The sequence below is a fragment of the Balaenoptera ricei genome, chromosome 12 (assembly GCF_028023285.1).
Source record: "Balaenoptera ricei isolate mBalRic1 chromosome 12, mBalRic1.hap2, whole genome shotgun sequence".
NCBI lineage: Eukaryota > Metazoa > Chordata > Mammalia > Artiodactyla > Balaenopteridae > Balaenoptera > Balaenoptera ricei.
This window is the reverse complement of record NC_082650.1, coordinates 34,236,526-34,380,704: the sequence shown is the minus strand read 5'-3', so window position 1 is coordinate 34,380,704 and position 144,179 is coordinate 34,236,526. Positions and strand designations below refer to the sequence as shown.

The 144,179-nt window shown below is 35.1% G+C and overlaps 1 pseudogene; it reads left to right on the top strand.

The window, feature by feature from the left end:
* The first annotated feature begins 49,798 nt into the window (after window positions 1-49,798).
* LOC132376464 (U2 spliceosomal RNA) lies at window positions 49,799-49,948 on the top strand (annotated as a pseudogene).
* The last annotated feature ends 94,231 nt before the right edge of the window (window positions 49,949-144,179 follow it).

Here is a 144,179-nt window from a genome sequence, read left to right as displayed (position 1 = left end):
CCTCCTCTGTACCCCTCCCTCCCCGCAGCCTGGGTGAGCCAGAGCCCCCGAAGCAGCTACTCCTTTAACCCCGTCCTGTCTGGGCGGGGAACAGACGCCCTCAGGCGACCTACATGCAGAGGCGGGTCCAAATCCAAAGCTGATCCCCAGGAGCTGTGCGAACAGAGACGAGGAGGGGAAATCTCTCCCAGCAGCCTCAGAAGCAGCGGATTAAAACTCCACAAACAACTTGATGTGCCTGCATCTGTTGAATACCTGAATAGACAACGAATCATCCCAAATTCAGGAGGTGGACTTTGGGAGCAGGATATATTAATTTTCCCCCTTTTCCTTTTTTTTGGTGTGTGTATATGTATATGCTTCTGGGTGAGATTTTGTCTGTATAGCTTTGCTTTAAAATAGCTTTATTTTACTTCACTATATTATAGCCTCTTTCTTTCTTTCTTTCTTTCTTTCTATTTTTTCTCCCTTTTACTCTGAGCCGTGTGGACGAAAGGCTCTTGGTGCTTCAGCCAGGCATCAGGGCCATACCTCGGAGGTGGGAGAGCCAACTTCAGGACACTGGTCCACAAGAGACCTCCCAGCTCCACGTAATACCAAACGGCAAAAATCTCTCAGAGATCTCCATCTCAACATCAAGACCCAGCATCACTCAATGACCAGCAAGCTACAGTGCTGAACACCCTATGCCAAGCAACTAGCAAGACAGGAACACAGCCCCATCCATTAGCAGAGAGGCTGCCTAAAATCATAATAAGGCCACAGACACCCCAAAATACACCACCAGACGTGGACGTGCCCACCAGAAAGACAAGATCCAGCCTCATCCACCAGAGCTCAGGCACTAGTTCCCGCCACCAGGAAGCCTACACAACCCACTGAACCAACCTTAGCCACTGGGGACAGATACCAAAAACAACGGGAACTACAAACCTGCAACCTGTGATAAGGAGACCCCAAACACAGTAAGATAAGCAAAATGAGACGACAGAAAAACGCACAGCAGATGAAGGAGCAGGGTCAAAACACACTAGACTTAACAAATGAAGAGGAAATAGGTAGTCTACCTGAAAAAGAATTCAGAATAATGATAGTAAGGATGATCCAAAATCTTGGAAATAGAATAGACAAAATGCAAGAAACATTTAACAAGGACGTAGAAGAACTAAAGAGGAACCAAGCAATGATGAAAAACACAATAAATGAAATTAAAAATACTCTAGATGGGATCAATAGCAGAATAACTGAGGCAGAAGAAAGGATAAGTGACCTGGAAGATAAAATGGTGGAAATAACTACTGCAGAGCAGGATAAAGAAAAAAGAATGAAAAGAACTGAGGACAGTCTCAGAGACCTCTGGGACAGCATTAAACGCACCAACATTCGAATTATAGGGGTCCCAGAAGAAGAAGAGAAAAAGAAAGGGACTGAGAAAATATTTGAAGAGATTATAGTTGAAAACTTCCCTAATATGGGAAAGGAAATAGTTAATCAAGTCCTGGAAGCACAGAGAGTCCCATACAGGATAAACCCAAGGAGAAACACGCCAAGACACATATTAATCAAACTGTCAAAAATTAAATATAAGGAAAACATATTAAAGGCAGCAAGGGAAAAACAACAAATAACACACAAGGGAATCCGCATAAGGTTAACATCTGATCTTTCAGCAGAAACTCTGCAAGCCAGAAGGGAGTGGCAGGATATACTTAAAGTGATGAAGGAGAAAAACCTACAACCAAGATTACTCTACCCAGCAAGGATCTCATTCAGATGTGATGGAGAAATTAAAACCTTTACAGACAAGCAAAAGCTGAGAGAGTTCAGCACCACCAAACCAGCTTTACAACAAATGCTAAAGGAACTTCTCTAGGCAAGAAACACAAGAGAAGGAAAACACCTACAATAACAAACCCAAAACATTTAAGAAAATGGGAATAGGAACATACATATCGATAATTACCTTAAATGTAAATGGATTAAATGCTCCCACCAAAAGACACAGGCTGGCTGAATGGATACAAAAACAAGACCCATATATATGCTGTCTACAAGAGACCCACTTCAGACCTAGGGACACATACAGACTGAAAGTGAGGGGATGGAAAAAGATATTCCATGCAAATGGAAATCAGAAGAAAGCTGGAGTAGCAATTCTCATATCAGACAAAATAGACTTTAAAATAAAGACTATTACAAGAGACAAAGAAGGACACTATATAATGATCAAGGGATCGATCCAAGAGGAAGGTATAACAATTGTAAATATTTATGCACCCAACATAGGAGCACCTCAATACATAAGGCAAATACTAACAGCCATAAAAGGGGAAATCGACAGCAACACAATCATAGTAGGGGACTTTAACACCCCACTTTCACCAATGGACAGATCATCCAAAATGAAAATAAATAAGGAAACACAAGCTTTAAATGATACATTAAACAAGATGGACTTAATTGATATTTATAGGACATTCCACCCAAAAACAACAGAATACACATTTTTCTCAAGTGCTCATGGAACATTCTCCAGGATAGATCATATCTTGGGTCACAAATCAAGCCTTGGTAAATTTAAGAAAATTGAAATAGTATCAAGTATCTTTTCCGACCACAACGCTATGAGACTAGATATCAATTACAGGAAAAGATCTGTAAAAAACACAAACACATGGAGGCTACACAATACACTACTTAATAACGAAGTGATCACTGAAGAAATCAAAGGGGAAATCAAAAAATACCTAGAAACAAATGACAATGGAGATACGACGACCCAAAACCTATGGGACGCAGCAAAAGCAGTGCTAAGAGGGAAGTTTATAGCAATACAAGCCTACCTCAAGAAACAGGAAACATCTCGAATAAACAACCTAACCTTGCACCTAAAGCAATTAGAGAAAGAAGAACAAAAAAAAAACCCCAAAGCTAGCAGAAGGAAAGAAATTATAAAGATCAGGTCAGAAATAAATGAAAAAGAAATGAAGGAAACAATAGCAAAAATCAATGAAACTAAAAGCTGGTTCTTTGAGAAGATAAACAAAATTGATAAACCATTAGCCAGACTCATCAAGAGAAAAAGGGAGAAGACTCAAATCAATAGAATTAGAAATGAAAAAGGAGAAGTAACCACTGACACTGCAGAAATACAAAAGATCATGAGAGATTACTACAAGCAACTCTATGCCAATAAAATGGACAACCTGGAAGAAATGGACAAATTCTTAGAAAGGTGTAACCTTCCAAGACTGAACCAGGAAGAAATAGAAAATATGAACAGACCAATCACAAGCACTGAAATTGAAACTGTGATTAAAAACCTTCCAACAAACAAAAGCCCAGGATCAGATGGCTTCACAGGTGAATTCTATCAAACATTTAGAGAAGAGCTAACACCTATCCTTCTCAAACTCTTCCAAAATATTGCAGAGGGAGGAACACTCCCAAACTCATTCTACGAGGCCACCATCACCCTGATACCAAAACCAGACAAAGATGCCACAAAGAAAGAAAACTACAGGCCAATATCACTGATGAACATAGATGCAAGAATCCTCAACAAAATACTAGCAAACAGAATCCAACAGCACATTAAAAGGATCATACACCATGATCAAGTGGGGTTTATCCCAGGAATGCAAGGATTCTTCAATATACGCAAATCAATCAATGTGATACACCATATTAACAAACTGAAGGAGAAAAACCATATGATCATCTCAATAGATGCAGAGAAAGCTTTCAACAAAATTCAACACCCATTTATGATAAAAGCCCTGCAGAAAGTAGGCATAGAGGGAACTTTCCTCAACATAATAAAGGCCACATATGACAAACCCACAGCCAACATTGTCCTCAATGGTGAAAAACTGAAACCATTTCCACTAAGATCAGGAACAAGACAAGGTTGCCCACTCTCACCACTATTATTCAACATAGTTTTGGAAGTGTTAGCCACAGCAATCAGAGAAGACAAAGAAATAAAAGGAATCCAAATCGGAAAAGAAGAAGTAAAGCTGTCAGTATTTGTAGATGAAATGATACTATACATAGAGAATCCTAAAGATGCTACCAGAAAACTCCTAGAGCTAATCAATGAATTTGGTAAAGTAGCAGGATACAAAATTAATGCACAGAAGTCTCTTGCATTTCTATACACTAATGACGAAAAATCTGAAAGTGAAATTAAGAAAACACTCCCGTTTACCATTGCAACAAAAAGAATAAAATATCTAGGAATAAACCTACCTAAGGAGACAAAAGACTTGTATGCAGAAAATTATAAGACACTGATGAAAGAAATTAAAGATGATACAAATAGATGGAGAGATATACCATGTTCCTGGATTGGAAGAATCAACATTGTGAAAATGACTCTACTACCCAAAGCAATCTATAGATTCAATGCAATCCCTATCAAACTACCACTGACATTTTTCACAGAACTAGAACAAAAAATTTCACAATTTGTATGGAAACACAAAAGACCCCGAATAGCCAAAGCAATCTTGAGAACGAAAAATGGAGCTGGGGGAATCAGGCTCCCTGACTTCAGACTATATTACAAAGCTTCAGTAATCAAGACAGTTTGGTACTGGCACAAAAACAGAAATATAGATCAATGGAACAGGATAGAAAGCCCAGAGATAAACCCACACACATATGGTCACCTTATCTTTGATAAAGGAGGCAAGCATATACAGTGGAGAAAAGACAGCCTCTTCAATAAGTGGTGCTGGGAAAATTGGACAGGTACATGTAAAAGTATGAAATTAGAACACTCCCTGACACCATGCACAAAAATAAACTCAAAATGGATTAAAGACCTAAGTGTAAGGGCAGACACTATCAAACTCTTAGAGGAAAACATAGGCAGAACACTCTATGACATACATCACAGCAAGATTCTTTTTGACCCAGCTCCCAGAGAAATGGAAATAAGAACACAAATAAACAAATGGGACCTAATGAAACTTAAAAGCTTTTGCACAGCAAAGGAAACCATAAACAAGACCAAAAGACAACCATCAGAATGGGAGAAAATATTGGCAAATGAAGCAACTGACAAAGGATTAATCTCCAAGATTTACAAGCAGCTCATGCAGCTCAATAACAAAAAAACGAACAACCCAATCCAAAAATGGGCAGAAGACCTAAATAGACATTTCTCCAAAGAAGATATACAGATTGCCAACAGACACATGAAAGAATGCTCAACATCATTAATCATTAGAGAAATGCAAATCAAAACTACAATGAGATATCATCTCACACCGGTCAGAATGGCCATCATCAAAAAATCTAGAAACAATAAATGTTGGAGAGGGTGTGGAGGAAAGGGAACACTCTTGCACTGTTGGTGGGAATGTAAATTGATACAGCCACTATGGAGAACAGTATGGAGGTTCCTTAAAAAACTACAAATAGAACTACCATACGACCCAGCAATCCCACTACTGGGCATATACCCTGAGAAAACCATAGGTCAAAAAGAGTCATGTACCAAAATGTTCATTGCAGCTCTATTTACAATAGCCAGGACATGGAAGCAACCTAAATGTCCATCGACAGATGAATGGATAAAGAAGATGTGGCACATATATACAATGGAATATTACTCAGCCATAAAAAGAAATGAAATGGAGGTGTTTGTAATGAGGTGGATGGAGTTAGAGTCTGTCATACAGAGTGAAGTAAGTCAGAAAGAGAAAAACAAATACAGTATGCTAACACATATATACGGAATCTAAGGAAAAAAAAAAAAAGGCCATGAAGAACCTAGTGGCAAGACAGGAATAAAGACACAGACCTACTAGAGAATGGACTTGAGGATATGGGGAGGGGGTGGGGTGAGATGTGACAGGGTAAGAGAGTGTCATGGACATATATCCACTACCAAATGTAAAATAGATAGCTAGTGGGAAGCAGCTGCATAGCACAGGGATATCAGCTCGGTGCTTTGTGACCACCTAGAGGGGTGGGATGGGGAGGGTGGGAGGGAGGGAGATGCAAGAGGGAAGAGAAATGGGAACATATTGTATATGTATAACTGATTCACTTTGTTATAAAGCAGAAGCTAAAACACCATTGTAAGGCAATTATACTTCAATAAAGATGTATAAAAAAAATAAAAGAACCTGGTGTATAAAAAAAATGTAATACAATGACACATGAATATTACTGTTATATAGAACCTTATTTTATATTTTGTCTTCAGAATAAAATCTTATTAATTTTAATTGACAATTGCTTAAAATTTATGATCAATCAAACATTTTATTCTGAAGTTTGTTTTGTCTGTTGTATTTTTTTATAAATTTATTTTTATTTATTTATTTATTTTTGGCTGCGTTGGGTCTTCATTGCTGCTGCGGGCATTCTTTAGTTGCAGTAAGTGGGGGCTACTCTTTGTTGCAGTGCACCAGCTTCTCATTGTAGTGGCTTCTTTTGTTGCAGAGCACGGGCTCTAGGTGTACAGGCTTCAGTAGCTGTGGCACATGGGCTCAGTAGTTGTGGCTCATGGGCTCTAGAGCACAGGCTCAGTAACTGTGGCGCATGGGCTTTGTTGCTTTGCTGCATGTGGGATCTTCCCCGACCAGGGCTCGAACCCGTGTCCCCTGCATTGACAGGCGGATTCTTAACCTCTGCACCATGAGGAAAGCCTGTGTTTTGTTTGTCTATATTAAAATGTTGATGATAAAAATGAACGTTTAGAAGATTTGGTTAACCTACATACAGTATTTAAAGAAAGAAACAAAAGGCATAGTTATGTTTATAGAGTTAATGCTAATTACAATGGAATCATAGCTATTTACCAAGGTACATATAATAAGATCTTGATTCATCAGTAATTGAGTTTATATTACTATATACACTTGGGGTGGATGCAACTATATTTCTTTTAAACTATTGTAGAATCTTTGTTTTTTGTATTTTGTTCATATATTTCTTCATTAAATAACACAGGAACAAGCAGATAGAGTTTAAAAGATTAACACTGAATCTTTGCCATTGGGAAAAAATGTTTCTTTAAATTAATGTGCAAAGATTAAAAACAATATTAAAAACATGAGATTCTAGGAAGATGGTAACCTACATTGGGTGTTCTTCCTTTCCACTACCTACCTACTCCATCCAAACTGTCTTTCCTGAGTCAAATGGTTGCTAGGACTCATAGAATGACTAGGTGAAAAGAAAGACTTCATTTTTCCCACTCTGGCGGGGCAAATGCCCAGGACCACTAAAGGAGCCTTGGGCTGTTAATCACCAGAATCTGTAGAGAGCTTGGCCCTTAGAGGCTCATGGAAACCCAGTGGAAGACCACCATGTTTGTGGGCGTGGTTTTCATTGGTTTCCAAAGGAGAAATAACATTTTGTTTTTAATAAAGGAGAAGAGAATTGCACCATTCTCAGATGTTTTCCATATACCTAAGTCTGGGAGAGAATGACAGGTGCTTTAGCAAGAACTTCTACACTGCTGGTGGGTCACCAAAGAGGCCTCCAATATATGTGTAACTTTCATCACTTTGGTACTATACAACCCGACTTGAGTGCCACTGAGCAGGAAAAATGAAACAAAACCAAAAACATCTAAACGAGCCCAGCAACTAGAGAGGAAGATGGGTTAGAACAAACAAAACACATGCCAAACAGAATTGAACTTCTGGATGAGGTAGATAATAATTTGAACTACAATCTAGAATTCTCAAGGAGATTCAAGTACTTCTCAAGAAGTCTTTTGAAGCTAAAACAAACAAAAATAAAATCCACTCCTTCCCCTCAAAAGAGAAAAAATATGATTTTCTAACTGAAGAATTTACCAGGAGAACTGAAGGATTGATAATCTTCAGTAAGGTGACAGAGACTGCTATATGTTCCACAAAACCTGGCCCTTCTTTGTCCTGGGCGTGTGGGTAGATTACATTCCCCAGCCCCTTTTGCACTAACGAATGCCCATGCCATAGAGCTCTTGCTAATGGAATGTGAGTAGAAGTGATGTGCACCAGCTCCAGAACTGACAAACTTCTAATGGTGAGCCTCCACTCTCTCCCAGTTTGTTGGCTGGATGGAGATGTCTGAGGTGACCTGGGAAGCCCTGTGTTGAAGACAACAAGTTTCTCTCAAACAAGCTTGATTGAGCAGAGCAGACACCCCCACCCCAACTTTTACCACTTACACTTTATGCGATCAAGGAATACACTGCAATTGTGTTAAGCAACTGAGTTTATCTGTTATGCCTAAAGTATACGTTAATGAATATGGTGACCTGAAAATTAGTGGCTTGAAAGATCAAAGGAAAGAAATATCTCAGTGTGTACATTTTAAAAAAAGATTTATGGAAATCATAGGACATTTGGAAGGTAACTAATATGTGAAGAAATGGAGTTCCAGAACGAGAAAAAAAACCAGATAAATGATTAAACCAACAGTAGAAAACTTCCTAGAGATGAAGAGAGAACCAAGAGAACTTAATGATGTTCAAGTAAAATTGATGAGAAAATACATGCACCTAAGGATTTCATGGTAAAATGTTTTTTAAAAGATCCTTATAAGCCTTTATCCAAAAAAAGAAAAAAAATTCTTACAAAGGAAAGAGAATCTGTCAATGGACTTCTCATCTATAAAAGGTAATATAGAAGAGAGTGGAATAACATCTTGAAGGGAGAAAGACTTCAAGCCAAGAATCCTAATGCACTCATGAAAGATACCCATATTTCAGAGTGTAGGAAAGATATTTATGATTCTGCAAACCACGGAGTATATGCTGCATTAGAAGAAAATAATTGAGATAACAATATGTTCAAATCACAAGTAAAATAGAAGAGAGACACTAAAATAGAGAAGAGGAGAGGAGGATATGGAACCATATAGCTAAGTCTATGTGGATAATAATATCCTACTGATTTGGACTGTTAAGGTAGTGTTAATTATGGAGTCTTGAAACTGAAAGGATATATGAGGACTGACTATTAGCCCACAACCAAAAGTACATTATTTGAGCAAAACCTAAGAGTTTATAATGGATAAGAGAGAAAAAAAGTAAAAACATTTACATAGTTTTATCTGGGGGCATATAGAAGAGGGAAAAACTGTCCCTCATTTTTATTAGGTTCCGATCTTTTTATTAATGTGTCACTGACAAAGTCTTTGAGTGTTGTACTCCCAACCCCATTATTCCCATAAGTCTTTTAATTGCATGATTTTACAAAAGACAGTCATTTTTAGGAATTAATATGCTGAGTTAAAGAACTGACTGCATTTTACATTTTCTTTCCTTCTTTTCTCTTTTCCTTATTTCTGGTGGTTAGAGGGTTATGATTCATTTCATTATTTATTCGTATTAATTGCTATGTTCTATATTTTCCTACTTTTAATCATTGTTAATGAGACTCTTAATCAAATACATATCCTTCTTATTTCTCTACTACTACTATTAAAAATTAGATGGCAAGTCTTCCCTCAACAAAGGTGCTCTTATTCCATCCTACTTCCTTCCCCATCTTTACTTCCCCTACTCAGAAGCCCACACACACAAACACACACACACATACAAGTAAAAACACCCATGAGCTGCAGGGTTTGGTGACTGAGGTCTTTGTATATAAATGGTACTTTTTCTTTGATTGTGAGAAAGGTTGTTCCCAGTTGTTATACTATTTGGTCTTTAATTCATATACTCAACAGTCTTTCAACTTTTTTCTGTTTCTTTAGACTTTGTTCTTCCTGACTTTCACAGCATTTGAAGTCATTCGGGGCATAGACATTATTTTTGCTGAGTTGTCTCTGATGGCCCACCATGTGGATTCCCTTATGCTTCTTGCTTGGGAGATACATGTGGATTCCCTTATGCTTCTTTCAGAACACTTGATTTCAAGATTTTCCTCAATACTTAAAGCTTTTGTTTTACATGCTCTGCTTACAGGTTTTTGAACCTGGATGCTTAGACATCTTTGGATGTTAAAAGAGTATTTTTTTAAAATTAATTAATTAATTTATTTATTTTTGGCTGTGTTGGGTCTTCGTTTCTGTGCGAGGGCTTTCTCTAGTTGCGGCGAGCGGGGGCCACTCTTCATCGTGGTGTGCGGGCCTCTCACTATCGCGGCCTCTCTTGTTGCGGAGCACAGGCTCCAGACGCGCAGGCTCAGTAGTTGTGGCTCATGGGCCCAGTTGCTCTGCGGCATGTGGGATCTTCCCAGACTAGGGCTCGAACCCGTGTCCCCTGCATTGGCAGGCGGACTCTCAACCACTGCACCACCAGGGAAGCCCCAAAAGAGTATTTTTTTTTTTAAGAGTATTTTTTAATGTAGAGAAGTTCATCAATTCAAAATAATAGAAATTCAGAACCATGTGGGATTACACATACTGTGGACTGATGTAGTCAACATATGTCTCAAGTGTGAGCATGGTGTATTTTGTGTATTAATTATGATGTGGCTCTGTTCAGCCAGTACAGTATTCTGCCTTTACTTAGGGTTTTTGAGAATATTTATGAAATGATTCATAAGGAAACAGAAAATTTATTTTGTGTCCAAATTGTCCCCTAATATGTCAATCATGTTGGAAAAATTTCTGTTTTAAAATAAGCACGATAGCTGAACTGACGTAACATAAGGAATGAAATGTTATATCTGTCATTACATTAAATGTTAATTGACTGAAATCTCCCTTTACAAAAAAAGAGATCATCAAATTGACGTTAAAAAAAGCACAGCTATGTACTGACATTATAGGAAACACATTATAGCAAAGAGATGAGCAGAGAGATACAAGGTAAATTTTTAAAAAATATAGCAGAGTAGCATTATAAATATCAGAGAAGTTGAAATTTAAAGGTAATAGCACTAATCAGGATAAAGAAAGACATTATATAATAATAAAATTACTATTATGAAGGAGATATGCTGATTATAAACTTTTGTGTACCAAAGATAGCAACTCAATATATAAACTAAAATCTACTAGAAAATAAATTAAAATCTAGTAGAATTTATATTTATAATGAAACTTTAGTATACCACTTTCAATTTTGAATAGGTCTGATAGGAAAAAAGAACTTGTTTTGAAAAAAACAATGTGTGTGTGTATATATGTGTGTGTGTGTGTGTGTGTGTGTGTGTGTATATATATATATATATATACACAAAAACTACCTATGGTATATGACCATAAATGTTACATTTTTATATCCCTTAAGTAGAGAAAATATTCTAGATCAATCTGACATTTTAACATGTAGGTTAAAAAATGAATTCAATATTAGAAAAAGAATCTTACAATTTGTCAAAGAATTAATACACTATGATAAAGGTTTTATTTTAGAAATGAATGGTGATTCATTATCAGGAAATCTGCCACCAGAATTTATACATGATTTACTATAAAACAAACTTAAAAGAGAATAAATATATGGATTTCTAACAAAACTTAAAAAATAAGCCAGAAAAAAACGACATTGCAAATTAAAACCCCATTTACCAAAAACACAGCTGAAATCTATTTCTTTTCTAAATAGTGAAACACTAAAAATCCCTAAAAAAAAATAATTGAGGGTATGTTTCCAAATGTAAAAATGGACAAAGGACATGAATGGGCAATTCATAGGACAGCAAATCTAAAAGATTAACAAAAAAAAAGAAATGATTAAACTTACTATGAGTCAGGGAAATGCAAATTAAATTAACAATGAGTTGTCATTATACCCTGATTATACTGGTCAAAATAAAAAAGACTGATATCTTCCTACTGCTTGTAGTAGTATAAAGAAAAGCATATTTTCAAAAATTGCTAGTGGATATATGAATTACTGCTTTCTTTGGGTTAGGAGAGCTATTATAATAAAAAAGCAAAAATACCTCATATACCCTTTGATCTATCAATCCCATCCTGGGTATTTAAACCATAGAGGTAAAGTATGAATATATAAGGATGTTTAATTAAGCAAAAAAAAAAAAAAAAAATCAGGAGGAAAGTGAATATCCATTATAATGGTTGAATTATGGTAGCTGCATATAATGAATTATTTTGTAGCTATTAAAAATGAATTAGACCTATATCAAGGTATTTTGGAGAATTTTCATGAGGTATTATTGGGTGAAAAGGAAAAGCAGAAAAGTGTGTATAATAAGATTTTGGGGTTTTGTAGCAAATAATGCAAAAAATCTGTATGTATTTATGCATATAAAATATGGTAGGATAGGTATTATATTTTTAACCTAATTTTCTTGTAGTGGAAATGTAGGATAAATATCATGAAGAGGAGAGGTGGGGAAAGGTGGTATCAAGAATAAAGAAAAAGCAAATGCCCAAGATGTAATCACAGTAATATGTCTATGTAGATTAGTATTCTGCTAGTCTTATGCTTTCTAGAAGAAACAGATTGATATTTAATTATAAATGCAATAAAAGCCCCAATAATGGACAGTCTCACTCTATCAGCGTGTCAGGCTCCAAAAATGTGGAATTACATGGGAAATTTGGGATTAAGGAGGGTGTGCTGTGACAAGGCTCTACTTGTCCAGACCAGGGCATAGGTACAATGTAGGCCTGACCTTTCCCCAGGAACATTAGTGATAGCTTAAGGGCTTGGATTCCTCCAAAAGGGAGAAATCCTACCCATTTCAAAAGAAACCATCAGGATATTTACGTGAGGGTGTCATTACTGGGCTTTGCCTTAGCCATTGACCGCTGGAGCCAATTGTGTTGAAGGTTAGAGCAGGTAGCCACCTATATACAGGAATATGAACAAATTTCTCCTTTGCAGAAAGTTTCCCTAGGTTTGAAAAAACATTCTGATGCCTGAGTCCCAGTTGCAGTTCTGTTTCAGTTGGTGTGTAGAGAGGGGCTGGATTTTTGAGACAGAAGGGTAGAGATGAAGAGAGGGAAAGTTTACTCCACAGGTAATTCTGTTGCTCAGCTAGGATTGTAGAATTGTAATCCATTTCAAATCTATGTAACGTCTTTATTATTAAAAACCATTCCCCGTCCGGCTTAGTTACTAAAAGCCCCAAGATCCAACGAGGGCTGCATCATTTAATCCTTATCTATTAGTAAAAGCTAAGACAAAATAGAGTAATTAATTATTACCTCAAAAGATCATATAAAATTTTAAGATACAAGAAGAAACTTCAAAGTCACTGATAGTTGGGTTAAAAAAGAATAGTGATGTTTGTCATCAAGTTAATAATATAAAAGGTGGGACACAGACTAGTATAGAAGAGATGAACCTCTAACTGGTCAACTTTGACAGTACCTTGGAATCACCTGGGGGATTTCAAAAAATACTAATACTCCTCTGAGATTCTGATATAATTGGTCTGGCATAGAGATTTTAAAAGTTGCCCAGGTGATTCTGTTATGTAGCCAGGGTTGAAAACCACTGATCTAAGAGGAAATAGCAACAAAAAAATATTTCTGTAGAGGTGCAAAGACCCTTTGAGATGGCTGTCACTCTGTTCATTTATTTATTCCTTCAGTTCAGGCATTCAGTTTACTCATTCTTTTCATTACCTTCAATTAATTTAATAATTATTAAGCACCTCTTTTGTATTTGTCACTGAAATAGGGACAGAAGTTCTCCACTCAAATTTGTTTTCACTAATTTCTCTTTGTGCCTAGAAGTCATCTTTCATTCTGATTCCAGCTTTGTTGGAAAGAGAAGCAAGTTTCCTCTTCTGTCTCCTTTTGTTTTCCTTTCTCTTGCTTAGTTTTAGCAAAGTGGGAAGGATAGAAGCTGGGAAAGAAAGAAACTGGGAAACTTTATTGAGTACCTTCTCTCTTTTAGGTAAGAGTTAGCATTTCACAGTTGGAATCTCGCAAATCTGTCAAGGAGGTATTAATTCCACCCCTACAGATGAAGGTACCAAGACTCAAAAAGTTTAAGTAATTTGTTAAAGGTCAAAAAGCCACTTAGTTGCAAAGCTAGGATATACACTGAAAAGTTCTGCCCAAAAACCTTTTGATTACAGTTTCAATAAAGTCAGAGGAGAGTAAAATTATGTCCCTGTGGAAGTTATGTGCATAGGCATGTATTTGGGGAGTGTCTGGGAAGGTAGTTGTCTTTAAGTTTCTTCTTATATCTTAAAAATTTATATGAATTTTTATTTCATTCCTTACATGTTAGTTAGAATATAAAAAACTGTGGTTAACAGTTTTTAGGAAAAAATAATCTTCTGTTTCTGCTTTAATGGGTGAAATTGCATCAAGTTTATGAATTTCAGATAAATATGATAAACTAAAGACAACTGACTCTACATGTAAGTTTCAGTGTCCAGGAAATGTCTGCTCTGTCTTGTAATCACTAAATTTCAGGAGTTCATAGTAACATAAACCTAGGAATACAACAGGCTTTTTCTGTGTGCTTCTGAAACTCTTACAAGTCTTGCTGAGAAGAGACTCAAATGCTATCTAAGTTGAAAAGGTGTCTGCACCCAACTGGCCAGTCTCACTTACTCACTGATGCTGATCTTTATTTTCTCCTAATGGTGTAATTCTCATCTCATGAATCAAGAATCTCAAGTGACTCATAGTCCTTATTATTAACTCTTTCTTCATCCAATTAAAACTTTACTTTCTGTGTAGTGATCATATATGTATTTCACCCACTCATTTTGCAGCACTTTGTACCCCTATAATTATTTATTCAACCCTGGTAATTATCTGTTTAATTTGTGTATTTCCTACTGGTGTAAGCTCCATGAAGGTAGGAACCTGCCTATCTTTTAAACTAGTATATCCCCCATGTCTAACATTTTGGCTGGTATATATTAGGCATTTAATATTTGTAGGACTTTCCCAAATAAGTTACTTCTAAAATATACGTTTTATGTGCCAAGCTTCACTGATTTTTGAAGAAAGCCTGAAGTAATTTTTAATTTCATTTGTCTACTCTCTCTTTTTAGTTGCAAAATATCCTGAAATGCTCTCAGATTTGTTTGGAATGTTGCTATAAGAATGAAAATTTCTTGTTGTTATTGCCTGGGAACTTAAAAAAAAAAATTCTACCCAATATGTGGAATTATTTATATCCTTATTATAAAAAGTTTAAAATATAAATGAGCATCAAAGTTCATCAACATCTTTAGTATTAATAGCTTTTATGTATCATAAACTTATCACTTTGGATTGGGAAAAAATCCTTTGGTTGTTTCTTTTATCAAGATCATTTCAAAGACATATCAGGGACATCTGAGGAACAATTGACTCTATGATATCTGATTGCTATGCATTTCTGTTGTTTTGTATGTTTTTGCTGGTTTCAGACCGATTTTCAAGTTATTGGCTTTTGTATCCCTTTCAATATTGCTAGTTAAAAATAATTCAAAAATTATCTCCCTTCTTTAAAGTAAATAGAAAAGATAATAAATTCCCTTACCTACCTATAATTAGACTTCTCACGTTATTGGGGAGCTCATAATATCAGGAACTGGAGTAGTGGCAAACTTGCCCTGTGCGTATATAGTAACCAGGTATATGCAACCACTGTCTTTCTTTTATGACATTATTTCATATGAATTTTTTATATATCACATGTCAAATTATATAGTTTTATCACATACACATGTATATACCATTTTTTAGTGACACATGACAATTTTATATTATAGTATCCTCACATTGATAGAGAAGATAATTGTTCCTTAAAAAAATAAAAATAAAAAAGAAAGCAACTGAGAATTTTGAGATTCAGCCTTGCCCAAGGTCACATAAGTCCATCCAGAGTTGGAACAAGTCACATCTCTTCTTTAGCGCTGTCCACTCTGATTTCAAAGTAGAGGCTCTTTTTCACTTTTCCTATTTTAATTTTAGAGTTCTGGCAGAATGGAAAAAGTATAAAGAAAATGGTTCATTGCATCCTCTGGTATACACTTTATCTTGCAAGAATTTATGGTAGGTAGTACTTGCGAACAGTGCCTGCACGGCAATTCTTGCAGCATCTCTACTGCTGTATATCATCCCATTTTCTTATTTGCTACACTGTAAATCAGCTTTGCAAATAGCCACTCATGCAGGGAAGTAACACTTTACACTGGATAGTATAGTACTTTCCAATTCTGAATGTGGTTTAGTAAGCTATATCTGCTAAATATACTGCATTTTTATCGTTGTCATCTCCAAACTGCAATTAATATTAACTGACATGTGATCAAGGTAACAGTCTCAAAACTCTTTGGAAAACAAATGATGCTATTGCAGTACCACTGTGCTAGACAGGATGGATATGGGTAGTTTAATAATTTTAGGATATTTAAATAGCGATTCCATGGAGTTGAGGTAGAAAACCTTCACCAGGAGTTGGCAAATATAAGTAAATAAAAATAAAGCAGTATGGTAAGACGCAGAAAAAAAATAACCTTGTCAGAAAGAACAGGTACAAAACACAAACTGGGAGTCTTTTCAGGAGAAGTTTTGAGCTGATCCAAGCGAGAATAAAGTATGAATGCCCAGGGCAAGACTCTGCAGAAAGCAGTGACTGTGTATGTGTTTATCGTTTTCAAAGCTAAACCTAGCTTGTGCCCATGGCTTTGACAGCTTCAGGTGGGTGAGAAGCCGTAGGAGTCAGGAGGGAGCACTGGACTGGCCAGCAGCACCCTAGTTCTGGCTAACGAGCTGGCCTAGCCTGTTGCCGGGGCTGAGAAGCTGCAGTCAGCAGCCTAGATCAAGGTCCTGGGGAGGGACTAAACAGGTGGTTTGATCTGTAAGGCTTGAACTGGCACAAAGTCAGGTAGGTCAGACAGGTTGGGCAGAGGCAGGCATGGCAAGAGCTCCAAGAACTTGTGGCTCTGAGAGGGGACACCTGACCTCTAAGGTCTTTTTGGCTAAAGGCTGCTTTGTTGTTCTTTGCCTTTTCTACTCTCCCATGAGGTGGAATGCTCAAGTCTGAAATCTTGAAAAAATTGGGAAAATCCCTGTTACCTGAAAGTAGCATCATATCTTTGGTCCCCCAGGAAAATTCTTTGTGTCCTGAATTAGAACATGTTATTGACCTTTGTCCTCAGTGGCAAAATCATTCCCTGGTGCTAGGAAAGGAGGAGTTTGTGCTAGTGAAAGGGGGAATCTTAAAGCCAAGGATGCATCTGTACTTAAGCAGTAAAACCCTAACGTGAGAGATTCGTAAACTCTGTAGCTCTCCTTACTTTGCCCTTGACTTTGTCAGCTCCCTTATTTAAAAAAAATGATGTGAGGCAGACTGATAAGATAGGTTCCCCAGAGTATATCCAACCCCTCTTCAACCAGACTGTGGTTGACAGTTCATGTAACACTAACTCTGAATATGTGGAACTGACAGTTGTCAAATTAATATTTTTTACAGAATTTGCTCCATATGCAAAACCAGTCAGGCTCAAGTTTTTAAACAGTGGATATTGGTTTACAGTTTCTGATGCTTTAAATATCATCCTGGTATGACGGAATCTTACCTTGGTAGTGTGAGTGCTGGGCCATTTTTAGTGCACAGTAATTGTCTCCCACAAGATAACTTTATTATTATCCTTCAAGATAACCATGAGATTTTTGAAACTATTCTTTTTCTCTCCTGTCCAACTCTAATGGAAAAGAGTCTTAGCTAAATTTTCATATTCACCATAACTTCTGGACAGCTCCATCAAAGCTTCAACATTTAGAATAGGCCCGGGCTTCCCTGGTGGCGCAGTGGTTGAGAATCTGCCTGCCAATGCAGGGGACACGGGTTCGAGCCCTGGTCTGGGAAGATCCCACATGCCGCGGAGCGACTAGGCCCGTGAGCCACAATTGCTGAGCCTGCGTGTCTGGAGCCTGTGCTCCGCAACAGGAAAGGCCGCGATAGTGAGAAGCCCGCGCACCGCAATGAAGAGTGGCCCCCACTTGCCGCAAATAGAAAGCCCTCGCACGGAAATGAAGACCCAACACAGCCATAAATAAATAAATAAATAGAATAGGCCCAAAAGCTCCTATAAGTCTATTCACTGACCAAAAGATCTCTTTTTTACATTTACAAAATGGACAATAAGCTTATGATAATTATTACTCCAAGAAATTACACAAGCTGAAAATATATATGGAATTTAAAGGCATACACTTAAAATATTTCAAAAACATTTAGGTACATCTGAGGAATACTCCTGTCACTTGAAAATATTTCTCAAACATCTTCATGTTTCACGTATGGAGTCATGAAGATATTTGAAAAATAAGGCTTTGGTCAATGGACAGCTACTAGACAATTTCTGAGCAAGGGAGTAAGTAAGACTAAGAGGAGTTAAAGGAGATCCTTTTCTCACTTCCTCATAAGATGTCTTCATTATCCTATATATTGTTCCCTTATGACACTTGGTAAGAATTATATTTATTTAAGTGAATAATGCCTGTTTCCTCAGATAAACTATAAAATCCATAACGGCAGGAACCTTGATCGTTTTTCCTCATCTTGAATTCTCCATGTACTGTGTATGATACACAGAGCCTCTACAAGGTGAGAACTTAATAAATTTTTTGTGAAAGAATAAATGAATGAGTGGAAGAATGAATGATCCTAGTAGATAATTAGAGGGTTAGACAATGAAGGAAGTAGGTCCAGGGATACCACAGAAAGTCAGCAAAGTTGACCTTGAATAATACACTAAAGGTTCTATGCTCTGTGCCCTGATTTATAGCCTGTTGGGTACCAGTGGCCTGAATGCCCAAGTGTTGGCCATGGCCAGGGAGCATTGTGAGACCTGGAGGTGACTCTTTTCTCTGATTGTGTTTGTGGCAGCAAAGCTGTTATCTTACCCTGGATTCTGATTACACACTGTGTATACAGTAATTGTGTAACAGGCCAGGTGAGCTGTAAACAAAAGCTGTTTTCATTTCTTCAGTTCCCTGTGCAATTCTTTAGCATGAGATGATAAACAACTTTGGCAGGCAGTCAAATGTTTTAAATGTATTTTCAGGGTGGTCATGAATACATCATTATTTGTATGCTCAAATTTCATGGTAACTCTTAATTGTATGTTCAATAGGAACAAATCTAAGCTGACCTAACTAGTTGGTTGTACAATAATTAATACACATAATAAAGACGCTAAAGGACCATTTTAGCTAATAATAGCGAGTTTATTTTCCTTAAATGGGCTATTTTTTTCCCAGAACGATTTGCAGTATAATTTATTCAGGCTAGTTTGCATTCACCAAATTTCTTTACATTCTGTCTACTGGAAGTAATTTGTCTTCTTTTGTTAATAAGCTTATAAATTTGAGTTTTAAAGCCAATTAAAGAGAAAATCACCAAATGAACTAAGCCTAATTTAACTAACTGACTGGCTCTTACTTTTACAGAATTAAAAAAATGTGGAATTTTATGTCTTATTTTATCTTTAATGACTTTCATTGAGTACTTTAGACTTCAGTTTCCCTGTTACATAATCTGTAGACTGGAGTTAGTCATTTAATGATTATTCTCTGAATATTATGGAGGTATTATATTTTAAGCTAAAGAATTTCACATATGAAATATTCAAAACAAATCTGTATTAAGGTGTTTGTTTACTACCTCTTATTTACTAAAACATTAAAAAAGTCTCAGTGGTTTCAGAAAACATCTAATAAATAGTAGGTTAGATATTGGGGATATAAGGATGAAAAATGTAATCTTTGTTCTCAAGAAGCTCACTGTCTAGTAGGGAATATAGATAAGGAAAGCAAGCATTTCATTCCAGTGTGATGAGTAATGTAATAGAGGAATTCACACAATATTTAAAGATGAGAACAGAGACTTAGAGGCATTTTTTTTGTACTAGAAGTAATTTATTTTGTTGTCAAAGAAGATTTTCTAAAGGCAGTTATACTTGATGGGTTTCTTGAAGGAAAACAAGATACCAGCCAGAAGGAAAAGTGTGTGTATGTGTCTGTGTGCACACCTGTAGGCTGGGTATTTCAAATAGAAAAAATAGCATGTGCAAAGATATTAAGGCATCAAATAGCTCTTTATCACTTGTAGCTCTATATAGTATTTATGTTTAGTAACCATTGATGAGAAGCTGAGGGGAGATAAATAGGAGCCAGATCATTGAGAACCTTATAAAACATGCTAAACAAATGGCTCTTCGTTCTAAGGATAACGTGGACCCACTGAAGAATCTTATTCAGTATAGTTTATTTTCCTTTCTTTCCTTTTAAAATACATGCTTTTTTTCAATATACATAGAAATAATATGGCCTCCTTTAAAAGATTTTAAAGTTCAAAATAAAAATTATTACTCTCCAATAAGATTTTCCAAATTACTTTATCAGTAATATGATTTGTTTAATTAAAGAAAACTCTCTTCTTTCACCCTATTCCTTTCCTATCATTTAGATGGGATTATGTGATTTTCTTCTAGTCATTCAGTTAAGAATAACAGCTTTAGGATCAGTTTGAAATGTGGATAGAGAAATTTCAGAATAAACTTGGGAGATTTGTTAGGAGGCTATTGGGTATTGCAAGTAAGAAGTGGAGAGTGCCTGAGCCAAAGCAGCAGTGGTAGGAGCTGAGAGAATGGGGTTGGTTTAAGAGATACTAAGGAGGTTAGATCAATAGGACAGCATGAAAAATTAAATAGGGGATGGAAATTATAGAATGGTTAAAGTTGATTGCTCAGTTTCTGGCTCAGTCTAATAGTTAGATAATGATGCACATCAGAGAGTTTTGAAGGAGTGGGTATGAAAAAGAGGTAGGAAAAATGGTGAGTTCAGTTGTGGATCTATTGCTTTAGAAATGAATGATATATAATAGACATATAGATATATGGGTTGGAGCTCAGGAGAGAGATCTGAGAGACAAATATAGATTTGAAACTCATTGCTGAACAGATGAAATCACAGGATTGGCTAAGATGTTTCAGGACAAAGGGTTAATAGGAATCAGAAAAGTACAAATGAAGAAACTTTGGGAAAAACCTGTATTTACAGAGAAAAGGAGGAAGATGAAACTTAAGGAAAGCTGAGGAAGAGTACCATAGAAGTAAGAATAAATCCAAGACATAGCAGAATCTTGGAAGGTGAGAGAGGAAATAATTTCAAGGTGGAAGAAACAGTCACCATGTCAGAAGTGACTGAGAGGTCGAGTAAGATGGGGACCTACGAGTGTTCACTTAATTTAAAAGTTAAAAAGTCAAGGGTGGGGCTTCCCTGGTGGCTCAGTGGTTGAGAATCCACCTGCCAATGCAGGGGACACGGGTTCGAGCCCTGGTCTGGGAAGATCCCACATGCCGCGAAGCAACTGGGCCCGTGAGCCACAATTACTGAGCCTGCGCATCTGGAGCCTGTGCTCCGCAACGAGAGAGGCCGCAACAGTGAGAGGCCCGCGCACCGCGATGAACAGTGGCCCCCACTTCCCGCAACTAGAGAAAGCCCTTGCACAGAAACGAAGACCCAACACAGCCAAAAATTAATTAATTAATTAATTTAATTAAAAAAAAAAAAAGTCAGGGGTGGGCATTGCCTCATTTGTGAAAATTCAGGTGACATTTTAAGGATTTTTGTTAAGCGAAGGGATTTATCTTCAAAGGATGAAGCCAAATCAAATCAATCAAAACCCACTCTGTTACCATGAAACTATTTCCTTTACTTATTTTTCTAAATGTTACAAGACCCTTTGGTCATTTGGTTTAAAAAGAAAAAAAAGAGGGGAGGAGCTACATTTGCTCCTTCAACACCCTTATTAATTCAGAGAATTGTTGATTTTAGTAAATTCATATAATCAAAATGACAAAATTGGCCTCTCAGATTCTTTCTTTTTGTGATATTATTTGTATTTCTTTTATTAATTTAAATAGTAATTCTGAATGTCATTTTCTAGATTAGCATTAATGGTTCTAAATTCATAATGTAGCTATTGTAATATGAAATTTTTTCCAGCTTTATTGAGATATAATTGATATATAATGTGTAAGTTTAAGGTATACAGCATGATAATTTGATATACATATATATTGTGAAATGATTACCACAGTAATGTTAGTTACCACATCCATCACCTCACACAGTTACCCGTTTTTTTTTTGGTGGTGAGAACTTTTAAGATACTCTCTGAGTAACTTTCAAGTGTACAATATGGTATTATTAACTGTAGTCACCATGCTATATGTTAGATCCCCAGAACTTATTTACTTATAACTGGAAGTTTTTACCCTTTGACCACCTTCACCTTCACATTCATTTCCCCCACCCTTCTCAACTCTGGCAGCCACCAATCTATTCTCTGTTTCTATGAGTTTCTTTTTTTCTCACTTACATGAACCCACATGTAAGTGAGATCATACAATATTTGTCTTTCTCTGACTTATTTCACTTAGCATAATGCCCTTAAGTTCCATCTATGTTGTTGCAAATGTCAGGATTTCTTTCTATTTTTGACTGAATAATATCCATTGTATATAAAGTTGACGCTTGAACAAGTTAGGGGTTAAGGACGCTGACTCTCCAGGCAGTACTCTCTGTCCCTGGTGCTGCATCTTTGAATTCAACCAATTGTGGATCATTTAGTACTGTAGTATGTATTTATTGAAAAAAATCCACATGTAAGTGGACCTGCACAGTTGTAACCTATGTTGATTAAGGGTCAACTGTAAATACCACATTTTCTTTATCCATTCATCCATCCATAGACACTTAGGTTGTTTCCATGTCTTGGCTATTGTAAATAATGCTGCAGTGAACACGGGAATGCATATATCTCTTAGAGACAGTGATTTCATTGCCTTCGGATATACCCAGAAGTGGAATTGTTGGATCATATGGTAGTTTTATTTTTAATTTTTTGAGGCACCTCTGTACTGTTTTCTATAGCAGCTACACCAATTTACATTCCCACCAACAGGGTACAAGGGTTTCCTTTTCTCCACATTCTCACCAGTATTTATCTCTTGTCTTTTTGATAATAGCCATTCTAAGAGGTCATTATATATATAGTATAAAATTTAACAGCGGTATTGGAAGAAATTAAGACAGTATTTAATTTTGTTTTTTCTTAACTCCATAGAACCTCTCAGGAAGAGGGGCTTCCCCAGGTTAATAAGTAAACTAAAAGCATCAGGGAAAATTTATGCCCAGAGCTGGATTGCTTTCCAACTGATTCAGGTTTTCCAGTTTAACCCTTAAAAAATATGGAAAACATTGTACATGAAGTTTGAACTTGGTGACAATGAAGACAGGAGAGAGGAGAGAAATACAAATACTTAATTCCATTACTTAACAGTATTGTTGTAAACCACAGGTCAACTTCTATTTCAAAGTAGAGTGATCACAAAAGCTCAAAATAGCCTTGGGCACTACAGGAGAGCAGAGAAAGTACTGAACTGGATGCCAAACATGAAATATGAGAGAGAACTGGTGAAAAATGGCAGCAGGAATAACATTTTGGGCCTAAGAAAGGCTGGGTATTTCCAAGAGGCTATTCACTTCCTGAAACAGGATTGTGTGAACTATGTTTTCTAGATATACAGGACCTGCAATGTAGGTGGATAAGAATTTCGGACATTTACCATTGCAACAAAAAGAATAAAATACCTAGGAATAAACCTACCTAAGGAGAAAAAAGACCTGTATGCAGAAAACTATAAGACACTGATGAAAGAAATCAAAGACGATACAAACAGATGGAGAGATATACCATGTTCTTGGACTGGAAGAATCAACATTGTGAAAATGACTCTACTACCCAAAGCAATCTACAGATTCAATGCAATCCCTATTGAACTACCAATGGCATTTTTCACAGAATTAGAACAAAAAATTTCACAATTTGTATGGAAACACAAAAAACCCAGAATAGCCAAAGCAATCTTGAGAAAGAAAAATGGAGCTGGAGGAATCAGGCCCCCTGACTTCAGACTATACTACAAAGCTACAGTAATCAAGACAGTATGGTACTGGCACAAAAACAGAAAGATAGATCAATGGAACAGGGTAGAAAGCCCAGAGATAAACCCATGCACATATGGTCACCTTATGTTTGACAAAGGAGGCAAGAATATACAATGGAGAAAAGACAGCCTCTTCAATAAGTGGTGCTGGGAAAACTGGACAGCTACATGTAAAAGAATGAAATTAGAACACTCCCTAACACCATACACAAAAATAAACTCAAAATGGATTAAAGAACTAAATGTAAGACCAGACACTATCAAACTCTTAGAGGAAAACATAGGCAGAACACTCTATGACATAAATCAAAGCAAGATCCTTTTTGACCCACCCCCTAGAGTAATGGAAATAAAAACAAAAATAAACAAATGGGACCTAATGAAACTTAAAAGCTTTTGCACAGCAAAGGAAACCATAAACAAGATGAAAAGACAACCCTCAGAATGGGAGAAAATATTTGCAAACGAATCAATGGACAAAGGATTAATCTCCAAAATATATAAACAGTTCATGCAGCTCAATATCAAAAAAACAACCTGATCCAAAAATGGGCAGAAGACCTAAATAGACATTTCTCCAAAGAAGATATACAGATTGCCAACAAACACATGAAAGTATTCTCAACATCACTAATCATTAGAGAAATGCAAATCAAAACCACAGTGAAGTATCATCTCACACTGGTCAGTCAGAATGGCCATCATCAGAAAATCTACAAACAATAAATTCTGGAGAGGGTGTGGAGAAAAGGGAACCCTCTTGCACTGTTGGTGGGAATGTAAATTGATACAGCCACCATGGAGAACAGTATGGAGGTTCCCTAAAAAACTAAAAATGGATCTACCATATGACTCACCAGTCTCACTACTGGGCATATACCCTGAGAAAGCCATAATTCAAAAAGACACATGCACCCCAATGTTCATTGCAGCACTCTTTACAATAGCCAGGTCATGGAAGCAACCTAAATGCCCATCGACAGACGAATGGATAAAGACGATGTGGTACATATATACAATGGAATATTACTCAGTCATAAAAAGGAACGAAATTGAGTCATTTGTTGAGACGTGGATGGATCTAAAGACTGTCATACAGAGTGAAGTAAATCAGAAACAGAAAAACAAATATCGTATATTAACGCATGTATGTGGAACCTAGAAAAATGGTACAGATGAACCGATTTGCAGGGCAGAAGTTGAGACACAGATGTAGAGAACAAACGTATGGACACCAAGGGGGGAAAACCATGGTGGGGTGGGGATGGTGGTGTGCTGAATTGGGCGATTGGGATTGACATGTATACACTGATGTGTATAAAATTGATGACTAATAAGAACCTGCAGTATAAAAAAACAAACAAACAAACAGAAAAAAACAACTCATACTAAACTTTCTTTGGGTTATTTGTACGGAAATATGTTAATATAAATGTTTCAGACATTACATGAAATTTCTAAAGATCTTATATGTTCTGGTATAATGTTATAAGTCATAATTCTAGTTATTACTTTAAAATGTATATCTCAGAAATAAATAAATTTCCTTGCCAATGGCATTATTATGAACTTTCATCAAATTTTTAACCGTGGTCATTTTTAAGTCTTTTGTCATTTACAGACAGTTCTGGGTGTACTCTGATGCTTTTGCAAAAATGTTCCTATAAAAGGGTTTCATCTTCAAGGAATTCATGGAAAAGACTGACAAGTACAGGTTTCTGGTAACTGATTATACTGCTGAACTGAGTGAATAAGCATTTTCAGAACTCTAATGGAAAAGTGATGAATTCATAAAAGTGCTAGCAAAAGGTCAAGATGAAAAATAAAATTAATTACATGGGACTGAGTGAACTGATGAAGATGATTATAATTTTTGTGACTTTCTGTTTGAATTAAAAAAAAAAATCCCACAAGGACTCAGAGGCAAAAAATATACAAATCAATTTTCACTGCAAAGTAAAGGAGCTGTTACAGTGGAGGATTACTGGACTGAATGTCCATATTATGACACAGAAAAAATATATATATATATATGTGTCATCTTGGGCATGTTACTTAACTTCTTGCCTCATATGTAAAATGGGATAGTAGTAGTATTGTTGGGAAATTTTGTGAGATAGTATATGTAATGTAGAGCACTTAGAATGGTATATGGTTCAACCAAAGATTATATATGTGTTTGCTTTCTTCATGGTATTTTATTGTGTATATGCAATATAATTAATTTAGCTAGTTTCCCATTGATTAATGTATAGCATTTTCAATTCCTCTGCTATTCCAATGTTGTTGTCAATATCCTTACATATCCATTACCATTGGCAAAAAAAAAAAGATAGTCTCCTTATTTTTCTCCTAAAAGATTAGCTTTTCATATTTAGATTTTCATTATTCTTATGGTTGTTTGATTTTTGTATTTGGTTTGTATTAGAAGTCTATGACTATTCCCACTGCCACCCTTAAGTAAAATAAATCACCCTTAAATTAAAAAAACAAAAAATAACAAACAAAATAAGGAAATCAAACATAGGAAATTAATTTGAAATAACTGATGGTGATCTTAAATTGACATAAATAAATAATTGATACCACACAAATCTAGAAATTATGATTACAGAATTCAATAAGCATTTTCTTTATATATTGACAACCAGCCATGTAGCATGTGCCTACTGTTATATGTTCATAGTTGTGTATTCACAATGATTATTTCTCAGTGGTATATAACATTTTTGTATCTTTAAAACTTTATTCTTTGTATTAAAAAAAAGAAGAAGAAAATATGAGATTGCACTCTGTGATGGAAAATTTCAAGTCCTGATATTTATGTCTGTCTTGCTAGATGTGAGTAGATAATTTTTAAAGAAATATACAAATGTGCTTTAGAAAAGAGACATAGTTCTCTAGAAAGGTTATCAACCAAATGATAACCAAAGGTTATCAATTAGGAACAGGTCATTGTTCAGATTTCTATGATCTTGTGAATGAATTGTCATAAGAATGGCTAATTATTCCATAAAATTTATTACCAGTTTTAAATTTGTGAGAGTTCCTGGGACAAATTAAACAGTGCTAGAAAGAGTATCAAAATCTCCCTTCAGAATGAATAAAATTGCCACTGAAGATGTTGAGGCAATACCTTAGCTCCTCCTTGTCAAAACTTGGCTACAGAGGGTGACGTCTTTCTGACTTCCAATGCCTGCCACTCTTGTTCAAAAATATTCAGTGACTGCATATTTGCTAGCAAATTACTCTTCCCCCAGCTCTACTTGACAAAAATCTTAATCATTTCCAGTTTCTTTCTCAAATGTCACTTCTTTGTGAAGCCTTTTCTGAATCTTTTAAACTGAATGTAATCTCTCCTTCCTCTGAATGCACAAAATACTTCACTTTTCATATAGTTACACTTATTTGTTTAATTTGTTCATTTGCCACACTATTTTGTAAGCTCCTTAAAGGCACAGAGTTTCTTTTTCAGCTTTGTATTCTCTATCTCCTTAGCCCAATATCAGATAGATAGATAGATAGATAGATAGATAGATAGATAGATAGATAGATAGTTGATGTTTAAATATTTTATTTTAAATTAAAATTATAGAGATGAAAAGCAAGTAGACACAAAAGGACTTAGAAAGAGAGAAGACACTCTGGTCAAAAAGATCTTTATCATCAGCACACTAATGACCTACAATTGGAAGCATTATGCCAATCCATGTGGGGAGTAGCTCTTTTTTGGTGACTGCATGCTTTTTACTCTTGTTATAATAGTTTGTTTATTATATTTTAATCTTGGCTCACTGGCCATCTACTGCTGGGTCCTAGAATGATCATGTTCCCGTCTGGCCAGAGCAGGAAATGTTTAGGAGTTACTTAGGGAAGCCTAAGTTGTTATAATTTCAAGGTCACCTTATTGCTGCACTTGTAATCAGCTATTTAGTTCATCTTTGATCTTTGGCCTTTGTATACTTCCAACTCCACTTCGGACACCATTTTAGGACCTTCAGCTCCATCAGTTTTGGGTCCCAAATATCTCTTGGCTGTTCCAGTCCTGCCTCTTAGTAACTCATAACCTTGGCATGATCTTTTGTAAGGTTCTTCTTGGGCATTTTTATTGGATTAAAGTGAAAGGTGGGAAGGAGAATGGCACAGAAGAAAATAAATTTGATTGCTTGTGTTACCTAAGATTATGTGATTATGATGTGTATAACTCATGATGTTATACAGTAAAATTCACTTGGAATAGTGGTGCTGAGAGACTTGGATAATGGTCACATATAGACTTAGTAATAAAGCAAGAGAAGTTCATGATGAACCTTTAAGTGAGAGGACATGATTTTTCTTGCAGTACAGCTGAATCTTTGCTATTATTAAGAAACATTAGGGTGGAATTTTATGGAATTACACAAAACATATTGAACTATTATAATAGTATGAAGTACGATACCAAACTCATACTTGGATAGAATATATGCTTAAGCTTAAAATATGTTTAAAATATATTGTATTTCAAGATGAACTTCATGACAGCTGAATAAGGGATATGATATTGCCTTTTAATGATCTAATTCCTTCCCAATTCTAAAAGTGATGAAAAGTCAGCCTTTTCAGATTGCAGAGCAAACAGTTGTAAGAAAACTTTATAAATCATCCCTACGTTCAAGTGCAAGGCAACTATAACACAATTCCATGTATTAAAGCAAAAGTGCATTTTCAAAATAGGGGAGAAAGAAGCAAATGTTCACAGTAACAATATGCTGAGTGCTTTATGAAATAGAAAATTAACCGTTGTAGTTTCTCAGTGGACAAGGTTTAGATAAAGTAGAAAGTTATTCATTGAAGGATACCAAACCAAGTAGAACACTTCTCATTTGGATGTGAATATATGTGCCATCTGTTCAGTTCTGGGTATCAGGTCAGTTTGCCTTATCTCCAAATTTCACAAAATGTAAACTACGTACAGCATGGCACTAATGGATGTAGTTTAGAGAGGGGCTGCCTGAACATTGGAACATTTCTGAATGTTCAGTTTAGAGAGATTGAGAAATAGCAAGTGCCACACCTGAAACCAGTACAGAACCTGGGGGTAGGCAGTTGGTGTTGGTGGGTGATCAAAGCTTGGGATCCATCCTCAAAATTCAAAGGGGATTCAGAGATATTTTTCAAACAGAATTCTAGTTAAAGGGGGATGACAATAGGAAATAAATTGGTGGCAAGTTATTATTTTTAAATGGCAAGGTATTATTAAAAATTAGCTAGCATTAATTAGTACTTTCTATATGCCAGGGACTATACTAAGTTATTTATATATAAGCTTTTATTTAATATGTGTCAGGAGTCTTAAAAGTGTTAATTTTCTTGATCCAGTATTTCTACATCTAGGTACTTATACTATAGTAATAATCAATGATCCATGTAAAGAATTATGCACTAAGATGTTTGCTGCAGCATTTTTTATATAGCACAGAATCTAAAACAAATGTCCAAGAATAAAGAATGCTTAGGTAAAGTTACATGATAGGGTAATATGCACTCATTGGGCTCATGTTTGCAAAGACTACCCCATAAAATTGGAATAAGATCTCCATGCAACATTAAGCAAAAATACAAAATAGTATGCAAAATAATGTATATAAAATAACTTTAATATTACAATAAACAATAAACATGTATTTTTATAAAAAGACTTAGAGGAAATACAGCAAAACATTAATTATGGTTTTATCTGGGTGATGGGCATTATGAATAATTTTTGTAAGTCTTTTAAAATGCATATCTCTACTTTTCAAATTGTCCACAAGTTTACATTAAGTTTATAATTACAAAAACAAGCTTAGAAAAATTTCTGACTATATAATTCCTGATTTCTCTACAGGAAGATTCCTTTCATCTGGTTCCCTGACCATCTACCTTTTCAGTGGGATCTCCTGCTCATATGACAATTCCTTGCTTGGGCTAACTTTTGGATCTCCAGGTTAGAGTTACTTTCTTCTGGACTTTGAGTACTTAGTTTTTCTCCCTCTTAAGAAACCACTCCCCATGGCAGGCTGTTGATTGTGGCACCTCCCTTGGGTGAAGGGATCTTCAGGTTGAAATGGTAAACTATTCCATTCTACCTTTAGTTATTCACTGACATGCTGGCAGGCTTCATGCTTTACTGAAGGTACTCTGTTAGAACTTTTGTGGGTATAATGAGTGTCTCAAAAAGTATTTGAAATTTTGGTATGTCAGCGGGGGATATCTTGCAGTCCTCAAAGTCTTGGCCATACCTTTCTACACACCTGCCTGCCTAGTTTGAAGACTTTACTGTCAAGACAGGCTACAAGAATGTTTTCATGGAAGCCTTTATTAGGACTCCTGGGTAAATTAAGAGTAGGGGACTTTGGGATTAAAAACAGTGTCTCTCATAGACCTTGGAAACTGATGGAGACTCAAAAAATAAGTGATTAAAAAAAGGAATACAGAATACAGAGGGAGATAAAGGTAGCCTTTAATATAATAAATATTTTTATTAATCAAAAGAATAAACCTTGTTTTTCAGAGAATTGATAAAAAGTAGAGAAGACATTTGAAGGAGGTAGAGAAATCATTCTGAGGTAGGGACAGTTTAGGGACAACTGCCCCATCTGGGGACAAATATTCAAGGTTGATAAGGAAAATTAAGAGGACAGTGTAGGTTGATATCATATAAATGAACATCAAGATACTTGATATCAACTCTTTAACAAGATAAATTGTGAATATTTCTTCTAAGGATCCAAAGAAGTAAAATTACTTATGGCCCAGGACCTCTATGGCAGATATCATTGAAATATATCAAATCCTAATCTCTCAAATTTGTAAATGTTACTTTGTTTGGAAAAAAAGGTCTTTGTAGATGTGACTAAATTAAGGATATTGAGATGAGGAGATTACCGTGGCCTGTTGCCTGGGCTCTAAATACCATCACAAGTGTCCTTATAAGTTAGAGGCAGAGGGGAACTCCACATAGACACACATGTGACTGTGGAGGCAAAGATTGGAGTGATGTGTACACAAGCCAAGAAAGTGCTTGGAGCCACCAGAAGGTGGAAGAGGCAAGGAAGGATACTCCCCTAGAGCCTTGGAGGGAATAAAGTTCTGCTGACACTTTGAGTTTCGACCTCTGGCCTTCAGAATATGAGGGAATAAATTCCTATTGTTTTAGTCCACTAAATTTGTAGTAATTTCTTTTTTTTAATATAAATTTATTTATTTATTTTTGGCTGCATTGGGTCTTCTTTGCTGCGCGCGGGCTTCCTCTAGTTGCGGCGAGGGGGGGTTACTCTTTGTTGTGGTGCGCGGGCTTCTCATCGTGGTGGCTTCTCTTGTTACAGAGCACAGGCTCTAGGCACGTGGGCTTCAGTAGTTGTGGCACGTGGGCTCAGTAGTTGTGGCACAAGGGCTTAGCTGCTCCGCGGCATGTGGGATCTTCCTGGACCAGGGCTCAAACCTGTATCCTCTGCATTGGCAAGTGGATTCTTAACCACTGTGCCACCAGGGAAGTCCTGAAGTAATTTCTTACTGCAACCCAAGAAATGAATACAGTAACTAAAATAACTCCTACCTTGGAGAACATCTTCATTGCAATTTGTTGGGGAGAAATGTGATTCTAATTGTGCTTTTAATATGGTGAAAGGTAAAATTTGAAAAGCAGGTAGGCAGTGTGGGAGATATCCAGCAGTACAGTGGCAACAATAACATTTGCTATTGTAATAGAACTGGAAAGTGAAAGGGGAGAATAAGAGGGAAAAGGGCTCTTTTTGAGTGCCCCAATCTCCCTTTTAGTTGAGATATTAAATCTAACCACCTAGATGGGATGAAGTTGTGTTAGTTACAACACTGGATGAGAATGGGTGCCAGATACTCTGTTTTTTTTCTTTTTTTTAATCCAAGTCCTGGATTATCCTTCAAAATTGCGTGGCTGAGTAAATAGGGTCTATGCTATAGTTTATCAGTAAGGAAACCAATAGAAGGAAAATTGTCTGAGTCATTTTTCTGGACCTGAAGAACAGTTCTTTTTAAAGAAATGGTTTAAATTACCAGGTTAAAAAAAAAAAAGGGCAAAAACAACTGCTGCTTCAAAACTCAAACTAGATCCACTCCAAAGCATTCTTTCCTCAAAATGACCTTGTGGATGCCAGACCTAGTAAATTTACATCTGACAGACAAAAGAAAAGTTTTTCATGTTACACAAAGGCAACATTATAATCTAGCTGTCAGGCTTTAGCTCCATTGATGCACAGAGATGTGGGACAGATAATTCAGGGAATCCAGCTGTAGCCCCAGTCTCAGGGAGCCTTCCCTCAGTTAGTTGAAATCCCAAACGCTTATCACAAAAGCAAGAGAAATTTGATAACGACCTGGCAGTGGCGACCAGACTTATTCTTGCTAGAACAAGAGAGTGATATTCAGAGATTGACATACCCTTAAAACGATCAAAAGGGAAATGCAAAGGTTTTCTTTTCAGAGTTCAAGTCACACTGAGTTTGGTCAGATAGTGTGAGGGGCCCAGTCAAGTCACTTGTTAGAGTATGTAAAATAAAGTTGGGAAAGAAAAGACGAAATTGAAAAGAATGGGGTATTTAGTTACTGAAAGGACCAATGAAATCAATCCCCTCTGAGTGTAAAAGGAGGAAGGGAGGGTATTCTGCTAGATATTTAACATGTGTATGCAGAGGATTACTTCTAAAAGACACTTAGTGGATATTTGCTGTGGTATGCACCAAAGATAATAGAATTCTGTTAGGCCAGTTATCACAAAATAATGGATTGAAAAATCTATAGTGATGTTTGTTTACAAAAGTACTACATATTATTAGAAAAGAAAAAAACAAGAGCTGTAATAAAGGCAGACATTCCTATGGGTGTCCACTCCTTGGAGTCAGCCACAGTTAACAGCTTGGTGTACAAAACTGTAGAATTTAGAGCTGATAAATTTGTTAGATGTCATCCAGTCCAATTCCCTTACTTTATAGTGGAGGAAAATGAGGCACAAACAAAGCTACTGAGTTGCTGAAGTTTGCACAGCTAATTAGAAAAAGTTGTTGGTTTGCTAGTACATCACCTGAGTATACAGATGCTTTTATTCACCTGATTTTTCTCTTAAACTACTAGGGAAACACATCGTAGATATTCTGAACTTTCTGCTAGGCTGACTCAAACAAAGTAAGAAAGGAAATTTTAAAAAGTAGCTGAAGACAGCTAAAGAGAGCTACCTAAGGTAATTATAGGAAGAGGTAGCATATGACTGAATCATCAGTCTCTATAAATTGAAGAGGACTCCATTCTTATTTTCAAACTTGAGGAAAAAACATGATAACAATACAGTATTTACAATCTCCAGAACTTTTTTTGTTTAATGCAGGAGTATATTTTTTAGCACTTTCTCCAGAAAATCAACCTCCAGTTTCTGAATCATTTGGGCCAGTTTCTACATCCTCCTAATCTATCCTCCACGTCACTTTTACTTGCTAGCTGTGTGATCTTGGGCAAGTTGCTTAGCTTCTGAACCTTACTTTCCTCATTTATAAAATTCACATGATGACTATCTTGAAGTGTTATCACCAGGATTAAATAAGATAAAGAAATAGAAGCCCTGATACAATGCCTGGCATCTAGTAGGTATCAACAAATGACAATTATTATCATTATTTTCTCATAAATAACATTACATTGTCAGAGGACTAAACAATATTGCCTAAAAATAATCAGCTCTTTTCTTTTCTCTACCGATTTCTGCCCATTAGAAAATTCTGCTTCTTTGGAGGTCATTTGCAGATTGTAGCTTTATTCAGTCTTTCTCAAACTTATATTTTCTCTTCTGCTCCATCTCTGACAGCTGTAGCTGCTCTGTTGTTATCACTTTCTGGCTCTTGTCCTGTTCATGCATTGTTTCAGATTGGATTGTAACATGTTCTGGAACCATTTCAGGTATTCTGCCCTCTGTGCAACTGCCTTAGAATCAACTTCTTCCACAACTGGTTGTCACTTGTTACATTTTTATCAGTTGACCAAAATGCTTAGTTGAACGTAGATTTGGTTGTCATGCCCCTGGAGTGCCTGGAGTTCAGAACTTTTTAATGGACACGTTTCTCTTGTCACTTGATGCTAAGAGGAATATGTCAGCAGTGAAACTTATCTGGAAGCTGAATATTATGTTACTGATAGATTTAGGTGTCACATTGTATAGTAGACAGTAGTGTTGCTTCATAGAACGTTGTTTGACTTCTTGCCAAAAGCTCATTGGGTTCACTGTAGCTATTTAGCTCTTCGTACGTCAGTACGTCATTTGCTAGCATGCTAAAAATGTAGCAAGAGGCCACGATTATTTTTAGTTGGAAAAGCTTCATTTAGTTCTTATAAGATAAATAGATATTTAATGAATAACCTCTTTAATTTAGCCTTGTTCTTAACACATGAAAAGTGAATAAATATTCAGTGATTTGAATGATGAGTTTTCTGTAACAATGAAATATTTAAATGCTCTTACCAGCACCATTAATCGACCATAACGTTTCTTTTGACAACCACAAGTATTTTCTATTAAATGAGAGTAATCTTTTTTTAAGCTAAACATAAAATCACAAACAGAGAGAGCTTTCATTTTGAACTTTTAACACTTAGAAGTGAGACTTTGTTCAGATTAACTTAACTGCTGCATGCATAAAGATCTCTTCTAAATCAGCATTAGTTTTATGATTAATTTTGAAACAAACCCCCCAGTTTTAGTCACTGGCATGAAATGTTTCTTGGAGCAGGAAACTGGAATTTGTTTTCCTTGAGCACTAACTCACTCATCATTTGATGCCCTCTGATATTAAATGACATATTTTCAGTGATCTAAAATGTTGTATAATTTATAAAATACTTCAATTCTATTGTTACAACATTAAATGTGGTAGATTATATACAGTAATACGAGCTCACCTATAATAAATTTGCTGAGATTAACTGAAATCTGGCTGAGAGATATGCCTGTGAAGGATTATCCTGTCTTGAGAGTAAGAACCAAAAAGACGGTTCATTCCTTCGACTAAAGCTTTGAGTTCACAGTCATGTAGTGAAGTACTTTTCCTCCTTTTCCCATCAAAAAATGCATAACCAGAAAAAAGTTTTTGAATAATTTCTTACAATAAATGAGGATAACAATAGCCCTTCTATTTCCCATACAAGTAGCCCTTGAGGTGGACTATTATATAGCAAAATCCCCTGATCTATGGTTTCATCAGAACTGATATCAAGGGTGGTTTTTGGTTGTAATTTGTTTCTTTTTTTCTTTTTATTTCTCAATTACTTTTTGGCCATTTCAAACTTGTGATATTTTCCTGTATTGGAAGATTTCAGTTTAAAAAGCAGGAGCCTCTCTGACTATTCAACAGGAAGGGGTTGGACACAAGAATTACAGATGTAACCATAGTTATGGCTGGTGATTGAGGGTAGGGAAGCCAAGACTCAGAGGCCAGCAGACCTAAAGTGGATTTTCAAGAGTTCCTCTGGAAGCTGTGAGTCTTAAGAATCTCCAAGAAGTGGCTACTAATGTTCATGTTGCCTCAGGCACCCAAAGTGGATGATTTGGAAGCCCTCATCTCAGAATCTCATGTCTACCTATGCATATTTCTTTAACTGCTGCCAGAAAATAATGCTTCTTTTCTTTGCTACTTTCTGCATGTTATTGCTTGTTTGCCCTTTGCAGACTAACTTGGAACCATCTAAAGGGGGTCTGGGAAATGGAGTTTCAAGTTCTTCTCCTTTAAGCAGACCAAGAGATAAAATGCTGTCTTAGTCAGTTGGGGCTGCTATAACAAAAATACCTTAGACTTGATGACAGCAACTATTTATTTCTCACAGTTTTGGAGGCTGGGAAGTCCTAGATTAAGGTGCCAGCAGATCCAGTGTCTAGTGAGGGAGCTCTTCCTGGTTTGCAGATTGCCATCTTAACACTCTATCCTCGCATGGCAATGAGAGAGATCTCATGTCTCTTCCTCTTTTTTTTTTTAAATTTCTTTATTTTATTTATTTATTTTTGGCTGCATTGGGTCTTCGTTGCTGCGCGTGGGCTTTCTCTAGTTGTGGCGAGCGGTGGCTACTCTTGGTTGTGGTGCATGGGCTTCCCATTGCAGTGGCTTCTCTTGTTGCGGAGCACAGGCTCTAGGCATGCGGGCTTCAGTAGTTGTGGCACGTGGGCTCTAGAGCGCAGGCTCAGTAGTTGTGGTGCACGGGCTTAGTTGCTCCGTGGCATGTGGGATCTTCCTGGACCAGGACTCGAACCTGTGTCCCCTGCATTGGCAGGCAGTTTCTTAACCACTGTGCCACCAGGGAAGCCCTCTTACTCTTTTTATAAAGGCTTCAGTCCCTTCATGAGGGCCCCACCCATGACCTAACCTAACCCTGATTACTTCCCAAAGGCCCCATCTCCAAATGTCATCACATTGTGGATTAGGGCTTCAACATACAAATTTTAGGTGCACACAAACATTCAGTCCAGAGCAAGTGGGAACAGGAGTGATGCCAAGTTGAGCACAGTCTGGCAGAGTTCACACTTTGTCAACTCAAAGTCTATAAATGCCTTTCTACTCATATTTTAACTTCAAAAACAACAACCATTCAACTTCATGCTTCTATATAATATGATATAACTCTGCTTTATATAGCCATATATACATCTGGCCACATATAGCTCACCTTTTCTCCAAAAAGGTTGACACATAATTCCATGAGTCACTATCTATCCCTAGGTGATGTCCATTCCTTTTCTAACTTAATTCCAATTCTCCTTTGATAGCTTATAACTTACAGACTGAACTATAAGGTTAATCTCTACTAATACACTTTATATTAGATAGAAGAATAGGAAGGTTAGAAAACAAACTGATTGATATATGCAAATATGTATATCATAAGTCAGAAAAGGAAATAGGCTTAGCTTCTACCTGCCTCATTTTCACAAGTAAATAAGAGGCCATAGTCAGGGTTTATAATTTCCTTTTCTCACTACCCATTCCATTTGCCCTCATTTAGCACCTTAGCTGGTTATGGTTCTTTACCTGATTGGGTGATGCAAAACTTCATTTTTGAATGGCTGGAGTTATTACTGGCCCTTCTTTTTTGGCTTGCTCCACTACTTTATTAACCTATTTTTCATGGGACATATGTGTACTATGAGACAACCCAGAGAATCCCTTGAATCCTCTCTGCCTTAATTATGTAGCAGTAACTATATTTCTCCTTGATAATCAGCAAACCCTTCTTTGCCTATTGGCTTAGTGGCATGAAGAGTTCAAGGTTTAAACTTCAAGTTTGGTGGAATCATGTTTAGGTCTACTAGTGGAAACATTTATTCTTCAGGAATTAAGTCCTGTAAACCTGTAAAGCCAAAAGGTGGGGAATGGGAACAAAAGCTTTTGTGATTTGGTGCTAAGAATAACAGGGAGAGGAAACACTCCCATTCCCAATTCTTGGTTCCTTAATCAATATCTTCTGGCTATGAGAAAAATATCATAATATTGGTTGCTGGTTCCAAACATACACAAAATATTGTAGGATAGCACCTAGCTGAACAAGGTATTGTTACTTGTCTTTAATAGGGTATTCCACTTTTTCTATCAAGCAAGGAAATTCGAAGTGATGTGACACATAACGAAACTGATAAATTCCATGGGTGTGAACATTTTCCTCATTTTTTTCTTTGCTGGTAAATGTGTTCTTTGGCCAGAAGCAAAGTTTTGTGGCTATCACAATAGAAAATCAGGAATTTCATTAGCTTATGGGTAGTGGTGCTTACAAAATGGTGCAGACAGGGAAGGCATATGCATATCTATCGTGTTTATTCTCATGACATGTTGCTTCCTCCTCTATGATGGGGTGACCATCCTGGCTAACTAATCCCCTTGGGTACGGTGCCACAAAAGGGGATTAGCATCAGGCTCAGCTGATGGCATGGCTCAGCTGATATTTAGCAATAATAACAGTCAGAATTGTTCTTGTTGAAGAGAAGACCATGTTTTTTAACCCATGCATAGCCTCTATCACTGATGCCTTGAGTACTTTGTTCACGAGCCCATTCATTGGTCAAGCTGGAGTGGCTAGGGAAAGAGGGTGGCTAATATCCACAGAAAGTGTTATTTTCTCCACTTTATTATTGAGGAAATTCTTTGCAGTTGGTGCCTGTTTGTGAGCACTTACTTGGGCACAAATAATTTCAAACTCTTACTCATTCCCAGAAGTTTACCACTTCTTACTCAAATCTTCTTGTTATCAATCCTTTATTTTTTTTCTTTCAAAATTCCGAGCAACAGGAAAACTGTTATCCATTTTCCATGGTGTAGGTCTGCCATCTCTTTTAAGAAGAAGTAAACAATTGATGGCATTAATTTATATACACAGAAGCATTCATTTCTGGATAATTTGATGAATTTTGGCAAATATGTACACTGTAACCTCCACAAAACCACAAATATAGAACATTTCCTTCATCCAAAAAGTACCCTTGTGCCTCTTTGCAGTCAAAACCCCCACTTACCTCCCTCCCAAACAAACACTGACTTGTTATAGATTAGTTTTGCCTATTCTAGTATTTCATATAAGTGGAATCAGGCAGTATAGAGTCTTTCATGTCTGGCTTCATTTAACTGTCTAATATATATTTTTTAAATTGAAATACAGTTGACATAAAATATTAGATTAGTTTCAGGTATAAAACATAGTGATTTGACATTTATATATATCACTGTGTAATTTTTCTGAGATCCATTACTGTTGCAGCATGTTTCAATAGTTCATTCTGTTTCACAGTATTTATTGTGTGAATATACCACAGTTTGTTTACCCATCACCAATTTGTTTACCCATCATCTGAATCAAGATGGATGTTCATGGGATTTTAAATCTGGGCTCTAAAATTTAAATTGAAAATTAGGGGAGCCACTTGAATGGATAAGATGCAACGTTAGGATGCTGTAGGATGGACATCTTTGTTCACTGTATCTCTGTAACCTTCAGAGAGAGATGAATAGGTGAAGTTAGTACTCAGCAAGAAGCAGAGGGGAGGAGAAAGTTTCCAGGTTTTTGATGTGTTCCACTTTTCTAGTTCCAGCATTTCTCAAAAGCCAGCCTACATTCCTGTCCTTAGGCATTAATGAAATGTAACTATTACCTTATAATAAATTCTTTCTTTCTCTTGCTTAACCTAGCTAAATTAGTATATAATGCTTATAAGGCAGGAGTTCCAACTAATAAAGTATTCAACTTATTTTAGTAAAATTTTGGTATAAACCATCAGATATGTTATCCAACATCTACCCTAAACTGTATAAACTGTATGTCATCTCCTGGGAAGCAGATGAAGTCAGTTTGCAGAAGAAAGATGCTAAGGTCAAGTCAGAGGCTGGTAATGCAGATTTATATCAGATTCTATAATTTCTAAGAAGAAGGTTAGACTTGAGCCAGGCTTAAAAAAATTCTGTGTGGGAAGTTTAAGTATCAGGTACTCTAGAGCTGGAGATGGGACTGAAGCAGGTTGGAAGGGTGATAGGAAAAGGCTGGAAGTAACACTTAGGAAAATGAGGTAATCCATGCAGAATTAAGCTAGGGTGAATCTCAAGGATAAGGAGTTTAGTTATTCATTTAATTTTTTCATTGGGCAGCTATAGAAGCATAAGGCACTGAACATATAACAGAAACCAAGGCAGACACTGCCCTTTCCTTATGGAATGCATATTCTTGTGGGGAGGGAAGAGGAAGATATTAAATGATTAGTTACACATTTATTTACTTCATTGTTAACTGTAATGAGTACTATTCAGGAGAACCATTAAGAGAAGGAACTTCTCTTGAACTTCTTGAACTTCTATTCAAGTCTGAATGACATGGAATGATTCTTTGAGAAACTGAAATAAAGTGGTTTTGTATATATTTTCTAAGCCAGATGTTAAAGTGGCAGACTTGTTCCAATAGGCCTGTGGAATAAAAAAAGAAAATCAGTTTATAATTACTTGTAATAAAAAAGTGGAGAAATGTAAAAGTGTATGGGTTTAAATTTCCGAGTTCTTTTTTTATGCCTTTGACATTAATTTTCTTCTTGAAATAAGTGTTAGTCTTGTGATTTAAAATGCAGAGAATAATACACATTGTCTAGTTTTGTCAGTGGGATGCAGTGAATGCAAAGAATTATCCTGCCTAAGAAATCTACCATTCTAAGTGGAAAGGCTTTAACTATCAAGTAAACTTAGCTGGTTATATATATTTCCTTACACTGTTTCAGTAAGACTTGTTTTCTTTCTGCTATCCAACTTATATTGCTCAGACTTTTCTCCAGACCTTCAGTCACTGGGAGGAGAAAGAATGTAGGAGAACTTACAGATTTTAAGCATGAATTATGTGCCAGATTGTATAGGAGGTGCTTGGGCATTTTTGGACGCTTCCTTGTCCTTAGAAACTTATTCTTTTCCTCATCAGTCTAATCATATCTAATTCTCTAACAGAACAGACCTTTTTCACCAAGCCTGTAGACACATTTGGAGTTTGTGCACAGGCTTCAGGGGGTCAGTGGAAACTTAGAATTGTATTTCAGAGTCAAGATTGGACAAGAGAAGTGAGTCCATAATATTTACCAGCTTTAAGAGAAAACAATGAGTCACAATTGTAGGTAGCTGCTCAGAAATCCTGCCTTGTCCCTGAGGACTCTAGTCCACATTTGTCTCACTCTGGAAGTAGTTCTGAAAGACTTAATGTACATAAATATAAACCGGTTCACATGCTACTTACTGGCTTGGGAAATGAATGTCTTCTCTTAGAGATCAGATAGAAAATTCCAAGAGGCATAGTTCTTTTATGACTTTTGTATCTCCCCTTCATTTCTAGCACAAGGGTTTAATCTTAAAGGTTAATTAAAAATTTTGTTCACAAGTAACCTGTGCTTCTTAAAATTATAAAAAATTGAATTTTCTAGTGAAAATTCATCTACCATCACATATTTCTACATTTCTATAGTTTACAATTGGATTTGATTATTGTTCACAGAAATTTTTTTTATTTGTAAAAATAATAATAAAATATGTTTAGTTTAATGAACAGTACATATACAGTTGGCTGACTTTGTTGTTATCTAATATCACTGGGTTATTTTGAAAAGGGATCTTGTAAATATCAATCTTTTCCTATTATGCCTAACTTTTTAAAATGTTATGGTTAGTAAATTAAATAATATTATTTAACTACTCAGTATGTGATAAGCAGAAGAATGGGCCCACCCCAATGATATCTACCTGCTAATCTTCAAATCTGTGAATAAATTAAGTTGGCATAATTTCATGGCAAGGGGGTGTTAGAATTAAGGCTACTAACCAACTGACTTTAGAATAAGGAAATTATCCTGTATTTTCGGGGTGGGTGCAAAGTAACCACAAAGACCCTTAAATGTGGAAGAGGAAAGCAAAAGGATTAGAGTCAGAGTGATCTGATGTGAGAAACTAGCCAGACTATTACTGGCTATGAAAAGGAAAGAGGGCTATGGGCCAAGGAATGTCGGCAGCCTCTAGAAGCTGGCAAAGGCAAGAAAACAGGCTCTCCACTAGAGCCTCAGGTGTAATGCAGTCCTGCTGACACCTTGATTTTAGGCTACTGAGACCCATTTCGAACTTCTGACTTCCAGAACTCTAAGATAATAAATCAGCTTGGCTTTAAGTCACTAAATTTGTGGTAGTTTGTTACAGTGATAACAGGAAACTTAATATGACTGTCAGGTAGAAATAATAACATTAGATTACTTTATTGTCCACATACTGTGCACAAAATAGTTGGTTAAATACTCCATATTCTTTTTGTTGTTGTTGTTCTCACACAACTTTATGCATTAGACTTTTACAGCAGAAGGCTGAAGGCAGTTTTGAATCAAACTCTGTCTGACTCCAAAGCCTATAGTCTTAACCATTGTGCTATGCAACCTCCTCTTTTATAAATCAGTGAATGAATAATTGAGATATGTAACACCAAGGTGGGTACATATGGAGCGTAAATGAAGTGCTCAGGAAATGCTTATGAATAATTCATATTATAATTTAAAATTGCCTTTTCTATTAGAAGCCAATTCTTAATTTTCTAAAGGGCAGCATTTTGGTCAATAGGAATATTCAGGAGGCTGGAGTTATTCTACCTCCCTGGATAGAGGTGTCAGTGGCTGGAGCAACTTAGAACTTGGCTTTTTCTATTTTAGCTGTTCATTACATCTATCTTTTGAGAGCTACTCAAGCCTTTGAGAGTTCATTTCTTAGAATTCTGAGAATAAGAAGATACATGAACCTCCTAGCACACCCTGGTGAATCATCTTAATCTGGGTGTTTCCCTCAAGGTGTTCCAAACAGACATTTTTTATAGGATGAGAGAGTGAAAGCATACCGAACCTAAGGCCAAGTTACAGATTCCCTAAAGGTAAGCATCATATAAAACAAGTGATCCATTTTTTCTTCAACTTTCCAAACTTGTTTTTATCCATTTGCTTGAAATGTTTTCTCTCTTGCTCTATGAGTACATTAAGTATAGTGCCTGATTCTCCCTATGATATTTGCTTTCCATTAACTTCCTATTGATTTTTGGTTATGTGTACACAGTACTGCACCAACATAAACTGCAAACACCAGACTTAAAGAAGTTGTGAACTATAACTTTTATCTTGGTGACAGAGCACTACAACATGATACATGAATATTATCCGTGGCTTCTTAAAAATTGTGACAAATAGGGTCAAGTCTAACCAAGTGATAATATATATAAATTATAATGGGAAGAAATTTGGCATTTGGGGATGAAAGATGTTCAAGTAGAAAGGACAGATTAGAATGGATAAAGATGAGTTTTTGAAAATATAGCATTACAGAAGGTGAAGCAAAGTATAAATCATTATGAAAAGAAAGGTACCAAGAGATGAGAAAAGTGGGGAGGAGTGGTAAGGAAAAGACACAGCAAGTTGAGATGACACCTAAAAGGGGATGCAGTTTTTGAGACAAGTGAAATTTTAACAGTTATTTTAACTTAATGTGATTAGTAATGCCTCTCACATTTTAAAAGCATTCAAATTTTTTCTTGTTTTGCTTTAGAATCTCAAACAAAGTAGCAATACTTTGAAACTATAGAGAGTTGGATATAGATTGGACAAAATAATTTCTTTAATAGTCTCCGTTATGTCATCTGTAAAATGGAGACAATAAATATTAGCTCACAGAGTTATTGAATGGCTTTTCTACTAGTAAAGAAACTAGTAAAGTGCCTGTGTAGATTTTATATTTTTTGAAGTAATATAAGTAACTCAATATCCATACTTATATTGAAGCTGATTGAAATGAAAAGTAAATGTAACAGAAAAGACTAGCCACAAATAAAATGGATTGAAATAATCAAGTAAAAAGCACATATGCTTTAATTTCTTTCAATTATTTTAAAGATTTTGATTGAAGTTCCCAATGTGATTAAATGTCTATCTCCATTAATAGCTGTTAATAGGACAGAAGAAACAAACAAGCTAAGGAGATTGATGGCAAAGGCAGGATTTTTTTAAGCCGATATGTTGTGGAAATGATCTCAAATTAAAAGAATGTAGTGAGATTCCTTTATATTATAATCTGAGCTAAAACTGAAATTGAGGTTTTTTTTTTTCCCCCGCCTGTATCAAACCAGTAACAAGTAATTCTCTTGAATTTTGAGATTGGATTCCACTTTCAGACAGTATTTTTAGAAACAGAGCTAAGTTAAATTTCTTGTAAGAAAACTTTTAGCACATTTCCGAAAAACGTTTACATAAAAGACCTGTATTGCATGAAAAACATTTAAACAACATTCAAACAACATTCATCTAGTTGAACACAATGTCTCCCCTAAAGCTTCTTTCTTATCAGAAGAAGGGAATAAAAAAAGATGTAGCTTTGGAGGAATGATAAACTGCCTGTTATGACTAGCTTTATGCATTCTTTCGTATGTATCATTTGTACAAGTAAGAATTTTCTATTTTCACTAGTTAATTGCTGGCAATACTGTTTTGTTATTTTTGTTTTTACCATATTTTGTTTGAAGAGTTCAAGATTCTAAAGCAAGAAGCTTACTTACAGAATATTTTATATTGATTTTTGTTTTTTCTTTCCATCAAAAAGTTCTTACAAATATATCAAGTTCAGGGAATAACATTCTGATGTTTTTCTCCATTGGTCTGGTTGAGTTGGGCTGAGTGGATTACTGGAATATAGTGACAAATGACTTTTTCTTGCAGAATGACTTCTTGGACCATTAAGTAATTTGTAAAAAAATAATTAAATTTTCTGTAGCCCAACTACAAGCTTCAACCAAATTAAGCATTCCTTACACAAATTATTAAAAAAAAGAAAAAGAGTGCCTACTGAGTGCCTACTCTCCCATTCTCACCCTCTCCCAGGAATACCCTCCTGGTTGGGTATCTAGGTAAATTCATTTAAATTGCTGTAGTGTTAAAGGTTCCTTCTGGACCATGGTTCAGTCTTGCAGGTTGCCATGTTTCCTAACCCAGGAGGAGGAAGGCTAGACTTTTGAGTGTCTTGGAAGAGAATGGATGCACCGCCACCTGTGGTAGTCCTGTTATGTAATCAGGGTTTAGATCTTTTAAAAGGAACTTCCTTTAATATTGCTTCTCAGTGCAGCCTCCCCTGATGACTGATTTCCTTTCCCCAATACAATTATATCAGAGAAGGACATAGAGGAATTGGGGTGAGTTTTGTGTCACTGGTAAGTTTTAAGTTGGAAGAAGGAAGAAAAAAGCAGAGATGATGCAAAAAGAATATTGAGAAAGTTAATTGCAGAGTCACAAAGTTATGTATGTTCAATAAATACTTGGAATGTTAACAATCCAAACTTCATTACTAGCTTCAAAAATTAGACTCCATTTTCTTTTATGGTAAAAAGGAGATGACACAGAGACTTGATCTCAGAGAAGGATGTTCTGGCTGTTGACCCAGAGGGCAGCATTTTATCACTGTGTCATGCATTCCTCACCATATCAGGTCTGTCCTGAAGCATTTCAGGCAAGGATGTCTGATTCATCACACATCAAGAACAGATCACTGTCTAGCAGTGAACTCACATTGAAACACATTGAAAACACACAGGAAACACATTTTCAAACACACTGGACATGTGTATAAAATTAGACTCCTCAAGGCCACATCTGGTCAGAGTACTCATTATTGAAGACTCTGAAAAGCATGGAATGGCTACCCCTTAACTGTTCTTTCCCTTTTATCTGACTCTGCAGACATCATTTGTAAAGTTGGCTACACTTTCCAGCTAAGGATGTTCCTCCAGATACTCCACTTTCAACTCTCCACCTGAATTTCTTTTTCAACCTGTTTTCTCTCCTCTGGTTCTATTCTTTTGCCTCTTCTAATTCTTCCTTTTTGCTTAATCCCGTTATATTGATAGTTCAGTCAGATGTCTGATTTGACATTCTTTTCAACTTTTCCCTGAAGTGTTTCCTCTCAAATGACTTATTTTGTTTTAAAAAACTGCAGCTCAATCCCTGTACCCATCTTGGGCTCTCTGGATAGCATATCCTAGTGTGGGATGGGAAATGCAAGAACTCACTTGACTAGACAGGATAGTAAGTTATGTAATGTGATGTTCAATGGCATCTGACAAGGAGATCCTGATACATCCATCTGCACAATAGGGATATACCTACCAGAATGGGTCAGGTCACATCTTTGGCCATGATTTTCTTTCTAAACAATACCTAGATGAGCACTCCCAGTATTTGCCTCTGAGACACTTCTTTTTCTAGGATTACATTCCTAACTATCCTCACTTATGATGGTGACCCAAGCAGATGAAGTAGGAAATTAAAATATTAGCTAATAGTAAAAAATATTAAATAGCTTAAATCATTTGATGGCAATTGCTGGGCTGGGAATTTTTACCAAGTCCTTTTGAATAAAAGGAGGAAAAATCCCCCTTAATCTAGGTTTGTTTTCTAAGAAAAGGAAAATCAAAATCCAACAGCAATCTGAGAAAGAAATTAGTCAAGAATGAGGCTAAAAATTATTTTATAATATTGATAAGTAAAAGTGGAAATCAACAGAAATTTGGCAGAAAGATGAATATAAAAATTGTAACCTTCAAGAGGAAAAAGGAAGTCTAGATCTTCGTGAAGCAGTCAGTCTTAAAGGGTTAGAAAACCATTTATGTTAGAAAACCACACTAAAGCCTGAAAGCTTAGAATGTTCAGATCCCTAAAGAAATAAGGATACCATCATACAGATTTTATGGGGCATTTTATTTTCATAATACTTGATACTGGACGTTATTTTTTTCTCAGAGAGAATCTACCATATAACAACTAGTAAAATAGCGAGAACAACAGGTAAAATTGGGTAAAAGACTCCATCTTCTAGCAGTCCAGGATTTTACCCTGCAATTTGTCTTTAAGTTTTTTACTTAGCCTGTTCCTGAATGTCTCATATAATAACTGATTTATAGATTATCCTATCATTGAGTGGTTTGACCGTCCCTGAATTTATAGCCTGGGAAGCCTTATATATAGTCTGTTTTCCTGACTCCAGGCCCAATAGCATTCAAACTAACCTAAAACATCTCTTTTGGTTCTTAAAAATCTGTGAAGAAGAGGCCACAATCTTTCCTTTGTAAGCTCTGTGGAAAGCATCTAATTGGCAGGCTATTTTTAGATACATTTTCAAAGATTTTCCTTTTTCCAAGTCTCTTCTTAATATAGTAGTAGCACAGGATGTCAACAGCCCATCTTATTATCATGTCATTCTAGCATCTTAACTAATAGACCCCTGGGAGGAATGAGTTTATTCTTTTGAAATTATATATATACTTCCTTTCTTAATTTTATCTAAAGTGTAAACTTGTATATAGATCACGTCTTGTCTTTTGTATTCTACGTAGCACTCCTTTGGCTTTAGACAAAGTTTAGAAGAAATAATGATGGAGGATATTTTAAATGGTAGTAGAATTAAAGTTGGATGAAAGATACAGGCTGAGTGTGAAAGGGCTTAAGTAGGTAGTTTAATAAGAGGGAAAGATGGGACTTTGTCTTCAGAGGAGACTTCTTGGAGAGGCAGACTAGTGTCTTTGTCAGAGACAATGTGAACTAGGAACATTAATTCAGACTGGCACAAGACACTGAACAAAGCTGTGATTCCTTTATTTGTAAATTGACATACTGTGTTTTTTCCCACTGTCCTTAGGAAGTTGACATTTTATTTTAAAATACTCATCTGAATATACCTACTACTGAATATCTACTTTTGCTCACCTAGAACCCATTACCTTTCTCTCTTACGTTGTTTTTTTTTTTTTTTCACCCTGCTCCCAGTTTTAGGGTTTATATTTTGAAAGAGATGAGCACCTACCTAGACCCTTACATGGCTATGATCCAGGCCTAGACAATGACTTTATTCAATTCCTGTGCCTACAGAGCATGGTTTGCGGGGGAGGGTGGTAATCACACCTTGCAGAACAATCCTAGGGTTGAACTATTGAAGAGGAGGAGCTCTTTCTACTGTGGTTGCTGAAAGTAGAAAATGTAGCCTGGAGCTGCTAGCAGCTATTTTGTTACTCCCTGGGTAAGCTTGACTGAATGAAGCCCACTCAGAGAAAAGCAGACCTGAGAGAAGAAAAGAGACCAAGTCCTTATCAATATAGTTTGAGGCACTGGATCTAGAGCCTTTTGAATGTTCAGTTTCTTAAGCCTATAGATTACCCTACCCCCTTTGTTTCCCACAAGCCACCATGACTTGCCTTTTTCTGTTACTCATAACTGAAACAGTCCTAGGTAATAAAATATGTTTTACTTCCATACCCATAGAGGAGCTTGGGTGCTTCTATATTTCAAATGCTGAGTATTCTATACAGAATCCACTTCCTTTCTGTCTTGCTTTACCCTGAAAAGAGTGCAGTGGAGGCAGGCATGAGTGGCCAGCCAACCAGGCATGCTATACAAATAGCTGCCATGGGTCATCTCTCTTATGCTGATAGCATAATAATAAATACTTCCTTCCCTTGTTAGGGAACAAGGTGGACTTATCTTAAACTAGAATTTCTTCTGTAGTGAATAGCTATGAAAAACTGGTATTTTAAAGAGAGATCACTAACAATACACTTTAGTAGAGCCCAGGATGCTGCAAAGGGAAAGGAACAAAATCACACTTCTACTTTCTAGGCTGGAATCCTAGTGTAGAAATTGTTGCCTTATTGCCTTCTTCTTTCCATGTAGCATGGCTAGTGTTGCAGAGGATCATGGATGCTGAACACTGGTTCTTGCTAAACTTCAAAGAAGTGAATAAGAGAAAGAAACAGCCCCCAGTGAAAAGTCATGGTCTATGATATCCAAAGTTGAGTTCTGTCCCTGGAGGGGAATTTTTTATGAGATACTGGGATATTATAGTACTATTCTGGTGGTTTAAAGAAAAATAAATAGATTCATAACTGTAGACATTAATTATATTAGATGATATACATCATTTGTAATACTAGGACAGAAAGTATCATATTTTCTTTATTAATTTTCAAGTTGTTGCATCATTTTTTCTTCTCAGGACTTAACATGAAGGCCATTTCTGTACTGGCAAATAAAATGTGAAATTGAGAAGGCTCGAAGTCATTTGACAGTAGGGAAAGTGTTAGATGTTTAACTTGGTAGCAGATTTAATTTTATTATTTTTAGAAAATTTAAAAATATATATCATGTAAATTGCACAAATCATAAGTGAAAAGCTTGATGAATTCCCATAAAGTGAACATGCTGGTGTAACAAACACCCAAATCAAGAAACACAACATGACTGGCACCCCAAACTTCTCTGCTCAGTTACTGTGTACCTCCTTCCTCACCAAAGGTAACTGCCATCCGATTTCTTACACACGCTGACTGTAGATTAGTTGTTGGCAGAGATTTGGAATGGCAGAATGGCCTACTGAAATGTGAGGGAAGTTCCATGGATGGACTTAAGCCTAAAACTGCATGGATATTTTTTACAACAGTACCTATTTTTCCTCCAACCCACACAGGAACCCACCCATACCTACTCCACTGTCCCTCTAGAATATTTTTTATATTAAATTTTCAATCTTGCAGTTGGGTGATTTAAGAGACTTTGTCATAAGAGTTATACAACATTGTGTAAGGTTGCCATGTGGGAGTCTGGGTCAAGTAAACACCTGCAGCAGCCATGGGAAAAAGGGCTAAGGTGGAGGCAGCCTTGTCCTTTTCTCTCTTGCCTTGCTCCATAACTTCCATGGATTACTCTTTTAATAAGAGAACAAAGGAAAAGAAATATGTCTTTTAAAGAGTTTCATTTAAAGTCTCTTGCTTCATTCTTAAACCCTGCTTAATCTCTCCTGATTTTGACTTTAAGGAGTACAGATCTCTGTTGGCATTCTCTATTTGCCTTCTGAGGCCCAGAAATTGTACACAAGTAAGGAGGGTAAGAGATAATTCAGGAGCACTGGCCAGTGTGTGCTCTGTACAGATGGGTTAACTTGCTTTGGAAGAATAATGGTCATTCCAATGTACTGCTGGGTTCCAGAGTGTGGTATTCTGTGTCCAGATAAACTAATCTCTTGGTCATTTGTCAAAGAGAATACTGAATGTTTAACAGAACCTACTACACATGCCGGTGTATCCTCTCCAAACTAATAGATGTTACTTATCATGCTGGGATATCGGACAGATTTGACTTTTAGAAGCATAGAGAAATGATTTGGCTTAAAACTAGAGATGCTGGATTATATAATTGCTCATAGCATTAAGCAAATTTAGAATTTTAAAAATGTGCCTTGAAGAATATTTTACTCTTTTCAATAAACAATAATCTATGAACACTGACAGTGAGAATCTGTGAATTTTGCAATTTTCAGAGCAGTTATTTCAATTGGATTTAAAGGAGATATTATATTGCTTCTCTGTCTTTTGGCTAAGATCAAGTGAAGTATCTCTTATTATCAGTTTAATAAAAGGGATATTATGCTGCATAAAACCCTCAAAATATTTTTATGTAGTAGTGCCATGGTTTATTATGTACAGCTTATTTAAAGGCACCCATGCAACATATTAAATTAGCTTCTTATAATCTTATATATTACAGGTATTTCTTCTTCTAATAAGTAATTATTGAGAAATACTGAGAACTGTTGAGAGAGTGATTTTAAGAGTTTAACAAAGAAAGTCTCTACCCTTAGAAGCTTGCAGTCTTCTTGAAGATAGGGATTCTGAGTCTGTGTGTTTTGGCTTAGTGTCATCCTTGCCTAAAATGGTGTGTGGAAAACAGCAATAATGGGAAGGAATAGAGTGTATTTGAGGAAGGAGTAGACAGGTCAGTCCAGTTGAGTGCTATGTGTGTGTGTGTGTGTGTGTGTGTGTGTTTATGAACCAGGTGTAAAATAAAGTAGGAGTCATAAAATTGGATATATTGTAGATAGTCTTACATTGTAACAGATGCAACTGTACTCAATATAAATGTTGAATGAATGAATGAAAAAGAGTCTTGAATACCTAGTAGAGGATTTGAGTCTTCACCCTGTAGGTACCAAGGAAGTATCATGAGTATAAATTGTTTCCCACTCTGTGACCAGAAATGCTAGAGTTCCTTTGATGGACAGAGCAAAGTTGCAAGTTCTTAGATGGATGAGAACTGAAACAAATTTTCAGCTTTAAAGAGAGAATCCTACTGAACATTGTGCATATTTAAATTTAGGTGAAGTTGCCCAAAGGCAATGGAAGGAGTTAGCCAAATAAATGGTAAAGAAACTTCAAAGCATCTTGTACTTGGATATAAATTTGGTGGTTCCATATCCTATGGACTATAACCTATCCGTCTTTCCCAAAGCCTAATAGCACTTTTTTTCCTGTAACGTTAAAGACTTCAAATTATACCAGCAAGTGTTGTGACAATATCAACTGTTGCTAGAGTGATAAAACCAAAATGCCATCTAAAAAATATATATGTAAATATATACACCAAAATAATATATATAGCTATATATATAAGTGCTATGCACACACACTTATTAACTAGATTTTTAAAAATTCCGTGAGATGAAATTTTGAAAACTTAAAAAAATTACTTCCTTAGAGTTTCTGGTTTTTTTCTTTTTTAAAAATTCAATTTATTTAAACTAAAAAAAAAATTCAAAAACCGGTCACCCATTTTTTCTACCCCCAACAATCAGAGTTTCTGATAGGAATCCAGATTTTATAAGTATTTCCTTGAAGTCAGATCTATGACTTTTAAAATATAAACCAATTTATTTTATTTAGTTTCTTCTGATTTGTTTTATTTTAATTTTATTTTTAGTAATGAATTCTAACAAAATGATCCACTTGGTTGTGCTTGTGGCACAGCTGATGTCAGCATATTACTAGCCAGCTGTAGATGGCATATCTTGATATCCAGTTCTGTCACTACATTGTTCCCATCAACACTGTTACCAAACATGAGATAGTCAATGGGAGTCATTTATTTTCTGATCGTTATCATCTGCATAATTTATTTATCCCCTAGATGCCATCTTTGTAAATAGTGTTGGGTTCTGTGAACTAGAGTGGGCAGGTGGTATATTGGGAAACATTCACCAGTCTTACTTAAGTATATTACAAATCCTGGTGTAAGAGAATTTAGATGTTTCTGTGGTCAGCATGAAATTTTGCTCACAAGTTTCCAACATAATATAAAACTTAACATAAAATAGTCGAGAAAAATAAAGCTTTAGAAATGTTTTCAGCTTATTTTGGGTCATCAAATGAAAGAATCTGGTCCTCATTTCATTTGGCATCTTTGGATTATTTTAATGGATTATGTCCCAGATAGGTATTAGCATATTGGTAGGGCATGGTCAAATTTTTTAAGAAAGCAACAGCTACTGGATTGGCTCGAACTGTTTCCTTAAAATGGCAGATTAGTTTTATGAGCAGTGTTTTTTAATACAGCTTCACAGCAAAGCAGATTTGTGTAATTTGACCACCTGCTGTAAACATCGATTTTAATCAATCACATATATCTTTGCCATGATAGTTTATCAGTGGTAAAATGTATGAAGATTTTGAAATAAATTTCATGATAAAATTAAGCAGCCATCTGGAATTATACTATAGTTTTTCTCTAAATGATTTGCAAGGCATAAATTTGAAACGTTGTATATAGAGAATATACACATATAAGTGCACATCTGTTTTGTCCTTGTTTATAACGCTGTTTGTGAGGACATTTTATGGTGAATAATACAGAAAATTTACCTACTTACCAAGGCCCGTAGAGCTCCAAGGGCAGAAAGATGCTTGAGCTCTGCTGGTCTAGCCTGTGCGCTTAGATAATGATCCATCTGCTCCACTCCGGGTCTCAGTGATTATGATCCAACCTTTGTAGCTTTTCAGTCAGTGTAAAATTATTGCAAAACACAAAATCTGCTTTCTGATATTTGTTTCAAGTGATGTTGCTTTAATAATGTACCCCCATCCAAATATAATTTATGGGAAAAGTATGTATTTATCCTGTATATGCAAGTTAGATTTGCCTCCCCCGCCACCCCCCAATTCTCTGTGTAGAAACTTCCCAAACTGTTCATGAAAGACACATTCAAAGAATCTGCATGAAGATTATATTACAGTCTGGATCTGTGAAACCAAAAATATTGAATATTTAAATTAGTAATTCTTTCTGCTTGTAACCCTTCAGTGCACTTATTTCGGGGGCATGGCTTATTTTAGATTTTCTTACCTTGGTCTTATTTTAGGTTTAGTTATTTATTCATCGCTAGTGATAGGGGATGTAGGGGTTGGTTTCATATCCTCTGTTTTGTCCCTCTTTTTAAACTCCTTTTATTACTCATTTTAAAGTGCCACCTGTGGGGTTTCTCCTTGAAGTAACAACTATTCCTCCAGCTAAGAACGTATTTTATTAGTTTTATAACTTATCATGCCTTTTATGCAAAACCACAGATTTCGAAAAAGACGGGGTTCAAAATTAAAAATGTAAAATCTGAACAAAAATATGTTTAAAAAGAGACTTGAGATCACCAATGAAAGACTCATTATTAGCACTTAAAAATAAACTTTTTAAAAGTCATTAGGGATGACGTTATACTTTTAAATTCTATGACATTACTGTCAGTATATGGGATATGGAATCCCTACTTTATAGAGATTAACATTGAACATGTAAATAAACCAAGACATATAATTACCCTTGTGCTTTCTTTTTTTCTTTCATTTCATTTAAAAGTAAATTATTTTATATATTTGAAGGATATCCTTCAGTTATCAACTCATGTAGAGGAAAGTGAAAGTTTTTATCGCTTGTTCATTTAGCAAAACACATATAAAGGACTGAGTACTTACCTACATCATCTAATATAAAAACCCGGTGAGGTAACTTAGGCTGACTCTAGATGGCAAACTGTTGTCAATATACTACAATATCTCTCATGTAAACAAATAATTTAATGCATGATATAATAATTATGAATAAATGTGCATTTGGAAAACAGAGGAGAAAGCAACCCCCTCTTCCTTGAATAGTAGGTAATGATTTCACAGAGGAAATAACATTTATACTGGGCCTTGAGAGATGCATAAGAGTTTGCGAGGCAGTGAAGAGCATTCCAACAGAAAAAATGGTATGAAAGAGTATAGTGAATTAAGAGAAGCCAGAGTGATTGAGGCCTATCTAGTTGGGTAAGGGAACAAGATGGTGGAGAAGTAAAAAAAAGGGCTTAGAACTCATTTAAGGTCAAATTATTGAGTATTATTGCCATGATAAAGAATTATTCTGTAGGCATGGAGAACTAACCAGCATTTTAAAGCACAGGACTGACATGAATGGATGGATTTTTGTAAAAAAATTAAAAAGTGACAATGTGGAGGCAGTTCCAAACAGGAACAGATGCAGCAGAGCCAATTATGCAGAAATGATAGTGATACATGTTGCTTGAGAGGTCCATCAGGCTGACGAATTAACTCCATTGTAGCCCTCAAAACTGTTTTTTTTTTTTTTTTAAACAGTAAATATAGGTCTCCTTTATCAATATTTTGCAGTTATCCAAGAGCATAAGGAACTGGTTTGTGTTTTGTCTCCTTTACTTGACTCTTCTTCAAAAGCAGACATAATGTAAATTATTAGATTAATATCTAATAGGTATCTGGCTAAAGAGAAAAGAAGAAGTATGTGAATAAGGAATATATCAAAAGTTTAATTCTTGTATAGTTGAAAGATGAAAAGATAATATGTCATTTTGAAAAGTAGCAACTCTTGTTGTGAAAATTATTATTGTTATTGCTATATAAGATGTCTTTTTAAAAAAAAAATCTACTCTCTTATTTATGCTGTTCAAAATCCCTACTATAATGGGTTATGAAATGGGATTCACATGCCTGGGATTGTTTGTCCATATCAAGTATTATTTGATGGCTTTGACTTGATTTGACAAGTCAGGTCAATCAAAATAATGAAATAAGCCTCTACATTTTATCTAGTCTAATTATACTAACACTTAGATGTTTTATAGTAGTGAAGCATATTAATTGTTTGCTTCAAGGAATTTAGCATCCTTAGCTGCCCTTCTAGCAATTAAAGTGTTGTTCGCTTTAGCAAATATGTAAAAAAATAGTTGGTATAAATTTTGAGCAAAGCAATTTATTTCCTTACTTAATGCAAGACTAGTACTAATGATTCTTTTAACAATTGTCATAAAGATGATTCATATCTTCTATGTGGCTTTATAAATGCACCATCTAGCATAAGATAGAAGATTCTACTTTAATTGCTAACATTTATCTTTTTGGGTCTCATTTTCCCCCTGCAGTAATATTTTTAGAAATGATAAAAAAATAAATCATTACTTAAAAGATTGGGCTTTAAAAATGGAATTCAAGGTTATTAGATAAAGTTTTATGGGTGGGGTTGGTGGTACATGTATTATCCTTGTTTGCATTTTTTGGTCTGTTAGGCCATAGATATAATTAAAGAGTTAATTGTTATAATTGTCTTTTGGAAGTCGAAGTTTAGATTAAAAATTTAAGAGAACAAGAAATTTGCTTTAAAATTATCCTTTTAAACAATACCTTAAATGAGCAACTCTTTTCATGTCATTCTGCATCTCTTGCCCTCTGCCTCCCCCCCACCTCCATTACTTCTTCCTCCTAACTTCTTTTCCTTCCACAAATGTATATTGAGTGCTCACTGAGTATAAAATGTGTTAATGTAATGACAAATATGTTGCCATACAAACAAATGCATATATTTCTTAGATTAAAAGTACTGTTAAGATTAGTCTTGAGCAATATTTGAAGCAGGAAAGAACCATACTTTTTGGAGGGATGATATCATGAGTGAGCAATGACCGTTTCAGGGCAAAATTGGCTATTTAGGACCAAGTCCAAAAGTCTAGTTATGTAGAAAGAATCTTGTAGGCACTGTAGATCTAGCAGGCAAGAGGTCATGTTCCAGCTAGCAGGGGGAGGTTCTATTAGACAATGATTCTGGTAAGGAAATTACAAACAAATTGCAGTTCCACGTGGCCTTTTAGGAGAACCTTATGAGGGAAGGTGCATGGTGCAGAAAAAGCATGGACTGTAAGGAGGAAGAAGGTACAAGTAGTGACTTGTGCTGTCAAGGAAGACAAATTCATTATAAGACAAAGCAAATCCCTTTGTCTTCATTGGTGAGCATTAGCTGGACCATGGTGGAGTTGGCCAAAACGAGTGGACCCTTGTCAAGACACCTCGTAGAATTGTAATGAGGATTAATTGAAATAATACTTGTAAAGTGTTAGAATCATGACTGGCCAAAGTAAATGGTTGTTAAAATATATTTTATTAAAGTTATTTTATGAAATTAAAATAAAATATTTAAAAATCAAATAAAGGCTGTATGCATGAATAGCTCATAACAGAAATTGTAAATAATATACCATTACAGGAAAAAAAAGGCAAATATGAGGTAATTAGGGTTTGAACTAGGAGTGTGACCTGTGGTATGCAGAGGGAGGAGTGGATCTAGACTTTTTTTCCTCTAGTTTTACAAAGACAGTCCAGGTCTTGCCCAGACATGCCAAGTTAGCCTGGATGTATCATAAGCTCAGTCATATAAGTATAAGAAGAATCTGAGATTTCAAATCCTTACTTGAAGGGACAAGAGCTGTTGAGACTACCAAATTCACTCCTGAGTTAGCAAAATTTGGATCAAACTTCTCTTTCCATGTGACTTAATCATCTTCAGGGCTAGAAACCTTGGGGCTTCTGATAAAAATATCATACCACAGAGTCTACATGAATCTGCAGACTGAACAAACAGGCCAAACACAGAAGCTGAAAGGATTTTAGAGCTGGTTCAGAGGCTGTTTGTTATACCTGTCTAGCCTATTAATAAATAGCTGGTTTTTGTGATTTGCATAGTTTTTTTTTGTGGGTAGAACCTGAAACTTTCTGACATTTGAAAGTCTCATTCCATCTTTGAATCTGTGATATATCCATTTGGAGAGTCCTAAAAATGTGAAGATATTTTGCAGAAGCTGGAGAATGATGCAGATTAAGGAATGATTAATTGTCCTGTTGAAAGGTTGATTCATATTTTCAGTTATTCTAGAGGGAGAGTTTTATTGGATGAAAAAAAATGTGAATTTCTCTCTATGTCACTTTGTTCAGTCTGTGAAGAGCAAAGGATTATTTTTTACAGTATGTTTTCTAATAATTTGTCTAAACTAATTTTGCATTCCAGAGTCACATAGTGCTCTTGGGTTATTTTTCCCCCACATTTCCCCCTAGTGGATTATTTATACTTTTAACAGAATGATGAATGGTACTTTATATATTCGAAATGTGTTTATTTCCTCTGGAGAATCTGAGTGAAACAAGTACATTCTTGCAGAAGAATCCTAATGTGGTTACCTATTCCTTTGAAATAGGCTTTATCTTTGATTGTGAGAATTCTCTACAAATTGAATGCAGTATATTAAAAAGCTACAGTATTTCATATTTTTAATAGCAGAGGTTAGTTTGCAGAAACAAGTTATAATAGAGAAGGGATTTTAGTTTCTTCTAGAGAGGAGTATTTCATAACATAAAATAACTCCATTTAAGGATTTAAAAATACTTTTTCCTGCATGTTACTATGAAATTTTTAAAGATGTGAAATTATTTTTCTCCTTCATGGAGATACTTTTTCTCTCTCTGATTCTCTTCTCTGGCCTCCATCACATTTTTGCACTTTGGCACTTAACATTTGACTACAGTTTTGACTTAAGGGTGGTATCCATTTGTTTTCATAATATATATATATATGTTATATATTATGAAATATATATATGATGGTTGATTATGGAGCAGAAAGTATAGGGCAAAGTGAAGCTGTGGGGCAACAAAGGCACAAAATTCTCCAGAAAGTTTCTTTTTTTTCTTCCTATATAAACAAAGTGTTATAAAAAATATATTTAGATTTTTGGAATTTCTCAAATTGGAATAGTATTAAATGATTTTGGAGGTTTTTTTTTTTTTTTTTTGGAGTTTTTTTTAAAGTGTATTTATGAGCACATGCAAAAGTAATTATGCAGTAGGTAGCATAAGTAGACAGTTTATGCAAGCTCAGTTGTCATTAATTCTATTACAATTGTTTATAAGATGGACTTCAATAAACTACATATTTTTAAGTTAAAAAAAATTTTTAGCTCTAATTAAGACACTGTGGCACTTACATAAGAATGTATACATGTTCATGACATGTTCCATACTCTCCAAGGATTTATAATTTAGTTGGAGAGAAAAATGTTGACACCATGAAGATACAAGCTAGCTTGTGAGTGGCACAGGATACCAAAGGCATTTTTGACTCCTTAGGAGAATATTGGGCAGATGTGTATATTCATATTTCTCTGAAGAAAGGATTTGTACATTCCATTAGTTTCTCCTCAAACTTTAAAACCATAATTGCTTTCATTGTTGGGGATCTTTTGGAATAATCAGTGATGGTTTCTTGGAGGAAGTAAGATAAACGTAGCACCTAAAAGTTGCATAAGATGCCTGTGGGTGGAGACACATACAGATAAAGGGAGAGCATTCTATGAGAGATCAAGAGTACAAATGATGATATAAGACAGGAAAATATAAAGTAAATTGGTTCAGAAATGATGAGTAAGCAGCCAAATTGAATTAGAGCTGAATTAAGTTGGGCCAAATCATAGAAGTCTTTGGATTCCAGTTAAGATATTATTGGTAGAATGGGGTCTTTAAATGCTTTTGAAAGTTAAAATTGATTGTGGTGTATAAAAGACTGGGAAGTGAAAAGAGATGAAGTTGGTGTAAGATTTTTTTTCTTTTTTTTTTTGCATAGCATATATAAGTTCATATAAGATTTAATATGAGGAAGAAAAAGAAGAAATTAGGATGAGAGAAAACAAGAAAAAACCCTGAAAGCTCTTTTTAACTATATGTGCATGGATATAGGAGCTATAAATACATTCATTCACCCCCACAAAAATGACTGAGGGCCTATGCTATGAGCCAGGCACTGTTCCAGGCATTTGAAATACATCAGTGAACAAAGCAACGTTACTACTGCTCCTAAGGTGTTTACATTCTAGGGGATGATACAGAAGTCCTAAGTGAATGGGACAGTTATGGCACCACAAAGTGCTAGTTGTGAAAGGGTAAAATGTTACGAAACTATGGAGGTATTTCTAAATTTTTGTGCCAAAATAGTAGGCAAGAAATTTGCTCCTTGGAGTCTGGAAGAGATGATATTACTTGTCATTAATATTCCATTTGAACTAAAGAATAAAGTAACTGAAGAGTATTTAAATTAAACATTTCAGAATCATCTTATACTTTATCAGTCTGAAAGTTCTACAGTGACCTGATAGAAAAGGAAAAAGAAAAGAAAAAAGAAAGATAAGGAAAAAGAATTGGAAAAAAATCTGAAGTGCTTTGGATAGCTGGAGAGAGGCATTGAATCGCCTGGGTATTAAACATGTTATAAAACAAAAAGTCTTCAACATATGGCAGTTTTCATTCATGTTTGTAATAGTGAGATTTAAGTCAGAGAAATACATTTTCCTCAAGAGTATTTCTGTCTGTGAGACTGACTAGTTATAGTCTTACTAAGCACTGAGAAAGGATTGGCAGTAAGTTACTACAAGTCACACAGGACCCCAGTCCTATAATGATACTAGAAATTTTCTTTGGTTGTTTTAGATTTATGTGAAATGCAAAATTTTAATTTAGCAAATATTTAATAAGTACTTTCTATGTTCAAGGTACTGTAAAAGGCAATGGAAATTTTATAAAAAAGAATAAAAGACAGAATTTGTCTTCAAGAAATTCACCATCTAAATAGGGAAACAAGCATGTTAAGAGTTAAAACAAACCAAAACAAAGCTATAATAAAACATGGTTAAAGGAACTTAGAAAAAGGATGTCTAATTCTGCTTGAGGTTATCTGGTAAGCTATGCCCAAAGAATGAATCTCAAGATAAGTCTCAAAGGTAGACCAAGTAGGATAGGAAACTCTACAGGCAAATGCACTGAAGAGGTGTAAAGTAGAGAATGCTGAGGAAATTGAAAACTGAATGGTAGAATATTGGTGGGGTTGTCAAAAGGCATGACATGACCCTGGACTGTGACAAAGGCCGACTGATGAAAGGCCTTGCCCACTAGCACGTGCTAGAGCATTCTGAAGTGGACTCTTTTGAACTCTGTAATGTGAGAAGAAATAATGCTGTCATTATAACCCCCAAACATACATTTGTGTCAAGCAATAACACAAATCTATGGAGTGTTGTGAAGTAGGATGGTGTAGTCTAATGCAGCAGTCCTCAACCTTTTTGGAACCAGGGACCAGTTTCGTAGAAGACAGTTTTTCGATGGACAGGGGTGGGGGGGTGGGGGGATGGATCAGGCGGTAATGAGAGCAATGGGGAGCGGCAGATGAAGCTTCCCTCGCTCCCCTGCTGCTCACCTTCTGCTCTGTGGCCCGATTCCTAACGGGCTGTGGGACGGTACCAGGGGTTGGGGACCCCTGGTCTAATGTACAGCAAGTGGTCATTTTTGCAAGATGAATCTAGATTCTCTGGGGTGAAGGAGAGTCAGACCATAAATAGATAGAGGAGGTTTAATGAGCTTCCAAAAGGCAATCTTCATCTAGTCAGACTGTAGAAGAGAGTCACAAAAAGAATAATTCTAATTTATTAATTAATCCAATAAATCTTTATTAACTGCCCATAACATATCACTGTGGGAGATGACAGTCTTGCTCTTGAGGTATTTATAAGTTACCACAAACATCACGATCTTTGAGTCTGAAGAACTAAAATAATAGAATCTGCTGAGTGATGTTGTGGCTACTTCCTGCCCCCCAGGTATCCTGAGTGAATTATGTTGGTGATCATCAAAGATCAGGAAGGTTAATGGACAATTGCATTTCTTAATGTGCTTGTAAGTGCTTCTTTTGTGAACTGAATGTTAGCCTATTTATGAGACATGCCACAAAGTGGTCTAGTGGGAACTCTTTAAGCTGGTGCTACAAACTTGGGGTGGTGGAAAATAAAACAAGTAAGTCAGTATTTTAAGTATATAACAAAAGTAAAAGAGAAGAAATGCATGAGCAGAACAAAGAGATAGCATTAGAAACCATGACAGATAGTGTTGATTGGGGGACTACATGCAAACATTCACTGATTTTATTCATGCTCTGCCCAGGGATGTTGAGCATCAGGAGAATTTGGCTTCCTCCCCAACTCCAGGGGTGAAGCTTGATTAGTCCAAGCCAATTATGGTAATTCCATACCCCTGCCAAGTGATTCATTCTGGCATGGGCATGTGACAGAATTTTGGCAAGTGAGATGTAAAGGGAAATCATTTGGACAGCTTCTGGGACACTTTTAGCCATTCTTATTTAAGGATGTGAAGAAGGAGAATATGTCCTCTCTTCATTCTGGCTTTTGAATATTGTTGTGTGAGGATGTAATGTTTGAAGCTACTGTAGCCATCTTGCTATCAGGAAAAGACAAGCCTAAGGACATATGTCTACATTCTGATGATGGCAGAATGGAAGAGATGGAAAGAACCTGAGTTCTTCATGGTATAATGGACTGACAAATTAACCAACTAACCATTCCTACCCTGCCATACCTATGAACTCCTATATGACCTAACAAACGTCTTTACTGAAGCCAATTTTGTTTTAATGGCTTTTTCCTTTCTTGCAGCCAAAAGCATTTCTGGGATGGAAAAACTTTTCCTCTTCCCTTAGGATCAAAGTTTGGGAGACTGCAAATTAAATTGCCAAAAGACAGATCAATGGGAGAAAGGCATATGTTTCTTTATTGATATAAATATTTTTATGTGTATGCAGACCACACAGATAAAAAGTGAAAACACAAAGAGAGAGTTAGATTTGGGGCATGTATACCATTTTAACAAAGGGTCATACATTGCAGAGAAATGATTAGACAAAGGAAAAGGGGGTTTGGGCTACTAGGGGCAGTAAATTATGGGAAGATGACTAGGAAATATATAGTAGATAAGGGTTATTGAGTGCGGTTTGTTATGCAGATAAGAGTTGTTTTCCTCTTCCTGGAGAGGGGAACACATTTACAAATGGAAATTTATGCTCTCCTTTTAGGAAAATGGGGGAGTGCAGAAAATTCTTCCTGTATCTGCTGCTTCTCTATTGCCTTCGGCTCAAAATAGTCCTTATGCCAAGTGACATATGTTGAAGTAGTATATTCTACTCCCCTTCAGCATTCTACATGATATAGCAATTATTTCATATTATGACTGAATGTTTTGTCCCCTCAAAATTCATGTGTTGAAACCCTACCCCCCAAAATGATGTATTAGGAGGTGGGGACTTTGGGAGGTATTTAGGATTAGATGAGCTGTCATGAGTGGGATTATTTCCCTTACAAGGGTCACAAAAGAGCTTGCTTTCCCTCTCTGCTCTCCTCTATGTGACGATACAAGAAGTTGACAGTGTGCAGCCCAGGAGAGGGCTCTCATCAGAACTCAGTCATGCTGGCATGCTCATCTTGGACTTCTGGTCTCCAGAACTGTAAGAAATAAAATTTTGTTGTTTATAAGCCACTTAACTTATGGTCTTTCGTTAGTGGCCTGAGCTAACTAAGATACCCACTCTTGTATTCCCAGAGGCTCAACTGGAGCCTTTTGTTCAAGCTGATGTGTTCTCTAGGAGCTAAAGCAGATTGGAGGGGGTTCTGTTTTCATGTTAGACATATTTATAAATTACAATTTTTATGTCTATAGTAAAACCAAATCTTAAGCATCATTAGAGCAAGGCTGGAGGTGATAAATAAGTTGAGAAATAAAGAACAAAATTAAAATGATTTACAAAAAAATCCACAGGCAGGTTTTAAACTAAGGCTTTAATAGTTTACAATTAAAAGACACGTTTCTTATTTTTATCATTACTAAGAGTAAAAACAGAAAGACCAAAAGCAAGTGATTAAGAACTAGTGATGGATCGGGCAGACAGCTATTTTTCAGGTGTAAAAATAAATGCAGCTCTGTAGGGAACTTAAGCAAGTGGATGGCCTTTAGCTGTCCCTTAAAAAGACATATAAGTGAGACAAAATTTAACCGTTAAATAAAGATTGGGAATAAGGAAATTCAGAGATTTGAATCATATGATCAATAAACTGTCTCTATGTCATTGTGGATACCATTTGTGTAGGGATCTGAATGACATTTAAGAACCTCTTGCTTATATGAAATTGAATTTCAGTGAAACTAGGCTGTTATTTTGTAAAGTATCTGACTTAGCATTTTTTTCTTCAGGAAGATATCATTTTAATTAGTGTATCTGAAGGTTGAGTGGATAGTTTTATCCTTTCAAAGTAGTGGTTTTCTTCACAGACTTCAGTTCTGTGTCATATATTACTGGACTTTAAAATGTCTCTGAATTACTGCTGTTTTCCCTTCTTACGTTGGGAGATCTTTATTCCTGATTGAGAAGCAAGAACTGAAAATGTCACTTCTCCCTTTGAGGTATGAGGTGTGGACGAAATCTTTTTAAAATGTTCAGTTTTCTAGTTTCATGAAATGCAACTTCTACTTGTATAGAATGTTAGGTCAGAATTTTTTACCACTGGCATTTCCCACATTGAAGGGTAACGGCTTGATGCCCATGTAAAAACAAGAAAAAAATTGCCACCTGTTTTAGGGAATTCAGTCCCCAACCGAGAGCAATTACTGGCAGTATTAACATGTTAGTAAGAAATGTCAGAATTCAAATGGCCAGTCTGAATGTTTAGTTTTTACCTGCTCTCTGATACTGGCTCAAGAAGGGTTTCTTTTGAAGGAAGAAGGTGATCTCACATGGATTGACAGGCAGCAGTCATGGCTCATGTAATATGTGTCATGGCTCTAGACCAAGAGAGAATTATTCACTCACTTGGAAAATGTTGTATGTCCTGAAATTCATCAAGGGCTTACTGTGTAGGTGGCTTGTCTCTAATCAGTGATCATAGCACTTAAAAAGTAATTCTAGTAAACTTCCTAGACTGCATGGATAAAAATTAAATTTTCTCAACCATTTATTGGATACCACATCAGGACGGAGACCTATATTAAGTCTTGATGGTCATAGATAATTAAGAATCTACACTCTAGCAGAAGGAAATAGATGTATACATGCAGAGATAACCAAGTGTAACAAAAAGCTGCAAGTGATATAGTTGAAGTACAATTAGATGAAGGGACAAAGATTATGTACCATTTGATGAAACAATATCATGCATCCATTCATGCAACAAGTATCTATTGACCATCTCTAGTGTGCCAGGGACCATGCTTTGTGCGAGAGTTATGATGAAGAAAAAAAAAAAAACACTTATGGAGCTTATTCTTGGAAGGTAAGATATTAATTAAAATATCTCAGTAGTATTTAATTACAGACTAGGTTAAGTATTTGGTTGAAATGTACAGCTGGATGGGGGATGGGGTAAATATAGGGCAAAGAATTTAACTTTTCCATTTTCTCAATGAGCTGGGAATTGTGAGGTGTGTTCCATACTTTGATTTAGCCCTGTGACCTTTTGATGCTTTGTTTTCTTCATCTTCAAAACCAGGAGAAGTTATATTTATCTTATCTCACAGAGCAAATTAACATAAATGAAAGAACCTTGAAAAATAAAAAGCATTATACAGATTTAAGTTGTACAGTGTTACAAGATAATAGTTAAAAGTACTAAATCCAGGAACATCCTTTGCAGAACAAGATTGTTATATAAAATTAATTCCGGTGTGTAATTATGACTTCTCTGTGAGCCAAATAGGCTGAAAAACCCCTAAGGCCTATGTCTAGGGTCCTTGTTGACTTAGATTTTCCTCCTTCTTCCTTTTTTAAATAGACTATTCTATATTGTTATCTACTCCTTAATGGCTTTCCTCATATTTTCCTAGTTTATGTTATCCACACATTGTTCTTCTAAATGTAAAGATTAAATTCTGTAGATCTTGCATTTCCTTTAACCTAACTCCATGGCACACTGAAACCCGACTGGATATTGCATATTTCTGACTTTTTCCAGGTAGTCATCAGAGGTACGTGAAAACAAAAGCATAACAAATCAACAGAAGAGGTAGCTCATGACTTTTTGTCATTTCTCAAGCCACTCAAAATTATAATCTATTTCAGGAAGAAAAAAAAATGTCTAGAACTCCCTGTTATCTTCCTTCATGTCTGATCAGCAAGTGCTCTGATATTCTAGGTCTTTAGGAAACATATCATTTGGAATTGGTAGGTTCTTTTGATAGAATTACAAACTCTGATATTTATTCCATGCCTATGCATCACTCTCATCAGGTCAAAAGTCATTGTATTATGAACATCTAAATTGGTTCTTTAGTAATACTTAGAGTAAGTATTAGTCCAAGAAGTAGAGTAATACTGAGAAGTAACACTTAGAGTCTATAGATACAAGGGTGATTTGTCATTGACATCTGTCAATCCATTAATCACTAAGGAAGGTTTGGCTGAATTAATTTGTTTTCTGGTTATCCTCTTTCTTCTCTACTGCTCCATTTGTGTCCTTTACCAGTTTGCAGTCTTGGACAGTTTAAAGATACCTTCCAAGATAGAGAAGGGTTTTCATCGAAGGTATGAAAATCAAGTACATAAGTGTAACATCAGTTCAGTGCAGTTTCCAACATAGAAAACATCATTGGGCATAAGGAAAGCTTTTTGTACCCCTCTATAGAAGAACACTTTGAATTCATGAACATTTCCTCAGACATTTAATGACAGTTCACTCTGTGCCAGACACTCTCTATAAGGTGGGAGCTCAGGCTGGGGACTGGGGATGAGGACATGAACGTGAACACAAAGGCAGACACTCACAAAGAAGGCACTTGGAGACCTTTTTAATTCCTTAGTATCTGACTGTATTTCTATTTAAACATGAAGGATTTTTAAAATCATTTTTCTGGGGGTGCATTGGGGAGAGTGGTCTGTTACCAAATGAGTCAGTTTATTTTCTCCTTTATACTTGCAACAGTCTTCTTCCATAGTTGATACTGTCCTTGTACTCCACATGCTTGTTTCCTAATGGTTTCCCACCTGCGAAAACCCTGTGTCTTTTCTGTTTTCATGACCATTTTTCCTTTCAGGGAAAACTGGAATAAAGTAGAATAGGATAAACCTGTATTATTTTGTGCTCTTTGTTATATCTCATAATTTTTTTCTGTCTCTTTTCTGCAGTACTTAAAAAAACAAAAAACAAACTTTTGTCCATGCTTTTCTTTCTCTTTTGAATACCCCTTTTCCCCTTTCTTCTCTTTTGTCTTTCTTGTCATAGTTAACAGTACAAGTTTTTACTGAAGTTTTTCTAAAGCTCCTTTAACAGGGGTCCTATTATATTTGTAAAAGTTTCTCTTCATTCCTCTCGTCATACATCTTCCATTTGACTTCAATGTGACCTCTGCTCAAACAACTAGAATAAATATCACCATTATTTCTGCACAGCTTACACAGCATGAAAAAGACTCTGTCCTTGTACTTTTCATCTAAAAACACTTATATATATTGCAATTCATGTTTAAGTGTTCAAAAACTGTAGATGGAGCAGTATTGCTTATTTACTCAAATTCTTCCTTATTTGGGTAGAGAATCCTTCTTGTGACTTCTTTCAGGTGTGGAGACATTGGAAGAATAATTAGTCACATGTCAGCAGGGAAAAAAGTGAGGTGGCAAGTATTGACTTTTGTTTTTAATGAAAGGTGAGGATGCCAATTAGGATTTAAATGTACTGATTCATTTACACAAATACACATTTAGAAGAAAGCTCAAAAGTGAAAAATTTTGAGAAAGTGATCATATGATTAAACTTGGTACATATACAAGAGGTGAGGCAACCAAAAATTAAAGGGAAAAAAGAAAAAAAAAAAGAAAAATTAAATAAAAGGGGAATAGCTTTAAACTATTCCACCTCCAAACTCATTATTTGAAAGTATTTATTATATATTTACTAATCTTGATAAAATGACACCAATGTACAGTTTTACTTCAACTCTATTAATACTATCATTATCACTGTCATCTTCATTAACATTATCATCATTATCATTGAACACTCATTCCATACAAAGTAAGATACTATGTATTTGTGCGGAAACAGAAATTAGACAACAGCTCTGATCACAAGGAGTAGGGACAGTAGATATACATAGCACTGAAGGAATGCTAATCAAAATCATTAGACTTACTTGAAGAGTTCCCAGAATTTGCCCTAATTGATTGTGATGGTTCCCCTTTATGCTATTATATATAATTCCTCTAACCTTCATAATTTGATTAACATTGGATTTCAGTCTATCTAGTTGATATCAACAAAACTTGTAATTCTAAACATGGTTTGTCCACCTAACAAAACTAATCTGGTATGAACTATATTTGAGTCACTAGAACATATAATGAACCTTTAAATTATTGATACCTGTTTATGTTCATCAGTGTAACTAATGCTTTATGGAACAAATAACCTTGCAAATCTCATAATTTTAACAGGAAGTCTGATAGGGGTTTTTGTAATGGTTTTTCCTGGATTGCTCATCTCTAAGCAGTGACTCACACCTTTAGACTCCTTCAGTTCTTTAGCTCTGCCATCTTGGAGTCCATCACCCCTGCCTCAGATATAGCAGAAAGAATGAACTATCAAATGGGACCTTTTAAGAATACATCACTTCTTCCAGTGTTCCACTGGCCTGAGTCTAGTCATATGGTTTCAGTTTATAGTAAGGGAGGTTGGTAAATGTAGTCTTCTTGTGTGCACCATCCCCCTCTCTGCCAAAAAAAAAATAGAATGATTTGGTGAGTGCATAGCAGTATGTCTGTCACACTGTAGAAAATCCAAGTAGATATGACAATAGGCATTTTGAAATTAGGAAGTTAGGAGACAGGACTGAATAATAAATATAGCTTTGAAGATAATGACAATTACATTGGGTTGATAAGTTGGATATTGGATAATGAAAGCCATTACCCAAAGAAAGAATATAACAAATGATTTAAAAAGTATTTAAAGAATGCTTTTAAAAATGAGGGACAAGGAGGGAACACTCTCGTGTCATGGATTTTTAATTGCCCCCTAATGTCCATTTCTTCTTTTGTGACAAAATTCTGATTTTTTGCCCAGCTAAAAGACTATTTCCTGTCTTGCTGTTGGGTGTGATCATGTGACTAACTTATTTCCATTGATATAAGTGGAAATGTTGTGTGGGATTTATGCAAAGCCTTCTTTAAAAATAGGAAGTATGCTCTTTGTCTTCCTTTCCTCTTTTTTGAACCATGATTGACCTTTAGAATGGGAAGCATGTACTAGGATTGCAGAGTAGAAAGAGAGAAAAAGTCTGGGTCTCTGAAAGCTCTGACTGCCTTCCCCCAAAATTATTTTACATGAGAGAAAAGTATACTACTGTTTTGTTCAGGCCACTAGTAATTTTTGTTTTCTGTCTCATGCAGCTGGTCCAAATCCTAAATCCTAAATAGTATATCAAGGGATACCAACATTTAACGTAAATGACTCCATGGCACACTGAACCTAGATTTGATACTTTATATTTCTGATTCTTTCCAGATGGACATCAGAGTTTCATGATAGCAAAATCACCACACACAAAAAAAGATCAAAATCAATAAAAGATGTAACCTCTGACTTTCTGCCATTTTTAAACCACTCAAAATTATAATCTATTTTATCAAGAAAAAAAAATCTAGGGCTCTCTGTTATTTTCCTTTCTGTAAAATGAGTAACCTCTTTGACTTTCTGGATGTTTAAGGAACCAATATTTTTAGAAAATAACCATTCAAGAAAACAGAAAATACTCTATTTTTAGATCTTCATATCTATATGAAATACATAGATACTGTGGAAGGTGAAATAGAAAATTATGTGATCATAAAAAATTTTTAATTGATTTTGGTAAACCTGTTTTTCCTATAAGCTGTTATATATATATCATCTTGGAAAATTTAGAGGGCACTGGGATCAATTAACAATAACATGGTCTTATAAAGGATAAATTATGTTAAGATTGACAGCTTCATGTCAAATTACAAACTTTGAGAATAGAAGAAAGATAGTAGATGCAGTATGTAGTTTCTGGAATTTAATAAACCATTAAAAGTACCTGAAGAAATATGTGAAAAATTAATTTTAATTGGCACTGTCATTGTAACTGAAAAATGAGTGGCATTGAATGAATTGAAAACTGTCTGATGGTGATAAATACATGTTAAGATTAATGGCATTGCATTAATTTTTGGCACAGCTGTCCAGAAATAAGTCAGTGCTATGAAGGTCTCTCTTTCTTTTCTCTCTCTCTCTCTCTGTCTTTCTCAGCACATTTATATTAGTCTTATTGAAGGATCATATTATATAGTTTTATAACCAATTAATAAATAAATATTTATCACATATTGGACTGTTGTACTCCCTAAGAATTTTGATTAATTATGATTTACTGATGAATTGATCATAAATTGGTTTTGTTTAATTTTAATGTCATTGCTTTTCACAAAGCTGCATTTCATAGATACAGTGTTTGCAAGCTTCTTTTGTAGTCTCCTGATCTATATGGTTTCCTTTATTCTTAAAGTTCTTTGGAGAGGGCACAACTTTCTTCTAGAACTTTTTTCTTGCCCTATTTTCTTGAATGGTCTTCTCTCCCTCCCCCACTGTTTTCTCTTTGCCATTTTTTTTTTTTTTTTTGGCCCCAATGCTCTCACTAAGATTTTAGATTTTTAAGTGTTCAATTAGGTATAAATTAGTAAAAAGGTATTAGAATTGTGAAGTACAAAAAGGTTGTTCTTCAGAATTAGATCTGGTTTAAAATGACTACTCATATTAATTGAGTAATCTTGGGCAGATTGCCTAATAGCTTTGAGCATTTTTTTATTTATAAAAATTATGTAAATCCATGTTATAGGCATACTGTGAGAATTAAACATGATGTATATAAAATGGTTAACAGGTGCATCTTATAGAGTAGGTAGGTAGGTAGTCAAGGAAGATTTTCTTTCCGTCCCCTTTTCTTATGTCCATCCATCTTTCCATCCCTCCCTTTTTGCCTCCATCTTTCCAAATGTTTGTACTTTAATAAAGACAACAATATCCTAATCTAAGGTTTAACATTAATATACCTCTTAAGTCACTTTTTGCTAAATTTTTATTCAATCACTGGAGACTCAGATAACTTCTGCAAGAAAACAAAGGAACAAACGAAATATTTCTGACCATAGTTTTACACTGGCATATTCCATGTGAATTTAAGGGAAATGTTAGCATTGGCTGCTTTCTGTTTCCTCTCAGGGGTATTTTCTCATTCTACTTTTGATTTCACTCACCCACACATTCTGATTAATGTCATAGTGGTGGCAAGCATGCGGATGCCTAAAAATGTATACATAGTAAGAAAAAGGCTGTTTTGGGGCAGCACTCTGAAGTGGCTGTTCTGTGGGTGGTTAGCCATGTCTCCCTCCTGCCAAGAGTTCAAGACTTCCATGAGAGTTAGCAGTCAAGTCATTCCACTGGTGAAGAAATAATAGTGCTGACCATGGTTCTTCTAAAACCTCTCCTCTCTGCTACTATGGAAACTCCTAGTACTTCTCCATCACATCCCTTCCTCTCTCACCTTCCTTTACACTGAGTGGACAACCTTTATTTGAAATGTTAAGCACTGACACGTATCCTCTCACCATCCACTCTCTTGGCTTCCTTCCTTTCTTAAATGTTTCCGGCATTGCAATCCTAAACTATTAAGCAGCTAATGGATACAATTTTAAAACTGGTGAATTAGTTTGTATTTTTTTTAAGAAGTGAAATTGTAGATTGACCTATTACGTACAAGTTAATATGCTCAGCAGAAGACAAGGTATGATTGTAGAAACTGGGTGTTTAGTGAGAAGCTGCTACTTAAGTGACCACTTTGGAAAAGAGGCACAGAAATGTTTAACAGTCTCAAGGAAAAGATCCATTTATGTTGACTGGGTGGATGTAGACATCATTTTGAATATATATATTTTAAGTAAGTGGTGCAAATACAAAGACGCATCCATATTCTATGGAATTAATAGGACAAGAAATTTGTTTTCCTAAATCTGTGAACATATCCTATAATGCATCTGAAACTGCAAATTCACAAACACAAAATTGACAGAAATATGCAAAACTTTTCCAACATTTTATTTCCAAAAACATTATAAAATATGACAACATAGTATATTTCATGTCATTTATTTCCCAAGGGAAGTTCTAGGTTTGTAAATCCTGGAATATCATCAGACTATGTTTTGAACTTTATTCCTCTTTGAGCTAGAATTTTTAAAAGATTACATATTTTCTTGAAGAAAATGTTCATCCAGTTACTACTAATGATGCTGAAGGAATGGAAAAGTAATTTCTAGAAATCACTTATCACTTTTTAAAATTTTATAGTTTAAACTGGAACACTGAAGGTTGAAGTTTGATTTAATATTTAGTGGAAGAGGAGAGTTTGTTATTTATATCTCTGATATTAAAAATTATTTGAGGTTTCTGTTAACAAACTTCATAAAATATATTTTGTAAAAATCATTCTTAAATCAGGTTTTAGAGTGAAAAAAAAAGGTGTGCTGAAAGGAATTAGATATTTAACACTGTAGCTGACCTAAGTAAGCTGGAGAAAGTTCTCAAACAATTTTGTTTCATTTTCCCATCAATGAAGAGAGAGATAATAATAATTATTTATTGCACAGGAGTCTTGCAATAACTAATGTCTTAGAGCATTTTGAAGATGAAAACAACTTTATAGGCCTCATCTCATTATTAAAGGTAAATTGTTATGGTAAATGTCAACCAACGAAAACCACGCACTTGGTCTCCTCAATTTCTCTTCAAATGTTTAATTTGGATCCCTATGTTAATTAGGAATCTTAAAAAAAACAACTATTATAAAGAGGATGTGAAATCCTGCTTTGAATTTTGATGTTTAGGCTGTGAAATCATGGATAGCTTGTTTTTCTGAATTTTGTTTTTCTCATGGTCGTAAGCCTCTTTTATATCCCAGGGAGTGAGCAAAATCGCTCCCACCTCCTTATTGTAAAAAGAAATTTGTCATACCAGAGCCTCAAAGATTCACCTTTCTCTAAAGCCCTTTACTTAATGCAAAGAGCACCCATGACTATATTATGGCAATTCTGCATATGGAAAAAGCAAAATTATTAATTTATTTAAAAAATATTTATTGAGCATATACTAAAACATACAAAAGATAAATCACCAATTACATTGAGAAATATAGAAATGTTCTCATTTTCATGGCAAATGCATCTAATAGAAGAATTCAAGCAATTCAATTCAAGGTGGAAAGAGATAGGTTCTCTATAGAAGGTTAAAAGTCATTATTACAATGGCTGAGAAAAGGGAGATACAGTTTCAAGAAATACAAAATTTCTCTAAAGGTAGCATCTTAGAGGTGGATTTACTAGGAAGAAAAGGAGGAGTGGTATTGTAGAACAGTGGTTCTCAATGGGGGACAATCCTCCCCTTTCCTGCCTCCTCCTCCCATCCCAGGGGGACATTTAGCAATGTCTGGAGACATTTTTGATTTTTGGTCATCACAACTTGGGAAGTGCTACTGACATCTAGTGGGATGCTGCTAAACATCCTACAATGTACAGGACAGCTCCGCACAACAAAGAATAATCAGACCTTAATGTCAATAGAGAAATTCCGTTCTTGAAGAGAACACAGGGCTATCAAAGTTACCAAATGGAGAAAGTATAGGATGCTTGGAATTAGTTTGACAGGAGCAGAGAAATACAGGTAGGTAATACTGAAAATGTTATTAATACTATAATAATTTTGTATGGTGACAAATGGTTACTAGACTTATTGTGGTGATCATTTCATAATGTATTTGACTGTCAAATCACTATGTTGTACACCTGAAACTAACATAATATTGTACATCAACTATACTTGAATTTAAAAAATTTAAAAAGAAAATGTTATTAGGTGGGCCTTGAGTATTAGGTTAGACTATAGAGTTGATTCATTCTTTTCACTCACTTACTTATTCATTCAGTAAATGTATCTCAGGCAATGGGGACAGAGAGATGAGAAACCTAGTTTCTGCTCTCAAGTTTACAACGTAGCTGGAGAGAGTCAGGTAAACCAGCCATTGTATGGGTAGTGAATCCTTGCATTTGATTTCTGTGAAACACCGATTCTACTAAGTGTCTTTAAAATTAGTTCAATTAAAAATGAAGTTTTGAAAAGAGTGCACACTATATCCTTCCTCATGCCTTAGGATTTGGCTTTATGTTAGCCAACAGTTATTTTGCCAACATACCTTTTCTTTCCTTTTGTGTAGCTGTTAGCAACCTGTGATGTGTTGGATAGCATCCATTGTTGACCCTTCCAGATTTACTCTCTACTCTTCTTCACATTGTTCCCAGGATGCTGATGTTTATGGATTTCATGCTCGAGTGCCCCCGTGTTTGTTTTTGGTTGTGTTTAGCCTAATTGGGACACTTGTACTTTCAGAAGGTAATAGTGGGAGGAGAGAGTATTTAGAATATTTATTCCTCTTCCAAGTAACCAGGTCACCACAGATTAGCTGCTCCCTCAGCTGAAGTCCACAACTCCTTTCAGATGTCCTTTCTCATAAAGCTACCCTCTCTGAGTTCCTATAACTTCTCCTTCTCCTAACCCCTTTAGACCTAAGGCTGGCAGTACTCCTCACCTGTTGCAAGCCTTTTGAATTTACACTGTCCCTCTTTATGAACCTGTCTACATGTTTATAAAAAGTCCTTTCTAAGCTTTCCTCACATTACCCATCTAGGACCTCATTTTTATGTATGGAAAACTTGACTTGGTTAATGCTCATATGGTAGCTGCTTATAAAAAGAGTTCTGCAAAGGAAAGAGTCCAGAAAAGTTTAAATTTCATATTATGACCTGTGAGGATCTACTGAAGAATTTACCTGTTAGCTTATTTATTGATTTGTTTATTTTTAAGTGTGACACACCTCAAATTTCCGTTGTTTCACAGAACCATTTTGATATTCTCTATGTCAGTGGTCCACAACATTTTTGGCAACAGAGACCAGTTGCGTGGAAGACAGTTTTTCCACGAACTGGGGCGGGGTGGGGAGGGGATGGTTTTGGGATGATTCAAGCGCATTACATTTATTGTGCATTTTATTTCTATTATTATTATATTGTAATATATAATGAAATAATTATACAGCTCACCATAATGCAGAATCAATGGGAGCCCTGGGCTTGTTTTCCTGCAACTAGCTGGTCCCATCTGGGGGTGATGGAAGACAGTGACACGTGAAGTGTGTTGCTATGTCCAGTCTACTCCGTAATCTCGTTTTGGTTGCTGTCACTGCAGAAAACCCTGCTTCACAAGGCCACCATCATTTGCGATCTCAAGCAACTGATTCTCTTCTAGCACGGACAAGTCGATTCACCTGGCTTATTCACAAATGGGTCGCGGATCCATTCCTTCCCAGTTCAGGGGTCTTTTGTGTTTGGGAAGTAATGCTCAAACTCTTTTGAAAGCTGAGATGGGTGATCATGCGCCAGCTGGGAGAAAGAAGGCCCTGGCTCAGTCTCTTTCAAAATCTCTGCTAATGTTTGAAACATGTCAAAAATCCCAATGTTCACTCGTCGCCCCCGTAATTCCAGTTTAGCTTTGAATGCAGCCACTTTATCTGCCGACTTGAACACAGTTGTCATTCTCCCCTGAAGCGACAGATTGAGTTGGTTGAGCAGGTTGTCACACAAGTAAGCAAGTTTTGCGACCCATTCTGTGTCACTGAAATGTGCTACCAGTGGTGACTGTTTTTCTAAAAGAAATCTCTGGAACGGCTCTCATAACGCAAAAACTCTGGCCAGTGATCTACCTTTAGACAGCCATCTCACTTCTGTGTATAAGAGAAGAGGTGTGTGCTCTGTGTCCATCTCCTCACAGAGCTGCATGAGCAGACGTGAGTTAAGGGCATGTACTTTAACGTGGCTGATAATTTTAATCACATCCTGCAAAATGTTGTTAAGTTCCGGTGACATTTTTCAGCTAGCCAGCATTTCTCTGTGGATGACATAGTGCGTAGACTCACATTCAGAAGCGAGGACACAAGATGTTTATCAGATATAACTTGCATATATTTTCTCTCAGCCTGTGTCTTGTCTTTTCATTTTCTTTATGGTGTCTTTTAAAGCCTTGGATATATAACCATATGTATCCATACACATGTACATATGTTAGAGATTTTATTTGGTCTTTTGGTTTTATTAAAATAAAATCTAACTCCGCATACCTTTTAGCACTTTGATTTTCTCACTCAGCATTACCTCATGGAAATTCTTCCACTGGCTCTAATTAATTATTTTTAATGACTGCATACTATTCCATGGTGTTTATTTCCCCGTTGATGAGTGTTCAGTTTGTTTCTAAGTTTATTTTTTCCCTTCGCAACAACCAGTGAAACAACAGGCACACACATATCCATACCTATATGTTCTAAGTATTGGTGAATTTGTTTCTATAGCTTGAAGCGTAGGAGTAAGATTTTTGGCTCAAAGGCTGTATTTACTTTTTACTTTGATAGATGTTGCTGGATTGCTTTCTGAAATGGATGTGATAGCTCACTTTTCTCCCAAATGTCTGAGCTTCTTTTCTCCCATATCCACACAAATCAGAGAGATGTCCATTTAAACATGCTTGCCAGTGAGGAAGGTAAAATGTGACTGGGCATGTGCATTTCTATGATGACTAGCAAATCTCGGCATTTTTCACACGTTTGGTAGTTGACTGGATTTGTTCATCTATTAACTCCCATTTAAACTTTCATACATTTTTTTCCATTGGTTATTTGCATTTTTCTTTTCAGAATATGTCTATTTGGATATTATATTATAGATGTTAGCTTTTGCGATTTGGATTGCAAATATTTCCCCCAGTCATATTGTTTGATTATTGGTTTTGCTTTTGGTATTCTTTGCTGTAAGAATTTTTTCCTAGTATTGGTTAAGAAAGTCTTCTTCATCTCCAGACTCATGTAGTTTTTTGAAATACTTGTGTTGTCTTTTTTATATATTTTTAAACTATTTTCTGTTTTTTAAGGTAGTTACTAAGTTTCTTTGTTTTTGTCTTTCTTCGTTAATAATAAGGTACTGTCATGAAAGTAGTGACATCCCACTGGCAGACACCTAGGGCACAGATCTTGGTTTCTGAATACCATTAACTTCTAAAGGAACCAAGCCTCTTTGGAGAAATGACTGAGATTACAGGTTGTGGCCAGGAAAATACAATCAAGCCAGATCATCTTGTGGTGCTAGAAATAAAGGAAGTGGTCAGAGACTAATGGGGTCATGTCAAAAGGACTCAGAGATCACATTGAAGGGTCTCTGACTGGTCTAATTTGGGAAAATTTGAACATTAAAAAAAAAAACAATGATGGTAAGTGATCACAAAAATTTGAATAAACAAACCAAAAATTCATGAGTCAACAGAGATATTCCAAAAAAGAAAAAGAGAGAGAGACTAAAAAATTATAGGAAAAAAGATACATTTAAAAAAATCACTGTTGCAGCATCAATGTTGTATCTGATTCAGGCAGGAATGTCAATGGAGGCTAAAATTTTTGGCCAATGGATTGTTGGGTAACACGATAGTCTCACAGTGATAAGTCATCACTCCATAGATTGCTTGCTAATTGCAAAGGGGAAAATGTACCTTTAGTATGAAAAGATCTGTCAGTCACTACCCCAACCAAGTAGACAGTCTTAGTATTTGCTAATAGTAGGATGATCTGACAGTTTGTGTCTTCTCTGCTATGTAATATAACGTATATAAATCATTGACAATAAAGTGATTTTGCCAAGAATGTTTATTCTGAATAAAGCATCTATCTAATTTGCATTTTACAAGAAGTATTGGAATTAAAGAAGCAAGCTAAATAGCATCATTATGAATCAATCAGACAAATCGATAATTTGGGACATTCTCAAAGCCAACTTGTCTGGACTTTTTAAAAAGTCAAAGTCAAGAGAATAAAATTTAAAAAGTCAAGAGAAAAGAAGAAATACTATCTAAAGGATAGTATCTAAAGGATTCTCTAGATTAAAAGTGATTTCAGGGACATAACAATCTTTATTGCAATATGTGACTATTTGGATATTGGAGTTCAAAAAACTATTAAAATATATTTTGAGCATAATTGGGGGAATCTGAATAACAACTGAATTAGAAGATATTATGAAATTTTTATTAATATTTCTTAGTTTTAGTAGTGGTGTTGTACCTTTTTAGAAGCATGCCCTTATTAGGATATGTGTGCTGAAATGTTGGAAGTTTTAATTACTGCAAAAGTCTTTTTCATGTATAGTGAAAATCTTCTACTACCTACTGGTCCCCATTCTGCCATCTGAAGCTCAAAACACATGAGTTAATACTGTCAATAAGAAAATACTGTCTTTGCTATCAATAAAATAATTAAAGTGTGTACATATAAAGTAGATGATTACAAAAAATTGGTGTCCTGATATTATTATACTAATTATATTGCCACTGTGGCACACACCCTTTTAAATGCATGATTCCTCCCAGCAGGTTTGTCTAGGTATAAGTCACGTATGTCAATCATTTCCCACTGCTTAGATGCCTTGTTAGAATTAGAATTATGTGGGAAACTGGGAATTCATTCTTGCCATGATTACAGTGAATTATGGTCCATTTTCAGGGATTGTGAATAAAGCTGAGAATAGACTTACCCTAAAACAGAGAGGGGTAATAACCATGACTTTTGTCCTAGATAATTGAAAATGAATGGGAATTAAAGATAAGAAAATCAAAATATCAATGACAGATTTCTGAGGAGAAGAAAAGAAAAAGAACAGGTAAATTATCAGTTATGTAGGGGGAAAAAAACTCAAAAGAAGAAATTTCTGGAAGAGGACTAAAGAAGTATAAAGGTGATCATTCTGAATTGATCCACCCATTGATGGGTTAATCAAACTGTCTACACAAGACTGCAAGGTGAAGTATATATTCTTCCTGACCGTTAGTTACCTAGACACTTTCTCTAGTTAATGACAACTACAATAGGCAACAGGAAAATATCATTTAGCCAGCATACCCAGCTGGATCTTCCTTGACTTTCATGGTGAAAGCTTTGTCTATGTAGAGACTACATATTTTATCCCAGATACCTGACTGACAATAGAGGTAAGACACGCAATGTGCTTTGGAGCTTGTAGTTTCCTTTTTTTTTGGTTGGTACTATGTAGATGTGGAGAGAAAAGTTTGGTGAGAGAAACATTAGTGTTAAAATATATTATGATTCAGCTGCTACCTTTTTTATGCAAAAATAATTCTGCTTTTGAAGTATTTTCCTTTAGGTGTGATCTGTTGTACCTATAGCATCATTAGTGGTATTTAAAAGTTTCTACACCTGACAGTTTACTTGGACAAATGCAAAGAACAATGAACACTGATTTTTAAGGAGCTAATAAGTAGTCATTTAAATAACAAATTAGCTTAATTTTAGTTTACAATAATCTAAATTTTGGAAAAATTTATTTATTTGTATATCGCAATGACATTTCTTAGCATAAATATGCTTATTTTCAGAGGCTTAAAAGGATACAATAGACATGATTCTGTTTAATATACATAACTGTGGATAGATTTAACACTGAAAGTTTAAACACTTTCTTTTAAGATTTGGATTTTTGTTTTCACTCTTCCTAGCAAGATAACTTTGAGATAGATATGTGTGAGAAATATAGAGTGGATGGTGAAATAGAATGCTAGGATATGAAGGGAAAGTTGATAAAAGTATAATTGATTCAGAGATTTTTGTTGAACAAATGAAACCAAAGATTTTTCCCCCAACATCACAAACTAATTGCATTCTTTTTGATTTCCTTGGAGACACATGTGGAATAAAATGTAATAAATACTGTACTTGTGTGTTTGCTTACCAGAATATTCTCCTCAGAAAAAGTAATGATACCCTTTCATTGACATCATCCAAGTGATAATATACTTCTGTTTCTGTCGTTGGAGTAATAATAACCTTTCAACAATATCACTGCACAGGGCTTCTTTTATTGTACATAATGCATAAAAATAAAAAGGCTATATTATTTCTTAAGGAAAAAGGTTGTTATTTAAATAAATTCACAGACATCTGAAAACTATAGTTCATTGTTAATGTGTACTAAAATTTCTATAGATGCTTGTAACTTTTTACAAAAATTTAATTTTAATATTCTTTCAATTGTCACATTATACTTAACTCTACAGATCTCTGCTAGTTCACATCTCAAAAATATGACTTCAAATTGGTTTTAGTTGCTTATATCACAATATAAGAAATCTTATAAAATCTAAGAAATTAGATTTTTTTTTGGCCAAATACTTCTCAGACTCTTTCAAAGTCTGGTTTGCATAAAATATTACTGGTAGATAAATTGTTTGTTACTAAAGGGCAGATATGTCCAAGCTAATGTTGATGGGTGATTTTAATATAATTCAATAAGAGTTGACACTACTCAGAGTGAAAATTTCAACTTTTTCTTTCAAATTACTTTAATCACTTAAATGTAAATGTAATATATTTAATATAAAACATTGATATGTATTTAATAGAGTCCTTTATGAATTGCTTCCTATTATAATATATTGTAAACAGTATGAAATAAATGGTGACATTGGTCTCTTTACTTAGTATCTCTTAAGAACAGTGAAGGTAAGTCCTTTGTGTTTTTGCTTATTAAGTTTGCTTTACTTCCTCATAAATTGTAAAACTGTGTTTTTGCTGAATGAAGGAAATTCAAACAGCATCATCTATGTAATAAGAAAAGTGAATGATATATTGAATATTTAAAATAAAGAACTAATCTTAATAGTAATAAACTAAGCATAAAGTGTCTTCATGCAGACATGAGTTCTGGGAAGTAGGCTAGAGGAGTTTTATAACAATTAATTATAAAATTTTATATCTTTTCAGTATATGTTTATTAAATAAATGTCTGTTTCTGGTCTTGTTCCATGTCACAAAGTACTTTATCAGAGATGGATAACGTTGGTTTGGAGTCACACTTACAAATGCAAGGCAGAAATGTTACTATCATTTACAGATTTCTACTACTACAAATAATCTCTAAGTTAAAGCCTAAGTTGTCCATTGGATGCCTAGTTAAAGTTTTTGTTAAAAAAATTCTTATTTATTAAGCAGAGCAAGAAAACAACTTCAAGACTAACTTTTAGTTGTTCTAAACATCATCTTTTGGTTTTCCTATTGGAAGGAGAGGGATTGTTCACCAAATTGGTAATAATAAGAGTGCTAGATGACTCTTATTTAGTTAGTGTGATTTAACAAGCCAGGTCCCTTTCCGTGAATATTAAGTGATGTGTTATTCTCAACAGCTATTGTTCTAATAAGTTTTTTGTTACAAGTCTTATTGATATATATTTCACATACCTCACAATTCACCCACTTAAAATATACAATTCAGTGGTTTTTAATCTATTCAGAGTTATGCAACCATTGGCACAATTAATTTTAGAACATTTTCATGATCCCCAAAAGAAATCCCATACCCATTTACAATCACTCCCCATTTCCTCCCAATCATCCTCCTACCACCCTAACCCTAGGCAACAGCTAATTTAACTTCTGTCTTTATATAGATTTGCCTTTTCTGGACATTTCATATAACTGGAATCATGCAATATGTGGTTTTTTTATGACTGGTATCTTTCACTTAGCATAATGTTTTCAAGGCTCATCCATGTTGCAGCATGTATCAGTATGTCATAGCATTTTAATGCCAAATAATACCCTATTATATGGTATACCTCATTTTATTTATCCGTTCATTGATTGAAGGACATTGGGGTGGTTTCTATCCTTTGGCTATTATAAATAATGCTGCTATGAACATTCCTGTACAAGTTTTTAAGTGGATATTTCACTTCTCTTGGGTATATGCTTAGCAGTGGAATTGTTGGATCATATGGTAACTCTATGAATAGTCATTTGAGGAATTGCTGGGCTGTTTTCTAAAGAGTTTGTGCCATTTTACATTCCTACCAGTGATGTATGAGGTTTTGATTTCTCTACATCCTTGCCAGCATCTGTTGTTATCTGTCTTTCTGATTATAGCCATCCTAGTGAGAATAAAGCAATATCTCATTGTGATTTTGATTTGCATTTCCCTGATGATTTTGAACATCTTTTCAGGTGCTTATTGGCCGTTTGTATATCTTCTGGGAAAAATATCTATTCAGATCCTTTGTCCATTTTAACAATTGTTATATGTCTTTTATTACTGTCATGAGTTGTTTATATATTATTTTATCAGTTTTGTTTTGTGTGGTTTACTAAGATGAAAACCTAAAATGTATGTGTGTGTGTCTATAATAAATTCAATTATTAACAAAACATTAAATCAATTAAATATAAATTTTGGTCAGTCTGATATAGGGACATTAATTTGATTCAATTTTTCTTTTAATTATTCTGAAGCCTACCAAACTGTGTGGATTTTAATAAATTACCGAGGGCATAGCTTATAAAATAATAGGATGTATTGATTGGAAGTTAAGTTTAGAGAAGTAAATTATTTGTTGTGGGATTTCAGAAAGAATCCTCTTTTTAGGAAGATATAATATGAAGAAAAAAGTAAATTTTTGTTGACCAATATTTTCATTATAATGCATTTAAGTTATTTTTTAAGTGTTTAAAATTTTAGCATTAGAGCAACCATTTTTCCTTCTTTCAAATTTTTTCATAATCCTTTCCTCATACATATTATTACTTTTGGGCTATAAATTAAACCCAAAAGAACATAAATGTTTTTATATTTCAACAAAAACAATCACCTCCACTCCCCACTCCCTTACCTTCAGTTGAACAAGTGAGGGAAAGAGTAAAAATCATGGTTGGTCCTTTGATGTTGCTGGTCTGGCCCATTTTCCAAGCACAGTGGGGCAGAGGTACAAGCCTACTTTACATGGAAGAACATTTAAGAACAATCAAAACTTAGAGAGGAAATCAGCTGCCACTAAAATGCCAAAGTATTAAGTATTTCTGCATATGTAACTGAAGGAAATGGAGAAAACAGCTGAGTGTTCAGGATGAGGTCCAGGTTCACTGGTATTTGAAAGAAGTTATTAATGACCGTTCCTTTAGGTCTCTTTCTTTGGGTCAGGGATGTAGTATGAACATCTCCTTACATACACTGGACAGAAAGAATGTGCAGCTCAACACATACATGACTTCCTTTTCATGAGAAAAAGAAATTATGGGAATATAACTGAAAATTATCATACCAGTTTGCAAACTCATTGGGCAATATGAATTTTTTTTTAGGGTTCCTTATATATTTTGGTCGGACAATAAGTCTTCACCATAAAACAAAAATGAATGGACTAGAAAACCGAACAGACTAAGCTTAATTATAAATTTGAAAGTCTGGACATGTACAGGGAGTCAGCACTTAAAATATAATGCTTATTTTAAGTGATCTTTGAAGTAAAGCAGTGTATGAATGTATGGCATAACTTTAAGATAAAATAAGTTTACATATATATGAATTTATAAATATATATAAATAATTGTTTTAAAGTTCATGCAATTCTCTCAAACAGATGCAATTCTAAATATCAGCAAGTTACTACTAACAAGAAGATGCTGAATGTAAATCATGATCCAAGACCTGGAAACAGTGATAACACTGCTATCTCATTTGAGTAACAGCTCCTTATACCAGGTGTCAGCAACATCATCTTCTGAGCTTCTCATTCTTATGCCTAGCCTTTATTTTAGCTCATAGGTATGTCACTGGAATTTTGCCATTTAACAACCAAGCCCTGTGACAGGATAATAGGTTAAGAACAGTTCAATAATGTGAATGTGGAGAAGAGCATGTTTTCGGCCAGGAAAGATGGAAATTGTCCATATAGAAGAAAAGAAAGTAAGAGGAAAAGAAACAATAAGAGAAATAAAACCTTAAGGGCAAGAATTAGCACTAGTTTTTGCAAGTGAGTGCCTATATTTTGTAGTCTTAGTAAATCATGGCTGCTTAAACACAAGTTTAAAGCTGTTAAATTACCAACAATCAGTCCCCCAAAACATACGCATGAAAAGATGTAAAATAAAATAAAACGATAAAGAAAATTTCCTGTTTAAAATTTAATGCTGATATGATTAAAAACATATATCAACTGCTTAAAGGCAATCAGACGTCATAATCAACGAGTAAGCTTGTTATAATAAAAAGAAGCTTCATTGTCATTTCTGGGTGCCAGATTAATTTATTATTGTTTCTTAAAAAGCTGAAAATGGTAAGAGGTGATTCATTTATTTGGATTGAAAACTACATCTGAGTCAGAGTTAACAACCATCTGGAAGGAAAGTATCGTTTGAGAAGGCTTCGGGGTATGCCTGAAGCTTTTTTCTTTTGTATCGTTTGCTAATAAGCTAGTTATCTGGAAGCTGTTAAATTAAAATATTTGATTTTGCTGAGATTAAAAAGAAATATTGGACTCATAGTTAATATTTTGTACATAAGTCTTCCATTACATTCTGTAACTTTAAAATCCAATGCTATGGCCTGTTATTTCTTCTTCCTTCCTCTCTTCCTCCTTCCCTCCTTCTTTGTACTTTAGGAAATATTTTTCTATTTGTTGTATGTGAAATAAGTATAAGAATTGAAGTAAGATAATGTTTTGAGCTTATGTTTTACAAAGCTTCAAACTTTAGAACTATGTTTTGTTTAAAGAACTTTGTACTTAATATTTGTGCTGTATAAGCTCACTGGTTTTTACTAGTATAGGTACTAAATTCCCAAAAGCCTGTATCTGTAGGGTAATTAGTTATACTCTAAGCATTTTTCCCCTCTGACTCTCCTGAGAAAATAGGTATAGTACAGGAAAATGTGAGAAAGTTAGTGAACCACTTGGGAACAAACTAAAATTGAGAAAAAATAAAGATGAGAGAAATGTTATGACCAACATTGAACTTAATGTGTATTTGACAAATGTTATACATTTTTTTAGACTGTAATTTTTTATATTTGGTTTTCCCTTCATTAATTTTCCTTTCTCTTTTATTCTTCTCTCCTTTCTCATTCCTTTGTTTCTTTTCTCTCCTTTTCCCACCAAATTTTTTTTCTGCCTTGAACAAGAAATGGTTCCACTTTGAGGAGAATTTTAGAATGCCAGTGTCCTTACATTTAGTTCTGCAAGTTCAAGGTGTGTGTGTGTGTGTTGACATTTTTCTTCTAAGAAAATTTAAAATATAAATTTGAATGTATTATCTTTCTCTTTTGCCTAACATTTTATACAAATTCTACATAGTTTTGGAAACAAACTGCAGTAAACAGTTCAGAATCCCTGTGGTATAGACTTTCCTTAAAATTTCTTGCTTACTAGAAATGTCTATATTGACTTATTTTAACTTGAAATATAGCTACAAGTAGATCTTCCTATGATATTTTTCTCAATGTTCCAGCTATGGAACTGCAAATATGAAAACATCGTAACTAATTTCTTCAACTACTTATTAAACACAGTCTTCTGTTAAAAATCAACTTCTTTAACACAGGCAATCAATAACTAATGAATGAAATTTTTAAATTTTCACATATAATATCATTGTTTACAAATTTTGGAAAAATTTTCCCACTGCAGCAATATTAAGGAGTAGGACTTGGTCCAAGAATGATCCCCAGACTTGTTTGTTTATCTCATAATGAAGCTGAAGTGTAGAAATCTAGATTCTGACTTCAATGCATTGTTTGCAGGAAAAAAAAAATGGGCTGAAGCACTCTTGATTTTCTGATTTACCAGGGTTTTGCTTTGCCTGTGTAATCTGATTCTTATCCCTGGCTTCACAACTGTGTAGGAAAAAACCAAAAACAAACAAACAAAAAAAACCAAGGAATTATTCAGCTCTTGCTCACCACAATTTCACGCCAATTTTAACTGAACTCATGCCTTCTCTTTTAAAAAAATTATCTCAGTGGTTCTCTAACAAAATATTCAAAAGAGTAGCTGCTGTGGGTTTTTTTTCATCTTTCCCCTGATCTTTCCAATTCCATATTCCCTTCTTCCTCAAGTTTCATCCTTAGTCCTCATCAAATGATTATTCTTCCTATTTATTTGGAAAGATTCAGGGCACTTTCCCTCCTTCTCAGCTTGTCAATTTGTGATACCCTTCAATTTTAAAGAAGAGATGATTATACTATAAAACCAAACTGTCTCTTTGTCCTTGACCCAGTTCTTCCTGTTTCATAAGCAGTATTATTCTCACAGATATTCTTTTCCAGACTAGAATCTCCTTCTTAACATTCACAGTTGTTCCAACATCCCCCTCTAGCTACAGTCCTCTTTCCTTCTTTTCCTCTATTGCTAAACATTTTCAATGTCCCTTTCAGGTCTATTCACATGACCTTAAATTCATGTAATTGTTTATTCTTCTGTCTCATTCTATTGGGATTACCCTCTCAAGATCTACTCATTGTCAACTTTAGTATTCACTCTCAATCTACTTAATTCTTTTTTTAAAATTAATTAATTTTTAAAAATTTATTTATTTATTTATTTATTTATTTATTTTTGGCTGTGTTGGGTCTTCATTGCTGCACGTGGGCTTTCTCTAGTTGTGGTGAGTGGGGGCTACTGTTCGTTGCCGTGCATGGGCTTCTCATTGCGGTGGCTTCTCTTGTTGCAGAGCACAGGCTCTAGGCACGTGGGCTTCAGTAGTTGTGGCCCACGGGCTTAGTTGTTCCATGGCATGTGGGATCTTCCCGGACCAGGGCTTGATCCCATGTCTCCTGCATTGGCAGGCAGATTATTAACCACTGTGCCACCAGAGAAGTCCTCAATCTACTTAATTCTTTAATGCATTGCACTCCTTAAAACTGTGTTTCTTTGACTTCTGGGAAAGCACATTAAATTGCTCTGCAGTTCTCAAATTCTTCTCTTCCTATCTCTTAAATGCTCAATCTTTTTCAAATATTTCTTTTCACTCCTCTGTTGTGCTCTCTATTAAATAATACACCTCAGAGATCTCATCTCCCCCAGAACTGCAACTCTCCCTTTTGTGTGAAAAATTATTTTAAAAAAATGACTTCCCATTTTTAAAGAGTTTTTGTTTGTATGGTTATATTTAATCTTCAATATGAACCCGTGAGGTCGATATTATTGTACTCATTTTATAGACTCCTGAGTTCATATTTTTCAGTTTCCAACTATCTGGCCACTTTCCAAAAGTCAACTGGACATACATTGTACTTAGGCATTCAACATAGTGCAGTAACATATTCAGGATTAAATTTATAATCTTTTTTTTCTGTCCCATCCAGTGTCTTCTAACTTTCCTATGGGCGTTAATAATACAACTACTAGCCAAGTCATTTAGTTCAAAATCTTCACTTAAGTTTGATTTTAACCAATAGAGACTTCTAACCCGATTAACCTGGATTATCATCTCGTGGTGGCTACAATGATCTGTTTCTACCCACAGCACTTCTGATATCAAGTGTGTGGGTTTTTCACACCAAGAAATTTTCCAGTTCTCTGTGGACACCAGCTGGCTTGCCTACAATTTAATTCAATTCTGACACCAACTACTGGGAGCCACAGGTTAAGGACTCAGTCCCACAAGACTGCCCCCATTTCAGATACCAATCGCATGTAGAGGGCCCGCAGGTTATCCACACTTTTGTCCAATTTGGCTATAAATCAGAGGTCCCCATGACCTCCTCTTTATGTTGTTACAATGACCCACAGTACTCAGGGAAACATTTCACTTGCTAATACCAATTTATTATAAAGGATATTGTAAAAGATACAAATGAACAGCCAGATGAAGAGGCACATGGATTAAGGTCTGGAAGGAAAGGAGCTTCTGTCCCCATGGAGTGCACCACCCTCCCAGTGCAAGGATGCATTCACCAACCTGTAATCTCTCCAAACACTTTCGTTTAAGGTTTTTATGAAGGTTCCATTATGTAGGAGTAATTGATTAAGTCATTGGCCACTGTGATTATTAACTCAACCTCCAGCCCCCTCATTCCTCCTCAGAGGGAGGTTAGGGCGTGGCACTGAAAGTTCCAACCCTCTAATCACATGGTTGATTCCTCTGGCAACCATCGCCAATCCTGAAGCTATCTAAGGACCTATCAAGAATCGCCTTCTCAACATAAACTCAGATACAGTTGAAAGGGACTTACTATGAATAATAAAAGACCATACTCATCCCTATCACTCAGGAAGTTTCAAGGATTTTAGGAGCTCTGTCCCAGGAATTGGGGATGAAGAACAAATATATATTTCTTATTATATCACAATATCACAGTGGTCCTCTTCATCACCTGTCAACTCATTCTTCAGAAGCCCACTAAAATGCTATTTCACCTGATCCCAGGGTTCTTAGGAACTTTTTCACAACTCTTTGTTCCTGTGGCACTTTTTTATTCCCATCCTGATACTGCTAAATACTGTGGTTTTCAGAGCTCAGGTTCTTGGGTTAGACAGGCCTGTATTCTGATCCTCGTGCCATCACTTATAAGCCAGATGACTTGTTGCAAGCCACTTAACTTTTCTGAAGCTTCATTTTTCCATAGCAGTAAACAATATTAATAATGCCTAGTTTGTGGGATGCTTAAAAAGATTAAATGAGAAAATAATGCACATAGCTGGGACATAGTAAATACTCAAAAGATCACCTCCTAAAGCATAATATTGTGAAAATATGCAGAACCTAGAGTTTGAATATTCAGTTCCCAGTTTCATGCCGCTTGGCTTAACAGTGCTGTGACCTGGTCATAACACCTAAACCCATAGTACTTTTATTATCTCCGCTCTACAATGGGATGGATTATAATTCAAGTGAGTATTTGTGGGATATGATGAGAAATTTTTCTATGAGATGTTCATAAACTATAAGATTTGTAGTAAAATGTAAATAATGACTAAAATCAAGTGCTTGAACAGAGGAGTCAGATTTTGTACATCTTTGCATTTTGTTCATTACATGAACAAACATGAATTACATGAACAAACATGAATAATAGAGTGGTTTATATATAAAAAGCCTGTGGTTATTTGTGGATTGAATTTACTTTGATATCACTTCTCCATTTCTCATATACAGACACTTTCCAAATCCTGTTGATTAAAAAAAAAATTTCTTATCTTTATTACTTTCTTCTATAAGCCAAAGCCACTTTCCTAATCAGGTCCCAATATCCTTTGAGAATAACTATAAGTGTCATCTACTTGGACACCTTGCCTCCAGGTTTTAGTTCTATTAATCCTTTCATTACAATGATTTAGAATAATCCTCCTTAGACACTCATTTGACCATACGATATCCTTGTTCAAGAACCTTCAATGGCTTCCTTTTTCCTAGCACAACAAAGCTAACCTTCTCCATTGAATTTTAAAATCTCCATCTGTTCCTACTCTTCCTAGGCAATATTATTTTCCATTATTCCTTAACAAGCTTCCACTGCCCTACCAAGACAGGTATATTTTTTGTCTCTAGTAAACTAGGCCCTGAAGATACAAATTTGCGTAAAATATTCAGTAGCATGTTCCTTATTTTTCTCTCGCCTTCTATGCTTTCACACATGCTGTTTAAGTCTCCTGGAATGCCTTCTTCTCTCCCATCACTTTACATAAATCTACGGAAACTCCATGACCCAACAAATGTTTTTTATTCCCCTATCAATTTTTTCCTCTTATTCTTGTTAATCTTTCCCCTTTCTTGATGTCATTACATAGTCTTTTAAAATAGATGATTTACTTTCTTAGTATAAGATTCAGAAGGTACCATGGGACATATACAGTCTCTGTCCCTTAGCAGCTCCCCATTTAACTCCTCCCAGAGATGTTCTATATATAAACAAATATAATATATATATTCTATCCTCATCCCTTCCCCTCTCCCCACTTTTAATACAAATAATGAAGGGAGTGATGAAGCTGTCCCTAAGGAGGTCTCATTCGAGCATTAGCCTTAATGAAGTGACTGAGCGTATCCAGTGAAGATTTGGGAAAAGAAAATTCCAGGCAAAGTAAACAGCAATTGCAAGGTCCTTTATGTGGGAACAAGCTTGTTGTACTCCAGGAAAAGGAAACTGGCCAGTGTAGACAGATTGGGAGAGTGAGGATGAAATCATAGCAGGTGAGGATGGTGTGGTATAGGGCCAAATCAAGGAGGTGACCTAAGCCATGGTAAGGAGTCTGGAATTTATTTGAAACTTGATGAACATCTATTGTAGAATTTTGAGAAGAGCATGCCATGGACTACTTATATTTTAAATATAAAATATTTAAAACATGACCGTTACAGATACTCTATTGAAATTTGACAATAGGCAAGTACAGAATAAGATATTGTGTCTTGACATTGCAAATCAACTGAAATTATAGATTACTTAGAAATTAATGACATTACTACATATTGAAACTTAAAGGATATAGGTAGAGTGATACTGGGAGAAATTTATAACAGTAAAAGGATCTATTTAAATTGTTGAAAATAAATAAACATTTAGCTAAACATAAGTGTAATTAAGAAAGTAAGGTAAAATAGGTGGAAAGGATGAAGAAAGCTATAAACAGGAATTGAATATAAATAAAATTAATATAAATAAAATAAAATAAATAAAATAAGACTAAGTTCTTACTGGTTCTTTTTTTTTTTTTTTTAAGCAAGTGATTTTGTAAATTTATTTATTTAATTTATTTATTTTTGGCTGTGTTGGGTCTTCGTTTCTGTGCGAGGGCTTTCTCTAGTTGCGGCGAGTGGGGGCCACTCTTCATCGCGGTGCGCGGGCCTTTCACTGCCGCGGCCTCTCTTGTTGCCGGGCACAAGCTCCAGACACGCAGGCTCAGTAGTTGTGGCGCATGGACCTAGTTGCTCCGCGGCATGTGGGATCTTCCCAGACCAGGGCTCGAACCCATGTCCCCTGCATTGGCAGGCAGATTCTCAACCACTGCGCCACCAGGGAAGCCCTCTTACTGGTTCTTTGAGAAAACAAATGAAAAGGAGAAAATTGGCAAGTTGAAGAATAAGAAAAAAAAAAAGAAAACACATTAAAACCTGTTGTAGGTAACTTTTGTGAGGGTGGTACAGCTCACAATTTCAATTTCAATTCCAATCCTTTTCTAGGATTGGCCTCCAATAAATAGTGATTGATTCTTTTTTTTTAATTTAATTTTTATTTTATATTAGATTACAGTTCATTTGCAATGTTGTGTTGTTTCAGGTATACAGCAAAGTGATTCAGTTATACATATACATATATCCATTCTTTTTCAGATTCTTTTCCCATATAAGTTATTACATAATATTGAGTAGAAATCAACAAGGACCTACTGTATAGCGCAGTGATCGATTCTTAGTGGCCCTGTCTATAGTATGTGATCCTCTCCCAGTAGCCATCATTTGCTGAGTAAGCTGGAGAACTCACCCAAGCTGGACCAATTATGATTTGCCCCCTGAAATTTTGACATTTAAAATTGTAAGAAACCAAGATCCAGAGTGGTTAGAGCATAGAGAAGTAGACTTCATCTGGGGTTCACTATGCTTCTGCACATATGTGCAGACTCTCTAAAAGTTACTGGGACTCATGGATAGGTTAAAGGAATCAATTTCCACAACCTTATCGTCCATTCATACTCTAGTTATGCTTTTCTCGTTTTAATTTTCACAATATCCCTTTTCTCCTTTACAAAAAAAGACATACATCTCACTCAGGCTTCTTGAATATTACAATGGTTAATTGCACCAGTATGTAAAAAACACCAGGGTGCCAAAGAAAGAACATTTGGAAATATTGATGTTGGTATTGAAGAAGTGAAGGCCTAATGACTGGGTAACAAATCCTCTTGCAAGTCAGGAGATTTCTTGTCATAGAATTAAATAAAATTTCAGGAGAACTTAATAGAATTTACATTGATTAATCATTAATAATAATGATTAAATAATGATAAAATGATTAATGATAAAATGATTAAATGATTAAATGATTAAAGAAATATCACTAAGTAATTTTTGTCATGTAAACGATAATGAGTTAAAAGAATCCAAAGCATTACCATATCAAAACTCCTTCTAGGACCAGTTATTAATTTATATGAACAAACTTTCTCAGCACTTAAATCTATGAAAATGAAAATACAGATAATATGAATGTTGAGCCCTATCTCATTCAAGCAATATTAACATTCACCAATAAATATATGAATTCATAATAAAAAATAAATGGAAAAACAGAAAATCTTTAGTCCCTTCCATTTCACTAAGAAATGCATTTTTAGTTAAAGTTTACATTTTATGATTGGTAATTGTTAAAATTTGTGAACTTGTTTAACTCAACAGAGAAAAGCTAGTAATAATAATTCAATCCAAAAGAAAAATAATAATTTAACACTTGGAGACTTATAATCAAAGGAAATTAAACATTAAATTTATATGCATAGTTTTTTTGAAGAAAAATATTAAAGGTTAATAAATAAAAGATGCTCAAACATAAAAATATGTATCACCTTGGTATAAAGTTTTATGGGGTCAAGTGAAACATAAAAAAGGAAACAAGGAATGATGGAAATTTTTGACTTTTTAAAGCTTTTTAGAAATGGATTGTTAAAAAAAAAATGGATTGTGGTGGGTGTCAAATCATTATGGTATTTAGAGTCCACTGGATACATTTTAAAATGATAGAGGAGTTTCATTTTTAAAGTCATATATTTATAACATACAGAAAATTATCTTTTTGCAACTACTTAAATTTACAATACAAAATTTTAATTTTCAACTTAAAAATTCTTTACAAGTATCAAATCAATATACTGTACACCCGAAACATAAAATGTTATATGTCAATTATATCTCAATAAAAGAATTCTTATGAAGATACATAAGCAAAATGTTTGATGACCTCTGTTTTAAAGAGAAGACCAACTCCTGAAACTTGTGCTGCAGGGGTCTGGTGAAAGCTTCTTCCTTGCACAAAAATAAGTTCAATTTGCAACCTAAAGAACCTAACAATTGCCAGATTTTTATGGTGTACATGTTAAGAACATAGGGTTTGAGTTTGAACCCTTGATAGGCCACTTGCTCTCTGTATGATGTTGGATAAGTAACACTGATTTATTCCTCAATTTCTTCATCTGAAAAAATATGGTACCTGTCTCAAGAGTTGTTGTAAGAATTACATTTATACAGTGCTTGGCATACATTAAGAATATGAAATATTAGTTATTGTTGGTATAATGAAGGAATGGGCTCTAATTAAAATATGGGAAGGAATATGAGAATATTTAAAACAAGTATTTGACAAAATAACTGTGAAAAACTGGATTAATTGAATTTATCTCTAAGAAAATATAAATTGCTAAATTCTAATCATATAAAGTAGGAAACCTGAACAGAGCAACAATTACAGAAAAAAATGGTACCTAAGAAAGGTAATAGGATTAGATGATTTTATGAACAAATTCTTCTAACTTGTGTAAGATTTTTAGGTTGTTTAAAACTGCTTCCCAAAACAGGACAAGGTGAAAATTCCTATATTTATAGTAGCATTATACTGCTAACAAAACCTGTCACATAAAGGACTCATTTATACACACACACACACACACACACACACACACACAGAAACGTTAAATCTCACTTCGAAAATATGATTTAAAAGTTAAAGTTTACTCTAGGAGTATAACCTTGCTTAAACATTAGAGAAACTATCATTATAACAGGACTAAGAAGAAAACCATACCACTTACTTATATTCAGAATTGGTGACCTGAGAAATACCAACATATAGGATGTTCTTAGATAGGAAAACTCAGCATGGAATAATATCACTTGTCCCTAAATTAATCTATAAATTGAGTGTAATTCAAATAAAAATTTTAATAGTCATGATTCTAAATTTCATCTGAATTAAATTAATCAATGTTTGCAAAGAAATGGACATATTCAGTTATGCTTGGTGGGAGTGTTATTTGCTACAGTATCTTGGGGGGCTAATATGGCATTGCATATCTAGATGAGGAATGTGCATATTCTTTGACCTAGCAATGAGGTGGATATTGATTGATTGATGGGGATATTAGTAAGGGAAAAAAGCAAGTTGAAAAACTATGTTTAATATAATTTCATTTTGCTAAAAATCCATATTTATACATTAGATATATTTGAATATATAGAGGAAAATGCTCAAAAGATGCACATCCAAATGTTAACTCATGAGGCACTGGAGACACTTTACTACTTATTGCATACAGTTCTATAACACTGGGTTTTTTTTTTAAGCAACAAGAACACAATTTTTTATGATTAAAATAAAAGTCGAGTCTTAGGAAAAGTCATGAGATTGGCAGAGATATTAGATAAACATGTTGCTTAGCTTGGAATTACAGTCAGAGACATAGACTTTTGGGACAAAGTTAGGCTCAGAAAATTTCTTTCCATATAGCTTCTTCTCCATTTAATAATTTTGGGCAGATCTGTGTTAGAAACCAGATTCACTGTCACTTCATCTAAATCACACTCTTGCTTTTGCAATCAAGTTTAGATCTAAGCACAAGACCTTACATTGATCTCATTTAATCTTTTTTTGTTAATTTAGCCTATTCTCTGCACCTAATCCAAATGGTATGGGAACTTTTGAAAGACCAAAAAGACCCCATATTTTCTTCTTAGTTTTATGACATACTACACATATATCTAAATTATAGCTTAAATGTTTTTATTGTATAGAAGCAAAGAGAGGATATAAGTCTGAGTTTTAGTATCAAAAGTCTCCTTGTTTCAAGGATATAGATGGTAAAAGAAAGGTAGACTTTCACAAAACTGTGATGTCAGCTATTTATCCTTGGGATGTTCCCACATTTCTGTCTTTCCTTTTGTTACCCTGTCTCCAACCTGATCCCACCCAGAAGCATTGTATGGTCATTCTTCCCCAATTTTTCCTCATAGCCATCCCTGCTTCCCTACATAGCCCTTAAATATGGACCTCACCCTCTGTCAAATTGCTCTCCTATCTATTATCTATCTATCTATCTATCTATCTATCCATCTATCACTTATTTTTTTCTGTATAGGCAGCTGCCCTTGATTTTCACATGGATATGATACATACACTTTCCCTTTAACAGCTTTATTTGTTACCCCTCCCAGGAGAGCCTAAATTTGAACAGAGAACTTGACCACAAGCCTTTCCATAGAAATATTCCAAATAGAAAAATAAAATCTCTATAAACCCAAAGGAGTTGGGAAAATAGCTTAAAGCACCCAGCAAATACTAAATTTCTTTGAAGTCCCATGTTTTATCTCTATAATTCAAGTCTGGCTGAATTCCACTTCGTAATATGTTTACTTTATTTATTTATTTATTTATTTATTTATTTATTTATTTGTGGCTGTGTTGGGTCTTCGTTTCTGTGCGAGGGCTTTCTCTAGTTGCGGCTAGCGGGGGCCACTCTTCATCGCGATGCGCGGGCCTCTCACTGTTGCGGCCTCTCTTGTTGCGGAGCACAGGCTCCAGACGCGCAGGCTCAGTAGTTGAGGCGCACGGGCTTAGTTGCTCCGCGGCATGTGGGATCTTCCCAGACCAGGGCTTGAACCCGTGTCCCCTGCATTGGCAGGCGGCTTCTCAACCAATGCGCCACCAGGGAAGCCCAATATGTTTACTTTAATATGAAATTGTGGCTTCAAATATGAAATAGAATGAATCATTTATTCCACCAAATCTTGAATAAAGTTGATTCTCCATCTCCAAGAAGATGTGTTCTTGTTAATATCATCACTCTCATGCTTCCTTGAATAGCACCTTGCCAAAGCACTGTATTTACTACTTAACTTTCATATGCATTTGGGTTTAGGAGTGTGTGTGTGTATGTGTGTGTGTGTGTGTGTGTGTTTGAATAGGGCATTATTTGGTACTATTATTTGACAAGGAAAGATTGTCTTCCCAACCTTTCTTAGGAGCTTTCTATGCTTACTGGTGGGAGTTATATATAAAAGAAAGCAAAATGTGTGCATAAGCTTTTTTCTAGGATTCTGTGCATTTTTGAAAGCTGAACTTCAGAGAAACCATTTCAGTGTCTTATGAAATTAGTCACTGGAAGGAATTGATGCGGCTTTTACAAGAAACGAAAGTTCCCAGAGAGTGCTAAGGCTCTGCTAGAACGAGCATCAGTAGGCAGGTGAATCAGTCATACAAAATGAAATTATGTATGCAGCTATTAAGGGTTACCTTCTTGTTAAGTAAATGAAATTTTTTTATGAGACATATTTCTTGTAGTTGAAAGTCCTTGGTTGTGGGTGTATAATGACAACAGAAACTTGAGGCCACCTGTTTGCATAAATTCTTTTTACAAAATATGGAAAATGCAGATTAAAAAAGGGTATTTTACTTTCTCCCAAATGTTTGAAATCAGAAACATAAAAGGAATAAAATAAATCTTTTAGTACTAAATCATCTTAGAGAGTAAAATTGTGTTTTTTGTTAATATAAATACAATTCTTTCAAAGCATTATTTTAATTTAGCATGTGTTATCTAAATAATTTACAGTTACAAGTTAGATAAAAGATGTTTATTAGGAACCATTTATGTGAAACATAAAGGTACTTCTTTCTTGATAAAGGTGAAGGGGACCTACAAAGTAAAATCAGAGGGTATAAGAGAAAAAGAAAAAGAAAAATCCACTTTGAACAAAATTTAGGGACTTAAGGAAGGTTTAGACTTTAAATGACCAATAGAAATTGTTTGCTGATAGAACTGGCATTTGGAAAGGTTAAGGTCCCAGTTGTGAAGCACTCACCAAGCAAAAGGTTCTCGTTTCATGGACACATTAGAACAAAGCAAGAAAATGAATCCATATCCCAAGAACCAATGTGTTGTATGAGTAATGGGTGATGTGTCAGCAGTCATTGTTAATAGCAGAGGCTCTGCTATCCTTTTAAGTTCTACCTCCCATATTAAATCAAGAATTTCATCACCACATTCAATTTCCTTCTTATTCCTTATTTTCCCCATCAGTCTGTACTGTTCCTTGTTGATTTCATATGAGTAAAAGGAAGTAGCAGTGCTGTCCTCAGCACAAACTTTGCCTAGGCAACTCTTATGTCACTTTGGCACCTGAAATTCAAAAGGAGAGCATTAAATATCTAATTTTTGCTTAGCTCTGTGCTGGTGTCAAGTCAGCTCCAGTCAAGAACCTTAGTAAATAATGGCAATAAAACTTAATAGGAAAGAACTGCAGGACTTTCCCACATACTATATTTTTTTCTCCAGGAAGAACTCCCCTTCACATGTAAGGTTTCTCTGTCCCAGCATGTCTTCTTTTTGCCAAAGTCTCTCTTGTTGAGTGAAAATGAGTTCAAAGGACGCAGTAAGTCACTTTTGACCTCTCATTTCATTTTGTCACAAGTGACAGGTGTTTAAGCTGAATTATTTTCCTTTTTCTGCAGAACTGGTGACTTTGCATTTGTTGAAGGTGAACCTTTCTATGCAAAAGCTAGTAAGGAAGTAAATGACTCTCTCAAGACTTCCTTACTAAATACTTTACACAAGTCTAATGCTGTGGCTTATATAATTTGTCATCTACAGTGCAATGTGGAGTTAATGTTTGGACATTATTTTTTCCTTAGCTAGTTTTCTCTTTGCTCATTCAAGCAAATCTTGTGCCTTTTCCTCTTATTTTATTCTTTTTCAATTTGTACATTTTCAGTGAGTGAAAGGGAGTTTATGTAGGAGGAACTGTGTTGTTTGAAAGATTTTCTTTAAACATTTTAGTAATATCTTAAATAATAATGATTTATGTGTCAATAGATAATTAAGGCAAGTAAATTAGGTGTTTTGACTTGTCTTATAACGCATGCTACTGAATTTTCCCCCACATTTTTGGAGCTTTGTGGTTTTACATGAATTTGGTTTCTAAAGGCCAACACTAGGGGTCACCCTTCCTTATTTTAAAATTTTAGTCATTGCCGAGAACCCACTGACAGTCCATTAATCTCAGAACGAAGTAAGCAACTTTGTAAAGAAAAGCAAAAGACTTTTGGCACTAAGTGCTAGTAATTTTGCTTCTTGTCCTTGCCCTGTCATAAAGACCAAATTTGTAACAGAGTTTTATGAATGAGGGAATGTTGTTGAGCTTTCTTGGGCAAAAACTATTTTGAGAATAAAAATCAGCTTTAGTTGCTTTGAAGCAGGGCTCTTAAGACAGTAGGCATTTTAGGGTATAATATATAGGGCATTACTTAAAACCATTAAATTTTAAAATGAGATTTTCACTTAATAATTTACTTATAGATAAGATAATGATGTTGCTTAATAAAATAGTACAAATATCTTCATGAAATGGGAGGAGTCAGGTAATTAACGATTATGCATATCATAACTATGGGTTTATAAAAATTATCTTAGAATGAAATTGTAGATAAAGGATATGCTGAACTATATAATGTTGTTCACTAGTGTGTGTGTGTGTGTGTGTGTGTGTGTGTGTGTCTGCTTGAAAGAATATTTCTATTTGTAATAATGCAAAGAAGTTGCAGACTAGCAATCATTACCTCAAGATTTATTCCACAGTTCAACTTTGAGGATAGGTTTTACAGTTTTATTAGGAAGCATGTTTCTCTCTGGAATATTTCAAACATAATGTGGCACTAAAAGAGATCACTCAGAATGCCAAAGAGTGCTCTTCTTCCAAGAATTTTGTTTAACAGTCTTAAGTTTTTTTTTCTTTCCTTTAGAAACTCTTACTTTTGGCCTCTTCTTCCTTTTTCCTTGTTTTAAATGGGTTTCCAGATAATAAAGACAATACTTTTAGTTTAAAAATGCTTATTATGTGCTAGGCATTAAGTATTCATAACATCTTCATTTTGTAGATGAAGAAACCGAAGCACAATGGTTTATGCAGAGTGCCAGAGGTAGGGTCTGAACTGAGGCTGCCTGACTGCAGAAATCATGCTGCTAAGCTCTAGGCTATGCTAAGTTTGCCAGCTGACCACAAAATTGTATACCAGTTACACAGCACACATGTAGAAACACCCAAAGAGACATTTAAACATTAGGTAACAAATGTATGATCATCTGTAGCCATCTGAAGATAGTGATGCAATTTCAAAGGAGTGATTCTAATAGTGGCATTTTGGACAGTAGTGGGATTAGTAGGGCAGCTATTTAGGGACAGTGAGGATCACACAAAACCCTAAACTTTCCATACAAAGGGAGCCATGTCAACTTGGAGGGAAGAGTCTCATTCAGGTGGTTAGCAGGGCCAGCAGTTTCCATGGCAATAACCAGGCGATGCATTCCTGCTGCTTGTTCACAGTGATGTTCCAGTGTGCTGAACCAGAAGACAGGGAATGGTTAAATGGGGATTCAATTACATTTAATTGGTTCTTTAGCTATTTTTTTCCTGCATGTAGGTTTTCGTAAGTCTGGAGGAAGAACAAATTTCTCCTTTCTCTGTGCTCCTATAGCAATTTGTATATATATTTTACTATAATTTTCTCATTATCTCATAATTACATCTTCAGTTTCCTCTTTCTGCACCTAATCTACAAATTCACTGAAGCTGAGACAATGTCTTTTTCTTTGTAGCATGCCCAATATGTATCACATTTTCAGACATATGAGAAACTAAAAAAATGGTTGTGAAGAAATGAACTCAAAATTTTTAAAGAACTCTTTGCCATATTTTTCAATATGAGACTATCATCATATTGCTCAACACCAAAAAGATAGAAATTGGGGCTGGGATGTACAAGAATGCTTTGCTAGGCAGATACAGAAGGTGATATAGGTGATTAGGAGAAAGGGAGAGGGAGAGCAAGCCCAAATTGAACTTCCAGAAAGGGAAGGGAAGTGATGAGGTTTGTCCCATTGCTGGGCCAAGGTAGCTGTTCTCTGTTAATTTCTAGATGGCTGTCTGTATATTATACTTGAAAGGTTCATATAATCTTCTGCAGAATTGAGTTTGGTATAGGAAATTATATTTTCCTCACTTCATTTTCAGAGTTGACTATAACTTGGTTTGGGGGCTGAGCAAGCATCCTCTTGCAATCTAGAAGCCCACTAAGGCATCTCTTTCACTGTATCCCCACGTGCTGTTTGCTCTGCCATCAGTCAGGTCATGAAATCTGCCAGTTTCCCATGTTTGCCACCTCATTTTCACTCACACTCAGTATTTTTTGAGTTTAGAAACTCTAAGACTGATGAAGCCATAGACAGCATTCACCTGCCCAACTTTATATTGTCTTCTGTCTGCTCTTAGACTTTCTGTTTCCTGTTTTCTCTGAGTAAATCCTTCTTCCTCCCTCCTGTGGTCTTGCAGCTAGCTGGTGGAGAGAAAAGAAGAAGTGAGCAGGAAAGTTCTTTCTTGACCGATGTTTTCATGAGCTGGCGTTGAGCTCCCTGGGACTTGATGTTGTTTCAAACTACCCGTTTCTCTTAAGGCACTTTTGCGAGTTCCTCACAGCCTCCTCTCCTTTCACCTCACATTGCTGAGAGTCTCACACCAGTTGTTTCCTCGCGGGAGAGTTCCTGTCTCACCTTCATATTTAGACATACATCACTCTCTCTAAATGGTTTCTTCGAAGGCCTTCTCTTTGGTTTTGACATGAAGACAAATGAACCCCTAATTCCTTTTCCTTGGGGAGAAGCTTTGCACACCAACTCTCCAAAATTCTCCAGCCCTTTTATACACTCAGTATGGGTGGGAGTTGAAGACCCACAAAATCAGTTCCTCTCACCATTTTCTGCAAATCTCATTGGTGGTCCTGCACCTGACTTTGATATGTGGTCTCAGGGCTTTAGCAGAAAATTGAGATAAAACAGTTCAATTTTAATGTCCTGTTAACCAAGTTCTGACTTATGCCAATATGCTGAAGAAGAACTAAAACTCCACATGGTGAAGATCCTTGCCCAGTGTCACCTATTCAGTAAATGGCAGAATCTACTTTTTTTGTTATTGTGGTAAAATATATATAACAAAAATTTACCATTTTATCATTTTAAGTGTAAAATTCAGTTGCACTGAGTACATTCACATTGTTGTGCATTGAATCTACCAAGGTCTTTCTACTTTCAGGCTGTGTGCCTGTTTTGTGACTCCGGTGATTCTCATCCTGTTTGTGGCACTCAAGGCTTCAGGAGAGGTTCACCAGGCTCTAATATGAGAACTGTGTAACAAAAAGGTCTTTTAATAAACAGTTGGGTAAATTGGTGAAAATTTTTGGAGAATTGGGCAAAATATTTTCATGCATTCACTCAAATATTCATTAAGTGCTTATAAATGTGCCAATTACTGTTTTAGGCACTGGGGTTAAAGCAGTGAACATGATAGACAAAAATCTCTGACCTCACATAATTTCATCCTATCAAACTTAGTGTGTAAACTCTTTGCCCCAATAATTACACCTCTAGAAATTTATCTTAGAGCTTGCACAAGTGCACTGAAGTTTATGTAAAACAATATTCACTGTAGCACTGTTAGTCATGTGAAAAATTAGAAACAAGCTAAAAGTTCATCAGTATAGGACTAGCTGAATAAGTTATGGTATTCAATGTGTAAAATCTTGAGTACCTAGTAAAAATAGTGAGGTAAGCTTAGGTCTGTGTGTTTAGGCATAAAAGATATTTATCTGTGTATATAAGTATGTTTTCATAGGAGACACTCTGGTAGCATATACATAAAAATGGTTTCCTCTGGAGGTGAAATTATGACAGACTGTACTTTCTTTGTGTATTTTTTTTTTAATAGTATATTAATTTGTGACCTATATTTTTTATTTATTTATTTATTTATTTATTTATTTATTTATTTATTTATTTATTTATTTATTTATTTTTGGCTGTGTTGGGTCTTCGTTTCTGTGCGAGGGCTTTCTCTAGTTGCGGCAAGCGGGGGCCACTCTTCATCACGATGCGCGGGCCTCTCTCTATCGCGGCCTCTCTTGTTGCGGAGCACAGGTTCCAGACGCGCAGGCTCAGTAGTTGTGGCTCACGGGCCTAGTTGCTCCGCGGCATGTGGGATCTTCCCAGACCAGGGCTCGAACCCGTGTCCCCTGCATTAGCAGGCAGACTCTCAACCACTGCGCCACCAGGGAAGCCCCTTTGTGTATTTTTAAGTGGTGTGAGTGTGTTTTCTAAAAGGTACATTTTGTTTGTAAAAATCAGAATTTTAAAAAAGGGGAACCTTACTAGTAATCAAAGAAATCTAAACTAAAACAACATAAGATACTGTTGTTGCCTTTCAAATTAGTTTAAAAGAAAGAAAAAGAAAACAATAACGGTGTTGGCAAACGTGTGGAGAAATAGACACGGTAATACACAGATGTTCTAGCAACACCATTTTTTCCAGAGGGCAGTACTTAGTCTGGGTCAGCTACAATTGTCAAGCTAGCTTGTGGTTTTAGGCAATACTGCCCCCTAGAGGTCATCATTCTTTGGTCATCCAAACTTTCCTGCTTGCAGGGAACTGGGAAGTAGATGCTCAGTTGGAAGTCTGTGCCTAGGGTCCATGCATGGGGCATGCTTGACCATCCACTAACCAGAAATCTGTCCATCCCCAATCCTGCCTTTGTTACCTGTGAAAAAGGCCAGGGATATGAAAGGCAAGAACTGTGTCACCTGGGACCCAATGCTTGTGAAAGAGCAAGGTCTTGAAAAGGGGAGAGCTTTCTTGTTGGCTGACAAGTAAAAAAAAACACCAGTATTCTGAAGTCCAGAAAAACGCAGGGCCGCTGAGACCCCGGCTATGGAAAAGAGCAGGAAGACTGCATGATTAGAGGGCAACCACCAGCGGGGCTACAGAACTGTGATACCTCCCTCTACTCCTCTAGCCCAGCAGTTATAGGAGGAATAATTTGGAGGGTAAAGTGGAAAAACACCAAACTTCCTCCTAATTTGTGTTATCACACTGCAATAGCCACATTTGTATTTACTTTGAGGGAACCAGTGAAAAAGATCCAGATATCAAAGGCCAAAATGTGTATCTGTTGAGCTAAAAATTCCACATCTAGTAATTCACCCTAAGGAAAAGTACTTGGCATCCCCACAGATTTATGTTCAAGAATGTTTATTACAAATAGTAGAAATAATCTCTGTTCAATAATAAGGGATTGCTGAAATATATTTATCATGTGATTGGATAATGAGTAGCCATAAGAATCGTCTTGAAGAATACTTACTGTCAAAGGAAAATGTTATAATATTTTTATTAAGTGAAAAAAATCAGGTTGCAAAACAACACATAACCAATTTTTCAAGAAACCTAAAAAGCATGTATATATTTATGTGATTGAAAGGATATATGTACCAAAATGTTAACAGTTGTTTATCCTGGATAGGTGGGATTTTTTTTATGATTATTTTTTCCTTTTTATACTTTTGTATATTTCCAATTAAAAAAATATTACTTTTATAATTAGAAAATATTTAATTTAGAAAAGTATTTCCTCTTGAATTGTAGGTACAATTCAAATTCTTTCTTTTGTGCCACTGTTCTCATAATAATTTTTTATTGGCTTAATTTAAGAGTCAGTGATTTTAGATAGCCGAATAATATGTGTCTTTAAGATTGTCCTCTTAGAATGATTGGTATTGGATTAAGTGGGTGACACTTTGATTGGGTGACTTTCTTTCTCTTTCTCTTTTTTTTTTTTGCTCTAGATGAAGGGGCCAAGAGGTTAGGAAAAATGAATAAAATGATCTGATTTACATTACTTAAAAAAAGATTGTCCTCATAATTTAATCACAAAGAACAATTATATCAATCATATGATTTTTAAAAACTGATTTTTTTTTTAACTAAGGAGACTGATATGTTGTAGGTTGGGAAATATCCTCCTCTATAAAATAGAGTTAATGTCACTATTTATTCCATTGGCTCTTGGAGAAGTAAATGAAACTGATTCATGGTAAAGACCTGGCTCATAGTAAATACTCTAGTTATTACCTATCATCTTCATCAGCAGCAAGAAACAATAATATAACAGATGTGATATTCTATATTCTACATGATATTCTAATATCATGTGTACTATATTATTGTCTCTTCCTTTGATTTCATGTTTGAGCACTGGTCATGTATGCAGAGAGTTGCAGAGCGTTATATACTTAGCATACCTCCAAGTGGTTTGTTAGATACCGGTGAATAACATGTCCACTATTCAACCATTATCATTTCCCATCTTTCTGAGAAAAATTCTTTTTTTTTTTTTTTTTTACAAATATATTTTATTTTATCTATTTATTTTTGTCTGTGTTGGGTCTTCATTACTGCGTGTGGGCTTTCTCTAATTGCGGCGATCGGGAGCTACTCTTCGTTGAGGTGCGTGGGCTTCTCACTGCGGTGGCTTCTCTTGTTGAGGAGCACGGGCTCTAGGCACACGGGCTTCACTAGTTGTGGCGTGCAGGCTCAGTAGTTGTGGTGCACGGGCTTAGTTGCTCCAAGGCATGTGGGATCTTCCTGGACCAGGGCTTGAACCCATGTCCCCTGCACTGGCAGGCGGATTCTTAACCACTGCGCCACCAGGGAAGTCCCCTGAGAAAAATTCTTAAATCTTGAGCAATCAGATCAAATCTGTTACCAAAGTGTATATGGATACAATGCTACTGAATTCTATTTGACTCTTCATTTGACTTCATTTTAATCAGTAGTCAAAGGATAGTGCCGCTGTCTTGGCAAAATATTCTAAGGTCTGTTGTTTTTTTTCTTTTATAAGCTTGCTTCTTGACATATCAAACTTTGCTCAAACTTATCAACTGAGTAAACAAAGTAGGAAGCAATTCTGAATGGCTCTACATTCTACTCAGATTCACACAGTGAATAACACTGGTGAACAGATGAATTAAGGAAGAGATCAGCAAATACAAAAGACACAGATAACTATTTCATGTTCACAATGCAAGTTTTTCATACCCACACTGATACACAGGAAATTCAGAGGAAGTCTGAGTTTTAACTGTTAATAATTTTTCGTTATTTCAATATTGCAATATTTCTAAATAAATGCCATGGTGAGATTCCTATTAATTCCTTTATAATATCTTACTTCACAGAAATTAGTGGAATATGAAAAGGATCTTCATAAGACATTTGGTTTTTTTCTTTTTGTTTTTTGGATGAGTGAATTGAGATTCACAATCTTAGCTTGGAGGATGATTTTTTACATTTACTTTTTGCAACTCTTCTTCATCAATGAAAACTATTGATTGGGCAAGCCAGACATTACAATAGTACAAATGTGCAAAGTTAAATGGATTTATTAAAATGTGAAACACATACCCCTATATAATTAGTAATCTATTAAACCATAGATAGAAACACCTAATTTCAATGAAATAAATGACTAATTCTGAATATTTTGTCATGGTAATTAGAATGACCAAATTTTCATTATATGAATTATTTATTAACAAGAAATAATTATCAAATGGTCTTTTGCTATTATTATGTTTATGAGGCCAGAATATAAAAAATAAATATTGTTGAAAGTGTCAAAAAATAGCAAGCTCAATTTAAATTTGTTCCCTCTCATGATTTCTGATCTGGCAACCTTTATTTTATTTATGTATTTATTTGTTTATTATTTCTTTTTTTTTTTGTCATTCACCCATCATTTATTGAACATCTACAACATGCAATTCTGTGAAGGTTTCCAGCAGTATGAAAAAAATGCAGAGACCCCTATAGTCTAGAAATTTAACATTCATCCTGGGCCTAAGATAAGCCCACAAGCAGCTCTACCTCAAGGCAGACTGTAAGAATAAGAACAGAAGTTCTAGCAAATTGCTATGAAGGTTCAGAGACAGGAGAGATTAAATAGACTTAGAAAATTGCTCCAATTTCCATAGGAATAATAAATATGGCCAAAAACAGAAGAAAGAAAACAACGTTCACAGTTTTCTCCCTGATTAGACTGCCCACTCTATTTCAAGAAAATTCAGATTAGAAAGCCAGGCTTTACTACACACCTCAGAATGTGTACAAAATTTTAAGTTTGTCAAAATGGATGGAATATAAATTTCCAAAGACTAGATTGCCTCCAGCTCCTATTATTTGAAACTAAGGATGGCAAACAGGAATATCTTATCTAGCAACTTTTAAACATCAAGAACAGGGAAATCTGGTCCTGGCTTGTGAACTTCAAGCTTACTGAGCTATTCAAGCAGGATTAGTCCCTATTCTGAAGATATGTATTAAAACTTGCTTAGTGATTTTTTTAATGCACATTTAGGCTGCTAACTGGAACTAATATAATTATCTCTAGAAATTTCACTTGGTCTAATTTATTTCAGAGTTTGATTTATAAAATTTAATGTGAGCTTTTACTGGGAACTTAAGAAAATAAAAAAGAACTAATTGATCTCAATTGTATAATACAGGTTTGCTACTATTTCCAAAAATATAGTGGGTGAGATACCTTAAACGACCCTCCCAAACAAAATAATTATAATGCTTTAAAAATATGTAAATATCTTGAAATATAATGCTTAGGTGGCACAAAGGAAAGGAATTTAAAAAGGACAAACACAAAATGAATGCAGTAACCTCTGGAGATAAGGAAGAGCTGAAACTTGCTTTCACTCTGAAAGATCTGAAGCTTATCTTCGGAAGGGCACATGATGCAGGGAATAGGTTATAAAGCCTTGAACTTATGCAGGATGCAGAGTCTTATAGGAGACATTTTCATAAAGTTGAGACTCTTTATAAAGATGCAGAGAAAAGAACCACAATGCTGAAGTGGGCAGCAAGGGCATTTTCCTGTCTCAACTTTTGTTCTGGGAAGAAGGAAAAAAAAAATAATATGAGAATTCATATCTAAAAACCAACCTTCAAGCAGATTTGAGATCCAAATTCACACTGTGTTGATCTAGAACATTTAAGTGGAGAATATAGTTTTAAATTGTCTAGGATTGTTAGTGCCTCCAGGCAATTTCCAAACACAAACACAATTCTGCTCTGGAGAAATACAACTTCAGAAAGGTCCTCAAAGAATTTCCTCACATCAAGTTCACAAAAGTATGAGTGCAAAATTTAAAACTCATTTTCTTTCTCTCTTACACACACACACACACACACACACACACATAATAGACCATAGGAGAGAGTCAGATGAAACAATAGACTTCACAATAAGATTCAACATGTTAGACTTTGTTACCTATGCATCTTAAAATTGTAAGGGTGACTAAAAAAGTGTATACTGACAGAATAATTTCTAACAGGTAGAAGGAAAAATGTCATGAAGAAAACCAATCTCAAAGAACACAAGAAATTAGTAAAAGGAAAAAAGAAAGAGGAAAATAAAATTCAGAACAATAGGAAGTACATAAAAAGTTGGTATAAATAGATTCAAACACAGCAGTAATCACAACAAATATAAATGGGTTACACTCTAAGCATATAATTTCTAAACTAACAGGAGACTGTAATGAGGAAAACAAGATTCTAGTCCAAAAGAAGGCTAGAAATTTATAAAAGCAGAAAGGAAACAGAAAAAATATACAGGACAATAATAAATACACATAAGAAGGTGATACAAGTAAATCTAAACACAGCCATAATCACAATAAATATAAATGACTTAACTAAATTTCTAGTTAACACAAAAATTATCAAAACTAGAATAAAAATCAGAATATCTGCTGCTTATATGACATGTTTAATATTACAAAGACACAAAATTAAAAAAATTGAAAAAGATAACCCTTCCAAAAAAAACTAAATCAAAGAAAACTATATTATTATCAGACAACCTAGACTTTTAAGCAAAATGCATTATTAAATATGAAAAAGGTACTAAATTTGCTATAAAATGAAAACATTTAAATGATAAATGAACAAATATACTATCTGAGTAGATTTTAAAACAGGAATTGATATTTCAAGGAGACAAAATAAATAGTAAATATACAGCACATTAACAAGTTTGATCTGATAAACAGAGAAGGATGCTCTCAAAGTATCCTGACAGACAACCACTTGGACAAACTCAGTATTGGATTTTTTATCATTCCCCACTGATTTGCATTACCTCTGTTACATATCTTTTCCATATGTGTGGAGATCTATCTCTAGGCTGTCTATTCTCTATTTGTTTATAATTGAGGTAATAATTGCCATAATTATTATAGTTTTTATAATGGTAGGGCAGCATCTCCACTTTTCTTCTTCAAAATTTTATTTTTTATTGGTAGAATCATTGTTTTCCATATGAATTTTAGGAATATAAAATCAAGTTCCATGAAATTCTATCAGGATTTTGTTTAGAATTGCAAAGAAACTATAAATTACTTTTTGTTGACATTGCAAAGTGAATCTCATTTTCCATTATTTTATAATGGAAGATTACTGATAATATTTTTTTCAATGCCTCATTGCTTCTAACATTATGAGTCTAGATTGTCTTTGATTTTCTAATTAAACAACCATGTTTTATGATAATATGTCCACTTTTATCTTCTCAATTCATATTCTTGTAACTCTCTAATTTTCTTGTCTTTTTGAATTGGCTGAAGCCATCAGTATGATGTTCAGTAGGATAATGATATCAGGTCTGCTTGTTCTTGTGACTTCAATGTCAAGGATATTTCCTACAAATTTTTTAAAATGTCTTTTTCCAGGATATAGTAATTCTCTTCTAATTCTATTTTTATAATTAAGAAAAAACATGAATGCTGAATTTGGTCAAATGTATTTATCTATTGAGGTTTACCTATGGATTTACTCTTTCGATATGAGAAAATGGTATCTTACATTAACATTCAATTATCCTTATGGTAAAACCAAACTAGATGTTTGTGTGTGTGTGTGTGTGTGTATGCATGTGTACGTATGCATATGTGTGTAAGATACTTCTGACTGTGACTTGCTAATATTAGAATTTTTGCAAATATGCTTATAAAAGATATTGATATCTATTTTCCTTTTTCCTAACTGTCCTGGTCCAGTCTTAGCATCAAGACTACACTAGGCTCATAAAATTAGTTGGAAAGTATTCTATCTTGGGAACATTTTACATATGATTGAGATCTGTTCCTTGAATTTTTTATGGAAATTACCTCTTTGAGTGAAAAATAAGTAAATAAATATGTGTGAATGTATATGTATGTATACATATACACATATATATATTTACAGAATCAAGTTTGTTAATTGTAATTGGTTTATTCAGTTTTTCTACTGATCATTGAGTTTTATGGCAAAAACAATTAGTTCATGTATGCCCAGAAAAAAGTGGTAATTCTATTTTAAAGGGGGAAGAGAAGAATTAACTTGAGGAAAATTAACTGGGTGCCTGCTCCCATATGTTTAATAAATATCCTAAATAGCTCTATCAAAATCTTTTATAGTTTGTCTTATGTGTTTTATCCTTATTCTATCTATTTCTGATAGAGGTTTGTCAAAAATTGTCACCATGTTTGTGGATTTTTAAATTTCTACTTATAATTCAGGCAGATTTTTACATTTTACATTTCAGGCCTATATTGTTAAGTGCATACAATTTTATGGTTATTTTTTCTTCTCAGAAGATGATTATTTCTTTTGTGACTGTATAGCAACCTTTATTCCTATTAATTTTTTTTGCTTGAAATTCTGTTTTCCCTTATATTACTATCAATATTGCTTCAACACCTTTGTATCTGTTTCTGTTTGCACACTGTATATTTTTAACCTCTTTGTTTTCAAACTTTCTGTGTGGTTTTGTTTGAGGCATGATGCTTAAAAGTAGAATATATATATTTGTTTAAATTTTTTTCTGTATGGATTTGGCAGTTAAATATTATTATTTTGTTTAATCCTAAATTAACATAAATGACTACAATTTTTAATTCAAATCTATAATTTTTTAGAACTTCTGTTTCTCAAACACACAACAATAAAGATCTTAGCAAGATTTGCTCATTGAACAATGTTTGAAACTGCCTCACCTTTTTATTTTAATTTTCTACTTTAAAAGACAAAATTTTTATTTTTGAAGTGTAGTTAGTTGAATTTACTAGAGTATTTTTATCAATTTCAATGCTCATCATTTCCCTACCTTACCTCCTTGTTCACTTTTCTTTCCATAAAATATATGGTTCAATTTTTTTTTTAAGAGAATGGCTAGTGGGTAAATGATCTTAGATATTTTTATGTCTGAAACATCTTTATTTGTTCTCATTTTTGAATAATAGTTTGTTAAGTATAAATTCTATCTTAGCAGTTTTCTTTTTTTCCCATCCATCTGTCCTTGGATATAATTATTCTATAGAATTTTGAAATACTTTGTTGCAGATGAGAAGTATGTATTCTGTCTGTCATTTGTAAGTAATTTGTCTTTTTTGCTCTGGTAGTTTTCAGGAGTGTCACTTTATCCCTGATGCCCTATAGTATGTATTAGTGCACTGTGTCTATGTATAGAAGTTACAACAAATCAGAGTGTACTTTTGATCTGAGGGCTCATGCTTTTCTTTAGTTCTGGAGAATTCTCAAGTAGTTATGTGTTCAAATGTTGCATATTTATCAGTCTCCCTATGGGACCAGCATTTTAGCTTTTCAATCCATCCTCCATATTTCTTCACTGCTTTGTCATATTTATTTTCCTTCTCTGAACTGTATTCTGGATGAGACCCTTCCTTATGCTCACCGTCCTAGCCATTCTGTATATTTGTTTCCATTTCTATGTTAATTACATATATTGTATTTTAATTTAACATTTTTCATTTTTAGTATATTTAAATATTTTCTATATTCTTAATTTATTTCTTAAGAATTCCAAAATTTGAAATTTTAAAGGGAACTGTGTCTCCCTTTTCCCTTGAAAGTCTTCAACATATTTATTTTTAAATCCTTGCCCCAATTTTTTACAATAAACTTAAATTAGTTAAAATTAATTTATTTTCTAATTATTGACTTTCTTGGCTGTCTCTTAACATTATATTTCTTTATGTGTATTATTTTTACTGTCCCTCTTTCTTTCTCTCCCTTTCTCTTCCCCTCCCTCCTTTACTTCCTCTCTCTCTCTTTCTCTCCCACTCTGTCACACTTCCCCACCCAGGATGTTGAATTTGCTTCTAGCTGGCCCTTGATCGTCTATTTCAGAAACAAGTCAAGTAATGACAATCAATACTTCCTTGCCCAGTGGTGATACTGGGAATACCAGATCTATTCACAAAGCCAGTGATCAATTTGGTTCAGCCTCCTGTCACAAGGTTGTATGTCTTTTTGTCTATTTCCTGGTCCTGAAACATCAAGCTCTCACACTGTTTTGCATTTACATTCCATTTCTGGTCAATGGAGATATTTGCTGTGAATTTCAACATGGCTATGTCATTTTAGTTTTTCTGTTTTTGTCATTACTATGAATCAAGGGAGCTTATCAAAGGGTGTACCTTTTGTACTATTTTGACCTGTGTATATGTTTATTCAACTTAATGTTCACCCTTTCGTCATGCTTTCTTGCCCTGACCCATGTTTTGTTTTGTTTTCTTGGTATTGTGATAATTTTTGAAAGTTAGCTACAGGTTTTTTAAGCTCCTTTTAAATTTGTTTAGTATCTGGCTATTGAATTATAAGCTTTTCCACTCTCCTAAGAGTTGCTGAAGGCACTTTATGGCTGTAGTATCTTGCTTAACCTAAATGCGGTACAAATGAAAAGTACTAGAATGTTAATGCCTTTGGAAACAGTCCACAGAAAATTGGATATGACATGGTGTGTAACCATCACAGGTTCCTGCCCCTCATTTGGGATAACTCCGAAGTGTGTTCTACACCATCTACCATAGTTACTTAGTGGGCTTAGTTCCAGTTGCCCATAGTGGTAACTTGTATTACATGTTTTGTTGGCTTCCTTTCCTTTCTTTTCTCTCCACTCTTTTATAGACATTTACCTGGATCATTTCCCAAGCAAATTACATATTCTAGCCCTTTTCTCTGGGTTTGCTTCAGGGGGATTTCAAACTCAGATACCAACCATCTTGTCCACATACTCTAACTAGTGTTTATCCATTCCTACTTGATCTCACAGTAGATATTGGTACAGCATTTTGGCTCTCTTTTCTGAATATTTTAGTTTGCTCTTTACACTCTTGCCTGCTTTTTCTATGTGCTGACTATTTCACTACTCCATAAGAGAAGTCACCTTAATTTTGCAAAAGGTGCAAAGTTGTACCAGTGCCGTTTATAAAAAAAAATTCTCCCTTGCCTACTCCTAGGGCCTGACAAAGAGTCTCTCTTTGACCAAACTTTAGTCAGACTCTTTTGTTTTTGTTTTTTTGTTTTTAAAGATTTTTTTGATGTGGACCATTTTTAAAGTCTTTATTGAGTTTGTTACAATATTGCTTCTGTTTTATGTTTTGGGTTTTTGGCTGCGAGGCATGTGGGAGCTTAGCTCCCCGACCAGGGATCGAACCCGCACCCCCTGCATTGGAAGGCAAAGTCTTAACGACTGGACTGCCAGGGAAGTCCCTAGTCAGACTCCTTTGAATACTGTCCAGTGAGGCCTTGATTTTTGGACTTCTGTGTTCTTCTTTGCATTGCCCACTTTTAGCAAGAACTCTGGTAAGTTGGTTCAGCCAGAATCCCCTACTCTGGGGATCTGATCACCTTTGGTTTCTGATCAGGTTCTTCATTTCTCGCCGTCGCCCAGGTGTTATCTGATCATCCTGGCCTACTTTCATCAAGAATCCTGTTATGGGCTTCCCTGGTGGCGCAGTGGTTGAGAGTCTGCCTGCTGGGGCAGGGGACGTGGGTTCGGGCCCTGGTCGGGGAGGATCCCACATGCCACGGAGCGGCTGGGCCCCTGCGCCACAACTGCTGAGGCCTGCGCGCCTGGAGCCCGTGCTCCGCGACAGGAGAGGCCACTGCAGTGAGAGGCCCATGCACTGCAGCAGAGAGTGGCCCCCGCTCGCCGCAGCTAAAGAAAGCCCGCGCGCAGCAGGGAAGACCCAACGCAGCCAAAAATAAATAATAAATAAATAAATACATTTATATAAAAAAAAAAGAAAAAAAAGAATCCTGTTATGTCAGTTTATCTAGAATCCTCCCTTAGGTAATCTCCATGTTTCCTCTTAGTAATTTTCCACTCACTGCCACTCCACCCTCCACCCTCAGCTCCTTGACTATAAATTCCAGTTTCTATTTGTTGGATTTGGAATTGAGACCAGTTCTTTACTGAGGTCTCTTTCCCTTTATTGCAATAGTCTTGAATAAAATGTTTTTACTCTTTACTCTCCAGCTCTGATTTTCTTTGACATGACTCTTCCTTTAGATATTTTTTTTTTCTGTTGTTCCTCTTTCAAAATATTATAAGCTAAAGAAAAAAAAAAAGTTAGATTCACAAGGTAGTCTTTAAAACCAATTTTGCAGTTTGGAGCAGGCATAGGCAAAGGCTTTAACTTTCTCTTCCAAAACAGATTCTATGAGTTGGTTCATTTTGTACCACCAAAGGAGTGATTGCATGGTGTGTTTAGGGGATAGAAAATTTGACCTATTTGTTAGACTTATGAGTTTAAAAGAGTAGAGTAGTAGATAGTATGGTTGAGAGCTTGGTTTATAGGAGTCAGAGGTAGTTGTGTTTTGTAGCACTACTACTTCTCTTTCTCCTCATCCTCCTCTTTTTGTATAGTGATAAGATAATTATTTAATTGGTCAAATGGTAAATCTTTGTAAATGTATTCTGGATACACAACCAACTTATAATGTTACAAGTAGCAGGAGCTTTCTAGTTTCCTCTATTTTTTTATAGTCTCTGTTGTTTCCATTTTTCATCAGGGAAGTCACATTGATTTCAGCTATAGAAAGAAGGCTAAAAACTGTCACAAACTGCTCTACAAGGCAATTTAATCTCAACAATCAGCTAGCTGAATGGATATCATTCAGGGGCAAGGGCACCACCATGCAAATTCAAGAACATTTAAACCCAATTTATTTTTAATCTCTCCCCCATTGACAATAGGCAAATATTGATACTGGGTACTAAAATCTGTAGAGCAGAAGAGAATGATTTTCATGGCTTTTGAACAAAGCCACTGGAGTCACTTTGCCAGTTGTTGTTTCTTTTTATCTTTAAATTGGCTTATTGTTTCAGGCATTGTCCCTCACTCAGAGGTTTCCTCTTGCATATTCTGTTGAAGAATTTGAAGCATGTTTCCTTGGAAATTTCGGTTGTCTGGAACAGTTATTTACATAAACAATGTTTTCATCAAAGATAATGTTTCCAAAGGAAGAGGAATATTAATAGTTTGCCCCAGATAAAGCATGAATTAAAACTACAATATTTTTATCTCTTTCATTATGATTGTCAAAACTTGGTTACTTTCATCAATGACATGAAATAATTTCAAAAAAAACTTTCCAAAGTATGTATTAGTTTACATGTTCTATACATTATGTAACAATATCCCTCCTACTCAATTCAGGAGTGGTGGAAAGCTAACTGAAGTAGTTGTTTTAAGTTGAATATCAGAAACAAATATAGATACATATTTCAACATTCCACTTTAATTTTAAAAAGTCAGTTTGTATTTATTTGCCAATCTGCTGATGGAAATCCAAAACCTTTACTTTGATGGAATGGCTGAGAGAAGTTCTACTTTTTCCTTTTTATATAAACATATCTATAATGCACTCTGTAATTTTTGATTTTGGTTTCCTTAAAATTAGAATGAGAGCCCATGCCCTTAAAAAAAAAAAATATTGAGAGCAAATTCCTTCTAGATTTGTCTCCTGTCAACTTTTAACAGTTTTGTCTATACTTCATACAACAGAGAATACGTGTTAGTGACTCACAGTTATGAAATCTTTCACAGCATTTAACTTAGTTTACATAGCACACCCATCATCAATCACATTTCATCAATTTGCATAAAATTTAATTTAATTACATAATTGTAGTAACAAGTTCAACTGGCATAAACAGTTAGGAAATTCAACTGAATCTTGGTAAGCATACAATTCTACTAGTGGAATCATATCCACTTAAAAAAGTATTCACTGACTAATCAGGAGAGAAAAACTTCTTTCTGTCCTCTTAGTTTCTGTAGCTGGGCCTAAGAATTAAACAGACATAGATTAACAGGAAAAAACCATACAGGTTTTATTTAATATTTTTTACATGTACATGAGAGTTTTTAAAAGAAAAATTAAGATTCAAACAAGCCATTAGGTCTTAAAACGTATATATCTTTAAATAAAGAATAATAAATTGTAAGGATGTGACAAGACAAACGGTCTTGGGCTAGGGGCAAGTAGGACAGTGGTACAGTTATTAGGAAATATACGGGGGAAACTAATGGAAGAAAAAAGTTATTTTAGCAGATTTGTTTGTATAGATCTATTTTGTTGTTGATTCCTAGTCTCTGGTTGTAAGAATGTTCTTCTCGCTATGGTACAGGAAACACATCTTTCTCATGGGAAATTTTACGACTTGCGTTTAGGTAGAAAGTGGTAGGTCAGAGACCCCTTCCTGCATCTGCTGTTTCTCAAGTGTCTTCAGCTCAAAATAATAAATATGCTAAAGTGGTATGTTCTGAACTCCTTCAGTACTTTAGTGTACCAGGCTCTGAGCTTTGTCCTGGTGATATGAGAGTAAATAAAACAGATGAGAATCCCTGCCAGCATGGAAAGGTAGATTAGAAAATAAATAAGTATTTATTAGTAAATAGCTATAGCCTCTCTATGACAAATCAGGGATGTTCTCTACCTGAACACTTCCCCAGGTTCACAACAAGTGTATGGTCCTTCCTCTGCCTGAGGTCCTTGATGTTTAAGTTAGAAGCTATTACTATGGACCTTCCCACATTCAATGCATTCAGAGGATTTTTCGCTAGTGTTAATTCTCTGAGGTTGAAAAAGATATGTGATCTGGCTAAATATGTGACCAGTCTTTTCAGCCATCCACCACAAGTTCTTCTTTTTACTTTGAGCAAGGTATGCATTCTGGCTGAAGATTTTCTTTAGCATGAGTTCTTTGAGCAGAAGTGTAAGGGCACTTGGATAATAGTTGGCAGCATTCAGGAATCAATGGACATTAGTCAGTATCCTTATAGTAGAAATGGAGAGAATAGCTTACTCTGTTGAGTCAGTCAAGTAGACTGAATATTCATATAAATTTGTTATTATATTATGATTTGGGGGCATAAGAATACAAGTAGGTATATATATATTTTTTCTGATTGGCAAGCTGAAAATGTTTTCTTTCAGAAAATATAAACGCTGCTGTTTTTATCCTATTTTGATATGTCAGTATTGTTATTATTTTATCTAAACAGTAATATTTTAATAATAAGAAATATGCTTACTTATAACTATTTTTGTCAGTACTACAAACTAACATTCGAAAACTTTTTCTTTTCAATGACTTATTTATTAAATCTATTCAGTACTTTTCTTTAATACCATATTATGTCATATTAGGACTTTAGCAATGTCATAAGAAAATTTAGAAAAGAAACAGAGGACTATGATTCTTTTTAAGTAAACACAAACACTAAACATGTACAATGTGATAATGTGTCCATTAGAACACTCCCACTGTGTCAGTTAACAAAACACTATTTTTTTCAACTTTGCCTCCTTCCTATTTCTTTACCAAAACGAACCCAACTTAATTGTAGTTTTCTTTTTGCTGCTATTGTGATTTCTCATTCAGCAATTTTAGGCAAAGCAGAATCACTTGTATGTATAGGAATTAGGTGGTGAAAGGAGCTTGGAATCCAAAAGCAATAGCTATAACATGCTATGTGATGTCTCTTGATTTTTTTTTTTTTTTTTTTTGGATAATATTGGACAGTTTTAAATTTTCTTCTTTTTCAGAAAATATTTTTGATAATGTCTTCAAGTTGAAGCTGAACTTTTTATTCATTCATTAACGAAGTGTTTGCTATAAACACTAAGTGGCAGGAATGATTCTAAGCATTCGGAATATATCAGTGAATCAAACAGCTAAGATTACTGCCCTCTCAGAGCTCACTCTCTAGCAGGGAAGAAGAATGCACAATGGAAAAGGAAGCAGAGGAGAGTAGGCAGATGGGAGTATTAGGGGCATGGTGGAGTCAGGGTAAGCCCCATTGGGGAGGTGATATTTGGGCAAAAACCTGAAAGAGGAAGGGAGTAAGTTGTATGGTGGAGACAGGAAACTAGTAGAGTCCCTGAAGAGAAGTATGCCTGGGGTGATGGAGGATAGCAAGGGGGCCAAGAGGCAGGAGTGACTGAGTGAAGTGAATATTAGAAAGAGAAGTGAGAGCAGTAGAGTCATATTATCTCAAGGATCACTCTGGTTGCTGTGCTGAGACAAGGACAAAGTAGAAAGAATAGTTGGGAGGCTGTTAAAACAGATGAGAAATGATGGTGATCCAGACTCTAGATTTTGCATGGTAGGATTCTGGATATGTTTTGAAGGCAGAGCTTTAAACTTATATTATTGTGTTTTTTAAAAAAGTATTCTGTTTCTTTTCATGAGCTGGAAATATGAATTGGACAGATTCTATTATTGCTTTGTAACATTTCTAGAAATATTTTATTACTTTTCTTTACCATGAAAAAATTTTGAAAGTCTATCTGTCTTACATTCACACAGAAAACCATCATTTTTCTAGTGGGAGTGATAGGTGATTGCAGATATATTTCACAGATTGTACATGGATTGGTTTTTAAGATGAGCTTGCCTATGTTGTATGTATCGTTTCTCAGTATCCTGAACATAAACATGTCTACTAATTATAGAAATACTGTAATTCATTCTAAATTTTCATTTTAAAATTTATTTTCAAAATAGGCACCATAGTTAAGAAAAATGATATATGTATACATATATCACACATATATTTTGTCTTTTTAAATTGGCCTTCTTAAACTAATAATAACTTTATTTCTTTTCTTTTATCGCCAACTGATTTGAAATGAGGAGGCTGACATTCTGAAATGTTTGCAGATGTATCTTACATTTTCTTCCTTTTCTCTAAATGCCAGTTCTGGTCAGAAATTGAAAACAAATCAAGTATCACCAACCTATTTAACAATGTTGTCAAAATCATTCAACTTCATATATAGCTGTTCTCTAGATGTTTGACTCCCAATTATAAGAAGGTATCTAGTATTTTCTTTTTCAGTCTTTTACCCTAATCTCTATTATAACAGCTTATTTTCTTTCCAAACAATTTAAAATTATGTCATTACTAGTTTATTGCCTTCTACTGACATAAAGACATATTGAAAATTTTTAAGTTGTAAGAATTGATATGTAATGAAAAAGACTGATGGAAATGATTAAAATGAATACAGAATAGAGAGTGAATGTACTATGGTGGTAAAATCCAGTAATCTTCCTAGATAGAAATTTGAATGTTCTGAACATCTTTCACATCAAATTTAGCCTGGGCCTTACTGACAGTTGAAAAATATATGTTGAAAGTTTCAAATTTTCTCCCATTTGAGTGCTGATAAGCTCGTTTCTTCTGGCAAAACCACATTCTTTTTATTGGAATTTAGGCAGTTATCTCAGCTCTTTATGGACAACATGGCCTTAAAATGATGACAGAAATGGAAAAAAAAATCTCACAAAAATATTCTCAATTTTCAATTGAATTCCATGCATTTAGGGGTTCTTCATGTTTTATTTATATCAATTTCAGTGGTTAAATACCACTCACAAATTTCTCTTTCCAGCCAGATCATTCCCTTGAATATCAGACTGTATATCTACCTGCTTAAAATTAATGAATCCCAAACTGAATTCCCAATCTGGCCCCCTCTTCACCACCTCATTCTTTTCAAACTCCATAAAAGTCATCTGCATCTTGATTGATATCATTAAATCTTTTCAGTTGTTCTGGCCCCCAAATTTGACTTCATCCTTTTTTTTTTTTTAATATTTAAAAATTTATTTATTTGATTTATTTTATTTTTGGCTGTGTTGGGTCTTCGTTGCTGCGTGTGGGCTTTCTCTAGTTGCAGCGAGTGGGCTACTCTTCATTGCGGTGCGCAGGCTTCTCATTGTGGTGGCTTCTCTTTGTTGTGGAGCACAGGCTCTAGGCACCTGGGCTTCAGTAATTGTGGCTCGTGGGCTCTAGAGCACAGGTTCAGTAGTTGTGGTGCACGGGCTTTGTTGCTCCCTGGCACGTGGGATCTTCCCAGACCAGGGCTTGAACCCATGTCCCCTGCATTGGCAGGCAGATTCTTAGCCACTGCTCCACCAGGGAAGCACTTGAATTCATCCTTGACTCCTCTCTTTCTCCCTTATCCCACATTGTATCATCCGGAAATCCTGTTTGCAGTAAATTCAAAGTATATATAGCATCTAACTAGTACTGTTTGAACCACCACAGGTAGACAATTTCATTAGACTTCTTAATAGTCTTCCTGCCTCTTGTCTTGTTTCTTTACAGTTTATTCCCATTACAGTAACTGAGTGATGCATTAAAACACAATTAATTTTCATGTCACTTCTTTACTGAAAAGCACCATTGGTTCCCCATTTTAATTAGTGTAAATGCCAAAGTTCATACAATGGCATGTAAGTCCCTGCATGACCTGGCCTACTGTTACCTCTCTTATACAAGAATAATGTTCAAGATCCACCAGGGAAAGAGGCACTAGTAAACACACCTGGATCTCAGATGAAAACAATGAGGGGCTCACCTTAGGAGTGAATAAAAATCAGAGGAGTCTTAACAAAACTGTAATCAGACTCTACTTAGCTTAGTCCCTGATTAGATTAAGATGATAGCTACTCCATACAACTGTATTTTCTAGGCAGAGAGAATTAAAAAAACAAAACAACAAAACAAACAAGCAAAAAGACAACTCCTTAGAGGAAGTCAATATTATATGGAGCTACAATTTTTTACACAAAATTTGTGCTATTTCATTAACACTGGGCACGTTATGAGACAGAATCATAGGATCAGAATTAAGATATAAAATAGACAATAGAAGCAGAATCACAGGGAATCTAGTAACCAGAGTTAGCAGATAGGAACATTAACATAACTATAATTAATATGTTCAAGAAAAAAGAGGAAAATGTGTGAAAAGATGAAAAGTTAGAGAATGTTACTATAGAATTAGAAATTGAAAAAACTTTGACATTTTAGGACTAAAATTAAGAACTCTATAAAAGATTAGAAACAACAGAAGACTGGATTCAATGGAAAATATCCAATTTGAATCCTTGAAAGAGAAAGAACATCAGAGACCTATGGAAACATGGAGATGATCTAGAGTTCTAGAAGGAGAGAGAAAATGTGGCAGAGGTAATATTTGAATAAATAATGGCCAAGAATTACTAACATTGATGAAAGAAGCAGTAGAATGACTAGACGAAAAACTGTGCTGGAAAACTTCTAGCAGAATACATACAAAGAAATCATACCCAGGTATACCATAGCAAAACTTTGAGAACCAAAGACAAATAGAAAATTTCAAAAGCAGCAAAAATGAAAAAGACACTTCATCTTCATAGGCTGACAGTTAATTACTCAGTGAAAATGATGGAAGCCAGAAATCAGTAGAATGCTATCTTAAAAATATTAAAGAAAAGACATGCCTGCATTAACTTTATATCAAACAAAATAATCCTCCAAAAATGTAGACAAAATAATTAATGACATTTTCAGACAAATAAAAAGTGAGAAGTCATCACCAGCAAATCTGAATGAACAGAAACGCTTAGGGAATTCTTCAGGCAGAAGTAAAATAATTTCAGATAGAAATATGGAAATTCAGGAGGTCAGATAAATATGGGGGTAAATCCAAACCTAGATTATCCATAAAAACAACAATAATAGTAATGATTTATGGTGCTTAAAATATGTGAAGATTTAAAATCCATGAAAGTACAAAATATGGAGGAGATAATAACCAATTTATGCTATTAACATTCTAACTTTTTCTAACCTCTTTCCCTAGAGTTACAAGCTGGGTAACTTTCAACGTATTGATGTTTATAGTTTTACCAAATATTTTGCTATTGGATAATATAGTTATCCATCTTTTCCATTTCTAATATCAATTTCCTCACTGTCTACTGCCTAATCACTAAGCCAGTGCTACACTGCAAAATATTTCTTAAAGGAAGTATTCCACTTCAAATTACTAATATCTATATTAATTAAAATAATACCAGATGCTATAAAATTAACAAACAGCACAAACAAAACAAAATTTTGGTTTATATGACTGAAGATTATATTTTGCTCAAGTAATATCCAATATAGTTGCTCTTGGTTGATAATTTGCCTTGTATCACGTGATTCAGGACCTCGGGCTCCTTTCATCTTGTGTTTCCACTATCCTTTAGGACCTCGAAGTCCTCTGCGTTTAGTTGGTAAATAAGAAAAGAGAGTGTAAATAAAGCAGGGCTGTTTCTCAGCCTGAGGTGACATCACTTCGATTCACATTACATCGGTGTCACTGCCTAAAGGTGGCAGTTAGACTTCGGATGGGTAGACTTCCCACAGGAACTCTTGTATTAGTGAAGAGGGATCAGAATTTTTTTGTACAGTTAACCAGTTCTGTCACAGAAGCCTTTCTGAATGAACAAACTGAATGGTTTTAAATTCGTAAACAAAGCTTACCTCTCATCACAATAACTTTATACCCGCATTCAAATTTAAATAGAGTTGATGAGGTATCCACTGTGTGGGAATGGAAATGCTATGTATTCTGTGCCATTATGTAAAACCTTTCAGTTAAATCACTTATCTAGGAGCATGTATCATTAAAATGATAGGTAAAAGCTGAAAGCAATCATGCACGCACTCTATTATATGATACATATGTTAAAAAATACATACATTTTACTTGAGAGTAATATTTGTGAATTTTAACCTATTCACAGTGAATTTAATTAAAGACACTAAAAATAAAAAGGTCTTTATGCGAGTGTTTTATGTGTGAATCTTGTATAAATCCTCATTTAATTCTACCTGCAATAGCAATAGAGTCCTGAAGTTATACAAACTTTCAAGATTTAGATTAGCCTTTCAAAACTAGCTCCTCTTAAACATGGGAGAGTATAACACAAATAAAAATGTGTGTAATTAAAGATATTGTGCTGAAATGCTTAATTTCTCAAAATCACTCATACTTTAATAGTGGAAGAAACAAACGATAATTATGGTCTTCTCATTTGTTACCTAAGCCCATACTTCCAGAGAAGAGAGATGAATATTTTGACAGTATAAATTCAAACTCACAGGCTGTTTGCATATATTAGATACACACTGCAGTATCAAGCCCAATTAATTGGAGGACATATTTTGTGAGATGCAATAACAACATAACACATAAAAAAAGTCCTATAATACTAAATCTAAATTAAATATCTACTCTTGATTATTTATACTAACCATTTAATGTGGAAGCACTACTTTTTAATTAATTAATTTATTTTTGGCTGCGTTGGGTCTTCGTTGCTGCACACGGGCTTTGTCTAGTTGTGGTGAGCAGGGGCTGTTCTTCGTTGCGGTGTGCGGGCTTCTCCTTGCAGTGGCTTCTCGTTGCAGAGCACAGGCTCTAGGCATGCGGGCTTCAGTAGTTGTGGCATGAGGGCTCAGTAGTTGTGGCTCACGGGCTGTAGAGCGCAGGCTCAGTAGTTGTGGCACAAGGGCTTAGTTGCTCCATGGCATGTGGGATCTTCCTGGACCAGGTCTCGAACCCGTGTCCCCTGCATTGGCAGGCAGATTCTTTTTTTATATGTCTTTTTTTTTTTTTTTTTTTTTTAATATTTATTTTTGGCTGTGTTGGGTCTTCGTTTCTGTGCGAGGGCTTTCTCCAGTTGCGGCGAGCGTGGGCCACTCTTCATCGCGGTGCGTGGACCTCTCACCGTCGCGGCCTCTCCCGTTGCAGAGCACAGGCTCCAGACGCGCAGGCTCAGTAGTTGTGGCGCACAGGCTTAGTCGCTCCGTGGCATGTGGGCTCTTCCCAGACCAGGGCTCGAACCCGTGTCCCCTGCATTGGCAGGCAGATCCTTAACCACTGCGCCACCAGGGAAGCCCCTGCAGGCAGATTCTTAACCACTGCACCTCCAGGGAAGTCCCTGGAAGCACTACTTTTTAGGTTTGAATTTATAAATAGCAACATTTAAAACAATTACATTCATCCATGGATATATTTATTTGCATCTCAGAATCAAATGAGATGGCTGTTTAGAAACTGCTCAATCTTACATACTGAGCTTATGCCTCCTATTAGTCTGCAGAACCCATTTAGATTTAATGAAAACCTCTTACTAGTTATCCATTTCCAATATCCGTATTAAATTAGTGCTGAAATATTGTGTCTATAACGCATTGAGTTCATTCATTCTAGTTGAATTCTTGTTCAAAAAGCACCTTCCAGTATGACACAATAAAGACACCATTAAAAAGTTTTAAACAACATATTAACTGCTAATTAGATCTGATCAAATACATAGTAAATTTTTATTGTAGTTCATTTTGCTTGATTTATTATTGAGTAAGGTAGTTGCATTTTTTTTTAAACTTGATAGCAAATGAATTGATTTCAACTTTATAATCATCATTAAGAGTATAATCAACCTATTGATTTTTCTCTTGTTTAATACAGGATTTTTTTTTTTTTTTTGATTTCACACTGGAGTTTTAAAATTTTTTATTTATTTAATTTATTTTTTATTGAAGTATAGTTGATTTACAACGTTGTGTTAATTTCTGGTGTACAGCAAAGTGATTCAGTTTATGTATATATGTATATATATATATATATATATATATATATGTTCTTTTTCATATTCTTTTCCATTATGGTTTATTACAGGATGTTGAACATAATTCCTTGTGCTATACAGTAGGAACTTGTTGTTTATCTATTTTATATATAATAGTTTGTATCTGCTAATCCCAGACTCCTAATTTATCCCTCCCCCACCCCCTTTCCCCGTTGGTAAGCATAAATTTGTCTTCTATGACTGTGAGTTTGTTTCTGTTTCATAAATAAGTTCATTTGTGTCATATTTTAGATTCCATGTATAAGTGATATCATATGGCATTTGTCTTTTCCTTTCTGACTTACTTCACTTAGTACGATAATCTCTAGGTCCACAATGGAATTTTTTTAATAGAGAAAGTAGAGGAAGACCTACTTGTGAGGTATTTATTTTGCCTTTAGGGCCAACACTGGAAAAATTAATATGTACAGTTCATTGCTAAAATCAAGGAAATTTTGGTCTTTTGTGAATATTATAAATTACTTGAGGGCAAAAACTATGTCTTAGATATTTTTTATATCTATACTGTAGCTAAGCAGTTTTATAGCCTGCAGGGGTACTGAAGGAAGTGAGCGAAGGAGCAGGGAGAGGGAAACAGAATCTCAGTCCTCACCAGCACTGGAGAGATGAATGAGAAAGCCCTTGTAGCAGCTCTCATGAAACCAGTCTCCTCCGTGAAGATAGAATATCCCTCTTTGTTTTTCTTAATTTCTCTCGGATGACTTTTGTAATTTTCAGTATATAGGACAGGTATCTCTTACTTTAAATTTCTTTCCAAGTATTTTGTGTTCTTTAACGCTTACATAAATGGTATTTTTAAAAAATATTCCTTTCACAGTTGTTTCTTGCTAATAGAGACAAAACTGATTTTTAACAGATACTGACTTTGTATTCTATGACCTTGCTGAACTCATTTATTCATTCTAGTCATTCATTTTATAGATTATTTAAGTCTATATATAATGATGCACTCTGTGAATAAACACAGTTTTACCTCTTGCTTTCATATTGTTATTATTTTAAAAAATGTCTTTTTCTTGCTTTATTGTATCTCTGAAGACTGCAGTAAAATTTTGGGTAAAAGTGTCAAGAGTAGGCATCTTTGTCTTGTTTCATATATCAAGTGAAAGCATTTGATGTTCTACTTAAGTAGTTATAGATTTATTGCAGGTATCCTTCATTAGACTGATGATGTCTTCTATTCCTAGTTGCTATGGATTTCTATCATGAGTGGGTGCTAACTTGTGTCAAATGTTTTTTTCTGCACCTACTGAAATGATTATATGACTTATGTTAATATGGTGGATTACATTGACAGATGTTCTGATATTAAACCAGCTTTGTATTTCTGTGTTAAACTCCATTTAGTCAAGATATATTATCTTTTTATATATTCCTGGATTAGGTTTGCTTATATATTAAGGATCTTTGCATCTATATTCATGATAGATATTGTTCTGTAATTTTCTTTTCTTTTAATGCCCTTTTCAGGTATGACTCTGAGGATTCATTTTCAGCAGGGCTCTGGAAACTTTGCACCCCAGAAGGCATAACACTGCATGAATTCTGTTTCATACTCTTCTTCCATTGCCAGTGTTCACCAAAATTCAGGGAGTTTTGGGAGAAATTGTCAGGTACATTGATATCTGGGGATCTTCCAGATTTTAATCCTCTTTGCCAGTGTACACTTTTTAAAAGCTAAGCTGGTTTCTCCTCATTTCTGCAAAGTCTTTCTATGACAAGCCCACTTGCTGCCCACTTGTACCCAGAAAAGGCATGCACCCCAGGCACAGAAGCTATCTTGGCTCACTACTTTTCTGTGCATGGTTCATTTCTTGCTGGGGTTTAGCTTCTCAAGGCTTCCATGAATCCATCAGCCTTTGATATTCCCATAGACTATTATGTATAGGTTTGTTATTTGTCATTTTTCTTGTGGCTACCATGAAAAGTCTGTATTTTTTGCATTTCTCTACATCCTACTCAGAAGCAGAAATTCTTTCCATTGTATTATATTGTTCTTTCTGTTCTTAAAGATACAGAATTATCCCTATTGTCTATGTTTGCTGTCAGACCAATTTTTTTCCTACTAAACCTTTTTACCTGCATGAGTCCAGTGTATAGTTATATCCAAGATCTTGTCTCTTACTTCCATCTGTGCCTTAAAATCCAAGCCTTTAGTTTATTAAAATCAATAAATATTTCCTGAACAATCATCCTGAGGTATTAGCATACTATGCAGGTGGTCAGTGCTTTCTCTTTTCTTTTCTTTCTTCTCTTACTCTTTTAGCCACCATTGGGAATTTCTTCACTCTCAAATGAGATAAATTATGCTTATAAAAGCTTGTTTTCTATATTTCATCCAGCATTTCTAGGTGTTCTGTGGTTGGACAATATCTAGTGTGTCATATTCTCAGGAAACATAAGTCACTTCTTAGGCCTTCAGGTAGCTTTTAACCTATCGCTCAAACAATCTGGAAATGCTTTTTTTCTTCCTCTGAAACCTTCCAGTACTTTTCAATTCCCTTTTTATATATTTATAACATGCTCTGTGCTATTGCTATATCATTGCTAGTTTGCATGCTTTTCTTGCTGTGCTACAAGACTGTAAGTTCAGTAAAGAAAGGAATTTTTTTACATTCTGTATATCATAGTGCATGCTCAGTGCAATACATTACACAGGCTATACACTCAATGGAGGAGTTGATGTATAAAGAGTGTAGTAATGTGGATGAATTTTGACAGAGAAAAAGCAACATTTCTGTGGGCAAGGTAAATTTTTTTTTTTTTAATTTATTTATTTAAATTTTATTTATTTATTTATGGCTTGTGTTGGGTCTTCGTTTCTGTGCGAGGGCCTTCTCTAGTTGCGGCAAGCGGGGGCCACTCTTCATCGCGGTGCGCGGGCCTCTCACTATCGCGGCCTCTCCTGTTGCGGAGCACAGGCTCCAGACGTGCAGGCTCAGCAATTGTGGCTCACGGGCCCAGTCGCTCCGCGGCATGTGGGATCCTCCCAGACCGGGGCTCGAACCCGTGTTCCCTGCATTGGCAGGCAGATTCTCAACCACTGCGCCACCAGGGAAGCCCGCAAGGTAAATTTTGAAGATTTTTTTCCCTTTAGTTGTAGCTGCAAACAAGAATAAATCCAAAGGCAAGAGGACAATGGACAATGGTTGTTTTCTCAAACCACTTACCCAAAGTTGTGTTGCCTTCATACCATGGTTGCCAGACTTACTAAACAACAACAAAAATGATAATGATAATAATAATAATAATAAAAAGCATCCAGTTACATTTGAATTTTAGATAAACAAGGAATTATTTTTAAATATAAGTATGTCCCAAATTGCAATGTTTGCTCAAATTTACCAAGATGTTTTGTATTTTATCTGGCAACCCTATTCACATTACAGCTAGGATGAATGCCCAGAGCCCCACTGTTGAACACTTTCCAAGTTTAGCTTCATTGCACTGTATCCTGTACCCAAGACCTTCTCTCTGAATTCCACTTCTCTCATGAGGATAATTTCCTCAGCATTCTTCTTCCTGTTTTTCAAGATGACAATTAGCAAATTGACAAAACTGAGCTGTGTTGTAAGTGAATAATAACTGGTTAATTCCCCAGTTTTCAACTCATATAACATATGCACAAGGTAATAGTGGTCTTTTGACGTCAGTGTCATAATCTGATGTAAGTGATTCTATTAATGGAAATTTCAAACCAGAGACAAAGATATTTCCAAGAAGCAACAAAGAAGTTTGTTGCCTTCAAAGCAGCCCAGTAATATGGCTGCTGATTACACCTGTGTTAGAAGAAGCACTTCCAGCTTGTTGGGATCATTAGCACCTAGACTTCGTGATTATTTAACTATAATTGGTGGTCTTAACTATAATTGAAAATCTTTTTTTGGTGTTGCTACTTAAAAATATTTTAAAGAATTTTCTTGGAATTAAAAAAAAATTCAAATGATCACTTATAGTCTTGGTTTCTAAAAATTTGGTGATAAATCATAAAAAATATAAAAAAAACAATTATTAAACCCACAAAATTCCTCACCAGTGTTTTTTTCTCTCCAGATCACATGTACTTACTGAATATCACAACTTTCCCATTATTAAATTAAGCAGTAAATCAGGAAATAAAATAGAATATAATTGGAATTAAAAAGAAGTAAACTGCTACCTAAAGTATTCATCTAACTAGAAGAATTTTTACATTTGGAACTAATGGGAACTTTTTAATTTATAAATTTAGATTTAAGGTTGATTCTTCCAGAGAATATTATTATTAGAAGAGGAGATGGTAAAAGGAGTTATGAAATAGTTTCAAGTAAAATAAGAGGAATTTTATTAGTATTTTAAGTACACATTTTATTTTTTTGGAATAATAGAGATTTTAAATTATAGCAGAAACAATGGTTACATTGAATATAGGGGAATACTTGTAATTGGAGTGTATAAACAAGGAAGATAGCTACCAACTTTGGACAATTTTTAAAGGAACCCTTATAATCATCCCTCTAGGATAAATATCTTATTGATGATTTTGTACATTCTAAAGACTTATCTGTAGTTTATTTCTGTATAACAGATGAGATTTTAGAGCTGAAAAGAACTATTTCCCTGTGGTCCTCCACCATTTTTCTCCCTACTCAACACACTTGATGGAAACAACCAACTCCTGTAGGTAACAACTGTAGTGGTTCCCAAAAGGGTGTAAGTTCAGCCTCTTGGCGAGGGACTGGGAGGCTACAGAAGGGCATGGATACTTTGATAAAATCCTCCAAATAATTCTTGTATCCTTTTCCATTCCTTTAAAAGCTTGTATCTAGTACATTTTTTTAACAAGGCAATTGAGAGTCAGTTTTGTTCAACACTGAACAAAAAATTAGGGCCAGAAAATTAGGTCCAGAAAATTAGGTGAGGAGTTAGAATTAGAACCCATGTCTCCCATTTCCAAATGCAATGCTCTTTTTAATGCCTCGTGTTTTACTATACCCCTCTTAAACTTATCTTAGTGTCAGTAATGATTTTTTAATTTAATTCACAAATGGATTTAATGTACATGGATTCTTTGACCTCCTTTTTTTGTTTTAAACTGATTTCCCTTAAATATTGTAAAGCAGAGGGTCTCTGGAAGAGATATACTCAAATATGAATTGCCTGAGTTAGTCTTAGTTTGATGCTTCCTGACAGACTCAAAGATATCAAGACAATTTTACCAGTCTTTGAACAGATTTTGTCTTCTTTTATTATTTTAGGTTTTGAAACATATTGTTAGAATCTTTAATCAAGGATGAAAAATGTCAGAGCTCTTGCCCTAATGACTAATTTTGATTAACTCATCCAGCCAATCTGGTTTGCATTTCCATACTGTGGTTTCACTAATTTCATAAGTTCAGACAGTACTATAACTAGGAGAATAGTTTTAGGGGACAGCAGACAGTGGTGGTGCATATTCCTTTTCTGGCACTAAGGACAAGTGGATGAAAAGAGGCATATTTATGCACCTGGGATCTGTCAGCCCCTGCTCAAGTTACCTGCTTCTTGGGTGAATCTTCAGGAGCATAAATTCAGAAACAAACTAGTCAGATCAAAATATTTCATCATCTTTTATTCACATAGCCACTATATAAATTCATTCATGTCCTTCAGTTTAATGTCTGAGCTTTGAAAGATACTCTTATTTTCTGTTGCATCTTGGGCTTTCTTTTTCTCTTAAATATGTGTGTGTATAAACTCTTATCTGGATTATATTCTTTTAGTAGAGATTTAGTCATTTATTTAAAAAAATTCATTAAGTGCCTACTATGTGTCAGACCTTATCCTAGGTCGTGGGCACAAAGCAATCAATAAAACAAAGTCTTTGCTCTCATGGAATTTATAATCTGCTTGGAACTTACAGTTGTATAGTCTGGCTGGTAAAGATTTTGTGTATATACACCACACATATATGTATCTCTCTCTACATACGTATGCATACACATATATGCCATGTCTACATACATTTAAATTTATGTATATGTATGTGTGTTTCGTGATGCAAACTAATATGAAAAATAAAGAAAGGGACAGAGAAATTCACAGGGTTGCTATTTTAGCTAGTCAGAAAATGCCTCCCTGATGTACTAACATTTCAGTACAGACATAGATTAAGTGAAAGAGTGAGACAGGACAATATCTCAGGAAAGAACAATTCAGGCCAAGGAAGAAGCTTGCTTTGTATGTTTGTGGAATTACAAAGAAGTGATGCAGCGGGAGCATTGGGACAGGAGAGTGAGAAATGAGGTCTGAGGTGTTGCCAGGAGCCAGGACACGCAGGGCTCTGTGGGCCTTAATAAGGACTTTGGAATTTTTTCTCTATAAAATGGGCATATACTGGAGGGTTTTGAGTTGAGGAAGGGCATAATCTGGCTTATGTTTTAAAAAAATGCTATGTGTGTGATGTATAAATAGACTATAGTGGAACAAATGTAGAAGCAGGCAGATACATTGGGAGGCTATTAGCATAAAACAGACAAGAAATGATGATGCTTGGGCTGATGTGGGATCTGTAGAGGGGTGAGATTCTCACTCCATTTCAAAGGCAGAACCAACAGGCTTTGCTGATGTTTGGATATGGAACGTGAGAAGAAGAAAAGCTAAGATGACTCCATGATTTTTGACTGAAAACCTGGAAAAATAGACATTACTATTTTACTGAGAGGGAAAAATAATATTAGATATTATTTCCAAAGTCTGATATTATTTCCAAAGTCTTTCCTAGGAGTGTAACCGTTCTCACAGGATATAAGTAAAAACTCCTCAGAAAGACTGAATTGGTCCAGGACCTCTTTATGTTACTTTGTGAGCATTTTTCACACTTGCTAATGAAGGTTCAGGTTGGCAGCAGGGATAAAAACGATTGGTGAAGCTATTAGGGAAATATTCACAGAGGCTAACAACTATCTTGCTTGACAGGCAGAAACAGTGACTACTTAAGTGGCTTTAGGGACTGCGAGTGGCCTAAAAAATCCACTAGCTTAAAGAAATGTCAATCTTACCAGAGAGTCCCTGACTTCACCATTTATTTGCTACTATAAAAGAAATAGAGAAGTTTCCCTGCCATGGTTGGATTTTAAATCAGTACTAAATGTTTAAATGCTAAAAATTAAATTGATTTAATTCTCCTTTATAATTAGCAGGAAAAGATTTGTTGTTTTTTTTGCTCCTGGGAGTAGAAAGGAGAACTCTAAGACCACTTAGTATACTGATACCTCTTATACAGACAGAAAAATAGACAAAAGCATGATTAGGAAAAGATACTTAGTAGAAATTTTTTAGACAATATATAAAAATAATTCTTCAAATTTGTATAATGGACTGATTTTTTTCTTGATATATGCTTTTTGATATTTATGTTTACATTTCATAAAATCCAAGATAATTTATTGCATTCTCTTCTGAAGGCTCTAGGAGAGAATCCATTTCTTTGCCTTTTGCAGCTACCTGCAATTCATGATCCCCTTCTTCCATCTTCAAAACTAGCAATGGAGGTTGAGTCCTTCTCAAATCCCATCATGCTGACCTCCCCTTGCCTCTCCCTCTTCTACTTTTAAGGAACCTTGTGGTTACATTGGACTCACTGGAATAATTCAGGATAATCATCTCAATATCCTTAACTTAATCACACTTGAAACATCTTTTGCCATGTAGGGTATCATATGCACGGGTTCTGGGGATTATAATGTAGAAAGCACTGGTGGGCCATTACCCTGCCTACCACACCCTTCAAGTACCCTTGTTGCCACTGGACTCATAACTATGTTTATTTATCAGCATGCTTCAGAGTGCCAGTTACAAAGTTTGAGCAGGGAGGAAATAACTCATTTACCAAAAAAATTGCAGAAAATTTCTAATGCATGTTGCAGATACCTGAGGAATAGATGTGGGAGTGCCTTTTAAGAGTATTAGACCAAGGAGAATAGAATGTAACATTAGATTGGATCAATTTTTGAAATGTGTAAATTTACTAGCTGTGTTAGATTTTATATATTAACTTGAACAGCTGGAAAGAGCTTTAATAATTTGTTTTGTTGTTGATTGATACTTAGATTGAAAGAGGATAGACAAACCTGCTACAAAAGGATCTAACATGACATTGAAAGGACATGCAGTCATACATTTTCCTATTTCCAAGTTTTGAATTTTTTTTTTCTTATCCGTCCCTCCTTTTTAAACACAAATTCTCTTAAACCCTGGCCACAGGCAACTACTGATGCTTTCTGTCACTATAAATAAGATTTGCCCTGCATGAAATCATACACAATGTACTCTTTGTGTCTGAATCTTTTGTTAGTATAAAATTGTCTGCTAAATATTTTCTAGTATCTATCAGTAGTTCATTATTTTTGTTTTGTTGAGTTGTATTCCGTTATATGGATATACCAAAATTTATTTATACATTTGTCGACTGGTGGACTTTTTGTGTGGCTCCAGTTTTTTTAGCTGTTTTGAATGAAGTTGCTAAGAATCTTCATATACAAGTCTTTATGTGAACATATGATGTTCCCATTTCAACTGGTAAATAACTATGAACGGAATTAATAAGTTGCATGGAATGTGTACACCTTTATAAAAAATCTGCCAAAAAGTTTTTCAAAGTGGTTAAATGATTTTACATTCTTACCAGTAATGTATCAGGGTTCCAGGGGTTCCCCATTTTTACAAATACTTTGTATTGTTAATCTTCTTTATTTTAGCCATACTAACGGGTGCATAGTGTGTCTTAGTTCAAGCTGCCAAAACAAAAATACTATAGACTGGGGAACCAACAAACATGTATCAATACTTCTCATAGCTCTAGAGGATAGGAAGTCCAAGATCAAGGTGCTAGTGTTAGGGCCTGTTTCCTAGCTCATAGATGACTGTTCTTGTTGCACATGACAGAAAGAGAATAAGAGAGCTCTCTGGGGTCTCTTTTATAAGGGCACTAATCCCATTCATGAAGGCTTTACCTCATGAACCAATCACTTCCCAAAGGCCCCATTTCCAAATACCATCTCATTCAGAATTAGGTTTCAACATAAGAATTTTGAGGGACACAAATATTCAGTCTACAGCATAGTGGTAACTTATTGTAGTTATAGTTTTCATTTTACTGATCACTAATCACATTGAACTGTTTTTCTTTCTTTTTTTTTTTAGGAGGTAAAATACTTTATTTTATTTTATTTTTTTAAACATCTTTATTGAAGTATAATTGCTTCACAATGGTGTGTTAGTTTCTGCTGTATAACAAAGTGAATCAGCTACACATATACACACGTTCCCATATCTCCTCCCTCCCGCATCTCCCTCCCTCACACCCTCCCCATCCCACCCCCCCAGGCGGTCACAAAGCACCGTGCTGATCTCCCTGTGCTATGCGGCTGCTTCCCACTAGCTATCTATTTTACATTTGGTAGTGTATATATGTCCATGACACTCTCTCATCCTGTCACATCTCACCCCTCCCCCTCCCCATATCCTCAAGTCCATTCTTTAGTAGGTCTGTGTCTTTATTCCCATCTTGCCACTAGGTTCTTCATGACCTTTTTTTTTTTTTCCTTAGATTCCATATATATGTGTTAGCATACTGTATTTGTTTTTCTGTTTCTGACTTACTTCACTCTGTATGACAGACTCTAACTCCATCCACCTCATTACAAATACCTCCATTTCATTTCTTTTTATGGCTGAGTAATATTCCATTGTATATATGTGCCACATCTTCTTTATCCATTCATCTGATGATGGACACTTAGGTTGCTTCCATGTCCTGGCTATTGTAAATAGAGCTGCAATGAACGTTTTGGTACATGACTCTTTTTGAATTATGGTTTTCTCAGGGTATATCCCCAGTAGTGGGATTGCTGGGTCATATGGTAGTTCTATTTTTAGTTTTTTAAGGAACCTCCCTACTGTCCTCCATAGTGGCTGTATCAATTTACATTCCCACCAACAGTGCAAGAGGATTCCCTTTTCTCCACACCCTCTCCAGCATTTATTGTTTGTAGATTTTTTGATGATGGCCATTCTGACTGGTGTGAGATGGTCCCTCACTGTAGTTTTGATTTGCATTTCTCTAATGATTAATGATGTTGAGCATTCTTTCATGTGTCTGTTGGCCATCTGTATATCTTCTTTGGAGAAATGTCTATTTAGGTCTTCTGCCCATTTTTGGATTGGGTTGTTTGTTTTTTTGTTATTGAGCTGCATGAGCTGCTTGTAAATCTTGGAGATTAATCCTTTGTCAGTTGCTTCATTTGCAAATATTTTCTCCCATTCTGAGGAGTGTCTTTTGGTCTTGTTTATGGTTTCCTTTGCTGTGCAAAAGCTTTTAAGTTTCATTAGGTCCCATTTGTTTATTTGTGTTTTTATTTCCATTTCTCTAGGAGATGGGTCAAAAAGGATCTTGCTGTGATTTATGTCAAAGAGTGTTCTGCCTATGTTTTCCTCTAAGAGTTTGATAGTGTCTGGCCTTACACTTAGGTCTTTAATCCATTTTGAGTTTATTTTTGTGTATGGTGTCAGGGAGTGTTCTAATTTCATACTTTTACATGTACCTGTCCAATTTTCCCAGCACCACTTATTGAAGAGGCTGTCTTTTCTCCACTGTATATGCTTGCCTCCTTTATCAAAGATAAGGTGACCATATGTGTGTGGGTTTATCTCTGGGCTTTCTATCCTGTTCCATTGATCTATATTTCTGTTTTTGTGCTAGTACCAAACTGTCTTGATTACTGTAGCTTTGTAATATAGTCTGAAGTCAGGGAGCCTGATTCCTCCAGCTTCATTTTTCGTTCTCAAGATTGCTTTGGCTATTCGGGGTCTTTTGTGTTTCCATACAAATTGTGAAATTTTTTGTTCTAGTTCTGTGAAAAATGCCAGTGGTAGTTTGATAGGGATTGCATTGAATCTGTAGATTGCTTTGGGTAGTAGAGTCATTTTCACAATGTTGATTCTTCCAATCTAAGAACGTGGTATATCTCTCCATCTATTTGTATCATCTTTAATTTCTTTCATCAGTGTCCTATAATTTTCTGCATACAGGTCTTTTGTCTCCTTAGGTAGGTTTATTCCTAGATATTTTATTCTTTTTGTTGCAGTGGTAAACGGGAGTGTTTTCTTAATTTCACTTTCAGATTTTTCATCATTAGTATATAAGAATGCAAGAGATTTCTGTGCATTAATTTTGTATCCTGCTACTTTACCAAATTCATTGATTAGCTCTAGTAGTTTTCTGGTGGCAGTTTTAGGATTCTCTATGTATAGTATCATGTCATCTGCAAATAGTGACAGCTTTACTTCTTCTTTTCCGATTTGGATTCCTTTTATTTCTTTTTCTTCTCTGATTGCTGTGGCTAACACTTCCAAAACTATGTTGAATAATAGTGGTGAGAGTGGGCAACCTTGTCTTGTTCCTGATCTTAGTGGAAATGGTTTCAGTTTTTCACCATTGAGATTGATGTTGGCCGTGGGTTTGTCATATATGGCCTTTATTATGTTGAGGTATGTTCCCTCTATGCCTACTTTCTGGACAACCTAGCAGTCTTAACGACTGAAAAAAATTGTCACAAATGTTACCACAATTTTAATCAATGAGAAAAAGGATCTATAGTTTGTCCCTCTGAATTTGCTTCTTTCCCTTGGGCTTCCCTTAAACCTGAGAAAATAAAAACTTTAGCCAGTTAAGTGCTTGAGAGAAAGCAGTTCCTGGGGGAACAAGAGAGATCATGAAAAGGAGACTAAAGATATTTAAGCACAAGATCATATTCCGAAACCATGCCTCTTGTGTGTGTACCTCAGGAGTTCAAACCAGTATTATTGCTTCACCTGCCATGTTACTCATATGGCATCTTTAACTTTGTCTTGCCCTACTCATTCACTTCCTCCTTTACCCTCATATCATCTGTGCTTCCTCCTTAGTTGAAGTGGGACTTAGGCATGCCATTCCAGAACATTTGAGAACACAGAAGAACTGTGCCCCCCAGTACTCCCCTGCACTCCTTAAAAGTAACTGCAAGAAATTCTGATTAATTCTCTGTGACAAATTCTAACTGAGGATTGCATGCGACAGAGATCACATTTACAAATTTACACATCCATCCAAGTCTTCATTACAGTATATTTCTATGCTTTTCATGAACTCATAAGCATTGGCAGAAAAAAACCAAGTAGATATCTATCGCACTGTCCTACATTAGGCAGTCACTGACAGTCTGGTGCACTGGTTATTTACTTCTTGAGAAATTTTTACTTACTCTCATATTTAAATGTGTCACTCTGAAGGAACTTTACTCTCTCCTTCTCCCTCCCAAACCCCAGCATTATTATCTTTATCTTCTGGGATACAGATATCATGACCCTTCCCTATGTCCTTTCTGGTGTTGATAGAACTTATTCCTGTCCCAGGGATCTTGGAATACTCTCTTTGATCAAACCACAGTTTCTTTGTCTCTGAAACAAGCAAGTGAATAAACAATTAATGCTCTAATGCTAGCTTCCTGGAATTTTGCCTCTTACTAGTTTCTATGTCACTGACATATGTATTCTTCATGTGAAAGACATTGTAAAGGCACAATGCTGGTACCATGCATAAAATTTCTCCACTTTCAAATTTTAGGAATTAATAAGTGGGAATTGACTCTAAAGGAAAAATGAGACTGATTTTTATAGAATGAATTTTTATACCTTGAGCAGCATGTCCTAAAGCAAGACTACAGAATATCCTGTGGGATGATTCATGAAGACACAAAGGGTTTTATGGTATAATATGCAGTATAATAAGCATAAACTATGTCTCATCTTGTACATTCAATGAATTTAAACATATTAGTTTCTCTCATATGTCCTATTGAAGAAATCTGCTTGGCATAATAATTCCCAAGTTTATTTGAAAAGTGGTTTAGTGCATTGGTTAGGAGCTCAAAGTCTGTAGTCAGGCAACTCAAGAGCACATTCCGACTCTGCCATTTGCCAGTTGGGTGACCTTTGGCCAATTATTTGATCTCTTTGTTCCTCAGTTTCATCATCTGTAAGGTGGGGATAATAATAATAACTGCCTCATAAGTTTCTTGTGAAGATTGAATGAGTTAATATATGTCAAGTGCTTAGAATAGTATTTGATATAAGTGCTCCCAAAAGATTATGATTATGATTTAACTTTGGTATCCTTTTTTTAAAAAAATGTAGCACCTACTAGTAGCTTGTTATTAATAACTCACTTATCATTCACTGACTAATTCACAAATGCTGGTCATATGTGAGCTATTGTTTTAGTCAGTTTGGGTTGCTCTAACAGAATATCACAGAATGAGTGGCTTAAACAAAAACATTTATTTCTCACAGTTATGAATGCTAGGATGTCCAAGATCAAGGTGCTTGCAGATCATGTGTCGGTGAGGGCCCGCTTACTGGCTTATAGATGGCTGTCTTCTTCTTGTACCTTCACATGGTGCAGAGCAGAGAGTGAGGAAGCAAGATTCAATTTCTTTTTTTATAAGGGCACTAATCACACTCAAAAGGGTCCAACTCTCATGAGCTAATTACTCCTCAAAGGTCTACCTCTTACCATCATCACATTAGGGATTAGAATTTCAACATATGAATTTTAAGGGGGACACAAACATTCAGTCTGTAACAGCTGTACTACGAATATTTATTTTTATTTTAAAGATAAGCAAACAGAAACATAGATTAAATTGTTTCATTTAATCAACAAATATTCACATGGCAAAATGTATCAGACATATATTTGTAGATAAGAGGCACCCATATAGTAGAACTTTGGTCTGTCTAACTCCAAAGCTTATGCTAGCAATGGATGGGCTTAACAGTTTTATTCTGTTTATTTAAGATACTTCAGATATTGAACATGACCATCTACTACCAAGATCTCAATTGCCGAAGAATCTATTATGTTCTTGGAACTTGGCACATTTAAGAGTGCTAATAGGTTTTTTCATGGCTGATTGCATCAGAGTTAAGTTTCTGACCCAAGGATGGCTGATCAGTTGCCTGATGAGTTCTGCCAAACAGCGATAATAGGTGATTAAATGAACAATTCCAGACTTTCTCTTATGGCATTTGAATATCGGACATACTGAGAGGGAGTCTTTAATCTCATGAATACTGGATGGAGAGCCAGAATGTTGATAACTCACCATAATGGTTAAGTCCTAGGCTCAAAACACTCACTTCTGATAAAACAATAAGAGTCAGGTTTGTCTGATTTTCTGCTAGAGCTACCACTATATTTCAATGTCTATGAGGTCTGGTTTGTTGCTGTTCACATTTTCCTTTCTTCCCACATATCCTTTAGGAACAGGAAATTTTTGACTAGCTAAGATAGTGCAAAGATGCTGCTGACACTTTTCTCTAGCTCTACCTGCTACAAATATCAGTATCCACATGTGTGAAGTATCTTTGTTTCCTAATTAGAAAAAGAGGGAAGAATTTTAGAGTATGGATTTTTTGAGAGCAAGAGGATAGAGAAACTGATTCTTCAACTTTTGAGCTCTTTAAAGGGAATTAAACTCAACAACAGGGGTTGTAAAGAGATCTAATTTCCTTCATCCTTTGAAAGAACTTTGTGGTATTCAGGCAAGAGATTGTGACCAAATTTGACAGAACTCTTTGTGTAGATGTTGTACACCCAGGGGCCCTGCAGAGCAGGGTTTATTTTCACAGTCAAAGTATAGCCCAAAGTTAATAAAAGGTTATTCTTCCCACATCTGCATTGAATACAGCATCCTTCTAGTCCTTTAGAGTCCAACAACATGGGGCATTGGAGTTTTCATTACTAGAAGCAGCCACTCTTTTCCAAGGGCTTCTGCAATTGGGGGGTGTGAACTTATGTTAAACCCGAAAGGAGAGCTGAAGATGAGTATAAATGTGACATGATGACTGCAGCTGACAAGCTGTTTTTTAAGCATAATCGAAACATTCTTTGAGCACTTCCAGAAAAAGATAAAAAACCTGGAGAACAAGTTGAGGGGAGCTTATTTCTTGCTTAGGCAAGTAGGAGAGAGGCTGATGACTCATAATTAAATATCTCTCAATTAAAAAAAATTCACAGTCTGTTAAGTCTTGGGAATACTGGTTATAATTAAAATAAATCCCTATCAACTGAAATAATATCAGCATATCCTAAAAGATTTCTTCCAGTCTGAAAGAGCTTACCTATTACAATTGTATGGTATACTGCCTACAAGAAGTGAGTACAGACAGCAGTATTGAGAGATTTTTTTCCTACTAAATTAATTTAAGGATTGAGAAGGCTGAGTGTTATTTTGTTATTTTTATTTTTTTGCCTTTTCAAACCAGAAGTGGTTGCAATCAAAGAAATAAACAACAAACTAAGAATCACATGGTAGATTCTTACTTATTCATACTCTCATAGTAGTAAATAGTTGAATTAATTTGTACAATTTAACAAACTGTTAACAATTACTATTAAAAATACATGTACTTCTTTTTATTCAACTTTTTATTTATTTCACTAGAAGTTGCGAAAATAGTAGAGGGAATGCGTCCTCCAGCTTCTGTCAGTGGTGACATATTACAAAGTACATTATCCAAAACAGGATATAGATATTGGCAAATTACAATTAACTAGACCAATTCCTCAAATACTGCAAACCACCAAAACTCACTCAAGATGAAATAGATAATCTGAATACTTCTGTGAATATTAGAGAAATTGATCTTTAATTGAAAAGCTTCTGGAAAACACATTCCCAGATGGTTTCACTGGAGAATTCTACCAAGTACTTAAAGAATAGTTAAGATCAGTTTTACATAATTTCTTCCAGAAGACAAGAGAGGAGGAAACACTTCCCTTTTTTTTGAGGCTAGCATGACCCTACTATGAAAACCAGATGAAGATTGTACAAAAAAACAAACTACTTTTTCATGAACATAGACACAAAAATCAGCAACAAAATATTAGCAAGTTGAATCTAGCAGTGTATTAAAAATGCTATGTATAATAACCAAGTGGATTTTATTCCAGCTATGCAAGGCTAGTTCAACACTTGAAAATCCATTAATGTGTCTGCATGCTAAAAACTACAGAACCATGGTAAAAGAAATACAGAAGATCTAAATAAATGGAGAGGGAAGCAATGTTCATGGATTAGAAAGTTCAACATAATAAAGATGTCAGTTCTCCACAAACTGATCTATAGATTAATCACTATTCTTATCAAATTGTCAAAAAGATCTTTTTTGTAGACGTAGACAAATATATCTTAAAATAGGTATGGAAAGGCAAAGGAATTAGAATAGCCCAAGCGGTTTTGAAAAGAAGAATAAAGCTAGAGGAATCACACTACCTAATTTTCATACACTGTAATACATATATATATATTTATGTCTCTACTTTTAATTAATTAATTAATTTCTTCCAGTTATATTGAGATATAATGAACATACAACACTGTGTAATTTTAAGGTGTACAGCATAATGATTTTACTTACATATGTCGTGAAAATGACTATCACAAAACGTTTAGTGAACATCCAACATCTCATATAGATAAAAAATTAAAGACAGAAAAAAAATTTTTGTGTGATAAGGACTCAGGATTTATCATCTTAACAGCTTTCATATATAACACACAGCAATGTTAATTATATTTATCATGTTGTACATTATATTCTTAGTACTTATCATGTTATAACTGGAAGTTTGTAGTACATTTTGACTGCCTTCATCCAATCCACTTACTCCATCCCCGGCCCCTGGTAGCCACAAATCTGATCTTTTTTTTTTCTATGAGTTTGTATGTTTGAAGTATAGTTTACCTACAACTCTTTGTTAGATCCTTTTGAACAACATAGTGATTTTTTTCCATACATTTCAAACTGATCACCACAATAAGTCTAGCTATGATATTTGACCAAAGATATTACTTAGTTGTTAACTATGTTCCCCACACTGTACATTTCATCCCATGACCCACTTATTTTGCGACTGGAAGTTTGTACCTCTTAATCTCTGTGTCCTATTTCTTTCCTTCCCCCAAACCCCCTTTGGTAACCACCTGTTTGTTCTCTGTATCTATAACTCTGTTTTTGTTTTATGGGGTTTGTTCACTTTTTTTTTTTTTTAAGATTCCACATATATATGAAATCATACAGTATTTGTCTTTCTCTGTCTAACGTATTTTTCTTAGCATAATGCCCTCTAGGTCATCCATGTTGTTGCAAATGGCAAGATTTCATTCTTTTCTATGGCTGAGTAATATTCCATTTTGTGTGTGTGTGTGTATACACACACACACACACACACACACACACACACACATATATGTATGTATATAACCACATCTTTATTCATTCATCTATTGATGGGTACTTGGGTTGCTTCCATATCTTGGTTATTGTAAATAATGCTGCAGTGAACATAGGGGTACATATATCTTTCTAATTAGTGTTTGTGTTTACTTTGGATAAATACCCAGGAGTGTAATTGCTGCATCATATGGTAGTTCGGTCTTTAACTTTTTGAGTAATCTCCATACTGTTTTGCATAGTGGCTGTGCCAACTTAACATGCCCACCAACAGTGCAGGAGGGCTCTCTCTTCTCCACATTCTGGCTAACACTTGTTATTTGTGGGCTTTTGGATAAGTGCCATTCTGACAGGTGTGAGGTGATAGCTCATTGGGGTTTTGATTTGCATTTCCCTGATGATTAGTGATTTTGAGCATCCTTTCATGTGCCTGTTGGCCATCTGTATGTCTTCTTTGGAAAAATTTCTATTCGGATCCTCTGCCTATTTTTAAATCAGTTTGTTTGCTTTTTTTAACTGTTGAATTGTATGAGTTCTTTGTATATTTTGGATATTAACTTCTTATCAGATATAGTGCTTGCAAGTATCTTCTCCCATTCAGTAGGTGGTATATTTGTTTTGGTAATAGTTTCCTTCACAATGCAAAAGGATTTTGTTTTGATGTAGTCCTGTTTGTTTATTTTTGCTTTTGCTTCTCTTGCCTGAAGAGACATATCCAAAAAAAAAATTACTAAGACCAGTGTCAAAGAGAGTACTGCCTGTGTTTTCTTCTAGAAGTTTTATGGTTTCAGGTCTTACATGTGTCTTTAATCCATTTTTAATTTATTTTTGTGCATGGTGTGAGGGAGTGGTCCAGTTTGATTCTTATGTACATGGCTGTTCCATTTTCCCCACGCTATTTGTTGAAAGGCTGTCTTTTTTCATTGTATATTCTTGTCTCCTTAGTCATAGATTAATTGCCAATATAAGTGTGGGTTCATTTCTGGGGTCTCTTCTGTTCCATTGATCTATGTGTCTGTTTTTGTGCCAGTACCATACTGTTTTGATTACTGTAGGCTTGTAGTATAGTTTGAAATCAGGAAACGTGATACCTCCAGCTTTGTTTTTCTTTCTCAAAGTTGTTTTGGCTCTTCAGGGTCTTTTGTGTTTCCATAAAAATTTTAGAATTATTTTTTCTAGTTCTGTGAAAAATGCCCATGGTATTTTGATAAGGATTGCATTGCATATGTAGATTGTCTTGGGTTGTATGATCATTTTAACAATATTAATTCTTCCAGTACATGAACATGGTATATCTTTCCACCTGTGTTGCCTTTAATTTCTTTCATCCATGTCTTATATTTTTCTGAGTATAGCTCTTTTACTTCCTTAGGTAGGTTTATTCATAGGTATTTTATTCTTTTTGATGTGATGGTAAATGGGGTGTTTCCTTAATTTCTTTTTCTGATAGTTCATTGTTAGTATATAGAAATGCAACAGATTTCTGCATATTAATTTTGTATCCTGCAATTTTACCGAGTTCATTGATGAGCTCTAGTAGTTTTTGATAGTGTCTTAATTACTTTCTGTGTGTAGTATAATTTCATCTGCAAACTGACCATTTTACTTCTTTCTTTCCAGTTTAGATTCCTTTTATTCCTTTTTCTAGTCTGATTGCTCTGGCTAGGACTTCCAATACTATGCTAAAAAAATGGTATGACTGGGCAGCCTTGTCTTGTTCCGATCTTAGAGGAAATGCTTTCAGCTTTTCACTTGTTGAGTATGATGTCAGCTATAGGCTTCTCAGATATGGCCTTTACTATATTGAAGTATACCCACTTTGGAATACCCACTTTGTTGAGAGTTTTTATCATAAATGGATGTTGAAATTGGTCAAAAGCTTTTTCTGCATCTATTGAGATGATTATATGATTTTTATTCTTCAGTGTGTGACTATGGTGTATAACATTGATTGATTTGCAGATATTGAACCATCCTTGCATCTCTGGGATAAATTCCAATTGATCATGATATATGATCTCTATGTATCTTTTTATATGTTTCTACTTAACATGCTCAATTTTTCTAGCTTTGGAATATATAAAAAACAGTTATAATGATGAACATGTTTTCATGTTGTGTCTGCTCATCCTAACATCCGTTCCAGTTCTGGGTCAGTTACAGTTGATTGGTTTTTGTCCTAACATAATTTCCTCTTCTTTGGGTGCTTGCTGATTTTTTTTAATTGAATGGCAGAAATATAAATTTTACTTCTTTGGTGCTATGTACTTTTGTATTTCTAGAAATATTCTTTATTTTTCTTTTTCCTGTTTGATTTTTTTTTTTCACACACACACACACACACACACACACACACACACACACACACACTGTATTTTATTTTTACAAGAGATAAATAGACTGACACCAAGCATTGTACATGGATGACCACAACAAAAGCAACAATGATTGCAATTACCAAACATGAAACACACTCATACTATGTCGTAATATTGACATTCAGTCCAGTAATCCTCCACTGTAACAGCTCCTTTACTTTGCAGTGAAAATTGATTTGTATATTCTTTGCCTCTGAGTCCTTGTGGGATTTTTTTTTTTATAATTCAGACAGAAAGTCACAAAAATTATACTCATCCTCATCAGTTCACTCAGTCCCATGTAATTAATTTTTTTTTTCATCTTCATCTTTTGTTAGCACTTTTATGAGTTCATCAGTTTTTCATTAGAGTTCTGAAAATGCTTATTCATTCAGTTCAGCAGTACAGTCAGTTACCAGAAACCTGTACTTGTCAGAGTCTTTTCCATGAATTTCTTGAAGATGAAACCCTTTTATAGGAACATATTTGCAAAAGCATCAGAGTACACCCAGAACTGTCTGTAAATGACAAAAGACTTAAAAATGACCGCAGTTAAAGATTTGATGAAAGTTCATAATAATGCAGTTGACAAGAAAATTAGTTATTTCTGAGATATACATTTTAAAGTAATAACTAGGATTATTACTTATAACGTTATACCAGAACATATAAGATTTTTAGAAATTTCATGTAATGTCTGAAACATTTATATTAACATACTTCCATACATATTTCCATACAAATACAAATATAAGATTTTTAGAAATTTCATGTAATGTTTGAAACATTTATATAAACATATTTCCATACAAATAACCCAATGAAAGTTTAGTATTAGTTGTTTTGTTTGTTTGTTTGTTTATACTGCAGGTTCTTATTAGGCATCAATTTTATACACATCAGTGTATACATGTCAATCCCAATCACCCAATTCAGCACACCACCATCCCCACCCCACCGCAGTTTTCCCCCCTTGGTGTCCATATGTCCATTCTCTACATCTGTGTCTCAACTTCTGCCCTGCAAACTGGCTCATCTGTACCATTTTTCTAGGTTCCACATACATGCATTAATATACGATATTTGTTTTTCTCTTTCTGACTTACTTCACTCTGTATGACAGTCTCTAGATCCATCCACGTCTCAACAAATGACTCAATTTCGTTCCCTTTTATGGCTGAGTAATATTCCATTGTATATATGTACCACATCGTCTTTATCCATTCGTCTGTTGATGGGCATTTAGGTTGCTTCCATGACCTGGCTATTGTACATAGTGCTGCAATGAACATTCGGGTGCATGTCTCTTTTTGAATTACAGTTTTCTCTGGGTATATGCCCAGTAGTGGGATTGCTGGGTCATATGGTAATTCTATTTTTAGTTTTTTAAGGAACCTCCATATTGTTCTCCATAGTGGCTGTATCAATTTACATTCCCACCAACAGTGCAAGAGGGTTCCCTTTTCTCCACACCCTCTCCAGCATTTGTTGTTTGTAGATTTTCTGATGATGCCCATTCTAACAGGAGTGAGGTGATACCTCATTGTAGTTTTGATTTGCATTTCTCTAATAATTAGTGATGTTGAGCATCTTTTCATGTGCTTCGTGGCCGTCTGTATGTCTTCTTTGGAGAAATGTCTATTTAGGTCTTCTGCCCATTTTTGGATTGGGGTGTTTGTTTCTTTAATATTGAGCTGAATGAGCTGTTTATATATTTTGGAGATTAATCCTTTGTCCGTTGATTCATTTGGAAATATTTTCTCCCATTCTGAGGGTTGTCTTTTCGTCTTGTTTATGGTTTCCTTTGCTGTGCAAAAGCTTTGAAGTTTCATTAGGTCCCACTTGTTTATTTTTGTTTTTATTTCCATTACTCTAGGAGGTGGATCAAAAAAGATCTTGCTGTGATTTATGTCAAAGAGTGTTCTTCCTATGTTTTCCTCTAAGAGTTTTATAGTGTCCAGTCTTATATTTAGGTCTCTAATCCATTTTGAGTTTATTTTTGTGTATGGTGTTAGGGAGTGTTCTAATTTCATTCTTTTACATGTAGCTGTCCAGTTTTCCCAGCACCACTTATTGAAGAGACTGTCTTTTCTCCATTGTATATCTTTGCCTCCTTTGTCATAGATTAGTTGACCATAGGTGCGTGGGTTAATCTCTGGGCTTTCTATCTTGTTCCATTGATCTATGTTTCTGTTTTTGTGCCAGTACCATATTGTCTTGATTACTGTAGCTTTGTAGTATAGTCTGAAGTCAGGGAGTCTGATTCCTCCAGCTCCGTTTTTTTCCCTCAAGACTGCTTTGGCTATTTGGGGTCTTTTGTGTCTCCATACACACAATGCACCTTGA